The 141284-nt window shown below is 47.0% G+C and overlaps 5 protein-coding genes and 1 non-coding gene across 18 annotated transcripts; 2 read left to right on the top strand and 4 right to left on the bottom strand.

Annotated features, from left to right (window-relative positions):
* Positions 1-676: 676 nt before the first annotated feature.
* LOC117067186 (myc-associated zinc finger protein-like) lies at positions 677-1501 on the bottom strand. The gene is made up of 2 exons (XM_033183390.1): positions 1107-1501; positions 677-968 (listed from the first exon to the last, which is right to left on the bottom strand). The coding sequence occupies exons 1-2, from the start codon at positions 1470-1472 to the stop codon at positions 816-818; spliced, it is 519 nt and encodes a 172-aa protein (XP_033039281.1). The 5' UTR covers positions 1473-1501; the 3' UTR covers positions 677-815.
* Positions 1248-8411, top strand: PHOSPHO1 (phosphoethanolamine/phosphocholine phosphatase 1). Of its 9 annotated transcripts, XM_033183388.1 has the most exons (5): positions 1512-1561; positions 2671-2764; positions 5020-5131; positions 6361-6490; positions 6755-8411. In XM_033183388.1, exon 5 carries the CDS (start codon positions 6764-6766, stop codon positions 7511-7513), a length of 750 nt encoding a protein of 249 aa, XP_033039279.1. In that variant the 5' UTR covers positions 1512-1561; positions 2671-2764; positions 5020-5131; positions 6361-6490; positions 6755-6763; the 3' UTR covers positions 7514-8411. The 9 variants fall into 9 exon arrangements, 8 of the variants coding, with proteins under 8 accessions (XP_033039275.1, XP_033039278.1, XP_033039274.1 ...); XM_033183385.1 differs by lacking the exon at positions 6361-6490; XM_033183381.1 differs by lacking the exon at positions 6361-6490 and having other exon boundaries at positions 6628-8411.
* A 138-nt stretch (positions 8412-8549) lies between these two features.
* Positions 8550-21522, bottom strand: ABI3 (ABI family member 3). 3 transcript variants are annotated; one of them, XM_033183377.1, is made up of 8 exons: positions 20913-21522; positions 14751-14918; positions 13535-13711; positions 11817-11902; positions 11498-11593; positions 11115-11272; positions 9550-9684; positions 8550-9208 (listed from the first exon to the last, which is right to left on the bottom strand). In XM_033183377.1, exons 1-8 carry the CDS (start codon positions 21027-21029, stop codon positions 9045-9047), a joined length of 1101 nt encoding a protein of 366 aa, XP_033039268.1. In that variant the 5' UTR covers positions 21030-21522; the 3' UTR covers positions 8550-9044. The 3 variants fall into 3 exon arrangements, with proteins under 3 accessions (XP_033039268.1, XP_033039271.1, XP_033039269.1); XM_033183380.1 differs by having other exon boundaries at positions 14769-14918; XM_033183378.1 differs by having other exon boundaries at positions 11115-11269; positions 20913-21172.
* Positions 10793-28993, top strand: GNGT2 (G protein subunit gamma transducin 2). 3 transcript variants are annotated; one of them, XM_033183393.1, is made up of 4 exons: positions 10793-10811; positions 22801-22910; positions 24606-24711; positions 25168-28993. In XM_033183393.1, the coding sequence occupies exons 3-4, from the start codon at positions 24628-24630 to the stop codon at positions 25291-25293; spliced, it is 210 nt and encodes a 69-aa protein (XP_033039284.1). In that variant the 5' UTR covers positions 10793-10811; positions 22801-22910; positions 24606-24627; the 3' UTR covers positions 25294-28993. The 3 variants fall into 3 exon arrangements, with proteins under 3 accessions (XP_033039284.1, XP_033039283.1, XP_033039282.1); XM_033183392.1 differs by lacking the exon at positions 10793-10811 and adding an exon at positions 21171-21310 and having other exon boundaries at positions 25168-27602; XM_033183391.1 differs by lacking the exon at positions 10793-10811 and adding an exon at positions 21219-21354 and having other exon boundaries at positions 25168-27602.
* A 10991-nt stretch (positions 28994-39984) lies between these two features.
* TRNAQ-UUG lies at positions 39985-40056 on the bottom strand. Its single transcript has one exon. It is a non-coding gene; the product is annotated as a tRNA-Gln (tRNA).
* A 21888-nt stretch (positions 40057-61944) lies between these two features.
* On the bottom strand, positions 61945-96529 carry B4GALNT2 (beta-1,4-N-acetyl-galactosaminyltransferase 2). The gene is made up of 11 exons (XM_033181907.1): positions 96491-96529; positions 87777-87977; positions 87067-87204; positions 78612-78718; positions 75929-75966; positions 73019-73199; positions 71605-71691; positions 67505-67692; positions 65573-65713; positions 62920-63139; positions 61945-62296 (listed from the first exon to the last, which is right to left on the bottom strand). Exons 1-11 carry the CDS (start codon positions 96502-96504, stop codon positions 62091-62093), a joined length of 1521 nt encoding a protein of 506 aa, XP_033037798.1. The 5' UTR covers positions 96505-96529; the 3' UTR covers positions 61945-62090.
* Positions 96530-141284: the final 44755 nt, after the last annotated feature.

Here is a 141284-nt window from a genome sequence, read left to right as displayed (position 1 = left end):
CATGGTCCTCACGTTGCTTACAGGAGAGGAGGGATGACAGACAATGAGAGGGACAGTGTGGGGTGATGAATAAGGCAACCAGGTTCATACCCCAGCCCTACCACCTGGGTGACCCCAGACAAGCTCACTTTTGTTGTTGTTGTTGTTTTGTTTTGTTTTGAGACAGGGTCTCACTCTTTCACCTAGGCTAGAGTGTGGTGGTGTGATCACAGTTTACTGCAGCCTTGACCTTCCAGGCTCAAGCAATCCTCCCACCTCAGCCTCCCAAGTAGAGCTGAGACTACAGGTGCATGCCACAATGGCCAGCTAATTTCTTAATTTTTTGTAGAGATGGGGTCTCCCTATGTTGTCCAGGCTGGGTCTCGAACTCCGAGGCTCAAGCGACCCTCCCACCTTGGCCTTCCAAAGTGCATTCTCCCCACCTACATACCCCTTTGTGACCCATTGGAGTCAGGTGTGTCCGGGTTTGAACGGCTAGGCAAATAATTTATCGAGTGTTGTGAACATTCAGCCATAAACGCAGCGACCTAACCCGAATGCCCAATTCATCGTATGTTCTCAGTAAATACCAGTTTCACGTCTTTCCTCTCTAAACACAATCTTCTCCTTCTCCTCACTAGCAGGCTGGGAGGGCCAAAAGGAGGAGATTAGGGTTGGGGAGAAACAGACTCTTAGGAAGAAGGGGAGAAAGTGCGTTTTTCATTTATAGTGCCATTTGCAAAAGGGGCAAACTGTCTGTCACCACCCCCTCCACCAACTTTACGGGCGGAGGAGGGGGAGTCACTCCCCCGCTACCCCCCGCAACCCTCAGTAACCTATAACCTGGGGAAAGGGTCCCGAGAGCCGGGCCGGGACGCTGCGCCGCTGGGTTTAGGACCCGAGAGCGGAATGGGCAGGAGGTGGAGGTGCACTTCTGCAAATCTCAGGAACCGGAGCCCTGGAGGCGGCGGATGAGAAAGTCCACAGCCCTGGCAATTTGGAGTGTGTGGGCAGGGATTTAGCGTGTATCCACAGCCGCTCTAGTGAGGGTGCCCCCACCCACGCACCTCGGAAGGGCAGCGCTCCATCGCCACCCTGCTACCCTTTCCCCGAGCGCCCAATCCCACCTTGGCTGGCGCTCCTGGAGTCTCCGGGGGAGGAGGGAGGCGTGGCCTCGGGCGGCCCGCCCCTTTGATGTGCGCCGGCGCCTCTGTGATTGGACAGTCGCTGTGACGTGTGGGGACTGCGGTGGGCTCCGCTGCTGCAGCAGCCGCAGCGCCGGCCGCGGCTCCGGCTCCGGCTCCGGCTCCCGGGCATTTAAAGGGGACGCGGCGGCTGCCCGGGGGGATGGGGGGCAAGTGGAGGGGACGGCTCAGACGCACATCGTCCTCAGTCCCTCGGGACTGGAGGGACTTGTGAGCCGGAGCCCAGAAATCCGGGGGTGGATAAGACACCGCGTCCCCTCCAATTCCCGTAAGCACCCCTTGCTCCATCCGGCGCCCCAATACCTCAGCTAGCCCCCTTCCCCACTTCTTACACACCAAACTCAGCCGGGACAGACCTCTGCCGCCGCCGTCCCCACGTGAGTCCTGGGTTCCGGGAGATAGGGGAGGGCTGGGGTCCCGGCGCGGGGTGGGGGCTGTGGAGTTTGAAGGCGCTCCTTCACGCGCGTGGCAGTGGGGGAGTTCTGGAGCTCAGGAGTGAGTGCCCTTCTCTCTCCTACCCAGGAACATAGTGCTGGGGTATCCCTCCGTCCCTGACTCTGGCAAAGCCAAGGAACTGGTGTCCCCTTGCTCCCTGCCACCCACAATACCCCTCCCCAGCCGCGCACCCCCCGCCCGCATTGGAGCCCAGCGCCCGCCAGCTGGGGGTGCGCCAGAGTGCTGGCTTCCTAGTCACCTCTAAAAATATCTCTCCCCCAACCCTACCGGCAGCTGCCACCTCCCTGCCCCTGCCCCTAAGATCCCCTCCCAGAATGTCCTCCCAGCCAGGCAGTGCCCAGAGGTGACTGCTAGACCCAGACGCCTCACTGGCACCAGGGCGCAGGGCCACCACCGCCAGCTGGTCAGGACCGCAAGCTCTCAGCCCACGGGAGTCTCCAGGGCCAAGGGGGAGCTCCAGCTGCAATTTTCCCAAGAGGCGCCAGAGACTCCTGAGTTCTAATCTCGGTTCCGATGCTGTGTGACTCCCAGGATGTTAGCTTGACCTCTCTGGGCCTCTGTTTTTCCTATCTGCTGTTCAGGCGTGGTGAGCAAGGAAGATGGTCATGTTTGGGAGCACTGTCCGGGAGAGGGAGGGAATTCTAGCTTAGTTTTTGGATCTGATTTCTAGTGACTGATACAAGGAGACTTGTTTTTGGACAGAGAGGGCTTGTTACTGTGGTCTTTCTGGAGTCCTCGCCTCCCCATCCTCATTCTGCACATTTCCTGTGGAAAACTATCCCAAAACTTTTCTAGGAACTCCATCCACCCAGTAAGAAGGGAATTTCAAACTTAGGGCCTGTATCAGAGAGGGGCCTGTTTCCCTCCCACCCCCTTCCCACATATTTAATCTAAGAGCATTTGTGTGAAAGGCAGGAGAAGCAGGCAGGAATCTGACTCGGTGCAGAATTAAGGAGGTAGGCACTACTTTTAGGTGAGACTAGAATATGGACTCCCTGCAACCCCCTAGAAACCCTTCTCTCTTCTCTAGCCTGTTAGAGAAGCTCAGATCCTGCCCCCTACTCTGAGGGACTCTGTTTGGTGACCACAAAAGGATTTGATGACTCAGAACAAAGGTGTCAGAGGTGAGAGACCTTTTGGAACATCACAGGAGCCAAATTCCAACAGGGGAAGGGGTCCCTCTGACTCCTGTGGGGTGGGGACGAGGTGTCACGGCATGGTCTTCTCAGTTTTCAGGGGAAGAAACCCAAGATGCCTGACTTTCTGCCTTGGAGACTAAAAGAAACAAAGGCAACTCACCAAACAATAAGTGTTTAACTGAATCCCCTAGATACTATTATTAGCAGAAAAATGTAACTGTCTTTTATGATGACATATGAGGAATTGTGTGTGTGTGTTTTGGGGATGGGGTTATTCCCTCTGTCACCCAGGCTGGAGTGCAGTGGTACCATCACAGCTCACTACAACCTCTGTCTCCTGGGTTCAAGTGATCCTCGTGCCTCAGCCTCCCAAGTATCTGGGACTATGGGCACAAGCCACCATTCCCAGCTCATTTTTGTTTTTAAAGAGACAGGATTTTGCCATGTCACCCAGTCTGGTCTCAAACTCCTGGACTTAAGTGATCTGCCTGCCTCGGCCTCCCAAAGTGTTGGGATTACAGGCTTAAGCCACCCTGCCTGGCTGAAAAAATGAGAAGTTTTGACCATAATTAATGGTCAATAGAATAGAACAAAGGAAGGAAGGAAGGAAGGAAGGAAGGAGGGAGGGAGGGAGGAGGGAGGGAGGGAAGGAAGGAAGGAAGGAAGGAAGGAAGGAGAGAAGGAAGGAAAAGAAAGAAAAAGAAAAAATGAAAGAAAGAAAGAAAAGAAAGAAACTAAGAAAGAAAGAAAAGAAAGAAAGAAAGAGGGCAAAGTAATGAGACCCTTCTCTATGAGATGAAAGCTGGTCCCTGGGTAGCTGCTGGTGACCATTTGGAATCTTTGTATCTGCCCCTTGCTTCTCCACGTGCTGCATGTGCCTGTCCTGTTTGCTTTTACAAGGGGAGTGGCATCCCTGACCTTTCTCTTATAAATCGCCTGGCTGAGGTTGGACATGTGATATCAGCTGGGAATCTGGAAGGTTAGAAGTCCCTCCAGATAGGACTGGGGACAGCTCCAACCCATGCCATTTCCTTGTCCCTCATGCAACCCTCCCCTTTTCTCCCACCTCTTCCTTAACCTCTCTTCTCTCCCATCCCTCACCCTCTCTTTGCCCACTGCTTCATTCAGCTTTGACCACCTCTCCCAATTCCTAGATTAGAAGTTCTTGGAAAAAACTGAGAGCTGCATTCCATCCCTGCAGAAGGATTTAACACATGTGTGGTCCAGGTGTTGTGAGGGAGGGGGTACTACAAGATGGATAGTGCTAGAGCCTGTGCCCTGCTCCTGGGATGTCCCTGTCTCTGTCCTGGGGCAATTGCTTCTCCCTCCTGGATAGTCAGGGAAGAGTGTCACCTTGACAGAGGGGTTTACAGTCACCATTGTCACCACTAGAGGGCAGCAGCCAGCCAGACCTTTGCTCCTCTCCAGGTCTTGTCTCCTGGCTCTCTGTATCTTTCCAAATCTTGTCCCAGCTGCCTCTGGTCTCACTCAACCCCAGGAGCACAGGTGGGAGAGTAGAGAGGCACTGGAAGTTGTAGGTGGTACCCTTTGCTGCTCTCTTAGTGAAGTCCCCAAGAGGTTAAACCCAGTCCCCAAAGCCACACCAAAGTCTAGCCGAGATTTCAACCTGACTCTCCTGTCTGACCACCTGAGACCCCTGAGAGCACCAGGGAGGCCATTCCCAGATCACCTGTGAGACCTGACTGGGGGTCCCAGACCCCAGCTATGGTATAGTAAGCTTTGGTCATCTTCCTTTTTGAGGGCACGAGGAAGGCAAAGCTGTGGTCAAGCGTTCACGAAGCAGTCTATGCCCCATGTAAACAGCGTGGCTGGTTAGTTAACCTCTCTGAGCCCTTCACATTGGCTGAATTTATGACTGATGAGTAGTGAGAGAATATGAGTAAAGGTGGTTTGTAAACTATGATGTGTCAAACACATTTAAGGGACAATGATGATACCAGAGAAAAAGCACTGGACTCAGGCTCAGATGTGGGTTTGAGATTGGTCTGCCATTTAGAGTGGGTGACTTTTTGGAAAGTCAGTTAACTTCTCTGGGTCTCCGATACCATCTGAAACCTCTCTAGAGTTGTAGGTGCTGGGCCTATTTGAGAGGTTGTTTTTGCTAAGACCCTGGGAGTGCCTCCTGTGGCTCAGCAGAAGGATCGGGGCCAGGTGGGTATTCCTGGTGGAAGCAAAGGCAGCTGACTGGGCACCCTCAAATGAACTTTTGTGGTTGTCAGGAACGTCTGACGACGGCTGGAGGCCAACAGAGTCCCTCCAGGTGGTGCCCACGGTAATGCACCAACAATGAGTGGCTGTTTTCCAGTTTCTGGCCTCCGCTGCCTATCTAGGGTAAGTGGGTCCCTCTGGGGGTCTCCTAGGATGAGGCCTCAGCCCCCAGTTTTCCATCACCCTTCCATAGGGCTATCCAGCCCATTTTAGGTTTACCCTCACCTCTACTGGAGCTTCATGATTTCCTAGAAGCTTCCATCCCAGGTGTGGGGTCCTGATGCTTTATATCTGTAATTTGAAGGATCCTAGGCCACTGAAATGCCCACTGCATGTTGATGAGACCATAGGGTGACTCTAGGGATGAGGTGGAAGGGACAGCTTGGTTAGGACGGCAGATAGCCAATCGAAATCCCAGCTCTGAAATGAGGAGCTTGGGCTTCTGTTTCACAAGCTGTGCCAGGCCATAAGCACCCCAGGAATATGAGAGAGGGGTTTAGGAAGAAACCAGAAAGAGGAACAATCCCATCTCAATTAACTGGGGTGGGAGCTGGGCGGGAGAAAAGCAGTGTGTGGGTATCTGGAAGCTGCACATCACCTGCTCACTGCCCCTCTGCGCCTCTCACACACTGGCAGGCAAAGGTGATGGAGACTTGCTGCTGAGGGCTCTTGCTGCCTCCATTGCTTGCCTTTCCTTGTGCCCTGACATGTCCCCTGTTGTCCTCTGTCCTCTCCCTTGCTGCCTACCACCCTCCCCTCCAACATGACTCTGGCCCAAGGTCTCCACTTCCTGGAACTCCCCTATCCCTACCCCTACTCTGTCTTCCTGTCCAGCAGTCTGTCTCCAAGATCCCCTAGCATGATTTCCTCTCAGCCCTCTCTTCCACACCCCTCAAGTCCCCACTACCTGGGCCTTCCCACTCCTCTGCCTTTTCAGCCACTGCTGCTCTCTCTCTTCTCCCTTACCTGTCTCCCAGGTATGTCGTGGCCTGGTGCGGGAGGCTCTTACCTCCCCAAGCCCCACTGCTTCTCCTGCTGCCCGCTTGCTTCGGACTCTGGCAGAAACCCCACCCGCTGACACGTTCCTCCTGGGGAATTGGCAAGTGATTAGTGATGAGCTGTCAGCACAGGGCCCTCAAACTCCCTGGAGAAGCTGTGCCCCATCCCTAGACCCCTGTCCAGTGCCATTGGGCTGGAAGCAGCTCCCAGAGAGCCATAGATTCCCCACAGCCCAAAAGTTGAATGGGGAAGCTGGTCCAGTTGGGTGGATGGGTGGTTTCCCTTGACTCTGCCTCAGGGAATGAGGAAGGGGAGAGTTCCCACCACCCTCTCTTGATCCACACCAACAACAGGAGCCACTGGAAGTCTCCAAAACAGTCCAGTCCAGAAACTTCCCTAAAGTGGTGATCCTTGGAAGCTGCTCTTCCCTTCTTTTGACGCTTGTTAAGCCCCATTGGCCCCTGATGCGAGTACCGAAAACAGGTGCCAGGAAGCCCTCTGGGCATAAACCCCGGTGCAGTTAACTAAGAGGTGCCACTGGGGTAGTCAGGGAAGGCTGGGGATAGAGGTGGTGGCATTGGGTACTCCTCCCAGCTTAACCAGACTTGGGTCCTCCTCAGGTCTTGGATGTGCCAGCGCCTCTGGCCGTGGCCCGCTAACCAGCCTCTCCCGGGCGGGCTCCTGCCGCGCCCCCTCTCGCTTGCTCCCTCCTCCTCCTCCTCCTGCTGCTCTCCCCCCTGCTCCCAGGACGGCGGGATGGCTGCGCAGGGTGCGCCGCGCTTCCTCCTGACCTTCGACTTCGACGAGACTATCGTGGACGAAAACAGCGATGATTCCATTGTGCGCGCCGCGCCGGGCCAGCGGCTCCCGGAGAGCCTGCGAGCCACCTACCGCGAGGGCTTCTACAACGAGTACATGCAGCGCGTCTTCAAGTACCTGGGCGAGCAGGGTGTGCGACCGCGGGACCTGCGTGCCATCTACGAAGCCATCCCTTTGTCGCCAGGCATGGGCGACCTGCTGCAGTTTGTGGCTAAACAGGGCGCCTGCTTCGAGGTGATTCTCATCTCCGATGCCAACACCTTTGGCGTGGAGAGCGCGCTGCGCGCCACCGGCCACCACAGCCTGTTCCGCCGTATCCTCAGCAACCCATCCGGGCCGGATGCGCGGGGACTGCTGGCTCTGCGGCCGTTCCACACACACAGCTGCACGCGATGCCCCGCCAACATGTGCAAGCACAAGGTGCTCAGCGACTACCTGCGCGAGCGGGCCCACGACGGCGTGCACTTCGAGCGCCTCTTCTACGTGGGCGACGGCGCCAACGACTTCTGCCCCATGGGGCTGCTGGCGGGCGGCGACGTGGCCTTCCCACGCCGCGGCTACCCCATGCACCGCCTCATTCAGGAGGCCCAGAAGGCCGAGCCCAGCTCGTTCCGTGCCAGCGTGGTGCCCTGGGAAACGGCCGCCGACGTGCGCCTCCACCTGCAACAGGTGCTGAAGTCGTGCTGAGTCTGGCCGCCTGCAGGGGGGCACCCCGGCCAACGGCGGAGGGGGCGGGGAAGGGGGATTCGGGAAAGACAAAGTTAGTTTTACTACTCCCTTGTCCCTTTGGCTTTGCTATGTCCCTCTGGGAATTTCTGGAATCTCGTCTTTAGGGGCTTGGGGAAGGGGGTTCAGAGCCGTCCCTATCTATGCAGTTAACCCACCTCGGCTGCCTCCCCCGCTCCACTGCGCACGGTTGAGTTCTGGAGTCTGACCCATCGCGGGGGTGGCGCGCAAACCTTGGAAGGCAGCAGTGTTTCCTGGTCCTACCAACTGGGAGGAAGGGGCTCCCTGGCAGGTGAGAGAAGGAACATCTCCCGCCGCTGTAACTGTTGCCTCGGGCTGCGTGACCCCCCCCCCCCCCACCCCTCCAGTCTGCTGTGGAGGGAACCCAGGATCCTGAAATTCTCCTGGCCACAAGGACTCCCCACGGACAGAAGAGGGTCTCCACCTATGGCCCTAGGCCTTTGCGATCTTGCTTCACCCTACTTGACCCCATACTATTTCTGTGCTGTCTACACCCTCTTGCCTCCCGATCCCCGCACTCCTTTCTAGCACCCCCCAACGGAAAAGCCAGAGGGAACAATCGCCTCCTGGTGGTGGTACGAGGTAGCGCACCGTCCGGGCCAGGTCCTGCCAGCCAATAACCTCGCAGCGTGTGACGGTGTCTCCTTGCACCCCAGCCTCATTATGCAGCAAGAGACCAGGGACTTCACCAAAGTCACCCTTGCAGACTGGGCCCTCCACGCATCCCCCTCCCCACCCCCATGGAACAGAAAGCCATGATGTTTTTAAGCAGAACCAGCGAAACCCAAGCCCCTCCTTCCTCTGGTGTTTTACAACTATAAAGGAGGTAAAGGGGGAAGAAATGACTGAGATCTCTGGCGCGTCAGTCTGAGTTGAGAGTGAGGTGCTCTCGGAGAGCCCCGCTTAAGTCAGGGAGATGGTTCCCACTCTTGGGCAAGTGCCCAGCCACATATGAACACATCACACACACAGCAAGCAATGGGCAAAAGAACAAGTTGCAGTCAATGGCTGCAGAGGGATGTCTGGGGTCCAATGTGGGCTGCACTTTGTGGGTACTGAGGGAATGGGAAGATGCTGCTTCTGGGGCAGCTGGTGGGTTGAAGGGTTGGGGGTTGTAATGAGCAGCAGCCTTAGAACTGGGATGCCTTTCAATCCCTCCTGGTCCCTGATCTCCGTGGGGCAGTCACAGGACGTCATCCATTTTATTCAAAGTTGGGACTTGCAGCAGGAGACTCTGCCCTGCATGGAGTAGGGGTCCTCTGTTGACAAACTTCTTGGTTTCCAGCTCTTCCCCATCTGCAACAGGCCTCTGGGTAAGTTCTCTCTCCCCAGGACCCCTTGCCTCCACGATGGGAGGAGGGAGCCCAAGAGCTGGGCAGACCCAGTCCAGCCGTGACTGGAGCTGGTTTTGGCCTGGGGCTCATGAAACCCACTCAGTGCAGACATCAGCTGCCCAGAGAGCCCTGGGCTGTCAGCAGCTGGGCTCCACATAGTTCCCGGGGAAGAATCCAGTCCCCTCTGAGCTGATGCCCTCGCACCAGCCATCGGAGTAGCGGCGAGTGACACAGATGACAGTGCCCTCAGAGAAGGAGAGCTCATTGTCCTTCTGGCCGGTGTATGGGTACAGTGTCACCACTGCAGGGCAAGAGAAAAGGGTGCTGTGAGATATGCCTCTTGCTCTCTCCCCCCCCACCCCCACCGCCATGGGGATGCAGGGTCTCAAGTACTAGACTCTAGGGACCATCTTGAGGGGCTTCCAAGCCTTCAGGACCCCTCCCCAGCTTAGTTAATATTTAATACCAAGCCAGCTGCCCTCTCCCCAGTTCTGTTCTGAACTCAGTTCGTCAGAAAAATTGTGTGGGGAGCCCGGGAGATAGATTCACACCTTTGCAGAGGGAGGAGAATGGGGGTCAGGGCAACAGAGGCAGAAGCTGGGAAGTGGGATCCGGTGCCCCTCAGTCCCAGAAGTCAGGTACCTTTCTCCAAGTATGAGGCAGGCACCCAGCTGGGCTCATCAGGCCCAAAGCCTGGTGGGGGTGGAGGTAGCCCCAATTCATCTCCATCCAGGGGTGGAGGAGGAGGCAGGTCCAGTGGCAGGGGCAGCTCTTCATCTTGGGGGAAAAGCAGAAAGGCTGTAAGTGTGGCACAGGAAGCTCCTTCAGTGTGTTAGGGATCTGCTCGAGAGCTGGGCCCCAGAGAGAGCTGCTCGAGGCGCGTTGGGAGGCCAAGGTGGGCAGATCACCTGCGGTCAGGAGTTCGAGACAAGCCTGGCCAACATGTGAAACCCCGTCTCTACTAAAAATACAAAAATTAGCTGGACGTAGTGGCACACGCCTGTAATTCCAACTACTCAGGAGACTGAGGCAGGAGGATGGCTTAACCCAGGAGGTGGAGGTTGCAGTGAGCTGAGATCTTGCCAATGCACTCCATCCAACCTGGATGACAGAGTGAGACTCCATCTCAAAAGAAAAGAAAATAAAAAGAATACACCCATCTCATGCAATCTTCCTCCAGCCCTCTGCTGTCCTGGTCCTCCCACAGTGCTGCTAGCACATAGTAAGTGCTCAGTAAACCCTGAAAGATCCAGCAGTAGAGGACAGTCAGACTCTACCTCTTATTAGCTGGGTGGCTCTTGGGCAAGTCACTGAACCTCAGCTTCAGTGGCTTCATCTATTAAGGAAGAGTGCTAAAGACCCTCTCATGATGAAGTTTATTTTGTTTTATTTTATTTTTTTGAGGGAATCTCGCTCTGTCACCCAGATTGGAGTGCAGTGGGGTGATCTCAGCTCACTGCAGCCTCTGCCTCCTGGGTTCAAGTGATCCTCCTGCCTCAGCCTCCTGAGTAGCTGGAATTACAGGCATGCGCCACCAGCCAGCTAATTTTTGTATTTTTAGCCGTGTTGGCCAGGTTGGTCTCAAACTCTTGACCTCAAGTGATCTGCCCTCCACAGCCCCCCAAAGTGCTGGGATTACGGCCGTTAGCCACCCCGCCTGGCCCTTAGGATTAAGTTTATTATTATTATTTTTGAGATGGAGTTTCACTCTTGTTGCCCAGGCTGGAGTGCAATGGCCGGATCTCCACTCACCGCAACCTCTGCCTACTGGGTTCAAGCGATTCTCTTGCCTCTGCCTCCCAAGTAGCTGGAATTACACGCATGTGCCATCACGCCCGGCTAATTTTTAGTAGAGCCCAGGTTTCTCCATTTTGGTCAGGGTGGTCTCGAACTCCCGACCTCAGGTAATCTGCCCGCCTCGGCCTCCCAAAGTGCTGGGTTTACAGGCATGAGCCATCGCGCCCGGCCAGGATTAAGTTTAAATAAGAAAATGGATGAGAAGCTTCGAACACAGGGTCTGGTATACAGCAGGCGCTAAGTTATGTTAGTTAACTTCCTCCGCCTCCTTTCGCTCCCGTGCTGCGCTCCATGGAGGAGGCATTCACTGAGGCTGGCCGGGGCAGATCCAAGAGAGGTGGGCTGGAGAGTGGCAGGAGGCGGAAAAGCGACCCCACCGTTGGGAAGGAGAAGGGGGCGGAGCTCCTTACCCAGTGGGGGTGGGGACAACTCCTCTAGCGGGGGAGGCCGCTGGAACACCTCGACGGTTGCTGGTGGAGGAGGTGGGTCCAAGGAGTTGGGGAGAGGTGGGGCTGGAGGTGCTGCCTGCCCCTTGGGCATGGAGGCCCCACCGACACCTTCGGCGCTGCTGAACACCAGAGAAAGCAGGGCTCGGCCCGGTTGGCGACACGCCTTTCCTAATGCAGCATCCCCAGCTGGCCCCACCCCTCCAATCCTGAACCCAGCTCTGCACGTGTGACCCAGGACTAACTGGGTCCTTTCAACCCAGGAGTCACTATGACCACTGGCAGGAGGCCCCTCTCGAAAGCCACCTCCCACCCCTCACCCTCCCACGCGGGCTTGTAGGTCTCACCCTGCCGAGGCCAGGGAAGAGGCGGAGGAGGCAGCGGAGAGTCTGCCGTCGGGCACAACCGGGAGGTGCACTGGCTCGGGAATCCGGGGTGGTCTCCTGGCGGGGGGCGGGGAGTAGGTATTAGGAGGAAGGCTTCTGGCCAGCAGGGGTCGGGTGTGAGCAGGAAAGGCAGGTGGCCGAGGGGGAGGTTTGGCGCCAGGCATCCACCATGACGGCCTGAGCACCCGGGCGCCAGGGGTGGGTGGCGAGGCTGGGGGAGGAGAGTTTCAGGGTCGCACGGGGTAGGGCTAGGCTAGTTGGCGTCGCGGCGAGGTCTCACCCCAACGTGGCGGAGGCGGGTGTGGCAGGGGCCTTGATGCTCTTTCGAGACAGGGTGCCTGTCCTTGACAGCTGCGTGCTGAGGTCCTGCGAGGGAGCGGGAGGTAGGGCTGACATTTGGGGTGAGAGGCCGCTCCCCACCCTCATCCCCAAGAGGAAATGGAGGAGGGGCGGACGAGAACCGGGAGGGAGAGCCCAGCATAGCCAGTTCCCACTTCCACTTCTCAGGCCCCTCTCCTACACTTCCCCCACCCTACCCCCTTGTCATTGCTTGGGTTCTGGGACTCAATTCTACCAAAGCCGACAGCCACTTCCTCTAAACAGCCACAGCGGGTTGAGTGGGCCCAGCACCCCCGTCCCTCCCCCAGACCATCTCAGAGCCCAGGAAGCTGAGGCCCTGGCTTAGTGGTCCCTAACTTTGATTGGGCTGAGGAGGCGGTGGGGAAAGGAGAGGACACATCACACTTAGAAGTGTCCCACCTGTCATTTTCAAAGATTTGTGGAATTGGCTTTGGGGAGTTAGGGCAGAGAGGAGCAGGACCCAGGCCACTTAGAGGGGATGCGCAAATGACAGGGCGCACACCCACATGAAAGAGGGAACTTCTGTTACCAATGGGACTTCCCCAAGGGGTGGGGACAGTGTTACCTCATAGGCTTCACTAGGGGCAAGACGAAAGGGATTTGAGCTGAAGCACAAAGAATGTAAGTTGGGCTGGGAACGGTGGTTCACACCTGTAATCCCAGCACTTTGGGTGGCTGAGGCAAGCAGATCACCTGAGTTCAGGAGTTCAAAACCAGCCTGGCCAACATGGAGAAACTCCATCTCTACTAAAAATACAAAAAAAAAAAAAAAAATAGCTGGACATGGTGGTGGGCACCTGTAATCCCAGCTACTCGGGAGGCTGAGGCAGGAGAATCACTTGAACCCAGGAGGTGGAGGTTGCATTGAGCCAAGATCACACCATTGCAATCCAACCTGGACAACAGAGTGAAACTCCATCTCAAAAAAAAAAAAAAAAAGAATATAAGTTGGACAACAGAGACCTTACTGGTGGGGAGGAGGCCTGGTGGTTGAAGGGGAGAGTGTGGTTTCCCCTTTAAGGGGGGCTGATAAGTTCAGGATATCAAGGGGTTCATTTCAATACAGAAATGTCAAGGTGTGGAGACAGGAATTGAAGACGGGACGGGTGTGAGTGCATGCCCTCTCCGACCTCGCAGAGGGACATGGGCTGAGAAGACGCCATCGCCATGCTCCCCTCTCTTCACCAAGTCCCCTTTGTGTGGCTGCATCCCCGCTTCTTCTCACCAAAGCAGCTGTGGGGTGACTGCTCAGTGCAGTGACCTCAAACCCCCAGACAGAGGAAGTTGCTGTTCTCATGTGGCTGGGAGCCATTCTCATGCACACCCTGACATCCTCCCTTCCCCCTCTTCCCCTTCCCACATGCCCGGTGCCCACAGGGCGGGGCGGGGGGGGCGAAGGGTGCTCAGGATCTCACACTCAGCAGATCCTCTGAGGACGGTACAGACCAGTTTTGGAGGGAGGGATTACAAAATCTAGGGAGAGGGAGAAGAGCTCAGAGTGGTGGCTTCAGGGAGCGGGGAAAGAAAGGAGTGGCAAGTTGGGACACAATGTGCAGGAGAACTGGGGGTCTGGAGGGAAAGGGGCCACAAGGCACGAGAGGGTGGGTTGGAGGGAAAGAAGAGGGTCCCTCTGTCTACCTTGATCCCATGGCCAATGTCGTCCAGGCAGCCAAAGTTGAGGGGTCTCCTGCAGTAGGGCGTGAGAGGGGGTAGGCTCTCTGGGGCAATGACCTTCTGGCCCGGGGGCAGCCGCTGGACAGTGGCTAAGGTGCCGATCTCCCTTCGGGCCACCTTCTCCATGTGCATGTTCACCATCTGCATGACAGGGTTCAAGGTGACAGAGAGGGGTGGTCCATGTCCACTGCCCTTCCCCTAAGAAGGAAGAAGATAGAGACTCTGGGCTGGGGGTAGGGACCATGGGAGGCAACGAGGTCTAGAAAAAGAGGGCCCTTCCCCTCCCCCCGCTCCCCCACCAGGCTACATAGCAATTGGGAAAAGTGGCAGGAAAGGATGAAGCCACTTTGGAGCAACTTCCTGGTGGAAAGAGAGTAAGGGTTATTATTAGCTGAGCAGGAACAGGAGGAAAAGAGAAAACACAACATCCCTGGGGATGCCGGGAAGAGACAAGCACTGGGCTGGCTTGGGAGCAGAGGGGGAGAATATGGAGGTGGCAGAGAATGGTGGCTTGATCAGCTTTGGGGGACAAATCAGTGAACTGACTTCCTCTCAGAATGTTCCGTGGAGAAAGCCTACAGTTCGAAAGGGTGGGAACTCTGGTCTGTAGGGGGAGAGGAAAAGACACACCCCACCCACTGAACATGTGGGTGATGCACAGGCCAGGCTGAATGTGTGGCTGGGTCTGTGCATGTGCTTTACAGGGCAATTCCTCGGTCAAGGATCCAGGAAGGAAGGAGGGTGTGTGCGCTAGAACGCGGTGGCGGGGTGGAGGGTGTATACTGTATGGTGTTGGCAGTGCTTCCAGGGCTGAAGATGACCTTGTCAAGCTAGCACCCTGGGTCTAGGATATTTATTAAGGCACTGCTTGTATTTGGATGCAAATAGGGTTCATTTGCTTCTTTCCTGTATGTGCTGCTGCTCTGATTGGTAGATACCACTTTCTAATGTCCAGGATAGAATTCCAAGAAAGAAAAAGCTCTGCCTTCGGGGAATTTGTAGCATAGCCACAGAGATAAGGAGGTCCAAAAAGCTTGGAAAGTGCCAACCTTCTGCTGTAGAGTTGGGCATTTGGACATGGGGGAAAGCAGGAAGGAACTTTTGACGTAGAAAATGTCTGAGTCGGGCTGAAGAGTTGAGGCCTGACGCAAGATGCCTTCCCACGCCCCACGCCCCTTACCTGGCCCAGCATGCTTACACGGGCTTCCACCTGCCGCAGGGCGGCCCCCTGCAGGTCCAACATGCGCAGTGTGTGCCCGGCCAGGTTGCCCACCTGGTAGGCCACACTGGCCAGTGCCTGGGTAGTGAAGGCCATGGTCTCCTCCAGCGCCTTCCGCTTGTCTGTGGCCTGAAATACACACAGCCCTGGCCTAAGGGCCAGCATCTTCCACTGGGTCCTTGGCTGGCTGGGGTGGGATGGGAGAGGATTTAGGGAAAATAGGCGCTGGATTGGGACAGAGCCGCAACCCTTAGATGTTTGAGGTGGCTCTCAGCAGAATTATGTTGTAGCAAGAGGGACTAGCTAAAACATCACTTTAAATTCACTTTATTTTTTTTTATTTTTTATTTTTTATTTTTTTTTGAGGCGGAGTCTCGCTCTGTCGCCCGGACTGGAGTGCAGTGCCAGATCTCAGCTCACTGCAAGCTCCGCCTCCCGGGTTTACGCCATTCTCCTGCCTCAGCCTCCCGAGTAGCTGGGACTACAGGCGCCCGCCACCTCGCCCGGCTAGTTTTTGTATTTTTAGTAGAGACGGGGTTTCACCGTGTTAGCCAGGATGGTCTCGATCTCCTGACCTCGTGATCCGCCCGTCTCGGCCTCCCAAAGTGCTGGGATTACAGGCTTGAGCCACCGCGCCCGGCCTAAATTCACTTTAAAAAAGTGAATCTGCAGCCTTGGGTAACAGATGCAAAGGGAGGGAAAGATACCCATTCTCAAATAGTCAAGCTGAGGACTGAGTAGAGATGATGGTACGACCCTCCTGAAGACTTCAGTAACAGGCTGTCCTTTTAGGGGTTGGAGTGGGGGTGAATAGTAGAAAGGAAAGAGGAAGGCAACACTGGCTAGAGCAGACATTCTATTTTTTTTTTTTCTGAGACGGAGTTTCGCTCTTGTTGCCCAGGCTGGAGTGCAGTGGTGCGATCTCGGCTCACTGCAACCTCCGCCTTCCGGGTTCAAATGATTCTCCTGCCTCAGCCACCCAAGTAGTTGGGATTGTAGGCATGCACCACCACGCTCGGCTTATTTTGTATTTTTTTTAAGTAGAGACAGGGTTTCTCCATGTTGATCAGGCTGGTGGTCTCAAATTCTCGACCTCAGGTAATTTGCCCGCCTCGGCCTCCTGAAGTGCTGGGATTACAGTCGTGAGCCACTGCGCCCAGCCGACATTCTTAAACACAACAAACCATGTCAGGCACGGTGGCTCACGCCTATAATCCCACTACTTTGGGAGGCCCAGGCAGGCAAATCACTTGAGGTCGGGAGTTCGAGACCAGCCTGGCTACAATGGCAAAACCTCGTCTCTACTAAAAATACAAAAATTAGCCAGGCATGGTGGTGCGTGCCTGTAATCCCAGCTACTCAGGAGGCTGAGGCATAAGAATCACTTGAACCCAGGAGGCGGAGGTTGCAGTGAGCCAAAATCACATCACTTCTCTCCAGCCTGGGTGACAGAGTGAGACCCTGTCTCAAAAACAAACCAAAAAAAAGCTTTCCATGTGACTCTTTGTTTAGCTCCAGTCTGCAGATTGGTGTTTGGGAACTCAAATAAGGAAACTGAGGCCCAGAACAGAGGGACTTTATTCATTCATTCCCTCTAATAGCTTTCTAATGCCCTGACGATAAAATTCAAGCTTCCAACCGTGGCCTACGTATAGCCCCTCCAGGTCTGGCTCTCGCCTTTCTCTTCATCACTCCCCCTCTCCCACTCTCCCCTCCAGCCACATTGGCCATTGGGTTTCTGTTCCTGAACAAGCTGAACTGTTTCTGCCTCTGGCCCTTGACACATGCTGTACTTATTTTCAGAATCCTTATTAGCAGGCCTCAGTTTCCCAGAGACACCTTCCTTCACCACACTAAGATTTCCCTCAGCCCATGCCTTCACTGCCTCTTTATCATATTTACCTTATTCTCTTTTCTTCATGGCATTTAGCACTATCAAACATTATCTATGTATTTTTTTTTTCATTATCTACCCACCCTCCCTTAAATGGAAGTGTCATGAGAACAGGGAGCTTGTCTGTTTCATCCTATATCCCGTCATGGAATCACACCCAACAGGCAGAAGATTCTTCATAAATACGCACTTGTGAGTTAATTAGCAGATCGAATGGGATCCCAAACATTCTCTGGGCACATTGTCATTGTATTCTAGGCACTGTGCCAGGCACTGGCCAGGGTCACACTGCCAGTCAGTGCAGGAGGGGTAAGCAGGCAGTGGCTGAAGGCAAGAAGTTTTTTTGTTTGTTCGTTTGTTTTTTGAGATGGAGTTTCGCTCTTGTTGCCCAGGCTGGAGTGTAATGACACGATCTCAGCTCACTGCAACCTCCGCCTCCCAGGCTCAAGCGATTCTCCTGCCTCAGCCTCGCGAGTAGCTGGGATTACAGGCATGCACCACCACACCCAGCTAATTTTTTGTATTTTTAGTAGAGATGGGGTTCCTCCATGTTGTTCAGGCTAATCTCAAACTCCCGACCTCAGGTGATCTGCCCACCTTGGCCTCCCAAAGTGCTGGGATTATAGGCGTGAGCCACCGTGCCCGGCCAAGAAATTTTTTTTTTGGTCCCAGATCAGGCAGTGGGGGCTAGGGCAAAACCTCTGGTCTTTTGGTTCCCCAGGCAGCTTCCTCATCTCTTGTTGGGTCATGGAGTTGCCATACTCTAGCCTGTACCTTTCTAACACAGGTAGGGGGCAAGTCCAGGGTGAATCTGGGGTAGAGCCAGTGGGCCAACAGGCAAGGGTACACACTGAGGTCCCCTTGCTTGAGCCCTCAGGTGCCCCTCAGGGCCTGTCAACGGAGAGCAGACCTACAAACTCTCAGAGCAAGGTCTGAGAGACACCTGGGAGCCTCTAATGGAGCCTGAGCCAGAACCTCCCCGGAAGCCCATGCGGTGGCTGTCTCCTCCCTGTCTTTCTTTTCCAACAGCAGGAAAGAGATGCTCATTTGCATGTTTATTTACATCTCATCAGCATATGCAACAAAACTTACATCTTCTCAGCATATGTCACCAAGAATCTTGAAAAGGCAGAGAAATCAACCCAGGATATTAAAACCAGACAGGATAGCAGGTCTTGATTTAGTTCAGGACCTTCCTTTACCAAATGAGGAAACAGGCCCAGAACTGAGCAGTGACTACTCCTCCATCTCCACCCAGATTTCTTAGCTTGCCTGCCTTCTCCTGTACAGTTTCCTCCCCAAACTGACATGTGGAATTGTTGGCCCAAACAGGAAAAGTGTCTGCTTGGGCCCAGCTCTGGGCACCTGGAGCCTGAACACCTACTGGCCCCTGGCTTTGCTCCTGGCCCAAAGTTAGGTCTGCGGGGACAAGCATCTGAGATCCATCTCTGCGGCTGAGTGCTTGTTCGTCATGCAAATTACCCTGTCTGTAAAGTCAGTCAACCCTGGCGGAGAACTCTGCAGGTGACCCTCGTCTGCCTTCCCTAATTCCCCATGGGTTTCCTAGCATCTGGGTGGTGTGGGGAGAGAGGGGCTGCAGATGGAGATGGAGGGTAGGGGAATCAGGCCTTAGGTAACAGCAATTCTGAGATCCAGAACCTTCCTAGGCATTTGCCTAGACAAAGATCCTCAGAAAGGCCAGGAAAGGTAACAGGTTGTGTGTTCTAGTAGTTATTGTTCTGCATGAAAGAAGCAGGAATCCAAGGATTCCAAGTTGGGTCAAGGCTTCTCACACCCCACGTATTTTTGCAAGGACAGCTTCTCCTCCCTAGAACTGATTCTTATTATCCATCCTTCCAATGAATGATGATGATGATGACAGTCATGGTAAGAGCTACCATTTATCCTGCTCTTCTGAAGGAGTTGGCACTAGGCTAAATGCTTTGATACATTTTTATATCGAACCCATGGAGCCACCCCTGAAGGCAGGCACGAGAATCAGAGGAGGAACTTGCCACAGTTCCTGTAGTTGGTAGGTGGCAGAGCTGGAAACTGGACTTAGGTCTTTGTGACCCCAAATTGTGTGTGAACACTGTGTGTGCAAATGAGAGCCCTGCGGAAGCTCTTTGAGGTGTGCAGAAGTTATGGAAGGAATGGAAAGGACTGCTTGGATCCTTGTCCATAGAGGGAACATGCCTTTCTGTGCTAGGAGAATGCACTGGTTTGCAAGCCTCATTCTGTCTCATCTGCAGGTGGTCATTCAACATCTATACAGACCGAAATGATACCCAGAGTAGCATTTTCAGTTAGTGGCATAGGGAGTGGGCTCTGGAATCAGATTTCTGGGTTTGAATTCGGGCTCTGACACTAGCTAGGAGACCTCTGGGAAAGTGACTTAACCTTTCCAAACCTCAGCTTCCTCATTGTGAAGTGAGAATGGGACTCGCCTCACTGGACTTCAGATGAGGATGAAGGGAGGCCATGCTGGTAACATGCCTGGCCCAAAGGAAGGGTCCAGAGAGTTTTAACTGCTGTCATCACTGACTCTCTTTAATCTGCCATTTCCCATGAGCACTTGTTCCTCATTTATTTCTTTTTTCAACATTCTTACTATGCTACGAGGTCTCTATGCCTGTTCTCATAGTTCGGTTAGTACAGGTTAGAAAAATAAAGTTTTGCCCAAGGGGTAACAAGGTTAGCCTGCAGCTCTTCAGGGAGCAGAGGAAACCGGGTACAGAGAGTGCAAATAAACTGTCGTAAAGTCACATAGTGTGTAGGAAGGCAGAAAGATGGAGAGGAAAGGGCTTGGCGTCAGAAGTCAAGTAAGCCCAAATGTGGTGGCTTATGCCTGTAATCCCAGAACTTTGGGAGGCCAAGGTGGGCAGATCACTTGAGGCCAGGAGTTCAAGACCAGCCTGGGCTACATATCGAGACCCTGTCTTTACAAAACAAAATAAAAAAACTTAGCCAGGCATGGTGGCATGCACCTGTAGTCCTAGCTACTCAGAAGGCTGAGGTGGGAGGATTGCTTGAGCCTAGGAGTTCAAGGCTGCAGTGAAGCTATGTGAGCTATGATCATGCCATAGCACTCCAGCCTGAGCGACAGATGAGACCCTGTCTCAAAAAAAAAAAAAAAAAAAAAAAAAGACTAGCCGGGCATGGTAGCTCACTCCTGTAATCCCAGAACTTTGGGAGGCCGAGGCGGGTGGATCACCTGAGGTGTCAGGAGTTCAAGACCAGCCTGACCAACATGGCAAAACCCTGTCTCTACTAAAAATATAAAATTAGTCAGGCATGGTGGTGCATGCCTGTAATTCCAGCTACTCAGGAGGCTGAGGCAGGAGAATCTCTTGAACCCAGCAGGCGGAGGTTGTAGTGAGTTGAGATCGAGCCATTGCACTCCAGCCTGGGCAACAAGAGCAAAAATAAAGGAATGCCTGGCTCTGCTGTTTGGAGCTGTGCGGCCTTGGACAAGTCACCTCACCTCCCTGAGCTATTGTTTCCACATGTATAAAATAGGAATTATAATACGTGTCTCACAAGGTAGTTGTACAGATTAATGAAATAACAGAAGTGATTTCCATCATGGCTAAGTTGCCTTGCCTCTCCTCCCTGAATCCAGGAATCTATGCTCTCAGCCCCAGGACAACCATACAATTTAAAAACTGTTCTACAATGCCACCTCCCTATCTTTTGCTAGTAGCCTGCTCCCAGCAGTCATGTGGGCCATCCCCCTCCCTCTGCATGAGATCCCCTCTCTTTAGCCCAGCCTACTCTGCCTTATCCCCACTCTCCTTTCCCAAACTCAGGATCCATCTCAGGTTCACTGTGCTGTTTGGGAAGTTCTTCTGAAGCCTCACCCAGAGCCGGCCTGGAAATAGAATGATCGCTAGCATCTGTGTGAGGACGGAGGCTTTGGGTCTCTGGATCGACCTGGGGGGACTCAGAAGGATGAACCTGCAGTGATGCCTGAGAATAGGATGGAATCGCACTGTCTGTCCCAGACATCTCTGAGGTGAGACAGAAAGGGCACAGTGGGGGCTTGGGTAGTATGGGGTCAGGGTTAAGTACTGGGGTCTGGGATGAAGCTGAAGTCTGGAGTGAGAGGATTTCTCAGCCAAGGCCCAAGACAAGCACTGTCAGGATGGCTCCCAGGGCCCCACTTGGGGCTGGGCTCAGGGTCCCCCCTCCGGGGGCTGGGGTGTCAGTCCTCCACCCGCTCTACCTACCTGCACATAGTTGTCCTCGCAGTAGTCAGCAACCCGCAGCAGGGCACTGTGGTTGCCCCTCAGAGCCTCCCGGCCCGTGGGGATCTCAAACTCCTGCAGCTGCTGTAGCTCCGCCATCACCCCCAGCCTCTGTCTGGCTCCCCAGGGAGCCCGCTCGTTTTGAGTCTCACCCTGCCCTTGATTGGTTGCTCTGCCTTCCCTCCCTCTTACTGCTTTTGGTTTCCTCTGCGTGAGACCCAAACCTGCTTGCAAAGGGCAGGCATGCTCATTCCGGGACAAGAGGAAGTCAGTCCTGCTCCCCGAGCCTGTGCCTCTCTGTCCCCTGCCCAGAGGAAGGGGGAAGCCAGGGGCCCATTTGGGGGCCCAGCCCCCAATCCCACCCAGCAGAGGAAGCCAAGGTCGGGGCAGCTGTGATTGCTCCCTGGTCCTGGAGAGGAAACTGGTCGGTGGGGGGATGGGGTGGGAGACTGGGGAGGAAGGGGGCTGGCCTGCTATAGGGGGTGGAGGTGGATTTTCCACTCATGGAAGGCGGGAGGAAAGGGCAGAGGGTGGGGGCTTCCTTGGGAAGCTCGGGGATGAGTCACCAAGGGACAGGGGAGTGGAGGGTGGATAGGATATGGAGACTGGTCATACCGGAGAGGACTGTGGGACGGCAGCACAGCAAAAATAGAAAACAGCCGATGTGGCAGCAAGAGGGGTCAGGGTTGGACACCAGGAAGACACGACCAGAGAGGTCCCAAAGGGGTGTTAGCAAGCCTGCGAAGGGTTGCGTGGGATGAAGATCTGCCCTACATGCTCTGTGCTGATGAAGGCAGGACAAGATGAAATTGACCAAGTGTAATGTGAGGAACTCAGATTAGACAACAGGAAGGACTTGGATTTGAGAAGCACCAGGTTCAAATTCCAGATCAACTTATTGATTTTAGGAAGCAGCGGTGGACAGAGCACTGAGCCTGCCTAGGAGGTATGGGCTGTAGTTCATGCATTAACAGGACAGTTGGACCAGACGACCTCCAGGATCCTGTCCTGATTTCAAACTCTTAGAGCTCCCAGCTGAGAGTTGGACTGGGTCCTGGAGCAGGGAAGTTAGGATGGACCGCGGGGCCTCCTCTCTGCCCCTCCTACCACCAAGCCTGTCATCCTAGAGACAGGAGAATAAGAGGACCTCCCACCGACCATATTGGTCCCTTAACTTTTGCTCCTTAGCAGGTCTCTTGTCATTGGATGGGTGTCAGCCAGAGCAGGAGCTCAATGTCTGTTAAATGGCATAGCCCTTGGGTGGTCCTGGAGGGAGAGCAAGGAAAAAAACAGGATGTGGGTCCTGTGCTCAGGAACCCACATTCAGGACTCAGAGGGAGGTGTGGCAGCAAAGAAGCTTGAACAGGGGCATTAGAGGTTGCCATGCCCCAAGTACTAAGTGGCACAGCACGGTGAGCAAGTACATATTTATTGAATGAGTGGATGAAGAGTGAGCTAGCAGAACTTTGTAAGGTGAAACAGTGGGGATCCAATGGGCGCACAAGGTACCTTGCTTAGGGAGGTTAGGGGCTGGTCTAGGACTTGCCGCAGGAGGAAGGACAGCCTCAGAGCATGCTCAGAGGTGGGAAGGGAAGGAGGAGAAAGCAAGCAAAGGGGGGCAGGTGGGGCTGCGATGTGGAGGTGGGGAAATAGAAGCGCTGCAGGCTCTAAGCTAGTGAGGTCACCAAAAGAGTGAGGCTAACACAGGGCAAGGTGGTGAAAAGGTGGCTTCTGTTTTCGAGTTTGTTTTTGTGGGGAGAATGTCTGTCTCTCTGCTCTGCAGCAGTGAGGGCTTGAAGGCTCAGGCGGGTGATGGGCTTAGAACTTTGAGCCTATGATCAGCTTAGGCATCAGAGATTTTGGTTTCCAGGCCATCTGCTTTATCTGAAGATTTTCAGCTGATGAAGAACTAGGAGGCTCAAACACTATCTTACCTGAGTCCAGGACAAGTGACTTGGAAAGCGTGCTCTTCTGTGGCAGGTGAGAGATGCTGAGGTTGCACTGGGCTGGGATCTACTCTTAGTATCACTGGGGCTAGGCACCAGGCAGGCCTTCCTGATAACCCTGCAGTGATAATAACAATAGCATTATTAGTGATAATAAGTGTACTAAGTGTTCATTATGTGCCTGGTAGTATATTATAATATTTTGTAGACATTATTTTCTTAGTACCCACAATAACCGCATGTGGTAGGTTTTTTTTTTTTTTGAGACGGAGTCTCGCTCTGTCGCCCAGGCTGGAGTGCAGTGGCCAGATCTCAGCTCACTGCAAGCTCCGCCTCCCGGGTTTACGCCATTCTCCTGCCTCAGCCTCCCAAGTAGCTGGGACTACAGGCGCCTGCCACCTCGCCCGGCTAGTTTTTTGTATTTTTTAGTAGAGACGGGGTTTCACCATGTTAGCCAGGATGGTCTCGATCTCCTGACCTCGCGATCCGTGCGTCTCAGCCTCCCAAAATGCTGAGATTACAGGCTTCAGCCACCGCGCCCGGCCGCATGTGGTAGGTTTTTTTAATACCCATCTGCAGCTGGGGAAACTAATACTCAAAGAGGTTGAGTGACTTCCCTAAGGCCACACTAAGGAAGCAGTAAGGAAGCAGCAGAGCTGGGATCAGAGTTGGAGTCTGGCAAGCTCCAGACCCCCTTGTCTCTCTCTTTTTTTTTTGAGACAGAGTCTCACTCTTGTTGCCTAAGCTGGAGTGCAGCGGTGTCATCTTGGCTCACTGCAACCTCCGTCTTCTGGGTTCAAGCAATTCTCCTGCCTCAGCCTCCTGAGTAGCTGGGATTGCAGGTGCCTGCCACCACGCCTGCCTATTTGTTGTGTTTTTAGTAGAGATGGGGTTTCACCATGTTGGCGAGGCTGGTCTCAAACCTTCAACCTCAGGTGATCTGCCTGTCTTGGCCTCCCAAAGTGCTGGGATTACAGGCACGAGCCACTGCACCTGGGATCTTTCTTTATTTTTTGAGACAGGTGCACTCTGTCACCCAGGCTGGAGTACAGTGATCTCAGCTCACTGCAATTTTCGCCTCCTGGGTTCAAGAGATTCTCGTACCTCAGCCTTCTGAGTACCTGGGATTACAGGCACTCACCACCAACCCTGGCTAATTTTTCTATCTTTTATAGAGATGAGGTTTCGCCATGTTGGCCAGGCTGATCTTGAACTCCTGGGCTCAAGCGATCCTCCCACCTCGGCCTCTCAAAGTGCTGGGATTATAGGGGTGAGCCACCATGCCTGGCCAAGACCCTCTTCTCTTGAACATTATTGTATACTCTCCCTTGCTGGACTTGGAGAGAAAGAGGAAAACTCTGAGTCACTATATGAAACAATAATATTGCTTCCCAGATCTTCCTCTCTGAAAGAAACTCCTTCTTCTTTCTTCTCTGTTTCCTCTGTAGATAGACAGACAGATGGCTCTGTAGACAGACAATCCAGATTTCCTCCGTAGACAGTCAATCCAAAGGCAAAAATTGTCCCTTTCCCATCAGACTGGGAGCTTCCTCCCCTCCTGAGCCCAGACTCTTGAAGAGGCAGGGCGTGCAAGGATGGAGTGAATATCTGTTGAATGATAAGGGGCCTGAACTGAGGGATGTGGCAGGGGAGATGCTAGAAGTTGAGGTGTGGAGGGAGCTGGAAGAGCTGATGAGATTTATGATCCTGGCTGCTGAATCCTTTCCAGGATTGGGTCTGTCTAGGGCAGGATGGCCCAGGATCTCAGCGAGAAGGATCTGTTGAAGATGGAGGTGGAGCAGCTAAAGAAGGAAGTGAAAAACACAAGAATTCCGGTGAGCCTCCTCGCCCCATCCCTGCTCTTCCCTTCCTGTTCCTGATGAGCCCCCGGAAGGAGGAAGTGACCGGAAAGGGTGGTGGGACTGTTCCAGGGCCGCAGAGGCAGCAGGAGATACCTCTGGGATGGGGTAGGATGCAGAGAAAGGCTGGGGTTGACTCTGTGAAGGTGCCAGCCTCCCTCAGCACAAGAGAGAGCCTCAGGGCCTTGGAGAGCTCAGCGTGTCCAGCCCTGCGTCTGGGCTGGCTCTGGCCAAGCAGCCCATGAAGGTCAAGGTCAGTGTTGTGGGTCAGATCGAGGAACTCACACCCCCGAACACCTGTCTGTCCCCTGTGTCTTTCTCCTCTTTGGCCTCTGTCTCTGCCCTGCCCAGAAGCCTGTTTTTCCAGCACCAACCAAATCATGGATCCAGAGAAAGTAACAAGGACCTAAAACATTTTTTGTGTTCTCACAGATTTCCAAAGCGGGAAAGGAAATCAAGGAGTATGTGGAGGCCCAAGCAGGAAACGACCCTTTTCTCAAAGGGATCCCTGAGGACAAGAACCCCTTCAAAGAGAAAGGCGGCTGTCTGATAAGCTGATGGCACGGAGCCCCGCCCTGAGTGTCTGTCCCTCTTCAGCTGAGCCCAAGTCTCCTAGACCCCCAGTGAGCCAATGAAGTGTCACCTTCTCTTCATCACAGAATGTGTAAAGATCCCTGAACAAATGCATTGTGAACCCATTCCCCACTCCCACTTTCCACTCTTTTCTCCCATTATTTCCTCCATCTGCTGGGTCTCTGCTGACTTTGCTGGGAACACTCTGAGGACAGTGTGGCTGGCCAAGCGGTTGGCCCCAGGGGTGGTGGGGTGTGAGGAGCCTGAGATACCACGAGACCCCAGAGGGCAGTCCTTAGGAAGCATTTACACCACCTTAGAACCCCTCCGTCTTTTCCCTCCACTCTCTTCCTAGGAAAAAAGCATTTCCACGCCAGATTAGTTTAGACTGGGGGCCAGGGTTGGGGCGGTCCTGTCCCCCCATATCATGTCCTACCCTGTGATCCTGTTCCTAGTCATTTAGATCACCCCAGATGGCCTGATGACAACAGGAGTTTGTGAAGTTATGATTTCATGATTTATTTAATATTGTCAAGTAGTCTATTAGTGCTGGGCACTATGGATGAAAGAGTGAGCAAGACGAACATGGCTCCTATTTTCATGGAATTTAGTGGAGAAGACATGAAACAATTTACAATAAGTCCATAAACGCTACAATGGGGAGAGTCAAGGGCCGTGTAGGAACACACAGCAGAAAGACATTCAGGGCAATGTCAATGTAAATGCTGTCGAGGGGTGCAGAATGGGGGCTGGAAAAGCGTGAGGCTAGAGAAGGAGATTGAGGTCAAGTCTTGAAGGACCTTTCGGTGAACTCAGTTAGGAACTTTGTTCTTCATCCTAAGGGCAATAGGAAGCCTAGGAAGGTATTTAGGCAGATTCTAGTTAGCAGAAGGGAGGCTGGATCCTGCTAAGGACTGGGAATGTAGTGATGGATCAGACCAATTCCTGGGCCTTGCCGGCACGGAAAGGACTGAAGGAGCTGCAGACAAACCAGCACTCATGATACAATGAGCTCAGTGCAACATCAGAGAGGTCTGCGAGGGATATGATGGAATCCCATAGGAGGGCTACCTAATCTTGCTGAAGGGGTGCGTTGAGTCCTTGGAAGAAAGACAGGAAAGGTCTTTAGAAGGAGGTGATATCTCGAGCTGAGTTCTAAAGGGTTAAGTTGTCAATGGGTGGATGGATGGCACTTCTGGTGGGCCAGTATAAACAGAGGCATGATATGAGAAAGGACCATGGTTTGAATGGGAGCACCAATCATGTTGGAGTGGGAATGTCAAGAGGTCTAGATCCTTAGGATCTGTGCTAGAGAGGGCTTGGAGGTGACTCGTGGGGTCTGGCTTGCTGAACTAAACAAACTTATTTGCTGGGAGTGACTTGGTAATGTTAGAAGGAAATTTGCTTTTCTGGTAGGGAGGGTGACAAAGTCTCGCTCTGTCACCCAGGTTGGAGTGCAGGGGCACAATCATGGCTCACTGCAGCCTCTGCCTCCTGGGCTCAAGCAATCCTCCCACACCAGCCTCCCAAGTAGCTGGGACTACAGGTGTGTGCCACCACGCTTGGCTAATTTTTAAATTTTTTTGTAGTGACAGGGTCTCACTATATTGCACAGGCTGATCTTGAACTCCTGGCCTCAAGCAATCCTCCTGCCTTGGTCTCCCAAAGTGCTGAGATTATAGGCGTGAGCTACCAAGCCTGGCTGGAAATTTGCTTTTGACAAGATTGAACAGGGAAAGAGTGAAGGCAGAGAGGCAGTTAAGGAGGTGATTGTTCCATCAGGGGTGAGGTGAGGAAGACCTGAATTAGGGCAGTGGCTGTAAGTCTTGGGGGCAGTAGGTAAGTTGATGAGTTCTTTGGGAAATAAAGTTTTCAGATCTTGACATTTATTTGAGTTATGAGTGAAGGAGAATGAGTTGTCAAGGATGGCATCCAAGTTTCTGGCTTGTAGGGTTTACTAGATAGAAATGAAAGCAAGTCTCTGAAAATAAACCTAATCTAATAGTCATCCTACGTACTACAGCTGCAGCCTCCCTTCCCCAGCTGGTCACAGCCCAAATGCCAAGGGTGAGGTCACAGGACCTCTGTGGTCAAAATCCAGCATCTCCAATTCCCAATTCCATCCTGACTCCATCTCACCATTCTGCAAGCTGGTGTCAATTCAACCACTCTCCATATAGTCTGCTCAAGAGAAGGAAAAGATTAGGAATGAGAAAGAGAAAACATTAAAGACAGTAATTCTTCCTTCAAAAAAAACAGGGAAAGGTAAATATTCCATAGGACTCCAACAGTAAGGAAGGGAAAAAAGATAGGAGCGCCAGTCCTGCGGCCATTGGCCATGTGGCTACAGCTTCCTTCTTCCACCTGCCCAGTCCTTATTCTCCTGTCTTCAGGCAGGCTCTCACTGGTTGGGGTTCTGGATCCAGAGCGACAACTCTAATCTCTGTTCCTGAGGCTCTTGAACCCTTGGTGGGACTCTGATTAGAGTAGCAGTTTCTTCAGCCCACCATTCCACAGGGCACAATGTGCCCCAGGTGTTCTCTGGTTCCTCCTGTACCTTTCCTGGCCACCACAGGGTGTGGTAACAATCATAGGACTCCCTGAATCTTAGGGTCAATCATCAGCCTGACACTCTGACCCCCTTTTCTGTCTCTTCCTAATGCCATAGGGAGCCTCAAATGGCAGGGTAGAAATCTCAGCTTATAAAGGGATTATGACATTGTGCCCTGTGGCTTCCTTCCTTCCCTCCCTCCCTCCTTCTCTCTCTCTTTCTGTCTTTCATTCTCTTTCTTTCTCTTTCTCTCTTTCTTTTTCTTTCCTTCCTTCCTTGCTTCCTTCTTTCCTTCTTTCTTTCTTTTTCTTTTTTTCTTCTTTTTTTCTGAGACAGAGTTTTGCTCTTGTTGCCCAGGCTGGTGTACAATGGCCTGATCTTGGCTCACTGCAACCTCCACCTCCTGGGTTCAAGTGATTCTCCTGCCTCAGTTTTCCCAAGTAGTTGGGATAACAGGCATGCACCACCATGCCCGGCTAATTTTGTATTTTTAGTAGAGATGGGGTTTCTCCATGTTGGTCAGGCTGGTCTCAAACTCCCGACTTCAGGTGATCTGACTGCCTTGGCTTCCCAAAGTGCTGGGATTACAGGTGTGTGCCACTGCACCCAGTGCATAGCATTCCTTTCTCGCATGCCCAGACCTTCACACTGTTGATTAGAAGGACAAGAATGATCATTCTGAGAGTGGGTCATTGATGCCATCTGAGCCACCCTTTCCCTCCTCTAGCCTAGAGATCCTTGAGTTTTTTAGCCACGAAGGGAAAACATTGTAAGTTGTTTCTGGTTTCATTCACAGCGCAGCCAGCAACCTTTCTGACATCACTTAGTCTTTGCGAAGTGGTGTCCACCTACCTGACACCACCCTAGGTCTTTACTAGAACAGCCTATCACTCTGTAAAGCCACTTGCTTCTAGATAACAGACACATGGTGAGATCAGCAAATCCTGTTGACATTAGCCCCAACCTTATTTCTTTTTGTTTCTTTGGTAGTTTTATTTTGAAGAATTTTAGATTTACAGAGGAGTTGCCAAGTTAGTACTGAGAGTTCCCTTAACCCAGGTTCCCCTAATGTTAACATCTTCATAACCATGGTACTTTTAAAATTAAAAATTAGCATTTGTGTAACACTGTTAACTGAACTCCAGACTTTATTTGGATTTTCCTAGCTTTTTCATTAATGCCATTTTTCTGTTACAGGACCCACATTGCATTTAATGCCTTACTTCTTTTGCTGGGAAGAGCTTCTTGGTTGGAGCTAGCCTGGTCTAGGACACCATAGCTGCCTAGAAGACATCCCACGAGTCCATAGATGGTGGTGTTGGCAGGGAATGCAAACTCAATTCCTGAATAAGTGCCTATTCCAGTGAGGACAATTCTGTGTCCCTTCCATTGACCTGCCACCAGAGAACTGGATGGTTGCCTTGAGGTCTGGTACTGTATGAGGGGCTCAGGGTTTCACCGTTGCCAGCTCATTGGGCAGTAGTGGAGCTACATTGGCCTTGATGAAGAGAAGTCCATGCTGTTCCACCCAGGCATAGCCTCTATTCCTGCTTCTCTGTCTGCTTTGTTTCATGAGCTCTAGACAGCCCCTTGGTCCCTGTCTATGGCTTGTGAAAAGTCTCTTTTGCAGGGAGCCTTCTGGTAAATCTGTTTGTGACATGGATTTTCAGTTTCCAGGTTCACCCAAAGAGGTCCAGCCACAAAGCTCTCCCCAGATCCCCTTGTCTTCAATTCACTTATACTCCAAGATCTTGATCATCTGAATCAGACCTTAATTGCTTCCCAAGAATCAGAGAGGAAGAAATTCTTTTCTCTGCTGACTTTCAGGGCCACCCTCAGAACGTCAGTTTCCAGAGAAAGGAGAATCACTATGATCCAGCCACCCAAAGTGATTAGGAACTGAATTGGGGAGGAAGGGTAAGAATGGAGAGGAGATGAACTGGAGAGGTAGTGAAGAAGTAGAATTTTCAGGACCTAGAGATTGATTGAATGTTGGAAGGATGGAGAAGAAATTATCAAGGATGACTTCTGGTTTCCTCTGTGGATGACTAGGTGAATGGTGGTGTCACCAGTTGGAAAGCCCTCCCCACCAGGTGATCCCACGTGACTCCATAGGCTTCTCCTCCTCCCTTTGCACACCTGTTGAGGATCACTGAGAGGTAGTAGCTGATACAACAAAAGTGGGCGAGATTGACCAAGAGGACTGTGTGGATTGAGAGAAGGAGGGTCAAGAATAGAGTTTGGAGGAACTCCAGAAACTCAGGCTGGGGTGGGTAAAGAGGAGTGTGAAGAAGACCAAGCACAGAGGGTCAGACATGTGAGGCTGTTGGCAGAAACCACATAATTGAGATTCCAATGGTCCTGAGCAGTAAAAAGATGCCAAGCCAGGAAAAGGGAGTAAGCGAAAGGGAATGCTCTTGAACGCCTGATTTCCTGGTTAAGTAACATGGAACTGAATCATTCTCAAGTTTCCGATTCTATATCACCCTCCTTCCACACTGCACCAGAGACTCCCAGGATGGGATTGGCCTTACAAGGCGGGGAGGGGGAACAGCGGACTGGCTAATGTGGCCTCAGCTCCTGGAGCTGGCAGCAGCTGGAAATCCTTCCTAGTAGGTTACACAGCCCCACCCCACCCACCCTTGGGCCTTCCGGATCTTACCCATGAAGCCAGCAAGGAGTGAGGTGGGGACAGGGATTACCCCACCATGACCTTAGTACCTCTGGAAAAGTAAGTTACAGCCTCTTGCCTCCCAACACCACACCCCCCCACCCCCCCACCCCCGCCCACACACAATTCCCTACTTGACCTTGAGGCCTGGGGACAGAACCAGCTTTATAGGCATTCGACCTCTACTGTCACACAGGGTCTCCTGCTTAGAAGGGCGCACGCTAGATTTAACACTCTGCTGTCCTCATCTTGAAATTCTTAATAATTTTTTAACAAGACCTACACATTTTCATTTTACACTGGGCTCCACACATTCTATGGCTGGTCCTGTGTAGGGAGACAGAGGCCCTGGTCTGTGGAAGAGGTAGGATATTCATGCAGGGGCAGAGTTGCAGGCAGGGTTTGAATTAAGCACCAAAAATATCTTGTTCCCTGCCCTCCTCTCCCTCCTCCCTCATTTCTGACAGAAGCTGGGGTAGGAGAGGGGCAGGGAGGTGACTTTGGAGCAGTTACTCATCGTCCCCTCAGCCCCTCTGATTTTCTTATTCTCTACCAGACCACGGAAATGGGAGAGGTGGGGGACTCATCGCCTGCAGCATCAGAACTGAGGAAACAGGGACCAGGGAAGCCGGGAGAGGAGAGAGAAGGAAGAAGAACCATGTACGAACGGCCTTGCCGCGCCCCTGCTCCCCTGCACCGGCAGCCCATTTAATCACACTAATTCCTAAGCAAGCTAATTCCTGATGGAGCCACCCTCTAAAGCTCTCACATGTTCATCTGTTTATCGCTTTACTGCCTCTGCCTGGTCCTCAGTTAAAGCTTGGTCACCTTTTACCCTGATGATTCCACAGTCTCCTGCGAAACTCCCCACCTTCCTAGCCCGGCTGCAGCCCACTCTGCCCTCGGCTGCTAGTGGGTTCTCTGCAGCTCCCTTGCTTAAGGCCCTTCTTCACTCTCCACCTCCTGTGAGACCAAATCTAGACTCCTGGGCACCAAAGCCACCAAGGCCCTTCCACATGAGGGGCCCTTATACCTCTGGGGCCTCAGCTCTGCCTCCTACTCACCCCCAACCCCTACCCTGGCCCCCTAGGCTCCACACATCAATATGGAGCTTCTTTTATTCCTTGACCAGTTTATGCAGGGCTTGAAACATCCCCCCAGCCTGCTGCCGCTTCTTCATCTAGCTAATCTGGATAGTAAGTCACAACTAGGTTTAAACATCACTTTAAGCTTTCTCTGGCTTCTTGAGTCCCTAGAGACTTTGTGACTGAATGAAGAAGTAATGAAAAATTAGGGAGTTCAAAATTCAAGAGGTGTAAAAGGGTAGTGAACAGTCTCTCCCTCCTTTTCTCTCTCTGGTTTCATTCCTGGAGAAATCAATGTTCCAGTTTCTCATGCAGCCTTGCAGAGATATTTTATGCACACACAAGCCATATAAATGTTCTCCCCTTTTTACACAAATGGTAGCACTCCCATGCTATTCCGAGCTTTCATCTGGATTTCTTTTTATACCTTACCTACACCTGTATTTCACTTACATTTCATCCACATATACTCCTGAGCCTTGCTTTTCATTTTACACTGTACTTTAGTTTTTGATTTGTTGGTCAAGATTTCAAACTCCTTGAGGGCATGGAGCAAGTCTTTTTGTTTGTTTGTTTGTTTGTTTGTTGAGATAGTCTCACTCTGTCGCCCAGGCTGGAGTGCCGTGGCACGACCTCAGCTCACTGCAACGTCCGCCTCCCAGGTTCAAGCAATTCTCCTGCTCAGCCTCCTGAGTAGCTGGGATTATAGGCATGCACCACCACACCCAGCTAATTTTTGTCTTTTTAATAGTGATGGGGTTTCACCATGTTGGCCAGACTGTTCTCAAACTCCTGACCTCAAGTGATCCATCAACCTTGGCCTCCCAAAGAGCTGGGATAACAGGCGTGAGCCACTGCGCCCAGCTAAGCCTTTTTAAAATTTTGTATTTCTAGCACCAAGAGCATGATAGGTTTAAAAGACTATGTGTGGGCCAGGCGCAGTGGCTCACACCTGCAATCCCAGCACTTTCGGAGGCCAGGACTGGCAGATCGCTTAAGCCCAGGAGCTCAAGACCAGCCTGGGCAACATGGCAAAATCCCATCTTTACAAAAAATACAAAAATTAGCTAGATGTGGTGGCACATGCCTGTGGTCCCAGCTACTTGGGAGGCTGAGGTGGGAGGGTCGCTTGAACCCAGGTGGTCAAGGCTGCAGTGAGCTGTGATCACATCACTACACTCCAGCCTGGGCACTGGAGTGAGATCCTGTCTCAAAAAAAAAAAAAAAGACTATGTATTTTATAACTTATAGGCTTACACAGGACACAGTGGTCTGCACCTGTAGTCCTAGCTGCTCAGAAGGCTGAGGCAGGCTACAGTGTGCTATGCCCTGGGCCCCTTCACCAGAATAAAACCATTGGAAGAGGCTTTCAGACTGCTGTGAGGAGAAAGAGAGGTTCTTCCTACGCTACTAGATATAGAAAGAGATGGAAATGTAAAGGAGGTCTCAAGAGAAGCTGGAGCTAGGAGAAGGCCAGCTGGGATAGTAGTGAGTGTCTAAGTGTTTTACCAACTATGGGTTCTAGAATCAAGTCAGTAGATTGTGACCAGTTTAAAAAAATATAAACTACATAGAAAATATCAGAGGCTGGGTGTGGTGGCTCATGCCTGTAATCCCAGCACTTTGGGAGACCGAGACAGACGGATCACCTGAGGTCAGGAGTTCGAGACCAGCCTGGCCAACATGGTGAAACCGTCTCTACTAAAAATACAAAAATTAGCCAGGTGTGGTGACTCACACCTGTAGCCCCAGCTCCTGGAGAGGCTGAGGTAGGAGGATCATTTGATTGCGACACTGAACTCCAGCCTGGGCAACAGAGTGAGACCTTGTCTCAAAAGAAAAAAAAAAAAAAAAGGAAAGAAAAGAAAAAATAGAGGGTACTTTTACGTGTGTAAGGGTAAATATTATTTCTTTTCATTTGTTTGAGACAGGGTCTTGCTGTGTCACCCGGGTTGGAGTGCAGTGGCCTGATGACAGCTAACTGCAGCTTCAACCTATGGGGCTCAAGTGATCCTCTTCCCTCAGCCTCCTCAGTCACCGTGACTAGAGGAGCACATGCCACCAAATTGGCTAATTTTTAAATTTTTTGTAAAGGTGAGGTCTCACTACATTGCCCAGGTGGTCTCAAATTCCTGGGCTCAAGTGATCCTCCCACCTCAGCTCCCACAAAGTGGTGTGAGCCATCACACCAAGTCAAATATTATTTTTGTTTAATTTACTATTTTTTGTTTGTTTGTTTTTACAAGGTTAGTCAAGTGAAGCAGTGGGATGGAGTACATATTATTTCTTAAACCTTTCTTTCAGTTTTGTGCATGTGTGTATGTGTATACTGGTTTCTGATGAAAAACAGATATCTTACTGAGAGTCTTAGTACAAACAAACAAAAAATGGTGAAAGTCATGGAGAAATAATGAAAAAGCTCATGGTGAGTAAAGTCCTAAATTGGGAATGAGGATTCACAGACGAACCAAGCCTCAGAGAGGAAGGCAGGCTACCTTTTGTGGAGCCCAATCTCCATCTGAGTGCAGAAATCTTCCTACACTCACAACTGACAAACAGCTTTGAGCCTCTCCGGAAGACTTCAGGCACCAGCAGCTCAGTATTTCTCAAGCCTGTTGAAACCACCTTTGCAAAGATTCTGACAGTAAAAGAAATCTGACATGGTCAACTCCATCTTGCCTCTAGCCTCACAGACGGCTGTCTTCGGCTCATTCCTGCACAAAGGCCAAACTAAACATGGGAGGAATTTGGTTTATAGTTTAACTTGAAAGCAAGGACGATAATGGTCCCTCCCTAAAACTAACCTCCTCCTTGCTCAGGGACCAAAAATGTAGGCGTAGTTTCTATAATCCTTTACTGCTCAGAGGTCATGTGGCCAGAGGTCACAAGATTTGTGATTTGCCCGCCCTGTAGATAACATCACTACTGTAAAACCTAGGCTTGGTCTTTTGAGATGCATTCTGGCAACTGACAGACCCCACCTAGATCAGTGATTCATGACTCAACTGGGCCTGTGGCCCCACCAAGAGGCAGATGCAGCACAGAAGGACCATTTTCCACACCCCTGTGATTTAATCCCTAACCAGTCAGCAGTGCCCATTCCTAGCCCCCTGCTCATCAAATTGTTCGTAAAAACCCCAATTTATGAGCCTTCAGAGAGACTGATTTGAGTAATAACTCCATCTCCAAGCTGGGCACAGTGGCTCACGCCTGTAATCCCAGCACTTTGGAAGGTCGAGGCGGACGGATTACCTGAGGTCAGGAGTTCAAGACCAGCCTAGCCAACATGGCAAAACTCCATCTCTACTAAAAATACAAAAATTAGCCGGGTGTGGTGATGCATGCCTGTAGTCCCAGCTACTTGGGAGGCTGAGGCAAGAGAATCGCTTGAACCCAGGAGGCAGAGATTGCAGTGAGCCAAGATCACACCACTGCACTCCAGCCTAGATGACAGAATGAGACTCTGTCTAAAAAAATAAAAATAACTCCATCTCCCACGTGGCAGACCTCATGTCAATTGAACTCTTTCTTTAATGCAATGCTGAGGTCTTGGTGAATTGGTTTGGTCTGTGCAGTGGGCAGGAAGAACCCCTGGGTGATTACAGCGTTCTGCCAATAGACAGCTCAAGTCGTTAGAACGTTCATCCTCTTTGCCCCTCTAGCTTCCACCCATGAGTTCTAATTCTCCACCTCTGTTGTGATCCAGACTAGGAACAAACAGGCAAATAAACTAAGAAAGCTATCTTGTGACCTCTAAGTTTCGTTTTCCTCCTGGTATAAGTATTTGTGTTTCTCAAGTATCTGAGCTTCCATAGACTTCACTATTCTAGTTGTTTCTCTAGCAGTTACCATTCTTGACTATATTATGGATCAGATATAGATATAAGGACTTTTCATTTCTATTTTACTAATTCTCACAACACTATGCAAAAGGTACTATTATTATCCTTTTGCATATGAGGCTCAGGACACTTAAATTGCTTACCCAAATTACACAGCCAGTTAGTGGCAGGATGAAATTTACCAATGTCTTTGTGTGATACCTAGAATTTATCTCAATCCTCCAGATGTGGTTTGACTGGCCCAAAGTAGAGAATCTTTATCTTTACTTCCCCTTGGTGGGCAAACTTTTCTTTTATTTAAAACAGAGATGGGGTCTCACTATGTTGCCCAAGCTGGTCTCAAACTCCTGGCCTCAAGTGATCCTCCTGCCTCGGCCTCCCAAAGTGCTAGAATTGCAGGCATGTACCACCTTGCCCAGCCTAACATTCTTATGTATGTCTCTAGGTGCACATATGCACACATTTCTGTGAATATATGGGCAAGAGTGAAATTGCTAAAGCATAGGGTCTAGCATCTCCAAGTTTAGTAATGTCAAACTGTCTTCCACCAATTTACACTCCTACGAAGGTTCATATTATTCCATATTCTTAACATCGGCATTGGCGCCAGGCGCGGTGGCTCAAGCCTGTAATCCCAGCACTTTGGGAGGCCGAGACGGGTGGATCACGAGGTCAGGAGATCGAGACCAGCCTGGCTAACACCGTGAAACCCCGTCTCTACTAAAAAATACAAAAAAAACTAGACGGGCGAGGTGGCGGGCGCCTGTAGTCCCAGCTACTTGGGAGCCTGAGGCAGGAGAATGGCGTAAACCCGGAGGCGGAGCTTGCAGTGAGCTGAGATCTGGCCACTGCACTCCAGCCCGGCGACAGAGCGAGACTCCGTCTCAAAAAAAAAAAAAAAAAAAAAAATCAGCATTGGCATTCTGGTGAGTGTGTAGTGGTATCTGATTGAGTTTTTAATTTGCATTTGCATGATGACTAATGATCTCTTGCATCTTTTCATATGTATATCAGTTATTTTCAGTTTCCTTTCTCAGTGAAGTGCCCGTTCAAGCCTTTTATTTTTCTATTAGATTGTCTTTTCTTATTGATTTTTAGGATTTTTCTTCTTCTTCTTCTTCTTCTTCTTTTTTAAACCCAAACTGTGTATTTCCCCTACTTTATTTTATTTTTGACACAGGATCTTGCTCTGTCACCACAGTTGGAGTGCAGTGGCGCAATCACGGCTCACTGAAGCTTTGACCCCAAGGGCTCAAGCCATCCTCCTGTCTCAGCCTCCTGAGTAGCTGGGACCACAGGTGTGCACCACCACACTCAGCCAATTTGTGTATTTTTAGTAGAGATATGTTTTTGCCATATTGCTCAGTCTGGTCTCCAACTCCTGGGCTCAAGTAATGCCTGCCTCAGCCTCCCAAAGTGTTGGGATTACAGGTGTGAGCCACCACTCCTGGCTGGATTTTTCTATTGTAATCTATATTTAAGTTATTTGTCAATTATGCATTAAAAATGTCTTTTCCTGGCTGGGCAAGGTAGCTCATGCCTGTAATCCCAGCACTTTGGGAGGCCGAGGTGGGCAGATCGCTTGAGCTCAGGAGTTCGAGACCAGTCTGGGCAACATGGTGTAACCCTGTCTCTACTAAAGATACAAAAATTAGGCCGGGCGCAGTGGCTCACAACTGTAATCCCAACACTTTGGGAGGCCGAGGCGGGTGGATCACCTGAGGTCAGGAGTTCGAGACCAGCCTGGCCAACATGCCAAAGCCCCGTCTCTACTAAAAGTACAAAAATTAGCTGGAGGCCTGTAATTCCAGCTACTCGGGAGGCTGAGGCAGGAGAATCGCTTGAACCTGGGAGGTTGAGGCTGCAGTGAGCCGAGATCACACCACTGCACTCAAGCCTGGGGGCAAAGTGAGATTCTATCTCAAAAAACAAAACAAACAAAAAAAAAAAAACCCAAATATCTTTTCCTATTCTGTGGCTGACCTTGTCACTTTATTAGGGTCTTTTGACCAGGAGAACATACAGTATCACATAGATATGGTGAAGTATATCAACATTTTAGAACCTTTTGTGTCTTTTTTGGGAAGACGTTCCTTACCTTGAGGTCAAGAAGATAGTCTCCTATGTTGTCTTCCAGAAGCGTTGTTGTTTTTTCTTCACACTGAAGTCTACAATTCACATGGAATTTATTGCTCTGTTTATTTTTTATTTTATTTTTATTTTTTTTGAGACGGAGTCTCACTCTGTTGCCAGGCTGGAGTGCAGTGGCACAGTCTCGGCTCCCTGCAACCTCCACCTCCTGGGTTCAAGTGATTCTCCTGCCTCAGCCTCCCAAGTAGCTGGGATTACAGGCACACGCCACCATGCCCTGCTAATTTTTGTATTTTTAGTAGAGATGGGGGTTTCACTATGTTGGCCAGGCTGGTCTTGAGCTCCTGACCTCGTGATCCACCCGCCTCGGCCTCCCAAAGTGCTGGGATTACAGGCGTGAGCCACCGCACCTGGCCTTATTGCTCTGTTTAATATAAGTTAGGGAGGAATTCGATTTTATATTTTTCCATATGGACACTCAACTGTCCCAGAACAATTTATCAAAAAGTAGGTCCTAACTGGGCATGGTGGCACGTGCCTGTCGTTCCAGCTACTTAGGAGGCTGAGGGGGGAGGATCACAGGAGTTCGAGGTTGCAGTAAGTTGTGATCGTGCCACTGCACTCCAGCCTGGACGACAGAGCAAGACCCTGTCAAAAAGAAGAAAAAAAGAGAAGGAGGAGGAGGAGAGGGGGAATGGGGAGTAGGAGGAGGGGGGAGGAAGAGGAAGAGAAGAAAGAGAGAAAGAATGAAAGGAAAAGTAAGTTCTTTTCCCCACTCCTCTGTTGTGCCACCTTTGTCATAAATCAATTGTCCAGATACCTATGAGGCTGAACCTGGGTTCCCTATTCTGTTCCGTTGGCATGTTTTCCCATCCTTGCACCAGTACTGAACTACCTCAATTTCTATAGCTTGCAGTTGATTATAAGCTTTACGGTCTGGTGGAGCAAATCCTCCCATCTCTCATGGCTAGGTATTTTTGAGGCTGGGATTGCTCATACACACAGATCCATTCAACAGTTTAGGGAGCGTGTGGGGTGGGGAGGACGGGTGCTCAGGGGAGAAGTGGGAGAGCAGCGCGAGGATCCTCTCTGTTTCTGTGGCATCCTCCCAAGGGGCGGGAAGATATAACCACAGTGCCAATCACCATGTAGGGAGATCATAAATGTGTCAGCGGGCTACCTTGTCACTTAACCTAGAGGGGCAGGCACCTCTCAAAACTCAGATGCTGATCCAAAGAAGCTGCTTCACGCACGTCTCTCTCATACAATCCTAAAGTTATGCCCTTCCTCGCAAAGCACGTGTGCCTGCTCAGCACCCTAAACACGGATCCTGGACAGATTCGCCCAGAGAGACGCGCTCAGTCCGGCTGAGGACTCACTTAAGACGCCCTGGCGGGCTGAAGAACCGGTCCCTTAGTCAAGGGGCTGTTTTTCTTTTCTTTTCTTTCTTTCTTTCTCTCTCTCTCTCTCTCCCCCCGCCCCACCTTCTCTCTCTCTCTCTCTGTCTCTCCCTCCTTTCCTCTTTCACCAGCTGCAGCATCTAAGGGACTTTTCTTTCTTTCGTTTTTGTTTTTTTTTTCTTTTTTTCTGAGATGAAGTCTCGCTCTGTCTCCCAGGCTGGAATTCACTGGCGCGATCTCGGCTCACTGCAACCTCCACTTCCCGGGTTCAAGCCATTCTCCTGCCTCAACCTCCCCAGTAGCTGAGATTACAGGCGCGCGTCACCACGCCCGGCTAATTTTTGTATTTTTAGTTGAGACGAGGGTTCACCATCTTGGCCAGGCTGGTCTCGAACTCCGGCCTCCCAAAGTGCTGGGATTACAGGCGTGAGCCACCGCATACAGCCTAAGGGACTGTTTTATGACGGACAGACACAGACGACGTCACTGAGCACCGGACAACCAACACAAACACACTAGGGTGCGTGCCAGACCCCAAGAAAACCCCAGTCCCCTCTGGGGACCGCAGCCTCGTTATTGTTCGTGACCAATTGGAGTCCCGCAGGCGCCATTTCCCCGCCCCTTGGTTCTGTCGAGCCACTTCGTTGGCGGCTCAGGCAGCAGTAACGTATCGCGCTTGCTCAGTAGCCAATAAGAAACATGCCGGCACCCTCGGCCACCTGGGACCTCCTAGACCGGCGGAAGCAGCATCTATGCCCCGCCTGAAGCAGCATCCTCCAGATCCTTCGGGTTCTTTCGGAAGTTTCCCTCCAGGGTAAAGTCGCGTTTGCTCTCCCATCAACACATTTTTCTGCCCGACTCTCGCGCGTGCGCACTGACACCCTCAGGACGGCCCTGAAATGAAAAAATCTTGAGCGAAGAGGAGGGGCCCTAAGCCGCTGTCTGGCAGGTCACTGGGGCTACCCACACAACCTGAGGTGGCCGCTGCCGGAAGCCGTCCCCAAAACAGGAATTGTAGGATCAAAAAGTTATGATGAGGTCCCACCGAGATTTGAACTCGGATCGCTGGATTCAAAGTCCAGAGTGCTAACCATTACACCATGGGACCTGCTGGCTGCTTTAGGCGGCCGCGAGTCTCCTCAAGCCAGGAGAGCTCCGGGCGGTCTTCCCAGAGAGGCAGCCGTGTCCGCGTTTGCCAGACTGGGCCCTGGGCCGAGGCCCCACGGGCTGCGCGGCGAGGGCTTCGGCGTCCTTCGCGTTCCAGGCGTTTCTGGTCCTGGGGTTATCCTGTCTTCCTGCGCTCCTCCGGGGGCTGGGAGGTCGGAAAGGCAGCAGGCTGGCAGGATTGGCTATGTGGGGCCGGACTGGGTCCAGGGAAAGCCTGCTCCAACCCCAGTTCCAGGGCAGGAGGCACGGCGCACGGAGCCTGGGTTGTTTGTTTATTTACGTTAGGGGTGCCTTAGAAGAGGTGTTTTGGCCAAGCGGGAAGGGAAACGGACTGGCATGTGGGGGATCAACGGTTCAAACCCCATAAACCCCAGGCGCCTCAGGGACGCGCGAACGGAGACTTTGAAATTGCGCCGGCAGTCTGACTGCGTCGGTGCGAGTCCTACTGTTTCACGTGGCTAGAGCTCTCAAGCAAAAGCCTTCCAAAGTTTCGCCTCTGCTTGCTTGTGTGCCTAATTAAAAACCACCAGGTGGGACTGCTGGGATAACACCCAGATACCCTTCCTTGCTGGGCGATTATCCTTAACTTTAGGATTAAATCAGATCGGTGGAAAAGACACTCCCCTCTGGACTCCCATATTTTAGTGAGCGTCTGTGTAAACGGATGTTTCTTCAGGTCGATCTGGCTACATCTAATTTTTACACGCCGTTTGACTCAGCAGTTTCACCTTTGACACTAACCTACTCAAACACCAAGGCAAGTGCCAAGACATATGTTCCAGGATGTTCTCAGCTGTGTTGTTTAATAATAGTAAAAAACAGAAAATAAACGTCCAGTGAAAATTGGTTAATAATATCTACACAATAAATATTGTGCAAGAATTTAGGGAATAACTTATTGTAATGATATAAAAAGATATACAGGCCCAAACAAAACTACTTGCCAATTATTATGTATAATAATGATAAAATCGACTTACCAATTAGTATGTATACATACCAATTTGTATAACAATATAATAATAGTAGGTAAAATCTACTTACCAATTTGTATGTATAATAGTGTTGTACCAATTAGTGTGCATTTTAATATAGTATATATTATTAATTTTATATAACAATTATATAAAAATAAAATACATCATTAATATATACTAATATCTAATTCATATATAATATACACTAACAAAATATAGTAATATGTATAATATCCCATGACTTATAAACAAACAGAAAAGTTATACATGTGTGTAATGAACATTTACCATTTATTTGACTTGTGACATCTGACTTCCTTTCTTGAGGGCGCCAACACTGTGTGGATCTGGGTGACAGCAGCTGTGCCCCGAGGTAGATATACTCACTCTCCAGCAGTCAGAATGAGACGTAGCTTGGCCAATTAGACTTAAAATCCAGAGACTGATGCCCACAAGCAAGGGCATTTTAGAACTCGTTCTGCTGCTAGTGGTGGCTGTGACACCCAGTGTCCCAGGGGCAGTGGGGGCAGCCAGGCCATGCCCATTGGCAGCAGAACTGGCATCCTAACCACACGGCCCAGGATCCTTACCTTGCCTGAGGTCCTGGCTGCCCAGTTCCCCTTGGGCTTTGCCCATCTTCCTGAGTTTGCTTTTCTAGCCTCTCTCTGGTGCTCTGAGCTATCTCACATCCCTCCAATAAATCTCTTTTCTTGCTTAATGTACCCAGTCATTTTCTGTTGCATGCAGTCAAGACCATGGTAGCCTAAATCTGAAATGCCCTGTTGATAATTTATCTCTGGGGAGTAAATTTATAAGGACTTTTCTGTTTTTCCATATTGCTTGAAAAAAAATAACTCTTGTGTATTGTCAGAAGAAACAGTAAAGATTTTCCATTTTGAGAAACAAACCAATCTCCCCTTAAGCTCCTATGGCTTCAGGGTGAGCTATTAAGGCTGAAGTTGAATGACTTCAAGTAGCATCTTTGGACTCAGCTTTCCTGTTTATTTCTTCCTTACGAGGGTTCTGTGAGCACCAGTGAGAGTGCATTGAAATTAAAATCTCAAAAGCTACTGTAGACACCCTAAAGGGTCATGATGATATTCTTTGACAATGCATAGGAGATAGTTCCTTCTGTCCAATGTGAGAGTAAAGGTGACTCCACCTTCCTACTTCCACTTCTCCCTACTTCCATTCCCTAGCTCTCTTTTCTATTTTCTTTTCTTCCCCTTCCCCTTCCCCTTTCCTTTCCCCTTCCCTTCCTTTCTTTCTTTCTTTTTTTTTGAGATGGAGTCTGGCTCTGTTGCCCAGGCTGGAGTGTAGTGGCATGATCTCGGCTCACTACAACCTCTGCCTCCTAGGTTCAAGTGATTCTCCTGCCTCAGCTTCCCGAGTAGCTGGAACTACAGATGTGCATCACCACCTTGATGATGAAATAACTAGTTTCTATTAACATAAAGCCACAGTTCATGACATTGTAAAGATGGCAACCCATGGCATCTTTGATTTTTGTGTTTTTAGTAGAGACGGAGTTTCGCCATTTGGCCAGGTTGGTCTCCTCAAACTCCTGGCCTCAAGTAATCCACCCACCTCTGCCTCCCAAAGTGCTGAGATTATAGGCCTGAGCCGCTGCGCCCGGCCACATTGACTAATTTTTTAATGAAAAGAGAGAAAAGGGAGACAGGATGTAATCTTCCTTCCCCAGAATAACTAGTTTCTATTAACATAAAGCCACAGTTCATGACATTGTAAAGATGGCAATCCATGGCATCTTTGAGAACAGACCCAGCCTCCCCAAGTGGCTCCTGAAGCATGGGAGAGTCCTAGGTTCTGCTAGAGGTGGAGTCAGTGTGGCTTCAGCCCTGGCACTGAGACTGAGGGCTGAATCAGGCAGAGCGGGAGAACAGTGAGGCCACAGGTTAGGAAGGACCTGAAGGAAGGCTGGGCACGGTGGCTCATGCCTGTAATCCCAGCACTTTGGGAGGCCAAGGTGGGTGGATCACCTGAGGTCTGGAGTTCCAGACCAGCCTGACCAACATGGAGAAACCCCGTCCCTAGTAAAAATACAAAATTAACCAGGTGTATTGGTTTGCGTGCCTGTAATACCAGCTACTCGGGAGGCTGAGGCAGGAGAATCGCTTGAACCTGGGAGGCGGAGGTTGCCGTGAGCCAAGATTGCGCCATTGCACTCCAGCCTGGGCAGCAAGGGCAGAACTCTGTCTAAAAAAAAAGAAAAGAAAAGAAAAACCCAACAAATATACATGTATATGAATATGAATATTCCTTTTCTTTTTTCTTGTGTAGAGATAGAGTCTTGCTATGTTGCCCAGGCTAGTCTCCAACTCTTGGGCTCAAGTGATCCTCCTGCCTTGGCCTTCCAAAGTGACAAGATTACAGATGTGAGCAGCTGAGCCCAGCACATATTCTTTTTCTTAAAAAAGAAAAAATCAAGGCCGGGCGCGGTGGCTCAAGCCTGTAATCCCAGCACTTTGGGAGGCCGAGGTGGGCGGATCACAAGGTCAGGAGATCGAGACCATCCTGGCTAACACGGTGAAACCCCGTCTCTACTAAAAAATACAAAAAACTGGCCGGGCGTGGTGGCAGGCGCCTGTAGTCCCAGCTGCTCGGGAGGCTGAGGCAGGAGAATGGCGTAAACCCTGGAGGCGGAGCTTGCAGTGAGCTGAGATCTGGCCACGGCGCTCCAGCCTGGGTGACAGAGCGAGACTCCGTCTCAAAAAAAAAAAAAAGAAAAAATAAAAAATCAAAACACTGTTCTGCACCTTGTTTTATTAGCACCATATGTTGCATATGTTGAAGATTGTTCAATAACAGAATGTATAACATCTATCTCATTTTTTAAAATAGAGACAGGAATCTTGCTATGTTGCCCAAGCTGGTCTTGCACCCCTGGCCTTAAGTGATCCTCCTGTCTTGGCTTCCCAGAGTGCTGGATTACAGGAATGAGCCACTGCCCCCAGCTTTATCCCTTTAAATGATATGTAAATGAATTATTATTTATATAATGGAAAATGCACAAATTTTAACTGGAGGAACCAATACTTTTTTTTTTTTTAACAAATGTATACACCTGTTTGATCATCACCTAGATCAAGATATAAAGCATTTCCATCACCCCAGAAAGTTCTCTGGTACTCTTTTCAAGCCATTACCACCTACCTCCCTGGAATCACTATACTGGTTTCTATCACCATAAATTACTTTTGCCTGCTCTTAAATTTTATATATATGAAATTCACTTATCTGTAGTGTATTTTGTGTCTGGTTTATTTTGCCAGACACAAAATCAATAATCAATCAACAAAATTAAATCAATACTTTTGAAGGCTGGGTGCGGTGGCTCACGCCTGTAATCCCAGCACTTTGGGAGGCTGAGGCAGGCGGATCACAAGGTCAGGAGTTTGAGACCAGCCTGGCCAATATGGTGAAACCCAGTCTCTACTAAAAATACAAAAAAATTAGCCAGGCGTGGTGGGGCATGCCTGTAATCCCAGCTACTTGGGAGGCTGAGAAAGGAGAATTGCTTGAACCCGGGAGGCAGAGGTTGCAGTGAGCCAAGATCACGCCACTGCACTCTAGCCTGGGAGACAGAGTAAGACTCCGTCTCAAATAAATAAATAACAATTTTGAGACTCATCCCTGTCATTTTATGTATCGGTAGTACATTCTTTCATTGCTGAGTAGTATTGCATTGTATGACTATACCACAATTTGTTGGTCCATTCTCCAGTTGATGGACATTTGGGTTGTTTATGGTTTGGGGCTAGTATAAATAAGTCTGCTATGACCACTCTTGTACAACCCTTTTTTCGTCTTGGGTATGAACCTAAGAATAGAATTGCTGGGCTATAGGCTATGTGTGTACTTAAGTTTATTAGGAACTACCAAACAGTTTTCCAAGATGCTTTGTACTATTTTATACTCCCACCAGCAGTGTATGGGAGAGTTCCAGTTCTACATCTTTGTTGGTAGGTGGTATTGTTAGTCTCTTAAATTTCAGCCATTCTGGTGGTTGTATAGTGATCTCTTTTTATGGTTTTAATTTGTAGTTCCCTGATGGTTATGATGTTGAACATCTGTTTTACATGCTTACTAATTGTATAGATATGTTCTTTTCTAAGTGCTGTTTAAAGTATTATTCATTAACAAACTGTTTTTCCCAGTCTGGGCGACTTGGCAAGACCCTGTCTCACAAAAAAAGTTTTTCTTATTAATTTACAGGAATTTCTTATATATCCTAATATGAATCCTTTATCAAAGGATGTTGATATGTATGTTGAATCCTTATCAAAGGATTATATGGATATTATCAAAGGATAATATGAATCCTTTATCAAAGGATGTTGATATGTATGTTGAACATTATCTCCCAGTCTGTGGCTTGCCTTTTCACTTTCTTTTTTTCTTTTTCTTTTTTTTTTTTAAGACAGTGTCACTCTGTCACCCAGGCTGGAGTGCAGTGGCATGATCTCTGCAACCTCTGCCTCCTGGGTTCAAGTGAGTCTCGTGCCTCAGCCTACTGAGTAGGTGGGATTACAGGTGCTTACCAGCATGCCCGGCCAATGTTTGTATTTTTAGTAGAGACGGGGTTTCACCATGTTGGCCAGGCTGGTCTCGAACTCCTAAGCTCAAGTGATCTGCCCACTTCAGCCTCACAAAGTGCTGGGATTACAGGCACGAACCACTGCGACCAGCTGCCTTTTCACTTTCTTAATAGTGTCTGTATTAGTCTGTTTGCACACTGCTGATAAAGACATACCTGAGACTGGGAAGAAAAAGAGGTTTAATGGACTCATAGTTCCATGCCCCTTTCTAAAAACCATCAGATCTCATGAGACTTATTCACTATCATGAGAACAGCACGGGAAAGACCTGCCTCCATGATTCAGTTACCTCCCATTGGGTCTGTCCCACAACACATGGAAATTCAAGATGAGATTTGGGTGGGGACACAGCCAAACCATATCATTCTGCCCCAGTACCTCCCAAATCTCATGTCCTCACATTTCAAAACCATTCATGCCTTCCCAACAGTCCCCTAAAGTCTTAACCCATTTCAGCATTAACTCAAAAGTCGACAGTCCAATGTCTCATCCGAGACAAGGCAAGTCCCTTCTGCCTATGAGCCTGTAAAATCAAAAGCAGATACAATGGGGGTGCAGGCATTGGGTAAATACAGCTGTTTCAAATGGGAAAAAATGGCCAAAACAGAGGGGCTACAGGCCCCATGCAAGTCCGAAGTTCAGTGAGTCAGTCAAATCTTAAAGCTCCAAAATGATCTCCTTTGACTCCGTGTCTCACATCCAGGTCACACTGATGTAAAAGGTGGGTTCCTATCATCTTGGGCAGCACCCCCCCCCCCGTGGCTTTGCAGGGTACAGCCTCCCTCCTGGCTGCTTTCATCACAGGCTGGTGTTGTCTATAGCTTTTCCAGGTGCACAGTGCAAGGTGTTGATGGACCTACCTTTCTGGGCTCTGTAGAATGGTGGCCTTCTTCTCCCAGCTCCACTAGGTGGTGCCCCAGTAGTGACTCTGTGTGGGGGCTCTGACCCCACATTTCCCTTCCTCACTGCCCTAGCAGAGTTTCTCTATGAGGGCCCCACCCCTGGAGCAAACTTCTGCCTGGGCATCCAGACATTTCCATACATTCTCTGAAATCTAGGTGGAGGTTTCCACATCTCAATTCTTGACTTTGGTGCACCCACAGGCTCAACACCATGTGGAAGTTGCCAAGGCTTGGGGCTTGCACCCTCTGAAACTACAGCCCAAGCTCTATGTTGGCTCCTTTCAGCCACAGCTGAAGCAGCTGGGATGCAGGGCACCAAATCCCTAGGGTGCACTCAGCACAAGGACCCTGGGCTAGGCCAACTAAACCATATTTTCTTCCTAGGCCTCCAGGCCTGTGATGGGAGAGGCTGCCGTGAAGACCTCTAACATGCCCTGGAGACATTTTCCCCATTGTCATGGCGATTAACATTCGGCTCCTCATTACTTATGCAAATTTCTGCAGCTGGCTTGAATTTCTCCTCAGAAAATGGGATTTTTTTTTTCTTTTTTTTTTTTTTTTTTTTTTTTTTTTGAGATGGTGTTTTGCTCAGTCACCCAGGCTGGAGTGCAGTGGCGCAATCTTGGCTCACTGCAACCTCTGCCTTCTGGGTTCATGTGATTCTCCTGCCTCAGCCTCCCAAGTAGCTGGGATTACAGGCACGCAACACTATGCCTGGCTAATTTTGTATTTTTAGTAGAGACAGGGTTTCATCATGTTGGCCAGGCTGGTCTCAAACTCCTGACCTCAAGTGATCTGCCTGCCTCAGCCTCCAAAAGTGTTGGGATTACAGGTGTGAGACCAGACAGATTTGAGAAAGTTTGGAAGACTGAAAGCCACCATGCCCAACTGGGATTTTCTTTTCTATTGCATTGTCAGGCTGTGAATTTTCCAAACTTTTGTGCTGTTTCCTTTTTAAAACTGAATGCCTTTAACAGCACCCAAGTCACCTCTTGAATGCTTTTAGGCTTAGAAATTTCTTTCACCAGATACCCTAAATCATCTCTCTCAAGTTCAAAGTTCCAGAAATCTCTAGGGCAGGAGCAAAATGCTGCCAGTCTCTTTACTAAAACATAACAAGAGTCACCCCTGCTCCAGTTCACAACAAGTTCTTCATCTCCATCTGAGACCACCTCAGGCTGGATTTCATTGTCCATATTATTATCAGCATTTTGGTCAAATCCATTCAATAAGTCTCTAGGGAGTTCCAAACTTTACCACATTTTCTTGTCTTCTTCTGAGCCCTCCAAACTGTTCCACCCTCTGCCTGTTACCCAGTTCCAAAGTCACTTCCACATTTTTTAGTATCTTTTCAGCAGCACCTCACTCTCAGTACCAATGGTGGCAGTGGCTGCTGCCATCCTGCCAGCTGCATCAGGGAGGCATGGCTGGGGCTGCACACTCCATGGAGCCAGTGGGAGCCCTGCCCCTTCTGAGTTGGGAGTGGGGTGCCCCATGCCACTGTAGCTGCCCAAACTGTAACTGCAGACCCAGCCCTCCTGCTCTACAGAGCAGGCAGAAGCCTCACCCTCCTGGGGCTATGCAAACTGCAGCTGTGGATCTGAGCCTCCCTGTGCTCTTGGGGGAGCTGGGTGCAGGCAGGATTGCCCTCCTGGGTGCAGTAGCAGCCACCAGACCCGCAACTACAGACCTGGGCCTCCTACTCCATGAAGCAGGCAGGAGCCAGGGACAAGCGGGAGGCCTGCCTCTTCCAAGTTAGCAGGGTAGGAGCTCCCAGGTGCAGCTGCGACTGTCCTCCCAGGCTCAGGACCCAGGCGTCTCTGCACCCTGCACCCTCAGATGCCCTAGAAAGGACAGCCCTCCCAATTCCTGCAGGCTCAGAGGTGTCTGCTCCCACTGCCTGGCCTCTCTCCACTCCTGGCACCCACTCCCATCTCACAGCAAGGTTAAGGCCAAGTCCCAGACTATGAATGGTAGCAGGAGGCAGAAAGTCCTGGGCAGAAGTAGGTGAGGTCCCTAGTAAGGCCCCACCCTCAGGCCAGGGAGGGCCTGAAGGCTGGGGGCTGGGCTGCCAGTCCCACAGACTGGAGTGGGGACTTGTGGTGCCTCTTCCAGCCTGCCCACAGTTGCCCATGGACCAGCTGACATGCACTTCCTCCTCTGTGAGGTCCATAAAATCCCTAGGCTCAGCCAGAGCAGGCAGAAGATGGCCAGAGGACAAAGAGGGCAGAGAGACATGACTGGCCAGGACGAGCAGCTGCAGAGAGGAGGAGTACCATCTATTCCAGCTCCAGAGAGGAGTATCATCTATGAGACAGGACGACCAGCTGCAGAGAGGAATACCCTCTCTGCTGGGAACTGCAGACATGATGGACCAGCAGAGAGGAGGACCCTCTCTGCTGAGAGCTTCAGAGACCTACTGAGACATCTGAATGACTTGGCTGAGGAGAGGAGCCACCCTCTCCAGGGCCTCCTCTCTGCTAAGAGCTCAACACTCAACCGGACAACCTGCCTACAGAGAGGAGGTACCCACTCCTCTGAGCTGCTCTAACACTAAATAAAACTCTTCGTCACCCTTTACTTGTCTGCATACCTCATTCTTCCGGAGGCAGGACAAGAATTCAGGCAAAGGCACTGTGATTACAGAGATTTCCAGCCAGAAAAATGGACCCCCAGTAACACCAACTTTCTGTATTAGTCTGTTTTCATGCTGCTGATAAAGATGTACCTGAGACTGGGAAGAAAAAGATGTTTCATGGACTTACAATTCCATGTGACTGGAGAGGCCTCACAATCGTGGCAGAAGGCAAAAGGCATGTCTCACATGGTGGCAGACAAGAAGAGAGCTTGTGCACGGAAACTCCCCTTTTATTAATTAATTTACTTATTTATTTATTTGAGACAGAGTCTCACTTTGTCACCTAGGCTGGAGTGAAATGGCATGATCTCAGCTCACTGCAGCCTCCACCTCCTGGGTTCAAGTGATTCTCCTGCCTCAGCCTCCCAAGTAGCTGGGATTACAGGCATGCACCACCACACCTGGCTCATTTTTGTATTTTTAGTAGAGACAGGGTTTCACCATGTTGGCCAGGCTGATCTTGAACTCCTGACCTCAGGTTATCAGCCTGCCTCAGCCTCCAAATTGCTGGGATTACAGGCGTGAGCCACCGCACTCGGCCGAAACTCCCCCTTTTAAAACCATCAGATCTTGTTCAGTGTCACAGAACAGCATGGGGAAGACCTGCCTCTATGATTCAATTACCTCCCACCAGGTCCCTCCCACAACATGTAGAAATCAAAATGAGATTTGGGTGGGGACACAGCCAAATCACATCAATGTCTTTTGATAAGCAGAAGGTTTTAATTTTGATAGATAAAGTCAAATGTATTTTTTTTTTCTTTTATGATTAATGCCTTTTGTGTTCTTTGCATGTGGAGAGCTGGGATCTTTACAAGCACAGTGGGACAGGAGAGAGGCATCTGCAGTTATATAGATTACTCAGTTACATGAGGAGCATCTTGATAATCCCTTGGTAAAATTTAAAGATGAGGGAATTAGAATTTATATGGGAGACTTGTTTGAAACTGAAGGGCATAAAGGAAGCAGGAGCATCCAAACAAAGGAATAAGAAAAAGAAGAGCTGTATGTTAACTTGAATCCTGTGTCAAGACAGATGCAGGGTTGAGTGGAAGAGGTAGGGGGGAAAGTAGGCACCTCTTCAAAATTTAATGATCCTGAAATTGATGCTGGTATCTGAAACACAGACTATGTGCCTATCAGGACTATAGACCTATGGGAAATGGTAGGAGGAAATTGGAATGCTGGCAGGAGTTAGTGACTTCATGCAGTCTTCAGGTCCTGTAAGAGACATGTTTTAGACTGAAGGTGCCCTGTTTTAAGTTTTAGTTTTGCTCAGAGTGGCTTGCAATCCAAGTTTACTGGAAATCCTACAACTTGGAGTGTTACAGGGCAGGAAAAGCTGAATTCTGTATCCCAAGTGAAAGTCAGCATCCACAGAGACAGGAGACTTAGCAGGACACTGATTTGGGCAGGAGACCAGCTTGCTGCATCACATGCTTTAAACCTTTTCTGCCCACAAAGAGGAAAAACTGGGACAAAGAGCAGATTATAGATGGTCCCTCTGTACTAGAGACAACTATTGTGAATAGCCTCAAGGCAGAAGCCATTTAACTGAGTGCCAGAGGCCTGGGTGGCGGCCTGTGGTTACAAGAATAGATTCTCCAGTCTCAAAGATATGTCTAGACAAGATGTCTGGAAGTGACTGGAAGTGACAGGAAACCTGTACGTTTTAAGGAACTGCCAATCAGATTTCATTGGCAATTCGGTTTCCTTTAAAACCTGACTGTTAACAGCTAACGAGTTTCTGCTCCTACCGCCATGCCCACGCCTGTGAACACCACTAACAGGAAGTGGGCAGTTAAAGCTGTGTGTAGGTTTCAGAAAGGTCAGCCTGCTCACTGCCCACCAGATGTGGATCTGGAAGGTAAAGGACGGGGGTGCTTCTCCTAGAGCAGGCTGGTCCAATCTGTGGCCCAGGACGGCTTTGAATGCAGGCCAACACAAATTTGTAAACCTTCTTAAAACATTATGAGATGTTTGGCCAGGCGTGGTGGTGCACGCCTGTAATCCCAGCACTTTGGGAGACCAAGGCGGGCAGATCACAAGGTCAAGAGATCAAGACCATCTGGCCAACATGGTGAAACCCCGTCTCTACTAGAAATACAAACAAAAACAAAAACAAAAAAAATTAGCCAGGCGTGGTGGCACGCACCTGTAGTCCCAGCTACTCGGGAGGCTGAGGCAGGAGAATTGCTGGAACCCAGGAGGCAGAGGTTGCAGTGAGCCAAGATCGCACCACTGCACTCCAGCCTGAGCGATAGAGCAAGACTCCATCTCAAAAAAAAAAAAAAAAAAAAAAGTCAAAAACCTTCCTAAGAGTGTAGAAGAAGCCAGCTGACCTCAGACCCAATTTCTACTTCAGTCACAGGAAATGGACACACCTGTGCAGGCAAGAAAACGACCTGTAGCCCGGTAGCCAATAAGATCCGTCCCCTCCAAAAGCACAGCGGCGATTTTCCTTTCCTGGGTTAAGCGGGTGGGGAAGAAGTAAAGGAAACAGAGAGGGTAGGCTTGAGCGCCCCCTGGAGGCCCATGCAATTATTTGACTATTTGTGCCGAGCTTTCCTGAAATGGGGAGTTTAGCAGAAAGTATCAGGGAGATACTCTCTCCTGGAAGGATAGCTTTGTCATTGGTTTGGTCCAGGCTCTTTGGTTGTGTCTGAAACTCAAGGCTGGAGGAAAGCCTATGTGTCTGGTATTGTCTGTGACCTTATTTTTGCTTCCAAACTGCCCAAAGGAGAAAACCTTTTATTTATGTATGCCTTTTTGTTTTGGAAACAGGCAGTTGTACAGCATGGTTGTATTATTTAGGACACTTTGTTTATAAGTAACAGGAACCAACTCAAATTAGGTTAATCAAGCCAGGCATGGTGGCTCAAGCCTGTAATCCCAGGATTTTGGGAGGCTGAGGTGGGAGGGTCGCTTGAGCCCAGGTATTTGAGACCAGCCTGCCAACATGGTGAAACCCCATCTCTACAAAAAAATACAAAAATTAGCTGGGTGTGGTGATGCATGCCTGTAGTCCCAGCTACTCAGGTGGCTGAAGCACAAGAATCGCTTGAATCCAAGATGGCGCCATTGCACTCCAGCCTGGGCAACAGAATGAGACTCTGTCTCTAAAGATTAAAAAAAGAATACACGTGAAAACCAACATCCTTATGTCTAAATATTTAAAGCTGTAAAAAATGAAGCTAGCAAACTGTTTAATGTTCTATCCTCTTACCTTGACAAAGATGTCATTATAGTAGCAAAATTAAAAAGAATTGAAAAGTGGTGCTGGTTTTTTTTGTTTTGTTTTGTTTTGTTGTTGTTGTTGTCGTTTGATGATGTTTTGCTCTGTCGCCCAGGCTGGAGTGCAGTGGCATGATCTCACCTCACTGCAACCTCTGCCTCCCATGTTCAAGCGATTCTTGTGCCTCAGCCTCCTGAGTAGCTGGGATTACAGGCATGCGCCACATGCTCAGCTAATTTTTTATATTTTTAGTAGAGATAGAGTTTCACCATGTTGGCCAGGCTGGTCTCCAACTCCTGACCTCAGGTGATCTGCCCGCCTCAGCCTCCCAAACTGCTGGGAATACAGGCGTGAGCCACCGCACTGGGCCATTTGTTCTTACTTATCCCAACATCAACAATCCATCAAGCCAACACCAAGGTATGTATAATAATAATAATTAAATTGGCTGGGCGCAGTGGCTCATTCCTGTAATCCCAGCACTTTGGGAGGCCGAGGTGGGAGGATCACCTGAGGTCGGGAGTTCAAGACCAGCCTGACCAACATGGAGAAACCCCATCTCCACTAAAAATACAAAATTAGCCAGGTGTGGTGGTGTGTCACTATGTTGCCCATGCTGGTCTTGAACTTCTGGGCTTAAGTGATCCTCCTGCCTCTGCCTCCCAAAGTGCTGGGATTACAGACATGACCCATTGTACCTGACCAACACTTTCTTTTCTTTCTTTTTTTCTGAGACAGGGTCTCACTCTGTTGCCCAGGCTGCTGGAGAGCCATGGCATGATCACAGCTCACTGCAACCTCTGCCTCCTGGGTTCAAGCACTTCTGTCTCAGCCTCCCAAGTAGCTGGGGATTACAAGCGTGTGCTACCACACCTGACTAATTTTTATATTTTTAGTAGAGACAGGGTTTTAACCATGTTGGCCAGGCTGGTCTCGAACTCCTGACTTCAAATGATCCACCTGCCTCGGCCTCCCAAAGTGCTGGGATTACAGGTGTGAGCCACTGAGCCCAAAAGAATCTAGCAAATTTTAAAATTTGTCATTTCCTTTTACCTAAGCACATTGCAGCCAAAATCCTACCAGTACTCCAAAGCACCATCCACAAACTTTCATTGCATTTGGATGCAATTGTCTTTTGAAGACACAAGGCAAGAGATGTGGAGAAGCATTTCCCTGGGGCCTGAATAGCATGAGTCCCAAGAGTGGATGTTTAGGGTTACCAGTCATGCTGTATTGGTGCCAAGCACTGGATCCTAAGTGACAGAGATGCCCTGGGCTTCATCAGTAAATGCACATGTCTGTGACATGCAAGGTACTCTAGAGCACAAGGTCAAGGTAGGGGCTCTTCTTGCTTGGATCTAAGAGGATTCATATGGGACTGTGTTGGGATGGGACAATGCAATGTTGTTTTCCTATGTAGCTATGCTTATGTTTATCTTATTTTTTCCTTCCAATCAAAGGCTGCCTATATTTATCCTTTTTTTTTTTTTACTAGAGATGGGGTCTTGCTATGTTGCCCAGGCTGGCCTCAAACTCCTGAGGCTCAAGCAATTTTCCTGCCATGGCTTCCCAAAGTGCTGGGATTACAGGTGTGAACCACCATGCCCAGCCTATAGCTATGTTAGTATACAAAAAAACTATAGCAATATAATCTTTATGACATACAATGAATGAGGTATGTGCTCAGTTCTGTTTTGGGAGAATAAAAAATGACTGCTAGTCTCTATCCATGCTTCAGAAATGCCAAATTAAACAAAGTTAAAGAGATTTCCTTACCTCAGGTCTTCTCAGAGCCTTTACTACACTAATGTGAACTGCAGCCTGCCAAGAAGGAGACACAGCGGTATTTTTCAAAATTATTTGAGCACCAAAATCAATTTTGCTGTAAGTCCATTTTCAGGAATTCTTTTTTTTTTTTTTTTTTTTTTGAGGCGGAGTCTCGCTCTGTCGCCCAGACTGGAGTGCAGTGGCGCAATCTCGGCTCACTGCAAGCTCCGCCTCCCGGGTTCACGCCATTCTCCTGCCTCAGCCTCCCGAGTAGCTGGGACTACAGGCGCCCGCCACCTCGCCCGGCTAGTTTTTTGTATTTTTAGTAGAGACGGGGTTTCACCATGTTAGCCAGGATGGTCTCGATCTCCTGACCTCGTGATCCGCCCGTCTCGGCCTCCCAAAGTGCTGGGATTACAGGCTTGAGCCACCGCGCCCGGCCAGGAATTCTTAATAATATCTCACAGAACACATTTTTAATGATCCTGAACTACCCTAGGCCACATTCAGGAAGAAAAAGTCTACAGGTAAACAGAAACTGTGAAGGCAGGGCTGGAGGGGTCATAGAATCTGCTGTTGGCAACAGGCCCCCAAAATTGGCCATAAACTGGCCCCCAAACTGGCCATAAACAAAATCTCTGCAGCACTGTGTGACATGTTTGTGATGGTCATGATGCCCACGCTGAAGGTTGTGGGTTTACTGGAATGAGGGCAAGTAACACCTGGCCCACCCAGGGTGGAAAACCTATTAAGGTGTTCCTAAGCCACAAACAATAGCATGAGTGATCTGTGCCTTAAGGACATGTTCCTGCTGCAGATAACTAGCCAGAGACCATCCCTTTGTTTCAGCCCATCCCTTTGTTTCCCATAAGGAATACTTTTAGTTAATCTATAGAAACAATGCTTATCACTGACTTGCTGTCAATAAATATGTAGGTCAAACTCTGTTTGGGGCTGTCAGCTCTGAAGGCTGAGTCCCCTGATTTCCCACTCCACACTCTATATTTCTGTGTGTGTCTTTAATTCCTCTAGCGCCACTGGGTTGGGGTCTCCACGACCGAGCTGGTGTCAGCAAGTGGCGCCCAACGTGGGGCTTGAACCCTGGTTGAAGGGTCTCCGGAGTGACGGTTGGAGAACATGGAACTAAGCTGGAGGACACCCAAGTACTCTTAAGCAATCCCTGTAGTGAGTAAGAAGGGGAACTCAGAAGCATCAGGGTAACAATGGGACAAGTTTGGGCTCTGGTTTGTTCCACCTTGGAACCTTTTCACACTAATGATGAGAAGGAAGGAAAGTATAACAAAGTAACAGAAGAGATGACAGAGCAGGTTTGTTTGCCAGCTAAAGCTAAAGCAGCAAAAGAGGAAGAGGGTTGCCCTACCCTTCTGCACCCCCTCATTATTTTGAAGAACTAGTGACCTGACCCTCCAGATCTTTCTTTTCCAGAGGACACTGTGCAAAAAGTAGTTGCCCCAGTGACTGTTATAGCAGCACCTTGAGCAGCCACTCTCAATTCTATTCAGGCAGGAATTCAGCAAGCTAGACAAGAGGGTGATATAGAAGTGTGGCAGTTCCCTGTTAGGATACACCCTCAAGATCAACAGGGAAATATTATAGCTCACTCCCTCACCCCTGTACAATGTCTGTCCCACAACACAGCCAGTAGTGCTGCAGTAGATTTATGCTGCACAAAAGCTGTGAGCCTTATGCCTGGGGAACCCCCACAAAAAGTTACAACAGAGGTCTGTGGATGCTTGCCAGCGGGGATGATAGGATTACTTCTAGGTAAATCTAGTTTAAATTTAAAAGGAGTGCAAGTACATACAGGAGTTATTGATTCAGATTACAATGTGGAAATTCAAATTGTTATATTTACTTCTCTTCCATGGAAAGCAGAGCCAGGAAAGTGTACAGCACAACTTCTGATTGTGCCGTATGTGGAAATGGGGAAAAGTGAAATTAAACAAACAGGAGGATTTGGAAGCACAAATAAACAAGGCAAAGCAGCTTATTGGGTGAATCAAATTATTGATAAATGTCCTACCTGTGAAATAACTATTCAGGGAAAGAAATTTAAAGGTTTGGTAGATACAGGAGCAAACATTTCAGTCATTTCTCTACAACAGTGGCCATCCATGTGGCCAATTCAACCTGCTCAATTTAACATAGTTAGAGTTGGTAAAGCCCCTGAAGTATATCAAAGTAGTTATATTTTGCATTGTGAAGGCCCGATGGACAACCTGGGACTATTCAACCAATTATAACTTCTGTACCTATACATTTATGGGAAAGAGACTTGTTAAAACAATGGGGAGCACAAGTTCTAATTCCAGAGCAATTGTATAGCCCTCAAAGTCAACATATGATGCATGAAATGGGGTATGTCCCTGGTATGGGACTAGGAAAAATTTGCAAGGTTTGAAAGAACTGCTTCAAGTGGAAAGACAAAGTTCCTGCCAAAGATTAGGATATCATTTTTGATGGCAGCCATTGCTAAGCCTCCAGAACCTATACCTTTAAAATGATTAACAGATAAGCCAATTTGGACAGAACAATGGCTGCTAAGTAAAGAGAAACTGGAGGCTTCAGAGGACTTAGTTACTGAACAATTAGAAAAAGGACACATAGCTCCAACATTTTCCCCTTGGAATTCTCCAGTTTTTATAATTAAGAAAAAATCAGGTAAATGGAGACTGTTAACTAACTTAAGAGCCATTAATTCAGTTATATAATCTATGAGGACATTGCAGCCAGGACTGCCTTCTCCTGCTATGATTCCAAAAAATTGGCCTTTAAGTCATAGATTTAAAATACTGCTTCTTTACAATCCCCTTAGCTGAACAGGACTGTGAACAGTTTGCATTTATAATTCCTGCAGTAAACAACCTGCAGCCTGCTAAGCATTTTCATTGGAAAGTGTTGCCACAAGGCATGTTAAACAGTCCAACAATTTGCCAGACTTACGTAGGGCAAGCAATTGAACCTACTCATAAAAAAAATGTTCACAGTGTTACATTATTCATTATATGGGTGATATACTTTGTGCTGCCCCCACTCGAGAAATATTACTCCAATGTTATGCTCACTTGAAAAATTTGATTTCTCATGCTGGTTTAATTATAGCTCCTGACAAAATTCAGACTGCTATTCCTTACTCCTACTTGGGGACCTCAGTAAATGACACTACCATTGTGCCACAGAAAGTAACCATACATAGGGATCAACTGAAAACATTAAATGACTTTTGAAAATTACTAGGGGACATTAATTGGATACGACGCTCTAGGCATTCCTACCTGTGCCATGAGTAATCTATTTTCTAATCTTAGAGGAGATGCTAGTCTCACTAGCCCTTGGCTATTAACAAAAGAAGCTGAAGCAGAGCTGCAGCTAATAAAAAAGCAAGTCCGTAAAGCTTAAATAAATAGAATAGATCCAGAAAAGACTCTAGATTTGCTCATTTTTTCAAGTCAGCATTCACCTACTGGTGTTATTGTTCAAGAGCAAGATCTTGTAGAGTGGCCTTTTCTTCCACATACTAATTCATGGACTCTAACTCCTTATTTGGATCAAATCGCTACTATGATGTGAAATGGGAGAACTTGGATTGTTAAATCACATGGATATGATCCTGGAAAAATTATTGTTCCTCTCATGAAGGCACAAATACAGCAAGCTTTTATAAATAGTCTCACTTGGCAAACCCATTTAGCTGACTTTGTATTCTTGATAATCATTTTCCCAAAACAAAATTGTTTCAATTTTTGAAATTAACTAATTGGATTCTCCCTAAAATAACTAAATTCAAACCACTTGAAGGTGCTGAAAATGTCTTCACAGATGGGTCTAGTAATAGTAAAGCTTCTTATTCTGGCTTGAAAAGTAAGGGCTTCAGACTCCCTATACTTCAGCTCAAAAAGTGGAGCTTGTAGCTGTAATTGAGGTGTTGACTGCTTTTAATATGCCTATTAATGTGATTTCTGATTCCTCATACATGGTTCATTCCACACAATTGAAAATGCTCAACTATGATTCCACACAGATGAGCAACTGATGACTTTATTTACCCAATTGCAAACAGCAGTCAGGAGTAGAATGTATCCTTTTTACATCACTCACATAAGGGCTCATGCATCTCTTCCAGGATCTTTAACTGAAGGGAATCAAATGGCTGATAGCCTAGTTGCTAATGCAATATCTAATGCTAAACAATTTCACAATTTAACCCATGTTAATGCCTCTAGTCTCAAATGCAGATACAGCACTACCTGGAAAGAAGCTAAAGCTATTATCCAGTGATGCCCAACTTGCCAAATGGTGGATTCCTCATCTTTTACAGGAGGAGTTAATCCTTGAGGATTGGAACCTAATTCTCTTTGGCAAATGGATGTCACACATGTTCCCTCGTTTGGGAGACTAGCTTATGTACATGTATGTGTTGACACCTTTTCTCACATTGTGTGGGCTACATGCCAATCAGGAGAGTCTTCTGCCTGTGTTAAACGTCACCTTTTGCAGTGTTTTGTGGTGATGGACATTCCAGCTTCTATTAAAACAGATAATGTCCCAGGCTATACTAGCCAAGCTCTAACTACATTTTTCTCTATATGGAATATTAAACACATTACTGGTGTCCCATATAATTCTCAAGGACAAGCCATAGTAGAAAGAATGAATCTCTCCCTGAAACAGCAGTTGCAAAAGCAAAAGGGGAGAAACAGGGACTATGGGACACCCCATATGCAATTCATTCTAGCATTATTGACTTTAAATTTTTTGAGCCTGCCTAAAGGCTAGCAGCTGAACAGCATATACAGAAACCAGCTGCAAAGACAGAAGCAGAACAACTGGGCCAGGTGCGGTGGCTCAAGCCTGTAATCCCAGCACTTTGGGAGGCCGAGACGGGCGGATCACGAGGTCAGGAGATCGAGACCATCCTGGCTAACATGGTGAAACCCCGTCTCTACTAAAAATACAAAAACTAGCCGGGCGAGGTGGCGGGCGCCTGTAGTCCCAGCTACTCAGGAGGCTGAGGCAGAATGGCGTAAACCCAGGAGGCGGAGCTTGCAGTGAGCTGAGATCTGGCCACTGCACTCCAGTCCAGGTGACAGAGCGAGACTCCGCCTCAAAAAAAAAAAAAAAAAAGCAGAACAACTGGTTTGGTGGAGAGATCCAATAACAAAAATTTGCAAAATACGTAAAATAATAACTTGAGGTAGAGGTTGTGCTTGTGTTTCTTCAGGACTGAATCAACAGCCAATTTGGGTGCCATCAAGACACCTGAAACCTTATCATCAGCCAGATGCTGAGGAAGAGATTCTAGGAGGATCCCAAGGATCCCCTGGTTGCAGCCATGTCAAGACTGACGCTGAGGAGGACCCCAACTATCACAAGCAACAGCTGTCGAACACAGCCACCTACCTGGGGACACATCAAGAAGCTGTCACAGATGGCAGAAGAAAACCTGAGGAAAGTGGGACAACCAGTCACAATGAGTAATTTAATGATAGCTATGATAGCGGTGATCACCATTGCTATGAGTATTCCTGCAACAAGGAACAACACAGAGAACAATTATACTTATTGGGCATATTTATCAATCTTGGCTGACAATAATGCCTGGATGTAATCACTGTATGACACAGTTACACATGTTTTCTGATCTCAGTATTTACCAATAATAAATCTGCTCCTACAATTGAAGCATACCACCCTCAAAAATCTATTTGTAAATAGAATTGGACCTGGTCAGAAATAATGAACTTACTTGTTTGGGAAGATTGCATAGCAGAACAGGCAGAGGTGTTGCGCAACAATTCCTATGGAGTCATTATTGATTAGTCCCCTAAGGGGATGTTTAGCTGAATTGCACCTCTCAGTCTGCGTGCCAAGGCCACACTATATTCAGCTGGTCTAAACAAAACATCAGATGCTAGAAATGGTAAGAAATACGTCAAGAGTTCCTATTACCTGAAACATGGCCGTATAGTGGCACCTCAATCTCAAATGATAAGGTCCACTGTAGGAGCTAAACATAGGATTTGTGGAAACTATTAATGACTCTTAATAAGATCAAAATTTAGGAAAGAATAAAAAAGCATCTAGAAAGACACTCTACAAACTTGTCTTTGGATATTGCAAAATTAAAAGAACAAATATTTAAAGCATCCTGGGCACACCTCACCTTAATGCCAGGAACTGGAGTGCATGAAGGAGCTGCAGACAGATCAGCAGCTATTAACCCATTAAAATAGATAAAGACACTTGGTAGCTCTGTGATTTCAGTGATGACTGTGCTTTTAATCTGTGTTGTTTGTCTTTGCATAGTCTGCAGATACGGATCCCAACTCCTGAGAGAAGTAGCTCACCGTGACAAAGCTGCCTTTGCTTTTATTGCTTTGAAAAACAAAAAAGTGGGACATGTTGGGAACAGGCCCCCAAACCGGGCCATAAACTGGCCCCAAAACTGGCCATAAACAAAATCTCTGCAGAACTGTGACATGTTCGCGATGGCCATGATGCCCACGCTGAAGGTTGTGGGTTTACCGGAATAAGGGCAAGGAACACCTGGCTCACCCAGGGCAGAAAACGACTTAAATCATTCCTAAGCCACAAACAATAGCATGAGCTATCTGTGCCTTAAGGACATGTTCCTGCTGCAGATAACTAGCCAGAGCCCATCCCTTTGTTTCAACCCATCCCTTTGTTTCCCATAAGGAATAGTTTTAGTTAATCTATAGAAACAATGTTTATCACTGGCTTGCTGTCAATAAATATGTGGGTCAAACTCTGTTTGGGGCTCTCAACTCTGAAGGCTGTGAGTCCCCTGATTTCCCACTCCACACTCTATATTTCTGTATGTGTGTCTTTAATTCCTCCAGCACCGCTGGGTTAGGGTCTCCACGATTGAGCTGGTCTCAGCAATCTGCCAACCCCCAGGCAACAGAAAGAGGCTTATCCAACAACAGAGTGATGGAACCACTCTGTAAATGTCATGAGTTTTGAGTGATCAGCAACTGGCCTCAGGTCCCTGAAGCTTGGTGGCCTGTCACCACACTCACACTGTCTGTTTGCTGTCACACCGTGGCATGGACTCTGAGTTCAATCCCTGGCATTCTGGAACAGGTCTAGAGCAAGTCTGATGCCAGGGCAGCCTTTGTTCTGGTAGACAGTGGGATGGCCCCAGGACCCTCCTGCCCTCTCTGATGCCTGAATGTCTGCTTTCAGGCTCCTAACAAGTTCACTCCATGGAGACTTCCTCTGCTGCCTGGGACCTGGTGATGCCTTCCCTTCTCTGATCCTCTGACCCTGGCTGCCTGATTCTGTGATTAGACTGAACTGAACCAAGCTGCAAACCTCCTCAAGGCAAGGACCCTAGATTGTTCACATTTTTTGAGTCTACAAGATAGAACCCAATACAAATGTAGGGATGACAGTGATGCTGGAGCCAATGCTTCTGACTGTGACAGAATCTCCACCAAACAACTATCAAGGACCAGGCAGCTGTTCTTTTGACTGAGGACACCAACAAATGTAGTCTTCTGTGTGAGATCAGATGAGATGATGTGAGATACTATCCATGTAAATGATTCATAAAAGGCAGAGCATTGTACAAATCATTGCTATTAATACAGTCTCCACTGCCCTGGTCAGTGACTGGTTCATTTCTAATGACCGTTCACCTTTGATTGGTACTTCCAGTAACTGAGCCATTTCCCTTTGCCCTACCCACCAGCTAGTTTGCTACAATGTTCACCTTTCAGGAGTCCAGTTTTTGGTGGCCTGCTATAGATACCATAACCAGCCAGTCTAGTGTTTCTCCTATGCCCTCACACCTTTATGTGGCACATTGGAGATGGTTCTTGAAGTAGTGGAGAGCCAGCTTGAACTGGACCTGGGCGAGGGTGTTGGACCGGTATGTATCATAGGTCTTCTTTAGGGCAGCCAGCTCTGAGTCCACCACTGGAGACCGAGACTGGTGACCTATAATCACTTCTGGGCATGACCCCACGAGTAGGGTCCCTAGCCCATCAATGAAGAATTCTGCAAAGAGAGGGAGAGCAGAAGGAAGTGGGAGCTGTGGTCAGAAAAATGGGTACTATTCCAGGTCTGAGGGGGGAGAATCCCAGGGAGAGGACACAGTTCATACACTGGAGAGTGTGAACTGTGAAGCCCCACGTGAAGCCACACCCTTAACTCTAGGAGCCTGTCCCTGCTGATGAGCTGGAAGGAAATAAATAAGCTCATTTCTCAGGCAGAGATATGGGCACAGAGGCAGAGAGGCACAGATTGGCTTTCAAACTGGACAGAACTGTGGACTCCAGGGCTGATGGAGTAAGAGGGAAAGAGAGAGCAGTTAACAGGACAGGATTTCTGGAAAAATAGAATATGAAGCAGCATGGGAAAGGAGGAAGAAGACAGAGCTGTAGGGAAAGGAAGGGAAAGGAAAAGAAGGGCAGCCTACAGGATACACAGAAGTCAAAGAGACGTGGGGAGGGAGGTCAGAGAGATCAAGAGCTTCCTAGTCTGGGGAGGAAGGGGAAAAGGACGTACTGCTGCTGGGCAGGCGACCACTATCAGCAAGCTGGGTACAGCCCTTGGAAAGAACAAACTTTTGTAGCTAATTCCCAGCCCAGCTCCCTTCCTCACTCTTTCAGCCTTCCTACCTGAGTGAGCCACTCGTTGCAGGCGGGGATCAAAGCCAACTCTTTGGAGTCGCTCCGTGTGGGCCAGGAAGAAGTTGACCACGCCACTGGTCACCACACAGTTGGGGAAGCCATCCAGGGGTTGGAAAAATCCCGTCCTCTTGTGAAGGCAGGCCCCGTTCTCACTCTGTTCCAGCAACAACTTAAACTGGAACACATTTCCCAGCACACTGCCGCCTACCTAACCAGCAGGCAGAGAAACCCATGTTAGAGAGTGCAGATCAATATTCATCCTACGTCTTCCTGGAAGCCTTGCTGGACTGCACCTCGGTTATAACAAGAATTGTTATTTCTCTCTCTGTCCTTCAAATTATCCCTCAGGGACTGCCTTTTTGCTGTTGTGGCCACGGCTTTCACTATACTACTGTTGGGTCCCTGGGCTCTTTTATTTCCTGCGTACCCCAGAAAATCTCCTTGGCATGAGTAGCCCTGACCCAAGACCAGAGAAAGTTATCTTTCCAGAAGAAGGTAACTCACTCCCTTCCACTGGGAGAGGAGTACTGCAGTACGGGTAAGAGGCAGCCTGTGTGCACTGGTCCATTTGCAGAATTTCCTTCCACTTGTTAGATTTCTTGCAGGGAGCTGTTTGTCTCGAGCTGTCTTCCTACTATTTTCTGCTCCTGGCTTACCTCTCTGAACTGCCTATCCACGCACTCATGGAAGAGACACGCATTTTCATGTTTGAGCCTGAGCACAACAGATGAGCAAGTACATCTATCTCTGAAAGAATCAGAATCCTCTAAGGGGGATGTGGTAAAGTCTGCTCATTGTCCCGCATCACCTGTTCTTTCCTTCTTCCTTTTAGTAAATGACCCTTCTGAGTTTTACGACATAGTCAACTAGTCAGCTAAAGACTGCACTTCCGGGAGCTAAACAATGGGTACACATGGGCATAGAGAGTGGAATAATAGACACCGGGGAATACAAAAGGTAGGAGGTTAAGAGTGGTCGAGGGTTAGGCCGGGCATCGTGGTTCATGCCAGTAATCCCAGCACTTTGGGAGGCTGAGGTGGGTGGATCTCCTGAGGTCAGCAGTTCGAGAGCAGCCTGGCCAATATGGTGAGACCCTGTCTCTACTAAAAATACAAAAATCAGCCGGGCATGGTGGCATGTGCCTATGGTCCCAGCTACTCGGGAGGCTGAGGTGGGAGAATCACTTGAACCCAGGAGATAGAGGCTGCAGTGAGCCAAGATCGTGCCACTGCACTCCAGCCTGGGTGACAGAGCAAGACTCTGTCTCAAAAAAAAAAAAGAAGAAGAAGAAAAAAAGAAGACTGGGTGAGGGTTGAAAAATTACCTGTTGGGTACAGTGTTCGCTATGCAGGTAATGGGTACACTAAAAGCCCAGACTTCAGCACTATGAAAGACATGTGTATAAGCTATCTGCACCTGGGCCCCCCAATCTATAAAAATAAAAAACAAAAGCCCATTTATTATTGAAGGAAAAAAAGACTGCATTTCCCGACCTCCCTTGCAGCAAGGTTTCACTGTGTGACCAAGTTCTGGCTGAAGGGATATGATTTAGAACCGATGCGAGAAACGTTTACATCACATCCTTAAAAGAAACCTGGTCTCCCTTCTCTTCCTCTTCCCGTCTTCCTCCTGGCCATGCAGCCGGGGACCAAAGGATCGAGGAGCAACAAGAAAAGGAAGCTGATCCAGGATGATCCGGGAGCCAGCTCAGCTGCCAGTGTGGTTGTTACATGAGCTGGAACATCTTCTCTCTTAAGTTATTGTGATCTGGTCTCTAAGAGTTGCCAAGAGATGTCTTTGCTGATCTAGGTGTTTTGCGGATTGTCCACTTGCAGTAGAGTTAACTGCGGTCACGACACCACCTACCTTCTCATCCATGCCCCTTTTTCTTTTCTATGGTGAATTTGCTTTTGATGTTTTTATTCTTTTCTTTTCTTTTTTTGAAACAAGTATCACTCTGTCGTCCAGGCTGGAGCGCAGTGACACAATCTCAGCTCACTGCATCCTCGACCTCCTGGGCTCAGGTGATCCTCCCACCTCAGCTCCTGAGTAGCTTGGACTACAGATGCACACCACCACCCCTGGCTAATTTTTTTTATTTCTTTGTACAGATGAGGTTTTGCCATGTTGCCCAAGCTGGTCTTGAACTCCTGGGCTCAAGTGATCACCCTGCTTCAGCCTCCCAAAGGGCTGGGGCTACAGGTGTGAGACATCATGCCTAGGCTGTTTTTATTATTTTCTTCTTATTCTTTATAAAAATGCCATTAGCGCCATGTGTGCTTTTAAAGCTTTGTACCATTTATACGGTTTTTAATGTTGTGTGACAGAACCAGAGGGCTGCTGTCTTTAATCTCATACTAGTCAATGGAGGAAGTTAGAAATTCTGCATAAACACACCAATAAAGGAAAACAATTGCAAATTAGGGAGGGGGTGTAATTTACTCAAAGAAAAGTCAGTGTGGAGGCCTGAGCTGGTGCAGCACTCTCCACCTGGGTTGCACTGGCCTATTCACCTCCTGTGCCAGCCCCTCTCCCTCCCCTCCCTCCCCTTCCTCTTCTCATATATTTCTTCCCACTCTCGTCTCCCTCCTTCTCCATCTCTACAGATTGTGGCTGGGTGAAACTGGCAACTGTCCCTTACCACATCCAGTTCCGTTTTCTCCAGGACATCCACCAGCACCTCAATCTTGGTCTCCTTGTTGAAGAGAAAATCATCGTCCACCCAGAGAACGTATTTGGTGGTGACCTGAGATATGGCCAGGTTCCTACCAGCAAACCAACCCTATAGATGAAATGAGGTTAAAGGAGTGGTTGCCCATATTACATATTAGAATCACCTGGGGGCGCTTTCTAACTTCTCAACGGCCAGGCTGCATGCACTGCAGACAAATTCCGTTAGAATTGGTGCGAGCGAATCCAATGTAAAGCCAAGGCTGAGAACCACAGGGTTGAAGGAAGTCCATGTCTCAGAGAAAGTCTGGAAGGGACAGTGACTATGTGGATCAAAGACTGAGACAAAGAAAGGCTAGAACGTCTCTCTTTGGCTCTATGGCCTATATGTATTGGCTGAAGTCCCTTTTCGCATGACAGTTTCTATGGCTCTCCTTTTGTCTCCTGTAAGATGTCAAGTTTGAGGGACGTCTGGTATGTATAATATTCATTTCCTCCTTTGTCCTTGGAGGAAGGAAGGGGGAGAGAGAGGGAGGAAGAAAATGAGAGAGGGAGAGAGTAGCAAGGACAGAGAGAGGTGGGGATAGAGAGAGGCAGGGTGTGAAGAAGAGAGGGAGAGAGAAAGAGAGAGTGGGGAGGAAGAGAGAGAGGTGGGGGGAGAGAGGGAGGGCGGGAAGAAGAAAGGGAAAGAGAAAGAGAGAGCAGGGAGGCAGAGAGAGAGGCAGGGGAAGAGAGGGAGGGTGGGAATAAGAGAGGGAGAGAGAAAGAGCGGGGAGGCAGAGAGAGAGGCGGATGGAGAGAGGGAGGGTGGGAAGAAGAGAGGGAGAAGGAGAGAGAAAGAGAGAGTGGGGAGGAAGAGTCAAGGAGAAAGAGGGAGAGAGAGAAAGAGGAGAGAGAGGCCAAGACCCTAGCTTTGGTAGAATCATGGAGATGAGAGATTTCTCTACATGTCAGGAATCTTTGGGATGTCAGAGACCTCAAGTCACTTATAAAGACCCCAATCAATTTCCACATCAGAAATGAGGAAAGATGGGAGCAGAGTACAATGGCTCATGCCTGTAATCCCAGCACTTTGGGAAGCCTAGGTGGAAGGATCACTTGAGCCCAGGAGTTTGAGACCAACCTGGCCAATACAGTGAGATCCCATCTCTACAAAAAAATTTAAAAATTAGCCTGGCATCATGGTGCATGCCTGTAGTCCCAGCTACTAGGGAGGCAGAGGTGAGAAAATCACTTGAAACTTTAAGGTTGAGGCTGCCATGATCACCATGATTGCACCACTGCACTCCAGCCTAGGTGGCAGAGCAAGACTCCATCTCAAAAAAATGAAAAATAAAAAAATAGAAATGAGAGACTGGGTGCGGTGGCTCACATCTGTAATCCCAGCACTTTGGGAAACCAAGACAGGCGGATCACCTAAGGTCAGGAGTTTGAGACCAGCCTGCCCAACATGGTGAAACCCCGTCTCTACTAAAAATACAAAAAAAAAAAAAAGCCGAGTGTGGTGGTGCACGCTCGTAGTCCCACCTACTAGGGAGGCTGAGGCAGGAGAATCACTTGAATTCAGGAGGTGGAGGTTGCAGTGAGCTGAAATCATGCTATTGCACTCCAGCCTGAGCAACAGAGCAAGACTCCATCTCAAAAAAAAATAAAAAAATAAAAAAGGAAAGAAAAAAAAATGAGGAAAAGTGGAATAACTACCTCATGAATGCGGAAAAGTGAAGTTGACCAATTTCTCTTTGAATCAGCAAGGGGACTCAGAGGACAGCCCTCACCCACTCCTACTCCTGGACCCTCCTTTCTTGGGAAGACCCTTGAGGAAGCGGCCCCATCCAGGGTAGAAACTGACCCTGGGGCCCTCTTGTCCTGGAATGCAGGTGCCCCCAATCTGAGAGGGACATACCTTCCCAAAGGGCATAGTGTAATACTCCACATGGTTGTCTTTAATTTCCAGGGGCTTCTTGCTGTCATCAGCCACTATCACGGTCAAGTCTGGGTAATACTCTCGAATACTCCGGAGCATGATCATGAGCTTGTGGGGGCGGAGGAAAGTCTTGGTGGCAATGGTAACCAGGTTTCTGAGCTTCCTCTCTGGGCAGAAAACAGTGGGTGTCAGAGCTCTGTCCTGTAGGAAGCTTCACTGTCTTTTCCTGCTTTGATCCGATGGCTTATTTCTGCCATAACCTGTCAGTGTCTGTGGGTCTCATGCCTCTGGTACCCAGGAGGTGCTTAATAAGAGTTTGTTAGTTGCATTAGAAAATAAAGACATTTACGGCCGGGCGCGGTGGCTCAAGCCTGTAATCCCAGCACTTTGGGAGGCTGAGACGGGCGGATCACGAGGTCAGGAGATCGAGACCATCCTGGCTAACACTGTGAAGCCCCGTCTCTACTAAAAAATACAAAAAACTAGCCGGGCGAGGTGGCGGGCGCCTGTAGTCCCAGCTACTCGGGAGGCTGAGGCAGGAGAATGGCGTGAACCCGGGAGGCGGAGCTTGCAGTGAGCTGAGATCCGGCCACTGCACTCCAGCCCCGGTGACAGAGTGAGACTCCGTCTCAAAAAAAAAAAAAAAAAAAGAAAAGAAAAGAAAGACATTTACAATATACCCAATTTGTTGCACTTCCTGGTTCTGTTGGCTCCACTATGTCATTTACCAACTGTCTGTCTGAATGCTTCATTTTACACCTCCTGCCTGTTAGCACTTCGCTTGTGTTCTGCTATTTATTTATTTATTTTATTTATTTTTTTTTGAGATGGAGTTTTGCTTCTGTTGCCCAGGCTGGAATGCAATGGTGCAATCTCGGCTCACTGCAACCCCCGCCTCCCAGGTTCAAGTGATTCTTCTGCCTCAGCCTCCCAAGTAGCCAGGATTATAGGCATGTGCCAGCACACCTGGCTAATTTTGTATTTTTAGTAGAGATGGGGTTTCACTATGTTGGCCAGGATGGTCTCAACTCCTGGTCTCCTGGTCTCAAACTCCTGACCTCAGGTGATCTGCCTGCCTCGGCCTCCTAAAGTGCTGGGATTACAGGCATGAACCACTGCTCCTGGTCTTTGTCTTAATATTAGGAGTTGAAATGCACAGAGCTTTGCCCATCTAAGGGTTCAATATGGAGGGTCATGGAGCCCAGGAAGAGGAGAAAACATCTACAAATAAGGAGACTTGCTTCTACCATCATCTGCAACTCCTAGAGAAAAGCTTACCTGATCTCTAGCCTCAGGAAGACATGGTTAGAAATAGGTTTACTTGGAGACTGCAAGGTCTGGACCGAATTGTCTATCTTAGGGCATGTGACGTATAACAGACAGGAGAGCGGACAGCTTTCCTACGGAAAAGACCCCATGATGTCACAACTGGAGCTGCAGGTGTGTTTGGGATTCAGCCACTAAACGGAGAACTGGCATCTGACCGTGCAGTTCCCATGTCTGCAAGGCATGGGGCCAGCTGGAGTTAACGCATGCTGGAAGCCACAACCCTACCTGTTTGTGGGTGAGTACACAGAGCCACTTTCCCAGAATGACAAAAATCAGAAGTCGTTTGGACAGCAGTTGTTCCAGAACCCTCCCCCTGTGCCACCCTCTTGCCGCTTTTTTAAAGACAGGTTCTGGCTCTGTCACCCAGACTGGAGTGCAGTGGCGTGATCTCAGCTCACTGCAAACTCCGCCTCCCAGGTTCAAGCGATTCTCCTGCTTCAGCCTCCCAAGTAGCAGGGAATACAGACATGTACCACCATGCCCGATTTTTGGATTTTTTGGATTTTTAGTAGAGACGGCTTTTCACCATGTTGGCCAGGCTCATCCTGAACTCCTGACCTTAAGTGATCTGCTCACCTTGGCCTCCCAAAATGCTGGGATTACTGGTGTGAACCACCGCGCCCCGCCCATTCTGGTTTTTGTCATTGCAAACAGTGCTGCAATAAATAACCTCAAACAAATGTCGTTTCACACAGATATTAATATCTGTAGGATAATGTATAGAAATGGAATTGCCGGCCTAAAGGATATTTAAACATTTAAACACATTTAAAATGTTGATAGGTATTGCCAAATTGCCTCCAGAGAGCTGCCAATTTGCATTCCTAACAGCAACCGATATGCTGTTTTTCCAGCCCTGTCCAAAACCTTTTTGATGTGAAAGTAGTTTTCATATGCACTTTTCTCAGTGTGAGAGTGGGCATATATTTTAATGGCTAAAAGTGTTGCTGAATTTAATTTTTTCTGAACTGCGCATTTTCCCATTATTGGGTGTTCTTTTCTTATTGATTCATAGATACTTTTTTTTTTTTTTGAGACAGGGTCTCACTCTGTCCCCCAGGCTGGGGTGCAGTGGCGCGATCTCAGCTCACTACAAGCTCCGCCTCCCGGGTTCACGCTATTCTCCTGCTTCGGTCTCCCGAGTAGCTGGGACTACAGGCACCTGCCAACACGCCTGGCTAATTTTTTGTGTTTTTAGTAGACACGGGGTTTCACCGTGTTAGCCAGGTGGTCTCAATCTCCTGACCTCGTGATCTGCCAGTCTCGGCCTCCAAAAGTGTTGGGATTACAGGCGTGAGCCACCGCGCCCGGCCCATAGATGCCCTTAAGTAAAATTAGACCTTTGTCTTTAGCGTGAATTAAAGATTTTTTCCCAATTTATCCTTCGTTATTTGACTTTACTTATTAAAATTTGCTAATTTTAATATATAAAATTTTATATATTTTATATTTTTAATTTTTTCTTTATGGTCTCTGAATTTTGTGTCATGCCTTAAACCCTAAGATTGCTTTTTAAACTACATTTTTTTTTTTTTTTTTTTTGAGATGGAGTCTTGCCCTGTCGCCCAGGCTAGAATGCAATGGCAGGATCTCGGCTCCCTACAACCTCTGCCTCCAGGGTTCAAATGATTCTCCTGCCTTAGCGCCCCCAATAGCTGGGATTACAGGCACACGCCACCACACCTGGCTAACTTTTAAACTACAAGTTTTTTTTCTAGTACTTTAAAATGTATTTAGATATCTGATCAATTGGAATTTATCTTGGTATGAACTGTGGCATAGATTCAAGTTTTGCTTCTAATTTAAAAGTTATGTTTCAATTGTTAATTTTTTTGAGACAGGGTCTTGTGCTGTTGCACAGGCTGGAGTATAGTGGTGATCGTGGCTCACTGCAGCTTCGACTTCCCAGGCTCAAGCCACCCTCCCATCTCTGCCTCCTGAGTAGCTGAGATTAGAGGTGTGAGCTGGATTACAGGTGCCATAACATTTGGATTCAACTTTTTATATTTCATATAGCTACACCATTATCTCACATAATTTTTTGAAAAGCCCATTTTTAATTTGTTCATTTGCCCTCCTTTAATTTGACAAGCTGTCTCTCTCTCTTTTTTTCGAGACAGAGTCTTTGCCTAGGTCTATTGCCTAGGCTGGAGTGAAGTGGCGTAATCTCAGCTCACTGAAACCTCCACCTCCTGGGTTCAAGAGATTCTCCTGCCTCAGCCTCCTGAGTAGCTGGGATTACAGGCGCCCGCTGCCACGCGCGGCTAATTTGTGTATTTTTAGTAGAGGTGGGGCTTCACCATATGCTAGGCTGGTCTTGAACTCCTGACCTCAGGTGATCCGCCCACCTAGGCCTTCCAAAGTGTTGAGATTACAAACGTGAGCCACCGCGCCCGGCCAGACAAGTTGTCTTTATCACACAGTGAAATTCCAACATGTACTGAGTTTATATCTGGATTTCCAATTTGATTCAGTACCACTCCTTTTATTATTATTACTTACTAAAATGTTATAATTCATTGGCTTTTCTTTCCCAAAACTAGCACACAACCACAAAATAAGTTAAATATCATTGAGCAATTTTAGGGGATTGTGTCCTAGAAGTTTTTTCCTCCAAACGAAGCTTGTCAGGGAGCATATCAGAGCTGTCATTTTGATCAATTATCCTCCGTCTCAGAGGTGATCCCCTCTGAATTTCACCAATAGCTTCACAGGGTGCCACCATGGAGCCCCACGGACAAGGGCCTTACCTGGTCCAGGGTCGTATAGCTTGGGTATGACAGGATGGCGGATGGTCACTGGAAACTTGGCCACTGAGGACCGGGACTCCAGACTCACTGGAGGGAGAAATAAGGTCATGGCACAGGCAGTATCATGTCTGGATCAAACTCCATGCCACCCTGGGAAGCCACCATGACAGGCAAGTGCAGGTTTGGTGGGGAGAGTCCTGGCTGGGATGAGATTAAGGACCCCATAGAGTATCTGGCATTCAGGCTTCCGCCTTGCTGTGTCCCTGGGGCAACGTGCTCAATGACTCCTAAGTTCACATTTCTCCCCCTGTGAGGATGTGGTAGGGTGGAGTGGGCTTGAAACCAGAGGGTCTGGGCTAAGTTTGACTTTACCATTTCCTATCTGACTTTTTTCTCTGTCTGCAAAACCAAGATAACAATACCCACCCTATTTTGCCTCACAGGGTAATCTTGTGAAGAGGAATGTTTGAAAATCTGAAGGTGGGGAGAATTAACTCTTTAGCTAGTGGCCATGAATATCATCTGTAACCGTGTTACATTTTTTTCTGTTGGTGTCCTGGGAATGCATCCTGTGTATCTGGTCAAAAGAGAAAAGGGTGCTTTTAACTCATACAGAAGGAAACTCAGGCTGCCCTGAGAGTGGCAGGGATTGTTCTCCCTAGAACTTCTTGGTGGGAGGGAAGGAGGGGAGAGACAAAGCCACTGCCCTTGGAATGGGAAGTTCTCCCAGTTCTTTCCTATTAGTGCCCAAGACAAGATGCTGAGGCACAGGCTGGCTCCCTCTTCTACTGCAGTGGAAATCTTCAGCTCTGAGAGCAGCAGAGGACCGGGAGCAGAACTGGATGGTTCTCACCATGTGCAACGCGCACAGCATGATTTGTTCTCTCCTCGAGTGGCTCTATGGAGTCAATGGCAATGTGAGAATAGTACTGGGTACTGTAATTATGAAGTTATGTGTCTGGAGTTAGAAAGAGGAAAGAAGGCAGGAATCTTAAAAGCAGGCAGGCAGGCAGGCTGGGTGCAGTAGTTCACGCCTGTAATGCCAGCACGTTGGGAGGCCGAGGCAGGTAGATCATGAGGTCAGGAATTCAAGACCAGCCTGGCCAAGATGGTGAAACCCTGTCTCTATTCAAAATACAAAAAATTAGCCAGGTGTGGTGGCAGGCGCCTGTAATCCCAGCTACTTGGGAGGTTGAGGCAGGAGAATCGCTTGAACCTGGGAGGTGGAGGTTGCAGTGAGCAGAGATCACAACACTGTACTCCAGCCTGGGTGGCAGAGTGAGACTCTGTCTCAAACAAACAAACAAAAAACACACAAAAACAGGCAGGCTTCCTGAAGGAAGACAACTTTGAGAGGGCCCAGAGGGATCTTCTGGATCCCTAAGCATTTTGCACCCCAAGGACAGGCTCTCACCTATGTCCACCCTCTGGTGCTGGTACCCCGTGCTGCTGTATGTCACGTGCTGAAGGATGAACTTCAACAGCTTCCGGTCACTGGTAGAAATGGTAAGCTGCTTCTGGCCTCTGCCCTGTACCACACTGTCTGGGACGTCAGCAAGGGTGTTCAGTGTCCCCAGAGAAGCTGTCAGGGTGACCTAGGGTGGGTGAGGTAGAATGATGCTCAATGCAGAGATTGGAAAATATCTCTCTGGAAAGGTACACACATACCCAGGCCGGGAGCCAGGGCAGAGCACATAAGGGTGAGGGGAGAAGCACCAGGGTGCCCTTGACAGTGTAGGGCTGGCTCTGCAGGGAGTCACTATGCTAGCGCCCCCGCCCCCAAACCTCCAAGTCCTAGGGCCCCAGGGATGAAAGGACCCATTTCTGGAAACATTCCCATCTCTCAGCTTGCAGGGTTCCATTCTTCGTGACAAAAAAGACCCACGGCCTTTTTTGACCTCTCTTTGACAAATCCTCCTCCTCTCTCTCTCTCCAAATGGAGTTTTTCAGAACATGATCTGGATTCTTTTTTTTTTTTTTTGAGATGGAGTCTTTCTCTGTCACCCAGGCTGGAGTGCAGTGGCACAATCTCAGCTCACTGCAACCTCCGCCTCCCAGGTTCAAGCAATTCTTCTGCCCCAGCCTCCTGAGTAGCTGGTGTTACAGGCATGAGCCACCACACCTGGCTAATTTGTTTTTGTATTTTTAGTAGAGACGGGCTTTGGCCATGTTTGCCAGGCTGGTCTCAAACTCCAATCCCAGACTTTTTTCCCTTCTCACTCCACACCTTCCTGCTAGATTACATCTGTTCCCATGGCTTTAAAACCCATTCTTTTGTAGATGGGGTCACATTGTAGTAGGTCTCAGCTCACCTTTCTGAGATCGAACTGCTGGAACATTTCACAAGCAACTCAAACCTTCAAAATGGAACTACTGATTTTCCTCTGTAAACCCATTTCCTCCCACCCTCACCTCCGTTCCCTCTGCCTTGCGGATGGCACCTCCATCCACTCAGCTATTCCAGGCCCCAAGGGAAGTCCTCCTTGCTTTGCCCTTTTCTCCACACAGACAGCCCGTCCGGCGGCAAGTCTTCTCAGCTCTGCCTCCAAAATGCAACTAGAACTGGCTTACTCCTCTCCACCTCATTGCTACCCCCATAGCCACTCTCTTCTCTTGTCTTCTGTGAGTCATCACAGTTATCTATTAAAAGAAATTGGACAGTGTCACTCCCAACACTGTTGACACTAGTCAGTCGACAGACACTTTCTAAAAACCGAGTTACAGGCCGGGTGCGGGGGCTCACACCTGTAATCCCAGCACTTCGGGAGGCTGAGGCGGATGGATCACCTGAGATCAGGAGTTCAAGACCTGCCTGGCCAACATGGTGAAACCCCGTCTCTACTAAAAATACAAAAATAAGCCAGGCATGCTGGCAGGCGCCTCTAATCCCAGCTACTTGGGAGGCTGAGGCAGGAGAATCGCTTAAACCTGTGAGGCAGAGGTTGCAGTGAGCCGAGATTGTGCCGTTGCCTCCAACCTGGGAGACAAGAGTGAGACTTCGTCTCAAAAACAAACAAACAAACAAATAAATAAATAAATACCAAGTTATAGGCACTGGGAAAACAGCAGTAAATGCCTTCATGAAGCTTATATTCCAGTGTGGAAGAGAGATAGTAAGCATGGAACTACGCGCAGCAGGGAATTCAGGTCCAGAGCAGGACTACGAAGAAGACAATATAGCCAGGCATGATGGCTCACGCCTGTAATCCCAGTGCTTTGGGAGACGGAGGTGGGAGGATCATTTGAGCGTAGGAGTTCAAAACCAGCCTGGGCAACATGGCGAGACCACATCTCTACTAAAAATAAAAAATAAGTAACCAGGGGCCAGGCACGGTGGCTCATGCCTGTAATCCCAGCACTTTGGGAGGTCAAGATGGATCACTTGAGGTCAGGAGTTCGAGACCAGCCTGGCCAACATGGTGAAACCCTGTCTCTACTAAAAATACAAAAAATTAGCTGGGTGTGGTGGTGCACACCTGTAGTCCCAGCTACTTGGGAGGCTGAGGCAGGAGAATCAATTGAACTCAGGAGGTGGAGGTTGCAGTGAGCAGAGATCACACCACTGTACTCTAGGCTGGGTGACAGAGGGAGACTCTGTCTTATTAACCAGCTTTGTTGGTGCATGCCTGTAGTCCCAGCTACTCACAGGCTGATGTGGGAGGATTGCCTGAGCCCAGGAGGTCAAGTCTGCAGTGAGTCATGATTGTGCCACTGCACTCCAGCCTGGGTGACAGAGTGCGACCCTGTCTCAAAAAAAGAAGACAACATAGAGAAACAAGAACCCAACGGTGACGGGTGGCAGAGGCCTTGCCTATCTGCTCCCTCATCACCCACTCCAACCTCTGACTAACATGTAAAGGTGGGAAAACCAAAACCACACTTCCCAGACTCCTCTTGGTTAGGGTTCTGGACGCGATTTGCATCCACTGACCAGATATAGCACCATAAGACCTTAATGTGGAGCTGCGTAAAGTGGGGAAAGGAAGGCAGGGCACAACCACCGTCTGTCCTGCCAGCCTTAACCCTGACAGAGGCCACGCAGTGCCGGAGCCCATGGCTGTCGTGGCCACTTCCTCTCACACCAGAAGCAGGAGCAGCCAATGGATCCCATTCTTCAGTGTGGTCTGAGAAATCCTCCCTGGAACTCCAGCCACTCCCAAGGCTAGAAGTCACGTTTTCTACACACCCTTCCTTCCCCTCCCTCCTTGGGCTCATGTCTGACCTTAAATCTGGACAGGGGCTCCATCAAAGGCTGAGAGCAGCCACAGTTGAGGGAATGAGGACAGGACACCAAGTGCAAAGAGGGGCTGGGAGGAGGACTCACCTCATAGATGGGAGCGTCGGGTCCTTCAAACTGGAGACCTGGAGGACACAGGGAAAAGGAAAGAAAACGGCTCGTGAGAGACACCGCAGCTCCCCGCTGCTCTTGCCAACCTCGTGGACTCCTGCACATCCTTGAGGGCTCCTTCAAGTGTCACTTCCCACCCAGAGTGTTTGCTGACATGTGCTCCTCTCCCAGGCCTCTGTTAGGTGTTGTTTCATGGTCTTTCTCAAACCCCAACAGTTCTAAAACCTCTGGTGCCCATCCTCAGCTTTGGAGGCTGTGAATTAATTCCATTCCTTCTGGGAATCCGTGTTACTGAAAGGGAGGAACTGGTGGATGAATAATGAATCATCTTGTATAAGGCACCTGGAGGAGCCAAACCCATAGAGACAGAAAGCAGAATGGCGGTTGCCAGGGGTGGGGGACAGGGACAGTGGGGAATTCAGTTAGAGAAGAGAGTTTCAGTTGGGGATGATGGAAAAGTTCTGGTGGTGACTGATGGTTGCACAACAACATGAATATACTTCGTGTCACTGAAGTATACACTTTAAAATGGTTAAAATTGCTAATTTTATGTTTATATATTATGTATTGTAAATAATGTTAATATATTATATGTGTTTATATATAGTACTAATGTAATATATGTTTCTATATAAAATATATATACTTCTATATAACATATACATTTTTATATATGCTATATATGTTTCTATATAAAATAGATATACTTCTATATAACATATATACATATATATATATATTTTTTAAGACAGAGTCTCACTCTGTCACCCAGGCTGAAGTGCAGTGGTGTGATCTTAACTCACTGTAATCTCTGCCTCCCGAGTTCAAGTGATTCTCCTGCCTCAGCCTCCCAAGTAGCTGGGACTACAGGTGTGAGCCACCACACTCGACTAATTTTTGTATTTTTAGTAGAGATGGGGTTTCACCGTGTTGGCCAGGCTGGTCTCAAACTCCTGACCTCAAGTGATCCACCAGCCTCAGCCTCCCAAAGTGCTGGGATTACAGGCATGAGCCACTGTGCCCAGCTCGTTATATATATTTTACCACAGTAAGAAATGAATCATCCAAAATGAAAAACAATTTTTAAGATGGCTATTCAAGAACACTAGTGCTTGACTCCAAATGCATTTACTTTAGAATCTATCTCTGTTCTCACAGTAGGACTAATTCAAATTTGAATTCAAATACATCCTCTCTATGTGGCCTTGATAACTTACTAAACTCTCACCTCTGCTTCCCTGTCCCCTTTGTCCCCTGTCTGGGACCCTGCCCTTCCTTCTGTGTGGGGCGTGCCATCTGTTGATGTCCCGCATCGGCCTCTGTCTCGGGCACTCATTCTCATCTCACCTGTTTGAGGTGTGGTTTGTGAATTTCAGATATCTGTCATGCTCCTCAGTGCTGGACCTGGAGAGAGCTAGGCTGGGTCCATGAAGTATGTCAGATCCCCAGGTGTCACCACACCCAGACCTTACTTGGAGGTCTTTTCTGGAGCTTGCGGGTTTCGGGGAGCTATTTGCCTCAAGATGCCAAGAGCCCACAAGCAGAAGAAGACTTCACTGGACAGACCCACAGAATCCAACATCTCTGCACTGGGAGGGGACATCTGTGCCTGCAGGCTCATTCTTCTGGTCCCTCTGATAATATTCCACTTTACTCTGATGAGGGATGTGATGCTGAACTAGAGGGGTGTGTAAAAATCCATCATGGAGGGCAGTTTTAACCAACAGACATATTCTTTTCACAATGCACTCCTGGCCAGGCTCGGTGGCTCATGCCTGTAATCCCAGCACTTTGGGAGGCCGAGGTGAGCAGATCACCTGAGGTCAGGAATTCGAGACCAGCCTGGTCAACATGGTGAAAACCCATCTCTACTAAAAATACAAAAAATTAGCCAGGCATGGTGGCGGACGCCTGTGATCTCAGCTACTTGGGAGGCTGAGGCAGGAGGATCATTTGAACCCGGGTGGTGGAGGTTGCAGTGACCCGAGATCATGCTACTGCACTGTAGCCTGAGAGATGGAGCAAGACTCCATCAAAAAAAAAAAAAAAAAAAAAAATCACATCAAGCTTCTTGCCTTGTGCTGAGTACACAGCAGGTACCAATGAATGCCTGCTCCATACTTTTGTTTTTATTTATTTATTTATTTATTTTTGAGACAGTGTCTCACTTTGTCACCCAGGCTGAAGTGCAGCAGCACAATCTCTGCTCACTGCAGCCTCAACCTCCCAAGTTCAAGCAAGCCTTCTGCTTCAACCCCACAAGTAGCTGGGACTACAGGTACCCACCGCCACACCCAGCTAATTTTTCTATTTTTTATAGTGATGGGGTTTTGCCATATTGCCCAGGCTGGTCTCGAACTCCTGAGCTCAAGCAGCCCACCCACCTCAGCCTCCCAAAATGCTAGGATTATAGGCAGGCACGAGCCACAGCACCTGGCCCCTTTTTTGTTGTTGTTTTAAGAGACAGCGGGATCTTGCTCTGTCACCCAGGCTGGAGTGTACTGGCAAGATGATAGCTCACTGCAGCCTTGAACTCCTGCCTTGGCCTCCCAAAGTGCTGGGATTACAGGCATGAGCCACTGCACCCCACCTCTCCCTCCTTTTGCCTAAGAAGAGTGAGAATGTTGTCTAGGGCCTCTCGGGATGTGGATGTACTTACCCGGGATGGGAACTGTGTGCAGGGGCATCACCTCCACTCCGTGGACCGGGTACCCGAAGGGGAGGTTGGGCTGGGCCAGCAGGGGCAGTGGGCGGGGCAGCCCTTCTCTGCAGGAAGGAGAACAGAAACGTCAGCAACTGCCCTGATGCTGGTCCCTGGTTTGTTCTCAAAGTGGTGCCTGTGCACAGAGCCTTGCCCTGACAATGTGGAGAAATCAAAATTGGGTTATCCCTGTCTCCCTCCATTCTCACCCCACCGTCCTTATTTCCTCCCCTCTTCTGGCCTCCACAAAGGTACTGAGGTAGTTTGTAACAAAGCATTTTTTTTTTTTTTTTTTTTGAGATGGAGTCTCACTCTGTCACCGAGGCTGAAGTGCAATGGCACTATCTCGGCTCATGCAACCTCCGCCTCCCATGTTCAAGCGGTTCTCCTGCCTCAGCCTCCTGAGTAGCTGGGATTATAGGAACGCACCACCACACCTGGCTAATTTTTTTTGTATTTTTAGTAGAGACAGGGTTTCACCATGTTGGCCAGGCTGGTCTTGAACTCCTGACCTCAAGTGATCCACCTGCCTTGGCCTCCCAAAGTGCTGGGATTATAGGCGTGAGCCACTGCGCCCGGCCTCATTTTTGTTTTTGAGACAGGGTTTCACTCTGTTGCCTGGGCTGGAGTACAGTGGCACAATCACGGCTTGCAGCAGTCGACCTCCCTGGCTCAGACAGTCCTCCCATCTCAGCCTTTTCATAGCCAGGACTACAGGTACATGCCACCAAGCCCGGCTAATTTTTAAAAATTTTTTGTAGAGATAGGGTCTCACTATGTTGCCCAGGCTGGTCTCCAACCCCTGGGCTCAAGCGATCCTCCTGCCTCAGCCTTCAGGGAAGCCAGGACTACAGGAAAAAGCCACCATGCCTGGCTAACAAAGCACATTTTTTTAAAAAAAAAACCATGACCAGCATAAAAGAAGAAATAAAATTATCAGATGATAGAGACCCACCCAGCTGCAGCAGCTAAACACCAAAATCACCTCTGAACTTTGTGGGAACCAGGATAAAAAGCGATTGACAACGATTACATGGTCCTTACTGTCCAAAGGAAGAAGTAGACCAATTCCTGAAGGGAAGTGGAACTTCTCCCACCACTGAAATAAAAAATAAACTAAATCACAAGAAAGTGTATATGGGAGTAATTGTTGTCACAATATTTTTAGAGCAAACAGAGTAATTATTTTTAAGGATTACAAATGTGAGCCACCACGCCTGGTGGATAACGATCTTTAATCAAAAGCAAGCACATAGCACAATCCAGCAAGATTAGTTTTTTGAGGGACTAAGGTATAATGGTGGAAATGTTAGCCTTTGGGACCCAGTTTAACCAGGAGATCATTTAATTACCTTGAAAAAAAAGATTAGACCATCATAGTGAATACTTACAGGAATATGAAAAAGACAAAATTTTTAAACGGTAAAGAACATAAACAGGCAATTAACAGAAGAGGAAATACAAATGGCAATGAACATATGAAACATGCTCAGCTTCAATCAGGGAAATGTGAATTTAAAAAAAGAATATGGAATACCTTTTTCATTAAAGTTTGAAAATTTGATGATAGCAAGTGTTAGGTGTACGTAAGGTGTGACACCCACTCTTCATGAAAGTATGAGTTCACACAAGCCCTCTTGAGGGAAATTTGGCAATATCTGTCAAAAATAAAAAAGGCATAACCTGGGATCTAGCAAGTAAGATGCTAGGTGAAAGGAGAAATGCTTGCATGTGTGAACAATAGGACAAGCATAAAAATGTTCATTTCAGCATTGTTTGAAACGAACATCCTTATACATGTATTTTTCTTTTCTCTGAGACAAAGTCTCACTCTGTCACCCAGGCTGGAGTGCAGTGGCGCGATCTCGGCACACTGCAAACTCCACCTCCCGGGTTCAAGCAACTTTCCTGCCTCATTCTCCTGAGTAGCTCAGATTACAGGCACATGCCACCATGCCTGGCTAATTTTTGTATTTATTGTAGAGATGGGGTTTCACCATGTTGGCCAGGCTGGTCTCGAACTCCTGGCCTCAAGTGATCCGCCCACCTTGGCCTCCCAAAGTATTGGGATTACAGGCGTGAGCCACAGCGCCTGGCCCTTATACATGTCTTAATGAAAAATGAAATAATGTAAATATAATATAATTTTATTGTAAATAATGTAAATGTAAAAAAGAAGGTTTTTCAACAATCTACCTTTCAATAGGGAAATGGCTTAGTAAAATGCAGCATATTCATATTCATAGCTATACTGCAATTAAGAGGGATGAACTAGATATATACATAGCTCTTAAAAACATTTCTTTTCTTTTTTTTTTTTTTTGAGACGGAGTCTCGCTCTGTCGCCCAGGCTGGAGTGCAGTGGTCGGATCTCGGCTCACTGCAAGCTCTGCCTCTCGGGTTCTCGCCATTCTCCTGCCTCAGCCTCCTGAGTAGCTGGGACTACAGGTGCCCGCCACCTCGCCCAGCTAGTTTTTTGTATTTTTTAGTAGAGACGGGGTTTCACCGTGTTAGCCAGGATGGTCTCGATCTCCTGACCTCGTGATCCACCCGTCTCGGCCTCCCAGAGTGCTGGGATTACAGGCTTGAGACACCGCACCCGGCCAAAAACATTTCATACTCCTTTACAGTTCTGGCCCCGGACCCTGCAGCCGCCGAGATGTTGATGCCTAAGAAGAACAGGAATGCCATTTATGAACTCCTTTTTGGTTTTTTGGGTTTTTTTTTTTTGAGACAGGGTCTCGCTTTGTCGCCAGGCTGGAATGCAGTGGCGCCATTTCAGCTCATTGCAACCTCCACCGCCTGGGTTCAAGCAATTCTCCTGCCTCAGCCTCCTGAGTAGCTGGGACTATAGGTAAGTGCCACCACGCCCAGCTAATTTTTGTATTTTTAGTAGACTCCGGGTTTCACCATGTTGGCCAGGATGGTCTTGATCTCTTGACCTCGTGATCTGCCGGCCTCGGCCTCCCAAAGTGCTGGGATTACAGGCATGAGACACCATGCCCGGCTCTATGAACTCCTTTTTTTTTTTTTTTTTTTTTTTGAGGCGGAGTCTCGCTCTGTCGCCCGGACTGGAGTGCAGTGGCCGGATCTCAGCTCACTGCAAGCTCCGCCTCCGGGTTTACGCCATTCTCCTGCCTCAGCCTCCCGAGTAGCTGGGACTACAGGCGCCCGCCGCCTCGCCCGGCTAGTTTTTGTATTTTCAGTAGAGACGGGGTTTCACCGTGTTCGCCAGGATGGTCTCGATCTCCTGACCTCGTGATCCGCCCGTCTCGGCCTCCCAAAGTGCTGGGATTACAGGCTTGAGCCACCGCGCCCGGCCCTTTTTTTTATTTTTTATTTTTATTTTTATTTTTTTTTATGAACTCCTTTTAAAGGAGGGAGTCACAGTGGCCAAGCTTCATGTCATGAAGGTCATGCAGTCTCTCAAGTCCTGAGGCTTTGTGCAGGAACAATTTTCCTGGAGACATTTCTACAGGTACCTTACCAACGAGGGTATCCAGTATCTCCACGATGACCTCCATCTGCCCCCCAAGATTGTGCCTGCCACCCTACACCACAGCTGGCCAAAGACTGGCAGGTCTCTGCCTAAAGGTCTGGAGGGTGAGCCACCTGCGAGACCCACAAGTGGGGAAGCCAACAGCCTGCTGCCAACAAGAGAGCTGAGGTTGAGGCTGCGTCAACAACCAAATTCCAGTAAGAGGCAGATTTGGTCTTGGATGTGGTCAGCCACCTCAGTAAAATTGGAGAGGATTTTTGTTTTGTTTTTAGCTTTTTTTGAAACAGGGTCTCACTCTGTCACCCAGGCTGGAGTGCAGTGGCACGATCTTGGCTCACTGCCACCTCCACCTCCCAGGTTCAAGCGATTCTCCTGCCTCAACCTCCTGAGTAGCTGGGATTATAGGCGCCCACCATCACGCTCGGCTAATTTTTGTATTTTTAGTAGAGACAGGGTTTCACCATGTTGGCCAGGCTGGGTTTCTGACCTCCAGTGATCCGCCTGCCTCAGCCTCCCAAAGTGCTAGAATCACAGGCATGAGCCACCGCACCCAGCCAGAGGATTATTTTGCATTAAATAAACTTATAATCTGAAATATATAATATATGTATATAACTGAGTGAAAAAAACAAATTTCAGAGTGATTTGTTTTTATGGTACCAAGTACACTAAAACACACAAAAAACCAACAGTATATGTTTATATGGATATATACACACACACACACACACACACATATATATACACACACCAAATTCATAATGGCAGACTCCTTAGCTGGGTTTACAAGGGAACCTATCATTTAAGAGAGGGATGAGAATGGCAGTGGTAGTGGTCAGGGGAGTGGGTTAAAATGGACTTTTTCTGGCCAGACACTGTGGCTCAGGCCTGTATTCCCAGCACTTTGGGAGGCTGAGGTGGGTGGATTGCTTGAGCTCAGGAGTTTAAGACAAGCCTGGGCAACATGGCAAAACCCCATATCTACAAAAAATACAAAAATTAGTCAGGCATGGTAGCATGCACCTGTAGTCCCAGCTATTTGGGAGGCTGAGGTGGGAGGATTGCTTGAACCCAGAAGGTGGAGGTTGCAGTGAGCCGAGATTGCACTGCTGCACTCCAGCCTGGGCAGCAGAGCCAGACCTTGTGAAGGAAGGAAGGAAGGAAGGAAGGAAGGAAGGAAGGAAGGAAGGAAGGAGAGAGAGAGAGAAAAAAAGAAGGAAGGAAGGAAGGAAGGAGAGAGAAAGAAAGAAAGAAAGAGAAAGAAAGAGAGAGAGAGAGAGAGAAAGAGAGAAAGAAAGAAAGAGAGAGAGAAAGAAAGAAAGAAAGAAAAAAGGAAAGAAAGAAAAGAAAAGAAGGAAGGAAGGAGAAAGAAAGAGAGAGAGAGAGAGAGAAAGAGGGAGGGAGGGAGGAAGGGAAAGAGAACAAGAAAAGAAGAAAAAAATGAAGTTCTTAGAGAAGCATTACACATGCTGCTTTTTATTGGAAGTATAATATAGCACTAACACACAGGATCAGATTGACCAATCAGCCTCAACTGAGTCAGAGATCTCATCCAGTATCAAGCACTACTCATAATTTCAAGGATACAGACAAGAGGCACAGACATCCTCTTAATTAGTCATCCTATATGGACCCCTGCATCATTCCTTCCACATCAGTCATGCATTCTCTGGAGGATAAGATGTGGTCTCCAAATGCAATTTTGCCAGATTACCTCACCCAACATGTAAAGAAGCATGTAAATTGTGAAACATCTCCTGTATATACTCCAGAGATTTATATCGCTTATGTGACATTGACCAGGGAGCAAATGATTTTGGGTTATTTATCATATGTAATTTCATTAGCTGAAGACATCCTGCAAGAGCAGTGCCAACCTTCAGAGAATCCCTAATCTAAAGAAAGAGAGAGAGTCCAGGCTTGGAAGTACTAGTCTAAGCGAGGAGACATAGCCCTTGTAAGCATGAACCTTCCAGTCTGATGGAGGACTGTTTAGCTCTCATAGAGCCCTTGGACTGATTGGAAAACTACAGTCTTACCTTAAGGAGCCCTCAATCAGATAGGAATGTTTAGACACATGGCTTAGCTAGAATTTGGGAATCCCTACAGAGCAGTCAGCAGTGGAAATTAAGAAAAGACAGTGTTGGGCCAGGCATGGTGGCTCACACCTGTAATCCCAGCACTTTGGGAGGCCAAGATAGGGGGATCACTTGAGGCTAGGAGTTCAAAACCAGCCTGGGCAACATGGGGAAACTCCATATCTATAAAAAATACAAAAATTAGCTGGGCGTGGTGGTGTGCACCTGTAATCCCAACTACTCGGGTAGCTGAGGTAGGAGAATTGCTTGAGTCTGGGAGGTGGAGGTTGCAGTGAGCTGAGATCATGCCATTGCACTCCAGCCTGAGCAACAAGAACAAAGCTCCATCTTAAAAAAAGAAAAAAAGGAAAGAAGAAGTGAGGCAACGGGTTGATGCTCATGGAATTCACTTGTCTTACCATGTTCCCCATCATCCTGAAGCAGCTGGATTGACAGAACGGTGGAATGGCCTTTTGAAGTCACAATTATAGTGCCAATTAAGTGACAATACTTTGCAGGGCTGAGGCAAAGTTCTCCAGAAGGCCATGTATGCTCTGAATCAGCGTCCAATATATGGTACTGCTTCTCCCATGGCCAGGATTCACGGGTCCAGGAAGTGGCACTACTCACTATCACCCCTAGTGATCCACTAGCAAAATTTTTGCTTCCAGTTCCTGCGACATTATGTTCTGCTGGCTTAGAGGTCTTAGTTCCAGAAGGAGGACTGCTGCCACCAGGATACACAGTGATTCCATTAAAGTGGAAGTTAAGATTGCCACCTGGACACTTTGGGCTCCTCCTACCTTTAAGTCAACAGGCTAAGAAGGAAGTTACTGTGTTAGCTGGGGTGACTGACCCAGGCTATCAAGATGAAATCAGCCTACTGCTCCACAGTGGATGTAAGGAAGAGTGCACAGGGAATACAGGAGATCCATTAGGGTGTCTCTTAGTATTACCATGCCCTGTGATTAAGGTCAATGGGAAACTACAATAGCCCAATCCAGGCAGGACTACAAATGACCCAGACCCTTCAGGAATGAAGGTTTGGGTCACTCCACCAGGAAAAAAAAAAAAAAACCATTACCTGCTGAGGTGCTTGCTGAAGGCAAAGGGAATACAGAATGGATAGTAAAAGAAGATAATCATCAATACCAGCTATGACCATGTGACCAGCTGCAGAAATGAGGACTGTAATTGTCATGAGTATTTCCTCCTTCTTTTGTTAAAAACATGTTTATGCATATACACACTTGTACTAAGAAAATATCTTCATTTTATTTCCTTTTCCTTTGTCATGTGACATAAGATTTATTGACTTCATATCAGCATCTAAGTATTGTTAACTTTATGTAATAGTATTTGGGTTGGGAATTGGTGCATTTCTGGTTGTATGAAAGATAGTTGTATTACATTAGGCATAATTATGACCTTATGATTGTCTTTATTTGAAAATTATGTATGATCTCAGGAGATATGTATGGGTTCAGGTTGACAAGGGGTGGACTTGCGATGGTTAACACTAAATGTCAACTCGATTGGATTGAAGGATGCAATATTGATTCAGGGTGTGTCTGTGAGGGTGTTGCCAAAGGAGACTGATATTTGAGTCAGTGGGCTGGGGAAGGCACACCCACCCTTAATTGGGTGGGCATCATCTAATCAGCTTCCATCAAATATAAAGCAGACAGAAAAACGTGAAGTGACGAGACAAGCCTAGCCTCCCAGCCTGTATCTTTCTCCTGTGCTGGATGCTTCCTGCCCTTGAACATTGGACTCCAAGTTCTTTAGTTTTGGAACTTGGACTGGCTCTCTTGGCTCCTCAGCTTGCAGACAGCCTGTTGTGGGACCTTGTGATCATGTAAGTTAACATTTAATAATCTCTCTCTCTCTCTCTCTCTCTCTCTCTCTCTCTCTCTCTCTCTCCCCTATTGATTCTGGCCCTCTAAGAGAACCCTAATACATGGGGTTTCACCATGTTGGCCAGGCTGGTCTCGAACTCCTGACCTCAGTTGATCTGCCTGGCTCGGCCTCCCAAAGTGCTGGAATTACAGGCATGAGCCACCGCACCCAGCCAAGTTCTGCCCTTTTCAACCAACAATCCTGGTTGATACACCTGAGTGTTGACACTCCTTGTAATCTAAAACAAAATTATACACTCCTTGCATATAGCACAGGGATAGTATGCTCTCAACATATAAGTGAATAAAATAGGACAACTTGGTGATGACTACAAAATCACCTGCTATGATGGCCTGGGTCCATGGAGGCTGTACCACCAGATACTTCAAACTATCTCCATTCCTTTTGTTTTTTGTTTTTGTTTTTGCTTTTGTTGGAGACAGAGTTTCAATATGTTGCCCAAGCTGGAGTGCAGTGGTGTGATCAAGGCTCATTGCAGCTTCCTGGGCTCAAGTGATCCTCTCACTTCAGCCTCCTGAGTAGCTGGGACTACAGGCATGTACCATCATGCCTGGCTAATTTTACATTTTTTTTTGTAGAGGTGGGGTCTCACTATATTGCCCAAACTCCTGGGCTCAAGCTATCCTCCCATCTTGGCCTCCCAAAGTGCTAGAATTACAGACATGTGTCACCAACCCCAGCTTTTTGTTGTTGTTGTTGTTATGAAATGTTTTATACATACAAAGTTTTGTAAATCTTCATTTAAGGATGATTTCCTCAATTCCTTCTTTTTGTTTCATTCCTAATAGTTCCTCCCAGGGACCCTTGCAAGAGAGAGAATTCCTTCCTGCTTTTTCTCTTAAGACTCACACCCTCAGGACATAGGGAGAGCTTTTGTTCCATCTCAGAACCCAAGAGCCTTCACGGCCTGCATTACCTCCTCTGAAAGTGTTCAAATTCAGCCTGTCTCCTCACTTTCACTGCTGGGAGGTCGCTCTGGCCATAGGCATCCTGAAAGTTGTAACTTCCCTGCTCTTTGTTGGCTTCACATTTGCACTGATTTTTCGGGAACAGCCTGAAACAAGCAAGAGGATTGTAAATACGGATTGGGTGGGGAGGCTGGTGGGTGAGAGGAAACCGGAGTCCTAATCCAATGTGTAGTTTACTCTGAAAATCTTCTTTCCTACACCCAACTGTTCTGAGATGATGAGACCCTGGAATCCCCTGCACTGGTCCCTCACAGAGACAAAGGGACAAAGGGAGGGAAGTAGGGACAGAGAAAGGCTGAAGACTTTTCCTCTTGAATTATCCCCTGCACCTAACTTCTTTAAATCTGAGAGCCACATGACTGTCCGTTGTATCTCACCCCACCATGAAAGGAGGGCAGAGGGACAGAGAAGCAGCATCTTTTCTGCGGTTTTGATCAAAAACTACATGCTCTCCAAAGTTTTCAGGGATTTTACTGGGTGCTCTAGAGGACATAGACTGGATCCTACAGACCAAGCCCTATCCTGGCTTGCAGTAACTTGTGCATTCAGCACAGGTTTAGAAAAGCAAGAGAACCATCTGTACAATGGGGCCAGTACTCCAGAGGAGGAGCAAGGAAGATGTGTGCACTAAGGTGAAAGAAAGAACACTCAGTCTCACCAGATTCCATCGTAGGAAAAGAGGTTCCTGAGATGTTCCTCAGGCAGAAGCTTTGGCTTCTGGCCATCCAGGGCAGGACTTGGGAGCTCCGGCTTGAGGCTGCTGAACGCTGCTGGAAGGAACATGCTTCCGAACGTAAAACCAGCAACGCCAAGTCCCAAGATGATGACTAATATCTTGAGGAGCCACAGAAATCTCGAGCTGTTGGACACAAAAGAACAGATTAGGTTAAAATGTTTTTTATTAATTATGTAATGTATATGAGACTGATAACTTCAGGAAAAATGTAAGCTAAGTATATAGCTTATATTGATCACTAAAATCGATTTCTGATAAACAGAGGAGGAAAGAATCAAGTTGCAACAAAGGGACTTAGAAATTAATTACAAATAAAAGGATGGCAAAAAAAAAAATCCAGGAAAAAAATAAAAAAGGTTAGAGGCTGAGCGCGGTGCTCACACCTGTAATCCCAGCACTTTGGGAGGCCAAGGCAGGAAGATCATGAGGTCAAGAAATCGAGACCATCCTGGCCAACATGGTGAAACCTGGTCTCTACTAAAAGCACAAAAATTAGCTGGGCATGGTGGCGCATGCCTGTAGTGCCAGTTACTTGGGAGGCTGAGACAGGAGAATGGCTTGAACCCAAGAGGCAGAGGTTGCAGTGAGCCAAGATCGCGCCACTGCACTCCAGCCTGGCGACAGAGCGAGACTCCTTCTTAAAAAAAAAAAAAAAAAAAGGTCAATAATGTTAATGTCAGCATAGCTAAATTCAAGGCAATAAAAAAGAGTATTAAATAGGACAAAAAGACCACTTATAGTGATCAAATGCATGATACCAAAACAGATAGCCATGAACTTTATCCACTAATAATAGCATTAAAGTATACAAAGAAAAAACGGTAGGGTAGGAAAGACGGATTAGAAATACAAAGATAGTTAGAGATGCTGACATGTCTAACTTGATCAAGTCTCAAAAATATTTTAAAGCAGCAGAACAACAAAATGATATAATTTGTATTCTCTTAAAGAGCTCTTGAACATTTATAAAAATTGGCCACATATTAGGACACAAAGAAAACTGTAATAAAGTAGAAATAGTTCAGATCATACATTCTGACAGTGCAATTCAAATGTAACCTGGCCAGGCTTAGTGGCTCATGCCTGTAATCTGAGCACTTTGGGAGACCAAGGCAGGAGGATCACTTGAAACCAGGAGTTCAGGACTGGCCTGGGCAACAAAGCGAGACCCTGTCTGTACAAAAAATTGAAAAATAGCCAAGCACAGTGGCATGTGCCTATAGTTCTAGCTACTCAGGAGACTAAGGCAGGAGAATCCCTTGAGCCCACGAGTTCAAGGCTGTAGTGAGCTATGATCGCACTACTGCATTACTGCCTGGGCAACTGAGACCCCATCTCTAAAAAAATAATAGGCTGGGCATGGTGGCTCATGCTTGTAATCCCAGCACTTTGGGAGGCCAAGGCAGGCAGATCACTTGAGCTCAGGAGTTTGAGACCAGAAACATGGTGAATGTCTCTACTGAAAAAAAAAAAAAAATAGCCGGGCATGGTGGCCCAGGCCTGTGGTCCCAGCTACTTGGGAGGCTGAGGTGGGAAGATCACTTGAGCCCAGAGGGCGGAGGTTATAGTGAGTCAAAATTGCACCACTGCACTCCAGCCTGGGTGTCAGAGGGAGATTCTGTCTCAAAAAAAAAAAAAGCCCACTGCTATTATCTAACATCGTCATGGAAGTGCTAATCAATGCAGTAAGATTAGCTTATGGAATAAAAAGATAAATAATGAAAAGGGAAATAGAAAGTATTATTTACAGATGAAATAACTACATATTCAGAAAACTAAAATGTATTAGATGAGAAACTATTAGTAAGATTTTAGTAGGGTATCTGGTGACAAAATATAGTAAAAAATTAATAATAATAATTATCTAATGACCACTTAGTATGTTCTAGACCACCTGCCAAGAGCTTTGTGTGCATTATCTCATTTAACCCTCACAAGAGCATAACAAGAGAAGTTTTATTTTTTGTTTTTGTTTTGTTGTTGTTATTCGTTTTGTTTTGTTTGAGACAGAGTCCCGCTTTGTCACCCAGGCTGGAGTGCAGTGGCACAATCTCAGCTCACTGCAACCTCCACCTCCTGGGTTCAAGTGATTCTCCTGCCTCAGCCTCCTGAATAGCTGGGATTACAGGTGCCCACCACTACGCCCAGATATTTTTTGTATTTTTAGTGGAGACGGGGTTTCACCATGTTGGCCAGGCTGGTCTCAAACTCCTGACCTGAGGTGATCTGCCTGCCTCAGCCTCCCAAACTGATGGGATTACAGGCATGAGCCACCACGCCTGGCCAAGAGAAGTTTGATTACTCCACCCAATTAACAGATGAGATAGCGGAAGCTAAATGGGAAAAGTAACCTGCTCTCTTGGTTATGACGGATGAAGAATTCAAAATCAGACCACACTTTTAACCACTACCCTATACAGGTTTCTATAAGCCAACAACTCAGAAAACATAATGAAAGCAGAAATCTGCTTCAAATTAACAACACAACACAAAATGACCCAGGCAGGCAGATACTTAAGAAGAAACATGTGGGACTTATGTGGCAGACTCTTAGGTGGCCCATGCGATCTTGATCTCTTGGGCACTTAGCAAAAGATTCTTGGTTTTCAGCATTCAAGATGTGCCTATGGGTGGTACCAACCGACACTTCCTGAAATCATGCAGTCTTGAGTTATAAATCTTCTTTAAATCTATTGCCATGCTAGAATCTTGTTAATAGATAGGAAATTTAGAGAGATTAAGTGCCAAAATGGCCTGCCCAATACTTGTATATTTTTAGTGTTATACAGAACTAAAATCCCTGAAACTAGGAGCACTCTAGACCTTACATGGTTTATTCCTCCCATCATTTCAAACATTGAAAGTGGGGCCTATCCGATTATTTGCCTGCTCACTGTATGTTTATGTCTACTGCATTTGTACCAATATACATCAGATTTGTGCAACCGCTGATTTTTGTTGGATTGTAATCAGGTCTCACAGTGATCATTTAACGTCTTCCTATAAGTCTCATCTTGTGCTGTTATGGATTTTCATTTTGAAAATCTACACTGTATGGAAGCAAATGTCTTTAATGTCTCCAGACATTATATTTCATCAAATGCTTAAATTTTAGTGGGCCCTCCCTGTTAAGTTCTGAAAAAGAATGGGAGGGAACAATTAAATATTTTTGGTAAAATGTGGTTTTTGTCTTGTGCAGAATATGTAGAATATACCTTTTAATTTAGTAAATACGTTTGAAAAGGAAACAATGCTCTGTTACCACACTGCCTTGGTCTGTTTTGTGCTGCTATAACAGAATACCTGAGACTGGGTAATTTACAGGGAACAGAAGTTTATGTTCTGGAGGTTGGGAAGTCTAAGATCCAGGGAACACATCTGGGGACCTTCTTGCTGCATCATCCCATGGTGGAAGGTGGAAAAATGAGTGCATGTGAGAGACAGAGCAAGAGGGGGCTGAATTTGTCCTTTTATAAGGAATCCACTCCTACTATAACGAACCCACTCCCATGATAATGGCATTAATCCATTCATGAGCGCAGAGCCCTTCTGGCCTAATCACCTCTTATAAGGCTCCATTTCTTAACATTGTGTAATTGGGGATCAAGTTTCCAGCACATAAACTTTGAGGGACACATGCAAACCATATTATATAGCTAAAGCAATTTTTATTCATAAGATTTCTGAACAACTTGTAATTTTTGAAATACCTATTGGAAGTCATTTACAGCTATTTTGCTTAAGTGTGATTTTTCCTTTTCTTGTCAATCTCTCTTTGGCAAAAAAAAGAAAAAAGAAAAAAGTGGGTTTCTGGTAATGAATTGAGCAGACATCTGATATATTGCATGCCTTTTAAGCTGTGTAACTTAATATTTGTATACTTAGGCCGGGCGCGGTGGCTCACGCCTGTAATCCCAGCTCTCAGGGAGGCAGAGGCAGGAGGATAGCTTGAGCCCAGGAGTTCGAGATCTGCCTGGGTAATACAGCGAGACCCCGTTCTCCACAAAAAGGAGAAAAAAAAAAAAAAAAAGACAATATTTGTATACTTGATAATTTGTTTTACTATGTAATTGATAAAATTGTGATGTGTATTGATAATAGTTTAATGTGTAAGAATGTATGCTTGTAGTTCTCTGGGAGAAACAATTTGCCAAGTGTTCACCAGCTTATGAAACTCTAATGTGAGGCTGGGCACGGTGGCTCACGCCTGTAATCTCAGCACTTTGGGAGGCCAAAGTGGGCAGAGCACTTGAGGTCAGGAGTTCGAGACCAACCTGGCCAACGTGGTGAAACCCTGTCTCTACTACAAATACAAAAATTAGGTGTGGTGGCAGGCACCTGTAATCCCAGCTACTTGGGAGGCTGAGGCATAAGAATCGCTTGAACCCAGGAGGTGGAGGTTGCAGTGGACTGAGATCACGCCACTGCACTCCAGCCTGGGCAACAAGAGCGAAACCCTAGCTCAAAAATAAATAAATAAATAAATAAACAAACAAACCAATAAATAAATAAACTCTAATGTGAGAGCTTAAACATCTAAGTAAATAAAGACACCTTTTAAAAAATCAAATTACTGAATATACATAAAATATAAAATATGAGCCCTTAAAAACTTAAAACTTTATTGGATTGTATGCCTGAAATGACACACATCAAGCTCTTAATTGTGGTCTGCACTATTCAATGAACACGTTTCTATAGTCTCTCTTTTTTCTTTCTTTTTTTGTAACGATCAAGAATTAATTCTGTCACTGAACAAATAAAGAATTAAGCAAATTACCACTGTATTAGGGAAATACATATATGAATAGATTGAGATGCCTTCTTTTTATTCTTGACTAGAATAGCTCAATTTTGTAGAGATGTAACTTTGCCCTATATTAATTTATAAATTCAATATAATAACCACATGAATAAAAGCAAAACAAGATTATCTTTCTTTTTTTTTTTTTTTTTTTTCTTGAGATGGAGTCTCACTCTGTCGCCTAGGCTGGAGTGCAGTGGCGCAATCTCAGCTCACTGCAAGCTCCACCTCCCAGGTTCATGCCATTCTTCTGCCTCAGCCTCCCGAGTAGCTGGGACTACAGGCGCACACTGCCATCCCCGACTAATTTTTTTTTTTTTTTAAATAGAGACGGAGTTTCACCATGTTAGCCAGGATGGTCTCGATTTCCTGACCTCGTGATCCACCCACCTCGGCCTCCCAGAGTGCTGGGATTACAGGCGTGAGCCACCGCACCTGGCCAGGATTTTCTTTTTTTAGAGCCAGGATCTCACTGTGTTGCCCTGGCTGGTCCCAAACTCCTGGGCTCAAGTACTCCTCCTGCCTCAGCTTTCTGAGTAGCTGGGACTATAGGCACACACCACAGAAGCCAGCAGAACAGATTTTTTACTGGTCAAAATGACTCTAAAATTTATTAGAAGTAACATATGAGAATAGCAAGGAAGATATTAAAAATAAGAAGGATGGGCCAGGTGCGGCGGCTCACGCCTGTAATCCCAGCACTTTGGGAGGCCAAGGTAGGCAGATCACAAGATCAGGAGATCAAGACCGTCCTAGCTAACATGGTGAAACCCCATCTCTGCTAAAAATACAAAAAATCAGGAGGGCGTGGTGGCACGTGCCTGTAGTCCCAGCTACTCGGGAGGCTGAGGCAGGAGAATCACTTGAACCTGGGAGGCGGAGGTTGCAGTGAGCAGAAATCACTCCACTGCACTCCAGCCTGGGTGACAGAGTGAAATTCCATCTCAAAAAAAAAAAAAAAAAAAAAAAACAAGGATAGCTATATTACTACTAAAGAGTAAAGTTATTGTAAGGCCACAGTTATTAAAAGCATGGTATCAATTCAGGAATAAGCAAATAAGTGAATGGAACAAATCGAAGTCCAGAAATACTCTGTGTGTGTGTGTGAGCGCGCGTGTGTATGTGTGTAATTTGAGTTTGCACTATCTTTGTCACATATTTCTGTAACATCTTAACTTTCAAATTTTCTAAAATGGTACCCAGAAAAATAAATACATTTAAACTAATCAAGTTATAGAAACTGTCTTAACCCATTTTGTGCTGCCATGACAAAATATCACAGGTATACCACAGGGTAATTTATACAGAAACATTGATTTGGCTCATGGTCCTGAACACTAGGAAGTCCAAGGGCATGGTTACACAGTTATTCGTGGTTATTCATGGTTATTCAGCTAGATAGCAGAAATGCCTTTCAGTATTTTGTAACATTGTAGGATGAATATAGTTACAATAATATATAGTTTCAGGCTGGGCACTGTGGCTCATCTCTGTAATCCCAGCACTTTGGGAGGCCGAGGCAGGTGGATCATTTGAAGTCAGGAGTTCAGGACTAGCTTGGCCAACATGATGAGACGCTGTCTCTACTAAAAATACAAAAAAATTAGCTGGGTGTGGTGGCGTGCGCCTGTAATTTCGGCTACTCTGGAGGCTGAGGCAGGGGAATTGCTTGAACCAGGGAGGTGGAGGTTGCAGTGAGCTGAGATTGCACCACTGCACTCCAGCCTGGGCGACAGAGCTAGACTCTGTCTCAAAAAATTAAAATAAAATAAAATTAACTTACAAAAATTAGTTGGGCATGGTGGTGCGCATGTGCATGCCTGTAATCCCAGCTACTTGGGAGGCTGAGGTGGCAGAATCGCTTGAGCTGGGGAGGCAAAGGTTGCAGTGAGCCAAGATCGCATCACTGCACTCCAGCCTGGGCGATGGAGCGAGACTCCATCTCAAAATAATAATAATAATATAGTTTCAAATAGCTAAGAGGAAGATATTGAATGTTCCCAACACAAAGAAATGATAAACGTTTAGGAAGATGTATATGCTAATTATCCTGATCTGATCACTATGCTATGTGTTTATCACTATATGTATCAAAATATCACTATGTACCTCGTGAATATGTACGATTATTATTTGTCAGTTAAAAAGAAACTGCAGGCCGGGCATGGTGGCTCATGCCTGTAATCCCAGCACTTTGGGAGGCCGAGGCAGGTGCATCACGAGGTCAGGAGATCGACATCATACTGGCTAACACGGTGAAACCCCGTCTCTACTAAAAATACAAAAAATTAGCCGGGCATGGTGGCGGGCGCCTGTAGTCCCAGCTACTCAGGAGGCTGAGGCAGGAGAATGGTGTGAACCCGGGAGGTGGAGCTTGCAGTGAGCCGAGATGGCGTGACTGCACTCCAGTCTGGGAGACATAGGGAGACTCCCTCTCAAAAAAAAAAAGAAAAGAAAAGAAACTGCAGACCTTTTGTGCATGTTTCCACAAGTGGAGGAAAAGTCATATTTGCCAAGGGTTTGCCAGCTTTAAATGTATTGGCATCATTATCAGGTCTTACAGCTTCCTCCTTCTCAGTCACCCATTAAGGAATGTGGAGTGGGGGAAGTTGGGGAAGGGGAACGCAGGAATGAAAGCCTTAGCCAGGGACATGAATGGATGCAATCTGCCTTCCTTTCCCCCATTCCACCAATCCTCTGTTCAATCTATGCTGCTACTTTTTTTTTTTTTTTTTTTTTTTTTTTTGAGACAGAGTCTCGCTCTGTCGCCCAGGCTGGAGTGCAATGGAGCAATCTGGGCTCACTGCAACCTCTGCCTCCAGGGTTCAAGCCATTCTACTGCTTCCGCCTCCCAAGTAGCTGGAATTACAGCCACTTGCCACCACACCCGGCTAATTTTTATGTTTTTAGTAGAGACGGGTTTCACCATGTTGGCCAGGTTGGTCTTGAACTACTGACCCCAAGTGATCCGCCCACCTCGGCCTCCCAAGTGCTGGGATTACAGGTGTGAGCCACTGCACCCGGCCAAACGTGTTCTTTTTCATGCTTACAAGATGTCATGTCACAAACATGTTTTTGTATTTTTGTAAGATGACTTCTTTGTCAATGTTTAACAATTGTTTTAGAGTTTTGGAAAATACAAACAAAATAAACTTCGGGAATAAAAGAACACAAAATGTGTGCCTGATCCTTCTTCGTAGCTTATAAAAATTAATTTAGACTTTACCCCGTTAATTATTACATCACTCCGTAGAGGCTCTTTAGCACCTGGGGCCACACAACCGCTGCTCACTCTGCCCTGCGGTGGGCGCCTGGATCTGAAAACCGACTTTTCCCTGACTCAGCGCAGAGTGTGAAGGAGACCAAGTCGCCGGGCTCCCCGACTGTCCAGAGCCCCACGCAATCCCCGCGCCCCACGCAATCCCCGGCGGTTCCTCTCGTGGGCAGCAAAGGGGCCCCAGGCCGGGTCAGCGCCTCTGAGTTCCAAGCAAACAGCCCCGAACCCCGCAGTTCCGAGCCCATTCTCACACTCGGGCGTCCCCGAGACACATTCCCGACAGCAAGAGGCCACCTCCACGTGGAATTTTCCCACGGAAAACCAGCGTTCCCCGTTCCTGGGGGTGCAGAGTTCGTTTCGCAGGCGCCCTCACCTTGCGTCTGCAGCCACCTATGCGGGGAACCCGTTGGACTTAAGACTCCAACCGCCAGCTCCCTGGGCTCCGGCGTCTGTGGCCCCCGCATCTGCCGGCTCTGCAGACGCCAGAAAGGACCCGCAGCGATCCAGGCTCCCGAAGTTTCACCTCTTGCCCCGCTCTGCCCCGGGGACACTCACCTGCCCGAAGTCATCCCGAATCCCGCCGCCCTCGGACGGCCGGATGTCGCGGAGCCTAGCAGCCAGGCCTCCGACTGCCCTGCCCTGGCACCGACCCGGGCAAATTCTCGGCGAGCAGGGCAGGTGCAGGACGCTTGGGGCGGTCCCCGCCCTCGTCACCCACTCCCCGCCCACGCCCTAGGTCTTTCTGTGCGCCCAGCATGGCGCCGACACGTCCAGACGTCGTTGTCGTGGTTTGGGGACCACCAGACCCCGCGGCGCACAGACCCGCCAGTGGCCCGCGCCCAGGAGAACTCCAGAAGGCGACAAGGATGACCACCGCCCCTGCGTGGGACACTCGCTAGGTAAACAGTGTGCTCCGCGCTAAGCGCTTTTCATCTACGCGGGGTCATTTATTCATCACAACGGCCCTACGAGATAAGGACAGTTATCAGCTCACCTTTCAGAAGAGCAAGCCGAGGAAAAGTGGGGTAATCCGCTGGAAAGTGCAGACGCTAGGATTCGAACCGAGTCTGGGTGACCTGAAGCTTCCAGTCGTGCATTTTCTGTCCCTCGAACTCGGAGCTAAGTTATAAGACGCCACCGCTCGCCTTCAGACCCTCTGGACTCTACCGGTGGGTGGTCCGAGCTGAGAGTCCCTGAACTTCTGTGTGGAAAGGGGTGGGCGAGACGGGGCAGGGAGGCTCACGTGACCCGGGGTTGGTCGCGTCTCCACTCGCCCACCAGGAGCAGCGAGCTGCGTCCCCTGCGCTTCCCGCCCCGCGCCTGCGTCCTCTCCCGGCGCTACCGGAGCCGGTCCTCTCACTGCACGGTTAACCCCGAGCTCGCCCAGCGCCAGCGCGGCGATCCGGCTCCCCCCTTCTCTCCTAACCGCCCCCATCCCAGCGCCCCCATCTCTACCCTGGACGTTTCTCCTCCGCCACTGGTGATCGCGCTTCTCTCTCCCGCTTACAGAAAAACACAATCCCCGTGTCCACCCCTAGTCTATCACCGCGGTCCCTACCTTTCCTTCCTCGCTATGCTGTGTTCCCGTGCACTCCAACCTCGTGGCCTTGACCCGTCCGCAGCTCATGCTGGGGGTCGCTAAATTCGGCCTTGGTCCCACCTCCATCCTCCACGTCACCCCACACTCCACAAGTACTGTCCTGGCAAAAGACCCCAGGGACTGGAAAGCTGGGGTGTGGGTGAATCCCTCTAACGAGCAAGGACCCGTGGGGCCACATAACGCCTGTGTGCATGGAAGAGTCTGTTGAACTTCAGATGAAATTAGATTTGCAGGACCTTTTTCTTTTTTTTTTTTGAGACAGAGTCTCGCTCTGTCCACCAGGCTGGAGTGCAGTGGTGCAAGCTCCGCCTCCTGGGTTCACGCCATTCTCCTGTCTCAGCCTCCCCAGTAGCTGGGACTACAGGTGCCCACCACCGCACCCGGCTAATTTTTTTTTTTGTATTTTTATTAGAGACGGGGTTTCACCGTGGTCTCGATCTCCTGACCTTGTGATCCGCCCGCCTCGGCCTCCCAAAGTGCTGGGATTACAGGCGTGAGCCACCGTGCCCGGCTGCAGGACCTTTTTCATAAGCCAGGCTCAGGGTTTCCCATGGCTCCTCTCACGCATGATTATATTGTATTCTAATGGCCCAGCTGTCACAAATACAAGAATTTATTTTTTAAACTGTCACCTAGGCTGGAGTGCAATGGTGTAATCGTAGCTCATAGCCTTGACCTCCAGCGCTCAAGTGATTCTCCCACCTCAGTCACCCAAGTAGCTAGGACTACAGGCACCCACTACCACACCTGGCTAATTAAAAAATAATAATAATTTGTAGACAGGAAGTCTTACTCTGTTGCCCAGGCTGGCCTTGAACTCCTGAGCTCAAGCAATCATCCTGCCTCGGCCTCCCAAAGTGCTAGGATTACAGGTGTGAGCCACCACGACCGGCAAGAATCTTTAAATATGGCATGAAAGTGCATGCAAAATAGGGCTGGGTGCGGTGTCTCATATGTGTAATCCCAGCACTTTGGGAAACTGAGGCAAGTGACTCACTTAAGGCCAGGAGTTTGAGACTAGCCTGGTCAACAGAGTGAAACCCCATCTCTACTAAAAATACAAAAATTAGCCTGGGGTGATGGCACACACCTGTAATCTCAGCTACTTGGGAGGCTGAGGCACAAGAATCACTTGAACCCAGGTGGCAGAGGTTGCAGTGAGCTGGGGTCGCGGCACTGCACTCCAGTCTGGGTAACAGAAAGTGACTCCATCTGGAAAAAAAAAAAAAAAAAATGACCAGTGCTTTTCTTTTTGACAGAGTCTGGGAAAGTGAGTCTTGGAAAAGAGTAGAAGGAAATGCCAATGTGATCTACAACTTTGATGCAGGTGAGTTCCAAGTTCAGGTCTGAGCTCCTTGGCAGCCAGCAGAGAAAGGGAGGCTCTCAGAAAGGAGTTTTAATGTAGCAAATGCAGGTAACTATTTTCTAGCTCCAGGCTGGAAAAGAGATCCTCTTTGACAAGACCAATCAGAAAAGTGTTGTACTGACCACGTGCATTTGGGGGAGGGGGCGGGGGAAGACATTTGTATAACACCTCCTTGCTTACGAAAAGCTTCCACATGCATTCCCCTCCTTCATTCAGGTCTTGTAATAACACTGTCAGGCACTTCTCAGATGTGAAGACTGAGCCTATGAGATCTTTCATGACTCATTCAAGCTTATGTGGCCAGCAATGGGGCTAGGATTTTCACCCAGGAGTTCTGTCTCTAAAGCCAGTGCTGGCTCCCTTGAACCCTCTGTATCACCAACTGTTCTGTGAAAGGGTTGTATACGCAAAGAGACCCCCAAATGCTGAAGGAGCTGAGAAACCAAAGGAGGAGGCACACAAATCCAGTTTGTTGGTATTGGGTGATTTATTAAGGGAACTTGGAAGTGTGGTCCTGGGCACCACAAGGCAGATAGATCTCTACACTACAACCCCTCAAACCACAGCTTATATCTTGGGCAAAAAGCATATGTACCCTAGAAGGAATATATAGGTGACTACAGGCATCACAGCCTATGGTTTCTGCAACAATAAGAAGGAAACTTACAATGAATAAGTGTTTATACATAAAGAGTAATACATCAACTAGACTTTTTTTTTTTTTTGAAGATGGAGTCTCACTCTGTTGCCCAAGCTGGAGTGCAGTGGCATGATCTTGGCTCACTGGTGCCGGGCGCGGTGGCTCAAGCCTGTAATCCCAGCACTTTGGGAGGCCGAGACGGGCGGATCATGAGGTCAGGAGATCGAGACTATCCTGGCTAATACGGTGAAACCCCGTCTCTACTAAAAAATACAAAAAACTAGCCGGGCGACAGGGCGGGCACCTGTAGTCCCAGCTACTTGGGAGGCTGAGACAGGAGAATGGCATGAACCCGGGAGGCGGAGCTTGCAGTGAGCTGAGATCCGGCCACTGCACTCCAGCCTGGGCGGCAGAGCAAGACTCCGTCTGAAAAAAAAAGAAAAAAAGAAAAAAAAAAAAAAAAGATCTTGGCTCACTGCAACCTCTGCCTCCCAGGTTCAAGCAATTCTCCTGCCGCTGCCTCCCAAGTGGCTGGGACTACAGGCACGCACCATCAAAACTGGCTAATTTTGTATTTTTAGTAGAGACAAGGGTTTCACCATGTTGGTCAGGCTGGTCTTGAACTCCTGACCTCAGGTGATCCACCCACCTCAGCCTCCCAAAGTGCTGGGATTACAGGCATGAGCCACTGTGCCTGGCCCAACTAGACATTTTAGAGGCACTCCTGGGACTGGGGGTTAACCAGGCAGATTTGCATTTAAAATAAAGTGGCTCTTGTTCCCACACCAGCTCTATTTAAGTAGGAAAACTCTTTTCCATCAGTTCTGTAGTTTGGAAGCAGGGAAGAGGATAGTTCAGGCATAACTCTTCCTTCACAATCGTGTTGTGATTGGTGACTGTGGTTCCAAGGTGAACCCTCTATGGTTGCTGATCCTCTCTCCCTGCTCTAGGGATGACTGCAGGGAGGGAGAGTGGATTAAAGAAGAATGTATTTACTCTTTTCAGCTTGATCAGGGTTTCTCCATAGCAGAGCTAGCTGTGGTCCCTGACTACCTAGACCACAGCCAAGCAGCTGCCCTGCTGCTTCCCTGAGTGACAGAGCAGGAGCATCACCATCTTGGACAAGCACTGCCAATTTAAAGTTCACCTTGACCAAAAAAAAACGCCTGAATCCAAAGGACATCAGCCTAATGGCTAAAGTTAGCATGACCATAAACCACAAATGACATCTCCAACCAGAAACATTCCAACCATAAGATAAATCCCTCCCCAACCAGAGACATGCCAGCCCTGAGACAACCTCTCCTCCGACCAGAGACATTCCAACCCCACAGTAAACTTCCCACACACACAGAAACATTCCAAGCTTGTGATAAGCTCTCTCATCCTAAAACCAATAAATACTCCTACTTGGTAAGACAGGATGCTCCTGACCAAAATCTGCCAGAAGCCCCTCTCAGGTTTATTATCCAAAAGAAACCTGACTTTGACTGTTGAACCACTTTTTGTGTTTCTTCCCTCTTTAACTCTTACATTTGGTGCTGAAAGCCAGGACAGGTGTTGGGGATAGAAGCTCTCTTGCAACCTAGAAGGCAGTGGACAGCAGCTGCTCATCCCTCTGGATCCTGAGAGTCTCTGTCCACCCACCCCATCTTGTCTCTCACTTTATTTTTTGAGCAATTTGCGTGATGAGGACAACTAACCTGAAGGAGACTGTGCAGCTAGGGCTGGGGCTACTTTCCAGTGAGCCCTGAAAACCCTCAGGTCTCAGGAATCCACCTCTGACTGCCCACAATGGGTATCAGGTATTTCGCTTTCTCCCCTTTCTCCCCTCTTCCTCCCTCCTCCTCCTCCTCTTTCTCTTTCTCTCTCTCTCTCTCTCTCTCTCTCTCTCTCTCTCTCTCTCTCTCTCTCTCTCTGTCTTTCTCTCCTCCCCACCCCACCTCTTGTGGCTCCAGTCCAAGAGGCCCTTTGCCAGTTCCACCTGGAACATCCAACATCAGACACTAATCCAGCTAACTGGTAAGATCTGCCTTCCCCTTTCTTTCTCGTGGTACTCGGGAAAGTCAGGTCTGCCATCCTGGTCCTCAGAGGACCAGTGGGACTAAGCTAGAAGAAATCTTGGGGATGCCCAGTTTCTTCTCATTTTGACCATCCTCTTTATAAAGAGGATTCCAGGTCTCTGTCTTTTGACTGGGAATGCCTAGAACTAAACCAGACACCCTCGGCTTCCTCTTACCAGTCCACATGGGTGCCAAACATTCCCACATTCCCACATCCTCTCCACTGGGCTGTCTCCTTCACAAACTCACCAAACTTGGCTAACAGGAAATATAAAGCCAAAGTGTTTGGATTTTTACTGTAACACAGCCTGGCCCCAGTAAAAATCAAATAATGGCAAATTAAATTTTCAAGCCGAAGGCCCAAAAATGGCACCTTTGACTTTCAAATTCTCAGGGACCTTGACAACTTTATAACCAGGAATGGCAAATGCCAAGAGGTTCTCTATATTCAGGCTTTCTTCTACCTTAGATCCCGACCCTCCCTGTGTCAAGCTTACACCCTTCATGAAATCCTTCTTCTTAATGAAAACCTTCCCCAGGTCTCTCCTTCCTCTGAAACTCCTTCCTTCAAAACCCCTTCCTCTGAAACCCCTTTTGACCCTGCAGATGAACCCCCTCTGCCTTCTCATCCCCCTGCATCTGCTCGTCACCCGTCTGAACCCTCTGACCCGGCAGCCCCTCTGCCCCCAAGCCTTCAGCCCCAAACCCCACTTCCCCTCCTTCTCCACCTGTTACCCGTTCAAAAACTGCTCCATCCAATCAAACCATCTCTGCCATTCTCCCTCTCTGGCCAGTGGCTGGGGTTGAAGGCATTGCTTGCATTCATGCCCTTTCTCCATGTCTGATTTGTTGCAAATCAAAGAGTACCTAGGATCTTTCTATGAAAAATCTCTCTCATTACCACAGGGAATTCCTGCACATAACCCAATCCTTTAACTTGGCCTAATATTTACATAATTCTAACCTTCACCCTCACCCCTGATTTAAAAAAAAGAGTGCTCAGCTTAATTAAAATGGATATCCAAGCTATGAGTATATTCAAAAGGCCTTTATGTTTTGTCTCTTCATAAATCTTATTTTCCTAGGAAAGGTTTTCTCCCAGTCAACTGAATTACTTTTCTCCACTCTGTCTTGCCATTCTTGGTGCATGTATGAAAGACCCTAAAATGACTTCTGGTGGCCTGGGACTCCTTGGCAAAACAAAAAGGCGCCACAAATCCCGTTTTGGGAAAAATCTCTGTTTTCCTTATGCAACCCCTAGAATTAGAGGTGATTAAGTACTTCCCAAAATCTGTCTTTGTCTTCCAGCTATGCTTGTTTATTAGGTCCTGGAAATTGTTTTCCTAGCCCTATTTTTAAAGGGCCTCACCCGAAGGCCATTAATCCAACAGGGAAATTTTTCTTTAAATCTTATAATTACTGGATCTTTTTCTGGTTGTCTGTGTGGCTATATATGTGTTATGTGTGCAGTGTCTATTTTAAAAGTTCTACTTAATTGGCCTAAGAAAGATAAGCACTTAAATCAAACATTTTTAAGGACAAAGTAAAAGTTGTAGGACCGGCCGGGCGCGGTGGCTCAAGCCTGTAATCCCAGCACTTTGGGAGGCCGAGACGGGTGGATCACGAGGTCCAGAGATCGAGACCATCCTGGCTAACACGGTGAAACCCCGTCTCTACTAAAAAAAAATACAAAAAACTAGCCGGGCGACGTGGCGGGCGCCTGTAGTCCCAGCTACTCGGGAGGCTGAGGCAGGAGAACGGCGTAAACCCGGGAGTCGGGGCTTATAGTGAGCTGAGATCCGGCCACTGCACTCCAGCCTGGGCAACAGAGCAAGACTCCATCTCAAAAAAAAAAAAAAAAAGTCGTAGGACCTTCAGTTTGCATGACTTTAATCTTTAAAACCTACTGGTACAGTAAGATTAGAAATGTCTTGGCTGGGCGCGGTGGCTCACGCCTGTAATTCTAGTACTTTGGGAGGCCGAGGCGGGTGGATCAAGAGGTCAGGAGATGGAGACCATCCTGGCTAACATGATGAAACCCCATCTCCACCAAACATATATAAAAAAAAAATTAGCCAGGCGTGGTGGCGGGCACCTGTAGTTCCAGCTACTCGGGAGGCTGAGGCAGGAGAATGGCGTGAACCCGGGAGGCGGAGGTTACAGTGAGCCGAGATTGCGCCACTGCACTCCAGCCTGGGCGACAGAGTGAGACTCCGCCTCAAAATAAATAAATAAATAAATAAATAGAAATGTCTTAAGAGTTGCCAGCATACATTTTTGTTTGCATTTATTTATCAAGCAATTTCATACCTATCTCTGCCAAATACTATAAGGTGTTAAATTTTGGCATAGAGGCTATAAAACTGTAACTCAGCCCAAACAGAATAATCTTTGCTTGTGTAATTTTTTAATAAAGGAAACATTAATATTGGTTTAATAAAGATAGCTCCATCTTCAACTGTTTAGTGAAATACCCTAACTTCTAATCTTGAAATTAAAGAAAAGATAATTTACATAAAAAAGAATCTTATATGGTAAATTCTTGTCCTAAAGTAAATTAACTGATTGTTTAAAGAAAGGAATGTTTACAAGTCAGAAAGTTGAGGCAAGTCAGAAATTGTCTGTGTATGTCGTAAAAAGTTTTATAAAAGGAAATTTATGTAAGAAAGGTACAATTTAGGGTGGGCGCAGTGGTTCATGCCTGTAATCCCAGCACTTTGGGAGGCCGAGGCATTTCAGGAGTTCAAGACCCACCTTACCAATATGGTGAAACCCTGCCTGTACTAAAAATACAAAAATTAATTTAGCTGGGCGTAGTGGCATGTGCCTGTAGTCCCAGCTACTCAGGAGGTTGAGACAGGAGAATTGCTTGAACCCAGGAGGTGGAGACTGCAGTGAGCCAAGATTGTGCCAATGTACTCCAGCCTGGGGAGACAGAGCAAGACTGCGTCTCAAAAAAAAAAAAAAAAAAGGAAAAGGAAAAGAAATGTACAATTTAAAAGTGATTAGGCCTCCTGAATGCTTTATAAAATGCCACTATAACTCTTAGCTGTACAACTGGCCTTCATTGATTCACTGAAGCTAGGTAAGACCTAGGACACATGGAGTTAAATGCTTAGTTAAGTCAGACTTTATCTGCACTTCTGTCTAGTCCTAGGCTCTACACCTAGTACATAATTAAAATCCCAAGCTTGGCCGGGAACACTGGCTCATGCCTGTAATCCCAGCACTTTGGGAGGCCAAGTCGGGAGGATCACCTGAGGTCAGGAGCTCGAGATCAGCCTGGCCAAGATGGTGAAACCCTGTCTCTACTAAAAATACAAAAATTAGCCGGGTATGGTGGCACTCGCCTGTAATCCCAGCTACTCGGGAGGCTGAGGCAGGAGAATCGCTTGAATCCAGGAGGTGGAGGTTGCAGTGAGTCGAGATTGCATCATTGCACTCCAGCCTGGGTGACAAGAGTGAAACTCCATCTCAAAAATAAATAAATAAAAATAAAATGAAATCCCAAACTCACCAACAAAAGTAAAGGTTGCTAAAAGTTAACAGTGTGACACGTATTTAAGACTACTGAAAAAAGTTTACATATACTTTTGGTAACCAGATTATAAGGAGGCATGAAAATGTAATGCGGATTTTTACCTAGATTTAAAGGTTAAAGAACTGTTTTAAGTTGAATAAAATAAAAAAGAAGGTTTAAGCAATTTTTGAAAGGTAATTGTAAAGGAAATTCTGTGTAAACATATTAGCTAAAGTTGAAGGGGTATGATCCAGTTTTTCTGTAAATTGAGCGTTAAAATAAAAGCACAACAGGTTTCTCTTAAAGCACTAACTTGATTTTTAGCAAAAATTATAAAGGGTTAAAAAGGGTCTATAAAAATCTTTACCTTATGGTCAAACATTAAAATTGAGTAAATTTGTCTACAAGGTTTTGTTAAAAATTGAGCTTAACATTAATAGCACACTAATATAATGGTAAAATTTGGTATAAAATCATACAGAAAGCATTGTCAAATATAAAATGGTGTTTGGCTTTCTTTGGGCTATATTTGTGTAAATATGTTATTGGTATGTGTTCCAAAGTTATGGGAGACTCCTCTAATTCTGATATATCTTAGTGTATGTTATCAGTAATAATTATAATTGTTATGTTAAAATTATTGTGTGCCACAAAGGTAACAGATATCCTTGTCAATTGTGACTTTATCTATAGCTACTCTAAAACTTTTTGTCATCCATAAGCAATTGTTGCATTGTTTTGGTCCTCTTTAGAAGATAGTCTTATAATCAGCTATAAAGCTCTAACAGGTGCTCTTGAATGGAGGTTTTGGATAACTTTGGAGACTATGACATCAGAATAGAAGAAAAACATTCAGGACTCTTGAAGAGCTAATATGTCCATTAATATCAAGCAGGACAGAAATTAACTGCATTAACTGAACTAATAGGAGACTGAAGTGATCTCTTTGACGTTTTGCTTAAAATAGTGATAATCCTTTGTTTTGCTTTTCAAAGTCAAAGAAACTCTTCTTTTGAGCTATTGACAGCTTTTAACAATTTAGTATACTCCCATGAACAAAATTTGGAGCATACTTGTTTCTCTCTACCTGACTTTCTCCAGAATTTGGAAACCAAGTATTCTTAAGTTGTGCCAATATAGTTATTTGCATAAGTGCAACAAGAATCTGTTTTCTGGCCGGGCGCGGTGGCTCAAGCCTGTAATCCCAGCACTTTGGGAGGCCGAGACGGGCGGATCACGAGGTCAGGAGATCGAGACCATCCTGGCTAACACGGTGAAACCCCGTCTCTACTAAAAATACAAAAACTAGCCGGGCGACGTGGAGGGCGCCTGTAGTCCCAGCTACTGGGGAGGCTGAGGCAGGAGAATGGCGTAAACCCGGGAGGCGGAGCTTGCAGTGAGCTGAGATCCGGCCACTGCACTCCAGCCTGGGCAACAGAGCGAGACTCCGCATCAAAAAAAAAAAAAAAAAAAAAAGAATCTGTTTTCTTTTGTAACAGGACACAATTGGAAAAACTGGTTATTTTACCAAGGCTTTGACTGGAATGGTGTGCTTTACTTTAAGGAATCAAACCTGACTTATGAAGCCAAGGAAGCCATTGGGAAACTGGCCTCATGTTTTGTGTACACAGTCCCTGTACAGGGTTTCTGATCTGCGGTAAGTAAAGAATGTCACTTTCTGATAGGCCAGGAACCCCAAGTTATTTTGGAATCTCAAGGGGAAACTCATAGGTATTTAATAGTACAATTCCATGGCTGGGCTCAGCTTTAAAAAGTCTTATCTGAGATTCCTTCTGTGGAAAAAAGTTCCATCAATGCCAATTTAAAAGGCCTATGTAACAAATAATTATTCTTGCTGCACTGTATGTAAATAATTAAGCCAATATAATAAAACAAGCCATGCCTACCATGATTTGTCTTTTAATAAAAACGGGAAATTGAAGAAAGGAAATTATGTTTCAAAAACTATAGCACATCTATTATTAAATTCTAGTGTTGCAAAATGTTTTTCAATTTTTATTATTTTCTACAGTTTAAATTAAATTTGAACTTTCCTGGCTACAAGTTTCCAAAATAAGCTGTGCTTTCTTAACGTCCTATGAACTGAAAACTAGCTGTTTCAGCAGGCGCTGCCTCTAAGCCTCTGATCATCACACGAGGAAATCTCTTCACTGCTGGCGCTGACAACTGATAACTGAGGGTGCCCAGAATCTTCGTCCTCACGTCTAGTAAGTACGTCTAGTAAGACAGTATCTGTTACAGGAATCAACTCCTGGGTACATCACACTCAAGTCAAAGCCTGGAAAGCTGAGGAAGCAACCCCTGACAGCCCAAAGGAACATCCTACATATCAATGTAAAGAAATAGGAAATCTTAAGCTGAAAATCATAAAAAATAAGTAACTAAGTGAGAACTACTCATCTTACTCAGTCTCACTCCTACTTCACCAAATACTTTTTGTCGTTCCTACCTCTCCTTCTCAGCCAAATATTAAAACCTTTTAATGGAAATTATTGACTATGCCACCCTGTGGGAACTGCTTTACTCACTCTACTATTTGCAGTAGGGTTATATACTGTAGCAGCCTCAGGGTGGAATATCAGACAGAGAATTTCAGTTACTGTAGCATTTTGCTTAATTATTATCCTCATAGCAGGAAAAATGTTTACTAACAGAAAATAACACACAGGCCTTTCCAAACATGTGCCTCTGCCTCTCATTAGGTAAGGAATGTTGTTTCTATCTCAGCCAATTGGGCCTAGTAAGAGACGCTGCTGAAAAATTTAAAGAAAGGGCTGAAAAGGTAAGAGAATACCAAAACACCCAAACAGATTATTGGTTTGGAAACAAAATCATAGCATGAGTCATCCCATTTCTGGGCCTTCTCTTCTAATAACATGCCTAGGACTAATGTTCTTACCCTGCCTAATTAACATTTTTTCAAATATTTTTAAATGAAAGGATCATTGCCATTTCACAGACAACTACCCAGAAACAAATACAGAGTGTTACTCCTACAGTCAATCTGAGACCAGAAAACTCTCTGCCCCCAATCAGAAGGAAGTAGCCAGAAAGAACATGCCACCCCTCGTCCTTTTTATAACTATAGGGTCAGGATTGACAGAGCAGGAGTATCACCATCTTGGACAAGCACTGCCATTTTAAAGTTCACCTTGATCAAAAACCACCTAAATCCAAAGGGCATCAGCCTAATGTCTAAGGTCAGCACGACCATAAACCACAAATGACATCTCTGACCAGAAACACTCCAACCATAAGATAAATCCCTCCCCAACCAGAGACATGCCAGCCCAAGACTGCCTCCTCTCCGACCAGAGACATTCCAACCTGCAATGAATTTCTTCCACACATAGAAACATTCCAAGCCTGTGATAAGCTCTCTCACCCTAAAGTCAATACTCTTAGTCTGTAAGAGAGAGCACTCATGACCGAAATTGGCCAGAAGCCCCTCTCAGGTTTATTCTCCAAAATAAACCTGTCTTTGACTGTTGAGCTGATTTTCATGTTTCTTTCCTCTTTCTTTAACTCTTACACTGAGGACTAAAGAAGAGATGGCTGTCCAAGTTCACCTGGAGCCCTGATGGCTGTCCAGCCTGTGCACATCACACTACAGGCCCTGTCTGGGATCAGTCTGAGGGTAGCTTCCCCCAGTGGTGACCCCAGGCTTTTTCACTGTGGTGGATCCATTTTACTACCATTACAGGACTTCCACTTCTCCCTGGCTGTGGACCCATTTCCAGCGATCAGCTTTGACAAATTGGCAAATTCTTAAGTCACCTGAATCTCCCTTATATTTGGTCTTTCCAGCTACTCACAGTGCCCAGTATACCCACCTCTGGCACTGGTCTTGCTGGGCCAAAGGACAAACTCTTTTTACCTTTCACCATCAAGCCCCTGTCTACTCATCCGTTATGGGAGAAGCTTCAAGTGGTCCACATGGGACCAGATTGAGCCAACAGATTCTAGTGCCATAACTGAGTTTTCTGAAAGTTGTTCCTGGAAGGCTGATTAAGCTAGCTTTGCATCTTGGCCCAGTTAAAACAGCAATTCCTACCAAGAGAAGTGCTCAGGGAAGAAGAAAGTAGAACAATTTGGGCCACCCCAACAAGGTGGTGATTGCCAGTTAGCAATTGCTTGACTCCAGAGGAATGGGACCATGTCTTATTCCTTGTTCTGCTCCCAGAGCCTTGCATAGGCCTGGCTCAGAGTAGGCACCATTCACTGACTGAATGAACTATTCCCATGAGTGCTGGGAGTGTTTTCCCACCCAAATCATCAGTAACCCTTCCTCTTCTTCAAATTCAGCCTTTGCTGATGCTCAATAAATGTATGTTGAAAGGAAAAAGATGAGGGGTCAGCTCTTCAGAGGACTGAAGAAGTGGGAACAAAACATCCAGGCTTGTCATAATCTCAAGGAAAAAGCAAGTGGTGTCACTTGCTCAAGGATGAGGATTAAGCAATAGGTGTGTGGGGTTGGGTCCTCAATTGTGGGGAAGGTTCTAAACAGATTGCGCTAGGGTATCAGTGAGGCGTGAAGCTTATTCAAGTTCTCACCTGCTATTCCCTCTCTTCAAAACACTCCTCCAGGCTGGGCACAGTGGCTCACACCTGTAATCCCAGCACTTTGGGAGGCTGAGGCAGATGAATCACTTGAGGCCAGGAGTTTGAGACCAGCTTGGCCGACATGGAGAAACCCTGTCTCTACTAAAAATACAAAAAAATTAGCCAAGCATGGTGGTGCATGCCTATAGTCCCAGCTACTCGGGAGACTGAGGCAGGAGAGTCTCTTGAACTCAGGAGGCAGAGATTGCAGTGAGCTGAGATCACACCTCTGCACTCCAGCCTGGGCAATAGGGCAAGACTCTGTTTCACACACACAAGAAAGAAAAAGACTCCTGCACTCACCTGTGCTTCTTTTCTCTGACTTTTACCCTTCTGTCTCTGGTTCAATGTTAGTTCCTCAAGGAGACCTTTCCTAGCCACAGACTAGGTCCAAGTCCTCTTTCGTGCCCTGACAGCCAGCATCCAGTACCTTCCAGTCACAACACTGATCAGAGTTTGTAATTGCATATTACTCTGTGTGTGTTTGTTTGCTGTCTATTTCCCCTGTTCCCTGAAAGGCAATGCCATTCCTGTTTTGCTCTCCATTGTATCCCCAGCATAGGGGCTGGCTCAGAGTTGATATTCAAAAACCATCTGATGGAGAAAGGAATGAATGAATTTTATTCTATCATTTGATGCTCAGAACAACTTCGGGTCTTCAGTGTTGTATTTGTTTCCCTTTCACATGAGGAAAGTGAAAATCAGAACTGTAGAGGGACACAGAGGGGACTGGAATCAGTTCTACTGGATATAGAGCCCACATCTGTCCTGCTGCCTGGTTGAAGCGGAGGGTCCAGGTTAGTGAGAATGGGAGAGATGCAGGGGAGATAGGAAGACAGTCAGGAAGGGCCAGGGCCAAGTCCGGCACAGTGAGGAAGGTACAGAAGTCCAGGATGCTGCCCAGCTGACTTCAGCCTGACCCTGGGAGTCAAGAAGGATGGATGAATGGTTGTATATCATTGACATGGAGCAGGGCAAAGGGGGTGCAGACTCGAGGGGCTGTGGATTTCTTCTCAATTATCTTCTGAATTATCTTGATGTCTTCAAGAGGCCGTGCAATCCTAGTTAAAAGATGAATTCCAGAGGCTGGCTTTGCTCCTGCTCCCAACCCACTGTGTGACCTTAAACAAGTGATTAAACATCTCTGTGCCTCAGCATCTTCAGTTGCAAAATATGGATGATAACAGCACCTACCTCATGAGGTTGTTTTAAGAATTAAATGAGTTAATAAATGTAAAGTCCTTAAAACAGTGCTTGGGAAGTAACATTTGCCATAGTGTTAGCAATTATTATTTAAAGGGCATCTTTTGTGAATTGAACAGTCTCCTATGGTTACTATGGTTTAAATTAATATTAAGTGTAGGCAGGCCATGGTGGCTCATGCCTGTAATCTCAGCACTTTTGGAGGCCAAGGTAGGTGGATCATTTGAGGTCAGGAGGTTGAGATCAGCTTGGCCAACATTATGAGACCCTGTCTCTACTAAAAATACAAAAATTAGCCAGGCATAGTGGCACATACCTGTAATCGCAGCTACTCGGGAGGCTGAGGTAGTAGAATCACTTGAACCCAGGAGGCGGAGGTTGCAGTGAGCTGAGATCACACCACTACACTCCAGCCCGGGTGACAGAGCAAGACTCCATTTCAAATAAATAAATAAATAAATAAATGTAGTGAAGTCACAAGTACAAGCTCCATATTCAACAAGCAGACCTTTTAATTTGTGATGGGATGAATTATTAGTTTGAATTCCTCGCTTCCTTATAAAAGAGTTGAACATCACACCTTGCCATAGCCAATAGACAATGCCCCTCAACCTTGGGTTTGACCAAAATATTTCCTGTAGCCAAAGGGATGTTAGCAGATGAGGACTCAAGCAGAGGCTGAAATATGTTTGTATGGATCAGCTTTCTCTCCTGAGTTCCAGTGATCCACCGTTAGAAGAACATGCCCCAGGGACCTATTACCTGTTCAGCCCTTGGCCCCAGGAGAAAACCCAGTTATCGGATCCAAACTGAACCCAGGGCCAGGCGGAGCCAAGCCCAGCTGGCCAGCAGCTGGCCAGCAGAGTAACCCAGCTGAGCCAGCCTAGATCAACTGAACTATAGTTGATATTCATACCCACAAGCATGAGAATAAAACTTATTGTAAGCATGGTTGGGGTGGTTTGTTACACAGCATTATTATTGCAAAAGTCAACTAAGACATATTTCTATCAATAAGTCTAATAAATTTTAAAAATAAATCAGCCTTGGCAACATGGTAAATCCTATCTCTACAAAAAATACAAAAATTAGCTGGGCATGGTGGCACACATCTCTGGTCCCAGCTACTTGAGAGGCTGAAGTGGGAGGATCAGTTGAGCCCAGGAGGTCAAGACTGCAGTGAGCCATGATCATACCACTGCACTTCATTCTGGGCAACAGTGCAAAACCCTGTTTCAAAATAATAATAAGAATAAGAAGTTTCAAGGGACCTTTGATGAATATTTAAACTTCCTTAAACAATCATATGCATCAGTCAATGCCAGTTTCATGAGAGAAAACATGGCGCACTCAAAAGGGGGTAACTGCGGAGTTTTAACAAGGGCCTATTTACAGAGATGTGCGTAGGGTTAAGGAAACCAACAAGGGATGGGGAAGCACTCAGGGACTAGCAAGAGCAGGAAGCTGTTACTGCCTTAGGCTTGAGGGAACAAGGGATGGCAACAGTGATAGCTGAACCCAGAAATAGCTGCAGCCTTAGGTGAAGGAACCAGAGCTATTGTTCAACCTCAGCCTGGCCAGGTGGGAGCTGAAGGAGAATAAATACTCTGCTCTCTTTCTTCTCCTACTTTCTCATCTCTTGCTGGTTCCTGCCATTGACTGAACCCAGCTGGAAACAAGAGGAGAAGGGCGCATGAGTCACACAGACAATGGAAGTCCTCCTGGATCACAGAGCAGGGTGGAGTAAGGAGGAGGACAGAGCTGGGGGAACAGAGACTAAATAGCACACAGTCACCTCTCACAGCTGAAACAGTCAGCACAGGATAATAGCTACTAAGAAATCTTAGTGGCCTAACATACAATAAAAGTTTATTTCTTGCTTATGTAAAGACCATTGTTCGTGGTTCCTGAATGCTCCTGGTTGGGTCGCTCTGTTGGGTGGCTTTCCATCAAAGAGTGATTCAGGGGCCGGGCGTGGTGGCTCATGCCTGTAATCCAGCACTTTGGGAGGCCAAGGCAGGCAGATCACTTGGGGTCAGGAGTTCAAAACCAGCCTGGCCAACATGGTGAAACCCTGTCTCTACTAAAAATACAAAAGTTAGCCAGGAGTGGTGGCAGGCACCTGTAACCCCAGCTACTCTGGAGGCTGAGGCAAGAGAATGGCTTGAACCCAGGAGGTGGAGGTTGCAGTGAGCCGAGATTATGCTATTGCACTGCAGCCTGGGAAACAGAGAGAGACTGTCTCAGGAAAAAAAAAAAAAAAAAAAAAGATTCAGGCTCTTTCCATCTGGTAAAGTCTTCATCCTTGATGTGTGGCCTCTAAAGTCAACACATAATGGAAAGAAGCTCATGGGAAAAGCAAGCCAGATACCAAACCTGATGGCCCAGAGGGGACACACTTAACTTCTACTCTCTCCCACTGACTATACCTGGTCACTTGGTCCACTTAACCACAAGAGGTTGAGAATGGAGTTCCATGTCAAGCAGCCAGTTCCTATCAACAACAAGCTACAGTGGACTTCCTCTGTGGAAAGGGAGCCCAGTTTATCTGGTGGTCAGATAGCCTTCTTTTCCATGACAATCTTAGTTAGCTAAATTCCCTAAACATTTTAACTTGCATTGTTAAAGATAACATAGCTATTTTCTTTTTTAAGCATTTCACTTGTTTAATCAGATAAGCAAAACTTCTCTAAGCATCTAATCAGAAAAACCTAATAAACTGATAACATGTAGTAAATCTCAATTATCTTAAAACAGTCCATCACTGTTTATAAACTTCATATATTCTCATACATTTCTCTTAAAAATCATGTGTTTAGAAACAATCACTTAACTGCTTATTAATACATGTCATTCCTGTAGATAACAGGAAAGTACTAATACAATGGATTTATTTTGTCATCTCTATTTTTAAACTCTGAACTGTCCATAAACTTATTTACTAAGAGGACAATTTCACTCTACCCAGCAATAACTAAGATTACCATCTCAGTAGGCTGAGTTGTTGTTTATTACATGGACAGTTTTGACTGGGATGCAAAACTTGATTCTCCCTGACAGATGTGCTGAGCGTTTTTTACACAAACGCTCAGACAGCTGGAATTGCAAATCTATATCCAGTAATAGGGGAGTTTTCATGGGACCTATCCATTTGAATCCATGCTACACCATCATCTAACTCTTTCATTAAATTTGAGTATACTGAAGCTGATAACTTCACATCATGTTAAGCAGGCTTCCAAACTAATTAATGACTAACTAATCTGCATGATGTAATCTGTAGCAAATGATTGTAACTTCTGTATTGTACCCTCCAATGAAAAGAGGACAACTCAGGTATAAGGAGGAGTTACCCCCTCCCTTCTTTTAAACTTTTCTTTAAAAATCTACCTTGTGACAAATTCCAGAGCACCTCCAACTTTGTTGATATGTTTTCCACGCCACTAGACTCTACCCTTTCTGAACTTCCTTGCTCTGAACTCTCAATTCTCTTTCTCCTCTCTTGCTTTTGGATCCTCCTGAGAAGCCCCCTGTCCATTCCAGACAAAACCTACTAACTGAGGCACACCTGCTCTTGTTTATACTCCCTGAGATAAAACAGAACATAAAAATTGGATCATAGCCAGGCACAGTGGTTCATGCCTGTAATTCCAATATTTTGGGAGGCCAAGGCAGGTGGATTGCTTGAGCCCAGGAGTTCAAGACCAGCCTGGACAACATGGCAAAACCCCATCTCTTCAAAAAATACAAAAATTAGACAGGCATATTGGCACGTGCCTGTGGTCCCAGCTACTAGGGGGACTTCTGATTTCAGAAGAGAGGGATACCGAATGGATTAAAAAGGCTAATTGGCAAAATCCTCTGGAAAACTTTAATAGAGCAAATGAGGGTACACAATAGAATAGAAGCTTGCACTTTAGCCAGAGAACTTTTAGATGCCATCCCAAAAGTCTTTCCAAAACACATAGATTGGGTAAAATTTGGCAATGCTGTCAAAGTCCTAACATAACTGATTTAGATCATTTTTAAGGATTCAAAAAGACATTTAGGCCAGGCACGGTGGCTCAAGCCTGTAATCCCAGCACTTTGGGAGGCCGAGACGGGCGGATCACGAGGTCAGGAGATCGAGACCATCCTGGAGAACACGGTGAAACCCTGTCTCTACTAAAAAAATACAAAAAACTAGCCAGGCAAGGTGGCGGGCGCCTGTAGTCCCAGCTACTTGGGAGGCTGAGGCAGGAGAATGGCATAAACCCGGGAGGCGGAGCTTGCAGTGAGCCGAGATCACACCACTGCACTCCAGCCTGAGCAACAGAGCGAGACTCTGTCTCAAAAAAAAAAAAAAAAAAAAAGACATTTAAACAATACTCTGGTGTGTCTGATAACAGTGTTAATAATAGAAAAAAATGAATCTATGTTAAGCTCAGCTTTTTTTTACTGGCCTTGACTAAGAGTTTGTTACCCTCGTTTAGTGACATCAGATAAATTGGATAACCACTCAGACATGTGATCTAGTTAATATTGTGGGCTTCTCCACAAAAAAGAAAAGTCTACATCTGCTAGGATTACAAGCTTTCAAGTAGCAACAGTTGGCCAATCCACAACAGGGATTTCAAAAACAGCAATTTCAGCTCTCACCAGATCAGAGAAACATACGTTTTTATTGTAAGAATCCTGATCACAGGCCGGGCGCGGTGGCTCAAGCCTGTAATCTCAGCACTTTGGGAGGCCGAGATGGGTGGATCAGGAGGTCAGGAGATTGAGACCATCCTGGCTAACATGATGAAACCCCGTCTCTACTAAAAAATACAAAAAAAAAAAAAAAAACTAGCTGGAAAAAAAAAGAAAAAAAAGAAAAAAAAAAAAAAAACTAGCCGGGCGAGGTGGCGGGTGCCTGTAGTCCCAGCTACTCGGGAGGCTGAGGCAAGAGAATGGCATAAACCCGGGAGGCAGAGCTTGCAGTGAGCTGAGATCCGGCCACTGTACTCCAGCCTGGGCGACAGACCGAGACTCCGTCATGACAGAACCATCAGAGTAGGACTGCTCCGAGGAAATTCCAGGGTCCTTTCCTTTCCTTCTAATGCCCCTGGTGAAATGAATTTAACTATTAATGGTGAAAAGACCAAGGTTTTAACTGATACTGGAGCAACTTTATCTGTTTTAAATTCCACCTCCATAAAGGGCCTCTTCCTTGGAGTGCAGAAACCTTAAACATGGTGGAAATTTCTAATTGACCCATGACTGGGCACAAAACCTTACTGTTGCCTTTCCAATTAGATACCTTAGTCCATTATCATGAATTTTTTTTTTTTTTTTTTTTTTGAGACGGAGTCTCGCTCTGTCGCCCAGTCTGGAGTGCAGTGGCGCAATCTCGGCTCACTGCAAGCTCCGCCTCCCGGGTTTACGCCATTCTCCTGCCTCAGCCTCCCGAGTAGCTGGGACTACAGGCGCCCGCCATCTCGCCCGGCTAGTTTTTTGTATTTTTTAGTAGAGACTGGGTTTCACCGTGTTAGCCAGGATGGTCTCGATCTCCTGACCTCGTGATCCACCCGTCTCGGCCTCCCAAAGTGCTGGGATTACAGGCTTGAGCCACCACGCCCGGCCTCATTATCATGAATTTTTGCTTGTATCTTCAGCCCCAACTCACCTTCTTGGGAGAGATTTCCTAGAATTACACAATGCACATATTTCTTTTTTTCCAAAGGCGATAATGTATTTGAACCTGTCAGTAGAACCAACTGAAGCAGAACCAACTAACGTGTCACTTAAATTTTTCTTCCCCTGCTTGTTCTATTTAAATTTCTTCAGCAACCTCTGGCGCCTCAGAAAAGTCTTCTGAGTCCATGAAACAATTGCTTGATAACTTGCTAGCCCATTGTGGTCTCAGTCTTTCACTGATATTGGGGAAATTCTTTCAGCTACTACCATTAAAATGGAAGTAAACCCTTAAAAATCAAATATCAAGTAGTATCCTTTGTGACCAGAGGCATTCTAAATAATTAAAGCCATAATTGAAGAGTATATCAAGAAGGGATTTATCCTTCTGTGTACCAGTCTGTGCAGCACCCTTATTCTACCTGTTCAAAAGCCTAATGGTGAAGGATGAGGATTTGTACAGGACTTAATGGCTATCAGTAACACTGTAGTGCCACAGCACCCTGTGGCTCCCAATCCGCACACTTTGTTAGCTAACATTCCCGAGAATAGCACTATTTTTATAGTGGTACACTTACGTAGTGTTGTTATTAGAATTATTGTGGATCCTAATAGCCAGTATCTGTTTGCCTTACTCAGAATAATTGACAGCATACTTGGACTGTTATACATCAAGGGTATACTGAAAGCCCTATTTATTTTTCACTGATCCTGAAAGTTTATCTAAATGATGTCTCACTTGAAATGTTTCTACTTTACTTTAGTACATAGATGATTTACTTCTTTGTTCACCTAACTTGTTTGCCTTTCAGCAGGATAGCCTGCATCTTTCTAAAGATGTTTTATTTTTAATTATTATGGATACATAATAGTTGTACATATTTATGGGGTACATGTGAGGTTTTGATATAAGCATACAATGTGCAATGATCAAATCAGGGTAATTAGAGTTATCCACTACCTCAAACATTTAAAATATACAATAAATTATTGTTAACAATAGTCTCCCAACTGGGCACGGTGGCTCACGCCTGTAATCCCAGCACTTTGAGAGGCCAAGGCGGGTGGATCACAAGGTCAGGAGTTCAAGACCAGCTGGGCCAACATAGTGAAACCCCGTATTTACTAAAAAATACAAAAATTAGCCAGGCATGGTGGCACATGCTCGTAGTCCCAGCTACTCAGGAGGCTGAGGCAGAAGAATCGCTTGAACCCAGGAGGTGGAGGTTGCTGTGAGCCAAGATCATGCCAGTGTACTCCAGCTTGGGCAACAGAGTGAGACTCTGTCTCAAAAAAAAAAAAAAAAAAATAGTATCCCTAATGTGCTACCAAATACTAGATCTTATTTCTTCTATCTAACTGTATTTTTTTTTTACTCATTAACCATCCCCTTTTAATCCCCCTCCCCACTACCCTCCCCAGCTTCTGGTAACCAGTTTATCAAAAGAACATCCACACTCCCATGTTTACTGCAGCACCATTTACAATAGCCAAGATATGGAATCAACCTAGGTGTCCATCAGTAGATGAATGGATAAAGAAAATGTGGCACATACATGCAATGGAATATTATTCAGCCATAAAATAGATTGAAATCCTATCATTTGCAACAATGCAGATGGAATTGGAGGACATTACATTAAGTAGCTTATTTAAGCCAGGCACAGAAAGACAAATGCCACATATGCTCACTCATATGGGGGTGCCTGCATCTTCTAAGGCAACTCACAGGCAAATGTCACAAATTCTCTAAAGAAAAATTCCAGTTGGCCGGGCACGGTGGCTCAAGCCTGTAATCCCAGCACTTTGGGAGGCCGAGGCGGGCAGATCACGAGGTCAGGAGATCGAGACCATCCTGGCTAATATGGTGAAACCCCGTCTCTACTAAAAAATACAAAAAAAAAAAAAACTAGCCGGGCGAGGTGGCGGGCACCTGTAGTCCCAGCTACTCGGAGGCTGAGGCAGGAGAATGGCGTGAACCCGGGAGGCGGAGCTTGCAGTGAGCTGAGATCCGGCCACTGCACTCCAGCCTGGGCGACAGAGCGAGACTCCGTCTCAAAAAAAAAAAAAAAAAAAAAGAAAAATTCCAGTTATGCCAAGAACAAGTTAAATGTTTTGGTCATTTAATATCTAAGGAGGGGTTTTCCATCAACTCTGATAGAGTTAAAGGCATAATTGTCTTTCTAAAACCAAACACCAAGAAATAGTTATGAAGCTTCCTCTGATTGGCAGGATATTGTCAAAACTGTAATCCTAATTTTTCTCTAATGACCCGACCTCTTTGTGAATTACTAACAATTGACCAGCCAGAGCTATTAATATTTGTGCACTAGACACATAGGAGTGCCTTGAGAGTTCTTTTTTTTTTTTTTTTTTTGAGACGGGGTCTTGCTCTGTTGCCCAGGCTGGAGTGCAGTGGCACGATATTGTGCACTAGACACATAGGAGTGCCTTGAGAGTTCTTTTTTTTTTTTTTTTTTTGAGACGGGGTCTTGCTCTGTTGCCCAGGCTGGAGTGCAGTGGCACGATATTGGCTCACTGCAACCTCTTCCTCCCAGGTTCACGCCATTCTCCTGCCTCAGCCTCCAGAGTAGCTGGGACTACAGGCACCCGCCACCATGCCCGGCTAATTTTTTTTTGTAGTTTTAGTAGAGACGGGGTCTCACCATGTTAGCCAGGATGGTCTCAATCTCCTGACCTTGTGATCCGCCCGCCTCGGCCTCCCAAAGTGCTGGGATTACAGGCATGAGCCACTGCGCCCAGCGAGAGTTCTTATACAAAAACATGGGAATCATAACAGACTCACAGGGTATTACAGCCAGAGGTTGGACTCAGTGGCTCAAGGCCTGCCCTCATGTCTGAGTGCTATTTCAGCTACTGCCCTGCTATTTAGGTCTATAGAAGAAACAATAATGGGTCCCCCATAACTATACACACTCCATTTACTCCACTGAAGCACTCTTAAATGCATATCATATCCAATGTTAATCAATGAGTCCATTGACTTCTTATGAGATCCTTTTACTTTCATCTCCTAATGTAACTATTACCCAATGCAATAGTTGAACTCTGCTACTCTTTTGCCCTTTCCATTCAACGTATCTCACCATAACTGTCTGACACTTAACTGCTCAACTCCCTCTCCCCAGAGCTGATTTACAGGAAAGACCCTTGGACAATCCAGATTTTATTTGGTTCACAGATGGATCCTACTTGAGAAATAAAGATAGAAAATTTTCTGCAGGTTATGCAGTAGTTTCAAGTATATGATCGAGGACTTTTATCGAGGATGGATGGTTCCCTAATGTTTCATCAGCCCAGCAGGCAGAATTAGCTGCTTCAACTCATGTTTGTTTCTTAGTTGAAGGAAAAACCACAAGTGTTTATACTGACAGCAGGTATGCCATTGGTGTGGCTCAGGATTTTGGTACGCTATGAAAACAAAGAGTATTCCTCACCTCTGCTGGGCAGAGCATTAAAAATGAAAAACAAGTTTCAGAGCTCTTAGGTGCTGTTCAAAAAACCTAAAGCTTTGGCCATTATCAAAGCCCTGGAGCCAAGTGCAGTGGCTCACACCTCTAATACCAACACTTTAGGAGATTGAGGCAGGCAGATTGCTTGAGCCCAGGAGTTTGAGACCAGCTTGGGCAACATGGTGAAACCCCATCTCTACAAAAAATACAAAAATTAACCAGGTGTGGTGGCACACCCTTGTAGTCCCAGCTATTCAGGAGGCTGGGGTAGAAGGATTGCTTGGGCCTGGAAGGTCGAGGCTGCAGTGAGCCATGATTGCACCACTGTACTTGCTCTACTCTGGGCAACAGAGTGAGACCCTGTCTCAAAAAAAAAAAAAAAAAATCATCCTGAGACACTCTAAAGCAAGCTTGTCCAACCCGCAACCCACAGGCCACATGAGGCCCCAGATGGCTTTGAACGCAGCCCAACACAAATTCATAAACTTTCTTAAAACATTATGAGTTTTTTTGTGATTTCTTTTTTTAGCTCATCAGCTATTGTTAGTGTTAGCATATTTTATGTGTGGCCCAAGACAACTCTTCTCCTTCCAATGTGGGCCAGGGAAGTCAAAAGACTGGATACCCCGCTCTAAAAGAAATGAGCCTGAAGCTAGAGGCAACTATTTTGCAAATCAGGTAGCTAAAGAAACTGCCTTAACTAAGAAATTTCGTTCCCCTAACTCTTATTTCATACAAATATTCAAATTAACCCCCTCAATATTGAGGGAGGCTCAACAGGCTGCCCCAGATACAGAAAATAAGGTTTGGGAAGGAAAATGGAGACAATATGCTTCCCAGACTCGTATATGGTACGGCCCAGATCCAGGTAACAAACCCATAATGCCCACTGGATTGCAGTTTCCATGGTTGGAGTGTGTATACAAGTTGGGGACCCATTGGGGTTCCAAAAAGATGAGTGAACGGGGATTGAAAACCATCATTTACTGTAGCAGAGAAGGTGGCATCTAGATGTATCAACCAGTGCCCCTGGTTGCAAAGGATTATCACATGGGCAAGTCTTTCCATGGCACTCCCGGGCACTTTCCCTTATCCTTTGGACCTTCTGAGGGGTGGCAACTGGATTTTATCCAGATGCTGCCCTCCCATGGCTAAAAATATGTCCTGGTTATGATTTGAATGTTTTCTTACTGAGTGGAAGCCTTTCTATGCAGAAGGGCCACCACCTTAACAGTAGGAGGAATGCTATGAGAATGCATTAGCCCATGTTGGGGAATCCCCTTGGGACTCCACAGTGATGAGGAATCCATTTTATAGGACGGTCATGAAATCAATTTGTAAAATCTTGCCTCTTATACAACACTTCCATTGTGCCTCTCACACCCAGTCTCCTGGGTTGGTCAAGCACATTAATGGGACTATAAAAACCCAACTGGCTAAGTTAACAGAAGCTTTTAACCTTATATGGCCTAAGACTCTTCCACTGGTCTTGCTTAACATGAGATCCACTCCTTTTGGAAAACACAAATTGTCTCCTTATGCAATCATTACTGATTAGCCTTCATCATCACAGGACCCTAGTTTTAATTCAACAGGACTAAAAGGTGAAATTCTACACTATTGTAAAAACTTTGTTAAGTTTCTTAATAACAGCTGGCTGGTAATGGACTTTCCATAGAGCACTTCCAAGAGGTGAAGATAAAAAATTTCATAACTTACAACCAGGTGATTTTGTATCCTGGAAAAGATTAAGGATTCTCTCCAGCCTCGTTGGAGAGGTCCTTATCAGGTACTCCTCACACTCCTGCACTGCAAAATTAAAAGAAGTCCATTTTTCTCATTTTAAAAAATACTAAATATCCTGAGTGGGTTGTTTCATCAAAGAGTGACCTCCGGGTCAGGAACAGGGACTCATGTCTGCAATCCCAGCACTCTGGAAGACCCAGGCAGGAGGATCACTTGAGCGCAGGAGTTCAAGACCAGCCTGGGCAACACAGCGAGACTCTGTTTCAATTTTTTAAAAAAATTTAATTAGCCAGGCAATCTTCCTGCCTTAGCCTGGGCACCACAGGTGTGTGCCACCATGCCTGGATAATTTTTTATTTCTATTATTTTTTAGTAGAGATGAAATATTGCTATGTTGCCCAGGCTGGTCCCAAACTCCTGAGCTCAAGTGATCCACCCGCCTAGGCCTCCCAAAGTCCTGGGATTACAGGCGTGAGCCACCATGCCCGGCCAGCACTTCGATTAAACTATCCCAAAGTATTGCCACTGGAGGAAACATAGCCGATGGCTGGATCTGCCATATGATTCCTAGATCTATTCATTACCAATATATGCAATTAGTGACACCTGTCGCTGATTTTTCAGATGTCCCTGGTGTCACCACTTATTTAGAACAACCCTTTGGGGATTAACTTTCCAGGTCTAACTTCATAACCCCAATACTATCACCCCCTGTTTTAATTTGTCTCTGGTTGTTAATGTTGGCCTGAGTTTTAACCCAGGCTATACCTTGATCCACATGTTATTGGATAAACAAACGTGCTAAAGAAGATAAAAATGAGCCTCTACTATGCCAACAATATAAATCAATAGGCTACCACATACATGGATTCCAGAAGGCTTGCAAAGGAGGAAATTCCTGATTTAATTTGTTATTGTTACTCCCCATGAATTAGAATTAGTCTATTAACAAAAATACCTTGAGGGGAATCACCTGCCTCCCACGGGTTCTGTGTTTGTATGTGGCATTGGGACTGATTTGCCTACATAAGGATGGGCACGTTGCTTTAATAGCTGGCAGATAGAAGGCGTATGCTTGTTAGGACATTTTCTAAATCCCTTGTCACTGCATAAAAATAAATGAAAAGATCCCCTTTTTCCCTCTCTTACAGAGCTAAGAGGACTACATCAAGCTAAGAGGATCTACATATGATTAGAAACCTGTCAGCTACCATTGATCAGATAGCTGGAAACGCTGGAAAAAGCATTGTAGCTCAACAAAAGTCTTTAAATTCTTTAGTCCAGGTAGTACTAAATAACAGAATTGCCTTGGACTATTTATTGGCTAAATAAGGAGGTGGCTGCACAGTAGCTCATACTACCTGTTGTACCTATATTAACACCTCTACAGAAGTGGAAACTTGAGAAATAGTAACTTAAAAGGCTAACTGGTTACAGGCATAATTACAAACTGATCCTCTAAATAACTTTTTTCGTTGGTTACCCTCGGACTAAGTTTTTATTCCATTCTGGTCTTCAAGTTGTTATTACTAAAATCATAAGCATAATTGTTATTTTCCTGAATATTAAGTTACTTATGAATTACATTTTCGTTTGCTTTAGGTCAAAGACTAAGGCCAGAATAATGCTCTCCTAGTGCTGGGGATGATTCATTATTCAAGAGAATAACATGAGAATAGCCTCAAATCACGACCTACCCCACTTTGCTAGCAACCTGGCCCACCTGCAATAACAAGGCTCTTTCTCCCCTGCTGAGAAACATGACTTCCTGCCAATGAGACTTCCCAGGGCCAAGGAATGAAGAACTTTCACCCCAACCTAGCTGGTACCACAGGTATGTGCCACTCCAACCTAAGCAGAGATTGATCACCAATGTTTCCATGGGAAGAGTTTTGGTGCTTTTTTTTTGGTTTTTGTTTTTTGTTTTTTTCGAGACAGAATCTCACTCTGTGGTCCAGGCTGGAGTGCAGTGGCGCAATCTCGGCTCACTGCAACTTCCACTTTTCATGGGAAAAGTCTGAACAAAAGGCGGGAATTGATAACCTACAAGTCACATTTATTAAGCAGGCTTCCAAATCAATCCACCTTGGAGAGGTCTTGTGACTTGGAGATATTCTGCCACTGAGTAAGGAATCTTATTGTAAGTTCCTCAGATTGTTGATGTACTAATCATTGCATGGCCTGTTGACATTGACCAGGACGCTAATTTAGGGTTAGCTGAAGTATGAAGTTCTACTGAGTGTCTTTCATGTAGACCTTTTTTTTAGCCTGTATGATGGAATTTGTATCTAATGATCATAACTTCTATATTGTACCCTCCAATGAAGAGGGGACAACTCTGGTGTGAGGAGTCTCCCTCCCTTCTTTTAAACTTTTCTATAAAAATCTTTCACTATGTGACAGACTCCAGAATACCTCTGACTTTGTTGGTGTGTCTTCTAGGTCAATTCTCACATTTTGCTTTCAATAAACATTTATAAAATTATTTATTGGCACAGAGGCACATACCCATAGTCCCAGCTACTCAGGAGACTGAAGGGAGAGAGTCGCTTGAGCCTAGGAGTTAAGTCCAGGCTGGGCAACGTAGCGAGACCTTGTCTCTGAAAAAAAATGTGTGTGTGTGTGTGTGCGTGTGTGTGTATATATATATATGTATTTCTGCCTCAACATCCTCAATTCAGTTGACAAGGTCAACCCTCACAAAGATTGCATCAATTTCCTCATTGCTTGGATGAATTCTGCATTTCTTTCATTTTCTTAAGGAGCAATAAGTTAGGGTAATAAGGTGGGTAAGAGTATAGACTCTGGAGGCAGACTGTCTGGGTAAATTTCTGTTCTACTTTGTAGCTGTGTGACAATGGGCAAGTCCTTACCCTATCTGTGCTTTAGTTGCTTTATCTGTAAATTGATGATGATAATAGTACTTAACTTAAAGGGCTATCAGTATATTGGGAGTTAATACAAGTAAAGCATTTAGAACAGTGTTTGGCAAAGGAGTGAACTAAATAGTATATACTTATTTGCTAACATTTTTAAGACTCTAAAGGTTTCTTATGGCTCAAGCCTGTATCCTAGCTTTAGGCCGAGATGGCGGATCAAAGTCGGAGATCACATCCTGACTAGTAATCGTCTCTACTAAAACTACAAACTAGCCGTCGATGGCTGTATCCTACTCGGAGGCTGAAGGAGATTGAACCCGGTTAGCTTGCAGTGACCTGAGATCCACAGCATCCAGCCTGGTACAGCGCGAGACTCCGTCTCAAAGACTCTAAAGGTTTCTTTAATGTTATTTCAATCACTCCTTCACATCCTTATGTAATTCCACCATAATGTCTTCAAATTCTGTATCCTGAGCACATTATCCCTTTCTCTGTAGGCCTGAATGAACCTGCCCCCCTCCAAGGCTTTGCTTGGCATTACACAGCACATGGAAAGAGCAAGATGAGACAAGTGGCTTGAGTCACAGAGTACAAGAGCTGAGTGGCCTTGATCTCCCTAACATTGTTCCAGACTTTCCCACTAACGTTCATTTCTAGAGTAAACAAGGAATGAGATCTTCCTCAGAGACAAGGAATGACCCAGGGATAGGAAGGTGGCTTCTGGGATTCCAGCAACATTTTCTCCTTCTGAAGCAAACACCACCAGTTCTGAAATTATTGGAATTCCTAGCCTGGAACTTCCACGCATAGGAAAGGAGTTTGAAACATCAGGATTCCAGCAGTGCTCCTCTTGTGCCAGACTTTTCTACGTGGCTCAGCCAGGGGCTAGGGCTGGGGCTGGGAAGAAGCGTCAGGGAAGTGTACCAGGAACCTCAGGGAAGGATTCCCCCAAGAAAAAGAGTTCCTGACCCACTCACTCCATCTGGGGAGATGCCGTCTTAGTCTCCACCATGAAGAGAAACACTGGCTAGAACAGCAGAGCAGGAAAAGAGGATGAGCTCAGGTCCTCAGTGAGTCACTGAAACCTCCCTGGAGCAGGCTCTCCTGGCTCCAGGCAAAGTGGTGATCAATGGCCTGGCTGCTGTAGCTGTTTTAGCCAGGTGTTAATTATAGCTGAAAAAAAATTCATTAATATGACATTGGAGTTTGCCCAGCTCTTAAATTCATATCTACAGATAACAAACTAAACGTGGAATAAAGGACAAAGTGGGATTTATGAGGATCCACAGATCTCATTGGGCTATCTAATTGTGGCAGAGCCCTTAAGTCAAGATGCAAGAGACCCAACCCTGATCCCAGCTCCAACCGTGCCCAGCTCTGTGTGCCCTTGAGCAGGCCACTTCACCTTCCTGGGCCTCAACTTCTACTCTCTCCTCTTGGCCCATCCTTTCCCTATAATATGTATAGATTATTTAAATCTCCACCTTCTCACACCAACACTCTTAGAATAAAGATAAGAAGAATAAATATTAATTTGCATATTGATGGCACTTGGTACGTGATTCAAAGACGAGAGGTGTAACTAATATACTAGATGACAGAAACAAAACCAATGTTGGCTCTATCTAGTAATGAAACGTTCAGGGGAACATTCAGATTTGTGCTGATGGTCTGTTACTGGAAAATGGACTCAGGGAATAACCACACCACTTGTGAAAAGGATGAGGGAATTGATGTCACCTCTAAGTTCATTATGAATGAAGTAAGACTTGGTGAGGTTTCTCTCCTAGTCACAGTGGAAGTCCTACTTGTTCCCTTCATCCCCCCCTCCCCCCTCTCAGAGCTTCACTCTTTCAATAGTCTCTCAATCTCCTGTATTTCAGCTTTCCCTCTCTACTGGACCTCTCTGGGTAATATTTAAACATGTTTATATCTCTCTTATTAAAAACAAGAAAGTCTGCTCTGTTTTTCTCTTCAGCTGTTGTTCTCCTTCCTTTATTCCTCCCTTCCTCCAGATTTTCTTAAAGAGTTGTGTATCTTTGATGCTACCCTTCCCCCACCTGCCATGGTTCTTAATCCAGGACTCCACGCTGCTGTGTCACCAGCATTGCTTTTGCTAAGGTCACCAATGATCATCATGTTGCTAAGTCTAATGTATGCTTTTACACATCAGACATGTTTTCATCTTTCTCAACCTCTCGGCTAAACTGCTGATGAACATTCCACCTAGAGTAGATGGTGATTTTTTTGTTTTTGTTTTTTGTTTTTGTCAGAGTCTCATTCTGTCACCCAAGCTGGAGTGCAGTGGCGCCATCTCAGCTCACAGCAACCTCCACCTCCCGGGTTCTAGTGATTCTCCTGCCTCAGCCTCCTGAGTACCTGGGATTACAGGCACAAGCCACCATGCCAGGCTAATTCTTGGATTTTTAGTAGAGATGGGGTTTAATACAGATGGGGTTGGCCAGGCTGGTCTCAAACTCCTGATCTCAGGTGATCCACCTGCCTCGGCCTCCCAAAGTTCTGGAATTACAGGTGTGAGCCACAGCACCCAGCCGAGGTAGATGATAGTATAGTTCCTAGTTGTATCTGTGCTCTCTGTGATGTGACTTTGTATTAGTAGTTCTCTTGTCAGAGGTTAAGTATACTTTCCCAGTCCACTAGTGTTGGGATTGGCTGTGTGACTTGCTTTAGCCAATGGGGTATGGGAGGAAGTGACAGTGTGCCAGAATGAGCCCAGAACTTCAGGGGTATTGCATGTTTCTATTAACTTTGCTTATGCCACTGCAATGTCATGGGAAGAAAATGTTGCGGCTCCTGAAGAATGAGAGACGCGTGAAGCAGAGCTGCTCTGGCTGACCCACTGACTGCCTGTAAGCATGAGTGTGATAGTTACTGCTTACTGTTGATCCCACTAACTTTGGAGTGGTTTGTTACACAACACTGTTATGGTAAACAGTAGCCTTATAATAGCCTCCTTAAAATAGCCATCGGCTTCAAAAACTTCTAGAAATCAAAGTTGTTCACCAATGGCTTGCTTTTTTCATTTTATTTACTTATTTTGAGACAGGGTCTTGCTCTGTCACCCAGGCTGAAGTGCAGTGGCACCATCACAGCTCACTGCAAACTCCACCTCCCAGGCTTAGGCAATCCTCCCACCTCCACCTCCCGAGAAGCTGGGACTATAGGCACATGCTACCACGCTCAGCTAAGTTTTGTATTTTTTGTAGAGACAGGGTTTCATCAGGTTGGCCAGGCTGGTCTCTGAACTCCTGGGATCAAGTGATCCTCCCACCTTGGCCTCCCACAGTGCTGGGATTACAGTGTAAGCCATTGCACCCAGCCAATAGCTTTCTTAAGACTCCATTTTTTCTCTTTCTATATCTGAGTACTGGAAGAAAATGGAAGGTTCCAAGGAGAAGACATGTTGGTTTTTGAAATGTTATGAGAATCCCAAATTTCAATATAAGAATTTGAGATCTAGGATCTGTGGGTTTAGACCACATGGGAGGTGATTTTAAGCATTAACATCACAGCTTTCTTACCTGGAAAGCACCAACCAGGACATAAGGTAGCTGAACTTTCACTTTTCTACAAACAGGTATTCTTTTTTTTCTTGGTTGGCATTTATGACCATAAATTCCCAGTGTCTGATATTTATAAACATTAACACTGTTTCCTATACTTCTGAAAATAGTAAAATGTTCATTATTAAATTCTGAAACCATGTCCCACAATTTCTGTTTCTAAGTTATGTACCTTTCTGGCACCAGTCACAGAGTTTCATCAGCCGCAGTGATTTCAGCTATATTTTGTAGCTAAGGCATAAAGCTTTTATTTTAAAATTATTCCATCCTTGCACTACCAAGCTACTACATTTCTTAGTGATCTTTTTCTAATATTTGTGGCCTGTCCATGAAAATGATGAGGGAGAATTGAGCTGGCTTTGTGGGGCCGGGCACGGCAGCTCATACCTGCAATCCCAGCACTTTGGGGGGCCAAGGCGGGCGGATCACGAGGTCAGTAGACCAACATGGTGAAACCCCATCTCTACTTAAAAATACAAAAATTAGCCAGGTGTGGTGGCACGTGCCTGTAGTCCCAGATACTTGGGAGGCTGAGGCAGAAGAATTGCTTGAACCCGGGAGGCAGAGGTTGCAGTGAGCTGAGATGGTGCCACTGCACTCCAGCCTGGCAGAGCAAGACTAAGCCTCAAAAAAGAAAAAAAAAGTACCCTTTGTATATATGTGTATATATTATATATATATTTATACACACATGAGTATATTATATATATTATCTATAATATATAAGTATGTATCTTATATATGATATATACTATATATCTTATCTATAATATGCAAGTGTATATCTTATATATAATAAATATGTATATATCTCATATATAAGATGAGATATATATCATATATCATATATAATTATATATAATGTACAAGTATATACATCCTATATATAATATATAAGTATATACATCTTATATATAATATATAAGTATATATCTTATATAATATATAAATATATATCCTTATATACACATATATGTGTATATACACTCATATACACATATGTATATATTATATGTGTGTGTGTATATACACATTTTTTTTTCCATATATTCAGTACCTGGCTCTAAAGGGGATTTCCATGGCTGGATGAGGATGTTAAATACCACATCAGGTTATAAGCTAGAATCCTCGTGTCAAAGACCGAGTGTTAACTGATATCAGTGTTTTCCTCTTCAACACACAGCTCAATATCCTCCAGCCTATGCTGCAGGAAGCCATGCGATTTTTTTTTCAGATGAGGTCTCACTCCGTCACCCAGGCTGGAATGCAGTGGCATGATCATGGCTCATTGCAGGCTTCACTTGCTTCTTGGACTCAAGTAATCCTCCTACCTCAGCCTCCCAAGTAGCTGGGACTACAGGCATGTACCATCACACTCAGCTAGTTGTTTTTTTGGTTTTGTGTGTGTGTGTGTGTGTGTGTGTGTGTGTGTATGGAGATGAGGTTTCACCATGTTACCCAGGCTGGTTTTGAACTCCTGGGCTCAAGCAATTCTCCCGCCTCGGCCTCCCAAAGTGCTGGGATTATAGGCATGAGCCACCATGCCCAGCCCACACAAATTTTAAGAGAGAATTATCCTTGTGCCCTCTTCTGTTTAGCTCCAGTTGTTACTCATTCTGGCTAATTTATAATGTCCCAAGCAGTGGCCGCAGCTCTCTTACGTCTCTTGTCCTGTGTTATGGAGCCACACAGTCTTTATGCTATCATGTCCATGAATTTCAGGCCCCGGCTAGATTTGGAATATTTAATAAATATCCATTCCTTCCATAAATCCTCAGCTGTCCAGGTACCACTGACTCCCTGTTCTACTCAAGCATGTTAAGAAAGTCTCTTGGTTTGTCAGAGCTGTGACTCTCTTAAGGGGATCTCTTCTGCCCATGCACAGGCCCAGACAGGAAAGCAGGGACAGAGATGATCTAGGGGCACTGCTTTTCATCACCTGGACCTGGCAAACTTCTTCTAAAGTAAATAAAGAGCACATAGTACTAGTAGGAGAGCCAGTCACAATTACCACCAAAGCTACACAGGCGGCTTTTGTCCATGCTTGGAGTCATTCATCCATTACTCAGTGACACCCTCATCAGCTCCCAACTTCTCTAGGGCCATTTTGCTGAGGAACAAAATGACCTTCCACTCTAAAGCATTGTCTCCCTGTAATCTGACTTCCCTGGGAATACCACACAGTTGCATTTATTCCATGGTTAGTTCAGAGGCTCCACTGAGAAGCCAGGTAGTCAAGTGACGAGTGTGTAGATTTTGTTTGTGGTTATTTGTAAACATATTTTCTACCTGCATAGTTTACAAAGGTGACTCTTCCAACCAGGTGGCACTGCGTAAGCCTCAGGGTACCTGACATCACAAGGTTTGGTGGGTGCCTGATGGCCGTGCTGTAAGGTCCCAGACCTAGGAACTGCAGGAGGACTACAGAGAGGTGGTGAGCTGGAGTGGAATTCTGCGTTGCTTTGGATTTAACCATAGGAAAAGTTCCAGGAGCTCCTAACCACATCGCTTTATCTGTGATAGATTAGCAAGCCAGGGCTTATCTGTCCCATTATTCAGTCTTGTTTATACCCTGTCTCTGTTTATGCACATACCCTCAGGATTCTAAGCTCCTTTTATCTTTGAGTGCTTAAAGACTGCTGGGGGGCAGGCATGGTGGCTCATACCTGTAATCCCCCACTCCTTTAGGAAACCAAGGTAGGAGGATTACTTGAGCCCAGGAGTTTGAAACCAGCCTGGGCAATCGAGTGAGACCCTGCCTCTTTAAAAAAAAAAAAAAAAAAGGCCTGACGCAGTGGCTCATGCCTGTAATCCCAGCACTTTGGGAGGCCAAGGCAGGCGGATCACAAGGTCAGGAGATCGAGAGCATCCTGGCTAACACAGTGAAACCCCATCTCTACTAAAAATACAAAAAATCAGCTGGGGTTGTGGCCGGTGCCTGTAGTCCCAGCTACTGGGGAGGCTGAGGCAGGAGAATGGCGTGAACCCGGGAGGCAGAGTTTGCAGTGAGCCGAGATCACACCACTGCACTCCAGCCTGGGCAACAGAGCGAGACTCTGTCTCAAAAAAAAAAATTCACACACAAAAAAGAGACTCTCAAAAATGTGACTTGAATGTGGCTGTTTTATTTATCTCATATAACTCTGAAAAATGTGGCAGCTTTATCTCATATAACAAGTCATTCAGAGGAAGGTAATTCAGAGCTGATAAGGCAGTTTTACATCACCAGGGACCTAGGGTCCTCAAGCTCCCCACTCTTTTTATTTTTTTGAGACAGTGTCTCACTCTGTCGCCTAGGCTGGAGTGCAGTGGTGCGATCATGGCTCACTGCAACTTCTACCTCCCCAGGCGCAGGTGATCCTCCCACCCCAGCTTCCCAACTATCTGGGAATACAGGCTCAAGCCATCACACCTGGCTAATTTTTGTATTTTTTAGTAGAGACAAGGTTTCGCCATGGTACCCAAGCTGGTCTCAAACTCCTGGGCTCAAATGATCCACCCTCCTTGGCCTCCCAAAGTACTGGGGTTACAGGCGTGAGCCACTGCGCCTGGCCTGAGCTCCCCACTCTTATTCCTAGGGTGAGCTTTCAACCTCATGTCTACATAATGGCTGCTAAGATGGAAGCAATTCCAGCAGGGGCGAGGGAAGAAACAGCTAAGTACAAAAGGCTGGGATTGCCTGTTGAGTCGACCTCTTTTTAGCAAGCTAGTGATTTCCTCTGCCATCTTATTGGCCAGAATTGTATCATGACCACCTCCAGCTTCAAGATAAGCTGGGAAATGTATTTTTTTTTAGTTGGACTTTTTGACACCCTGAATAAAATTGAGATTCTGTTACTAAGAAAGAAGGGGAAAATGGATATTGGCAGGTACAGCAGTCCCTGCCACACTAGGCAAAGGCTTTGCCACTGGACTTGGGGACACATACAATACCTATGGGGAAGAAGCTACTCTAATACCCCTAATGGGAGGTGTCTACTTTTGCCCAAGGCAGGAATTAATTTGAGCCCTTTATTGATCTTTACCCTTTTAAAACTAAAGCAACTATGTAAACATCTTTGATAAAACTGAGTTTGCACTGCTTACCTGTGGAAACTCTCAGCTGTCAAACTAAATCAAAAAACTGAATCAGGCACAGGCACAGTGGCTTACACCGATAATCCTAGCACTTTGGGAAGCTGAGGCAGATGGCTCATTTGAGGTCAGGAGTTTGAAACCAGCCTGGCCAAGATGGTGAAACCCATCTTTACTAAAAATACAAAAATTAGCCAGGCGTAGTGGTGCATGCCTCTAATCCCAGCTACTCGGGAGGCGGAGGCAGGAGAATCACTTGAACCTGGGAGGCGGAGGTTGCAGTGAGCCCAGATGGCTCCACTGCACTCCAGCCTGGGCAACACAGCAAGACTTCGTCTCAAAAAAAAAAACTGACTCCAAACAGAATCCTGTATGACCCCAAAAGAGGAGACCACAGAAAGATACCGCAAGAACATATTTATAACCAGGGATATTAATGAGACTCCTACAAGAGAGAATACTCTGAGAGACACCCCCCAAAGAAAAACTCAGGAATAAAAATTACAAAATATAGAGGAAGTCCAATACCATGAGAAACAGTTAGCAAATGCAACAAATTGTGAACTAGAAATAATAAGACAATTTGGAATCCACTTTAAAATAATTGTGTTTGCATTTTTCAAAGAGAATAAAGAAGAAATTAAATCCATAAAACAAGGCCAGGGCATTATGCAAAAACCAGCAGGCAGATATGAGAAAGATTCAAATAGAAAATCTATAAAGTTTTTTTAAATAATTAAAATTGTCTGGGCGCAGTGACTCATGCCTGTAATCCCAGCACTATGGGAGGCCAAGGCAGACAGATCACATGAGGTCAGGCATTCGAGACCAGCCTGGCCAACATGGCGAAACCCTGATTCTACTAAAAATACAAAAATTAGCAAGGCATGGTGGCGCATGCCTGTAATCTCAGCTACTCAGGAGGCTGAGGCAGGAGAATGGCTTGAACTCAGGAGGCACAGTTTGCAGTAAACTGAGATCACGCCACTGCACTCCAGCCTGGGCAACAGAGCGAGACTCCGTCTCAAAAAAATTAATTAATTACATAAAATAACTAAAATGAAAACTAGTGAATGGATAAAAGCAATTTGAACTTAGCTGAAAAGATATTACATAAACCAGAAGACAGATCTGAAGAAATTCCCCAGAATAATACATAGAGAGTTAAACAACAGGGCTAGGCCCGTTGGCTCACACATCTAATGCCAGCACTTTCAGAGGCTGGGGCGGGAGAATTGCCTGGGCCCAGGAGTTCCAGACCAAACTAGGCAACATGGTGAAACCCTGTCTCTACCAAAAAAACAAAAATTAGCTGGGCGTGGTGGCATGTACCCGTGATCCCAGTTACTCTGGAGGCTGAGGCAGGAGGATTGCTGGAGCCCGGGAAGTCAAGGCGGCAGTGAGCTGAGACTGTGCCACTGCATGCCAGCCTGGGTGACAGAGTGAGACCCAGTCTCAAGTAAATAAATAATTTTAAAATTAAAAATTAAAAAGAGAATTAAACATCTGGAAAAAATGGAAAATAGGGTAAGAGGCATGAAAGTTAAATGAAGAGATCCAGAAAACATCTGACAGAAGTTCCAGTAGAAAAAAATAGCAATAATTGGCCAGGCATGGTGGCTCATACCTGTAATTCCAACACTTTGGGAGGCCAAGGCAGGAGGATCACTTGAGGCCAGGAGTTCAAGACCAACCTGGCCAACATGGCAAAACCCTGTCTTTACTAAAAATACAAAAATTAGCCAGGTGTGGTGGTGCACACCTGTAATCCCAGCTACTCAGGAAGCTGAGGCACAATAATTGCTTGAACCCAGGAGGTGGAGGTTGCAGTGAGCCAAGATTGTACCATTGCACTCCAACCTGGGCAATAGAGCAAGACTCTGTCTCAAAAAAAAAAAATTAAAAATAAGAAAAGAATAGGCCAGGTGCGGTGGCTCACGCCTGTAATCCCAGCACTTTGGGAAGCTGAGATTGGTGGATCAGGAGGTCAGGAGTTCAAGACCAGCCTGCCCAATTTGGTGAAACTCCATCTCTACTACAAATACAAAAATTAGGCATGGTGGCGCATGCCTGTAATCCCAGCTACTCGGGAGACTGAGGCAGGAGAATCTTGAACCCGGAAGGCGGAGGTTGTAGTGAGCTGAGATCACGCCATTGTACTCCAGCCTGGGTGACAGAGCAAGACTCCATCTCAAAAAAAAAAAAAAAAAAGAAGAAAGAAAAGAATAGGAATAATGGAAAGGCACAACATTAAAAAAAGTGAATAGCTAGGAATTGTCCAGAACTGAAGAAAGGAGTATGCATCCTGTTTGAAAAATACATGCCAAGTTCTGAGCAGGATAAATAAAAATAAATCCATAGATTGTGGTAAACTGCAGAAGACCAATGATTAAAAGGAAAAACTTAAAACTGCCAGAAAAAGAGGCAATTGCTAATAGGTTTCCTTTTTATTATTTTTATTTTTTATTTTTAAATTTTTTTTGGAGACAGAGTCTTGCTCTGTTACCCGGGCTGGAGTGCAGTGGCGCAGGCTCACGTGATTCTGCCACCTCAGCCTCTACAAGTGTGCACCACTACACCCAGCTAATTTTGGGTTTTTTTTTTTTTTTTTTTTTTTTTTTTTGTACACTCAGGGCTTTGCCATGTTGCCCAGGCTGGGCTCAAGTGATCCTCCCGCCCCAGCCTCCCAAAGTGCTGGGACTACAGGTGTGAGCCATCACAGCCGCCCCAAATAGGTTTCTAACAAGAAAATGATACCCAGAGTGGCAGCAGCCTTTTCATTAGTAACAACAGATGTCAGAAGACAATTGAATTACACCCTCAAAGTGCTGGGGAGAAATAACTGTCAGTTTAGAATCTTATACTCAACTTCAAGGGTGAGGTGAATTAGACATATTCAGACTTAACAAAGACTAAGAGTGTTTTTTTGACGCCAATATTCCTTCTGAAATATCTACTAAAGGAAGTACATGAGTGAAAGAAAATAAACCCAGAAAGACGTTAGTGGGATGCAACAAGAAATATAAGCGTAGAAGCTAATAAAACAAATTGGCTTGTCTAAATATTAATAATTACATGATTAAGGCCAGGCGTGTAGGCCGGGCGCGGTGGCTCAAGCCTGTAATCCCAGCACTTTGGGAGGCCGAGACGGGCGGATCACGAGGTCAGGAGATCGAGACCATCCTGGCTAACATGGTGAAACCCCGTCTCTACTAAAAAATACAAAAAAACTAGCCGGGCGAGGTGGCGGGCGCCTGTAGTCCCAGCTACTCAGGAGGCTGAGGCAGGAGAATGGCGTAAACCCAGGAGGCGGAGCTTGCAGTGAGCTGAGATCCGGCCACTGCACTCCAGCCTGGGCGACATAGCGAGACTCCGTCTCAAAAAAAAAAAAAAAAAAAAAAAAAGGCCAGGCGTGGTGGCACACACCTATAATCCCAGAACTCCGGGAGGCTAAAGTGGGAGGATTGCTTGAGTCCAGGAGTTTGAGACCAGCATACACAACATAGTGAGACCCTGTCTCTACAAAAAAAATTTTTTTTAAATAGCTGGGCATGGTGGTGCACGCCTGTAGTCTCAGTTATTTGGGAGGCTGAGGTGGGAGAATTGCTTGAGTCCAGGAGGCTGAGGCTGCAGTAAGCCATGACTACACCACTGCACTCCAGCCTGGGCCACACAGCAAGACCCTGTGTCAATAAATAATAATAATAACAATAATAACATGATTATAAATGATGACTATTTTGTGTATGCCTGTATCCATCAAAGTTCTCCAGAGAGACAAATAGGAGATATATATATATATATATATATGGAGAGAGAGAGACAGAGAGAGAGAGAGAGAGAAGAGAAGGGATTCATTAGGAGAATTGACTTACATGAATTTAGAGGCTGAGAAGTCACACAACAGGCCATCTGCAAGTTGGAGGGCCTGGGATACTGGCGGCATGGCTCAGTTCAAGTCTGAAGGACTGAGAACCTGGGGTGTCACTGGTCTATGTCCTAGAGTCCATAGGCCAGGGAAGCTAGAGTTCTGATTTCCAAGGGCAGGAGAAGGGTATACCCCAGCTCCAGGAGAGAGAGAGAGACCCATTCACCTATCCTCTGTTTTTGTTCTCTCAGGGCCCCCAACCAATTGGATGGTGCCTGCCCACATCAAGGGTGGGTCTTCTCCACTTAGTCCACTTAGACTCACACACCAGTCTCCTCCGGAAACACTTCCCAGATACACCCAAAAATAATGCTTTACCAGTTTTCCAAGTATTCATTAATCCAGTCAAGCTGACACCTAAAATTAAACAGCACAGTGCCTAAAACTCTAAACCTAAAATATTAAATATTTGTAAATGTAAGTATTAGAAAACAAGAGCATAAAATATGGAAAAGGAACGTTTGGAGTGAAGCAACAAAGGGAGTAAAATTCTTGTTTAGAAAGACAAAAGGTGTTTTAATCAGCATGAGATTTTGATGGAAGACTATAAGGACGAGCACATTATGTTAAAATGTAAGAGTAATAGTTAAAAGTGTAGAAATAAATGCATACCTTCCAAACTAATAGAGAAGGGGAAAAATGAAAAAGAAAAAAATCTTAATCCAACAGAAAGCGGAATAATAATAGGGAGTAGGAAAGTAAAAAAGCATGGATATCCAAAAACTCCAAATAAGATGTTAGAAATATGTCCAACTGTATGAGAAATTATGATCAATATGAATGGACTTAACTCATGTAAAAGACAGTCTTGTAATAGGCTATAGAATCTTCGTAAGGGACACCTAAACACAAAAGAAAAACCATGCAGCAAGATTAAACAGGAAAGAATGGGAAGATATTTACTAGGCAAGTAACTAAAAGGAAGCTGGTAAAACAATACTAAAATCAGAAAAATAAAATTTTAGACAGTGTCTATTGACAGAAATAAAGAATAGCATTTTGTAAAGATAAAAGGAACAGTCTTACAAGAATATATAGCAATCAGGCTGGGCGTGGTGGCTCATGCCTGTAATCCCAGCACTTTGGGAGGCCAATGCAGGCAGATGACAAGGTCAGGAGTTCAAGACCCACCTGGCCAATATGGTGAAACCTCATCTCTACTAAAAATACAATAAAATTAGCCAGGAGTGGTGGCAGGCGCCTGTAGTCCCAGCTACTTGGGAGGCTGAGGCAGGAGAATGGCACGAACCTGGGAGGCGGAAGTTGCCGTGAGCCAAAATCATACCACTGCACCCCAGCCTGGGTGACAGAGCGAGACTCCATCTCAAAAAAAAAAAAAAAAAAAAAAAAGGGCTGGCTCACCCTGTAATCCCAGCACTTTGGGAGGCCAAGGTGAGCAGATCACGAGGTCAGGAGATCAAGACCATCCTGGCTAATATGGTGAAACCCCGTCTCTACTAAAAATACAAATATTAGCCAGGCATGGTGGTGCACAACTATAGTCCCCTACTCAGGAGGCTGAGGAAGGAGAACCACTTGAACCCGGGAGGCAGAGGTTGCAGTGAGCCGAGATCGTGTCACTGCACTCTAGCCTGGGTGACAGAGTGAGACTCTATCTTAAAATATATATATATATATATATAGTGAAAATGTAGTAGATTTCAACAACACAGTTAAGTTTGGTCAAAATTTGTATATGTAGCCAGGCATAGTAGCTCACACCTGTAATCCCAGCACTTTGGGAGGCCGAGGCAGGCAGATCACCTGCGGTCAGGAGTTTGAGACCAGCCTGGCCAACATAGTGAAACCCCATCTCTACTAAAAACAAAAAATTAGCCAAGTGTGGTGGCATACACCTGTAGTCCCAGCTACTCTGGAGGCTGAGGCAAGAGAATCGCTTGAACTCAGGAGTCAGAGGTTGCAGTGAGCCGAGATTGCGTCACTGCACTCTAGACTGGGCGACAGAGTGAGACTCGGTCTCAAAAAAACAAAACAAAACAAAAATATATATATACATACACACACACACAAAAACATACATGCACATACACACACATCAATGCACTCCCAAAATAGGGAATACACTTTTTTTTTTTTTTTGAGACAGTGTTGCTCTGTTGTCCAGGCTGGGGTGCAGTGGTGAGATCTCAGCTCACTGAAAACTCCGCCTCCCAGATTCAAGCGATTCTCCCACCTCAGCCTCCCAAGTAGCTGGGATTACAAGTGCACACCACCATGCAAGGCTAATGTTGTAATTATTTTTAGTAGAGATGGGGGTTTCACCATGTTAGTCAAACTGGTCTTGAACTCCTGACCTCAGGTGATCTGCCAGCCTCGGCCTCCCAAAGTGCTGGGATTACAGGCGAGAGCCACCGTGCCCAGCCGGGAATATACATTCTTTTTAAGTGCACACATGAATATTTACAAAATGGACCATAGTAAATGGACCATTTACTATGAGCAAAAGTTTCCCCAAAAATGGATAAATTACAGATCATATTTATAACCACAATGCAGTGCAGTTAGAATCCGCACGCACACAGGCCAGGAAATTAAGACGCACAATCCTAAAAAATGAACAAATTAAAGAGAAAAATCTCAACTGAGGTTGCTATTTAGAAATGGACTATGATGTGCTTCTGGTTTTTACCAATATGCTGAACTAACCATACAGGAAAGGCACCATGCAATGGGAAGTTTGTGAAAAGCCCGAGAGACGGAGGGGTCTGTGCCAAGCGTGGGGCAGGAGCTTTGGCGGGCGGCCAGACGCCTGTGGGTGTTTAAAGTAGGAGAGTAGCCGTCGGAGTTGTGCTTTTGCTTCTCCCCCACCATTACCTTGGGGAAAATATTGTCTGCCTCACATCTGTGGCCACTCCGGAGAACCTGGAGTTCCGATTTCCAAGGGCAGGAGAAGCAGCGTATATCCCGGCTCCAAGAGAGAGAGACCAATTCACCTTTCCTCTGTTTGGTCCGGGTGTCCTCAGCAGTAAAATCAGGGCAGTGCAGGTGCAAGGGGGAGACAAAGAAAAACAATGAGGCCAACTAACCTGGATATTACCTTTCTACCACCCTCCGCATCTCTCTTTCCAAACTTCCAGAAGGCAGTTTCAGCTCCTAATTCAGTGAAACCATGACCGTGCGTTCCAGCAAGAACACTTCTGTGTGCACTAGAACCTTCATATCCCCCAAACTCAAGGTCATGGGGATGGGAAGCAGAAATTATTCAAGCAGGCTATGAGGTATAACAGTGAGGGAGATACTTCAGCCTTCGCTCTTTGTTCCCCAATCCACGCACCCGGGCTAAGGCAAAGAAGACAACATGTTCCAGCCACTGGTTTACGGTGTATGCCTGTTAGACCCTGGAAAAAGGGCCCTCACTTAGGCCCGTGTTTCAGAGGACCTGCTGTTTCTCCTGTGACACTGACCTCACAGGATGAGGAGTCTATGTCAAGGGGTTGTACTTGCTTAGAGCCCACGTGCCCCCCACCCCCGCCCCAGCCCAGGCACCTCCAGTGCCCAGGACCCTACAACTCCCTGCCCACTTCCAGAGTCTGTGCCATGCTCTTCCTGAGATGTGTGCCACTGCCAGCAGTGTGCACACCCCTGGGCCCAAGGGGTGGCCCCGAGTCAGCTGTTTGCAGGACATGTGGACAGAGCTGGGGATGTTCACATGCAGGACATGTGGACAGAGGCTTGGGGGTTCATACCATATTATGGAAGGACAAAGCCAATGATTGGAGAGGGAAGGGAGTGGCCCACAGGCTGCTGTAGGGAACTGACTTGCCTTGCACTGCAAAGACAAAAACTCTCAGTTCAAATCTGGGTTTCCAGTTCCTTATGAAGATGTGATTGTTAAGACAGGAAGGCAGAAGGTGAGCCTCATTTATAACTTTAAAATATTTAGACATACGGTGTGTCTGCCTCTACTCCTATTCTTGCCTTAGCCCTGCAATGTTAGGGGAGGGTCCGTGTGCTGCAGGGCAACCCCAAAGGCACAGGGTGTGGGCTCCCTGCTTGCAGGCCACTGAGCCTTCAGCAGACCCTTCCTCTGTTCTGTCACGCTGCTGCTTCCTGCAGAGGGGCCACTTGCCAAGACAGGGAATTCTGTGGGCATTGGCCCATTATCACACTTCCTTTGCCATAAAATGTGTCCCTTGGTTGGCATTTTACATGCTGTGAGGGACACCAGGGTAATAGATGAAGCGTTCTATAAGACCATGAAAGAGGATGCTGGTGAAGTGCTGAAGATAGGGCATGCAAATCCGTAGCCGGAATACGTGTCTATCCCCAAGTGGACAAAGTGCTTCTCCCCACCCCCATGATGAGAAAGGGCCCAGTGAAATCCACTTGTCCCTGGTTAGCCAGCTGGTCCCCCAAGGAATTTCAGGAGCTTAGTGTTGATCTCTGCTGTTGGCGGGTTGGGCACTCAGAGGTAGCCAAATCCACCTTGGGAAGAAAATAATGTGTCTCCGCTATGACCACTTTGTACCTGGACCCATTGAGCAAACACTGGTATGGCTGAGCAGGAAAATAAAAGCCATGCCTGGAATACATGCCGATATGGTTTGGCTTTGTGTCCCCACCCAAATCTCATCTTGGATTGTAATCCCCATGTGTCAAGGGAAGGACCTAGTGGGAGGTGATTGGATCATGGGAGTGGTTTTCCCGATGCTGTTCTCATTATAGAGAGTGAGTTGTCATGAGATCTGATGGTTTTATAAGGGACTCTTCCTCTTTTGCACACTCTCTCTCACCTGCCGCCATGGAAGACATGCCTGTTTCACCTTCCGACATGATTGTAAGTTTCCTGAAGCCTCCCCAGCCATGCGTAACTGTGAGTCAATTAAACCTCTTTTCCTTATAAATTACCTAGTCTCAGGTAGTATCTTTAAAGCACTGTAAGAATGGACTAATGTGCATGGCAGTTCCGGTTAGGGCAGATCACTACCCACTCCAGAGCAGAAAGGCTCTGATGTAATCAACCTGCCTCTGAGT

The sequence above is a fragment of the Trachypithecus francoisi genome, unplaced genomic scaffold (assembly GCF_009764315.1).
Source record: "Trachypithecus francoisi isolate TF-2019V2 unplaced genomic scaffold, Tfra_2.0 Lachesis_group20, whole genome shotgun sequence".
Classification (NCBI taxonomy): domain Eukaryota; kingdom Metazoa; phylum Chordata; class Mammalia; order Primates; family Cercopithecidae; genus Trachypithecus; species Trachypithecus francoisi.
Note: the sequence above shows the minus strand (reverse complement) of the source record. Positions and strands in the feature narration are given on the sequence as shown.

What these genes read in the sequence shown, in the direction of transcription:
- B4GALNT2 (XM_033181907.1), bottom strand. An exon ending in GCACACAGTTCCCATCCCGG is followed by an intron (nt 75,967 to 78,611) that starts GTAAGTACATCC and finishes TGTGTCCTCCAG; the next exon opens with GTCTCCAGTTTGAAGGACCC. An exon ending in AGAAAACGGAACTGGATGTG is followed by an intron (nt 63,140 to 65,572) that starts GTAAGGGACAGT and finishes CCTGCTGGTTAG; the next exon opens with GTAGGCGGCAGTGTGCTGGG.
- LOC117067186 (XM_033183390.1), bottom strand. Translation starts at nt 1,472, where the DNA reads ATGGAGCAAGGGGTGCTTACGGGAATTGGAGGGGACGCGGTGTCTTAT. An exon ending in CTCCAGGAGCGCCAGCCAAG is followed by an intron (nt 969 to 1,106) that starts GTGGGATTGGGC and finishes CCAAATTGCCAG; the next exon opens with GGCTGTGGACTTTCTCATCC.
- PHOSPHO1 (XM_033183387.1), top strand. Translation starts at nt 6,635, where the DNA reads ATGTGCCAGCGCCTCTGGCCGTGGCCCGCTAACCAGCCTCTCCCGGGC.
- GNGT2 (XM_033183393.1), top strand. Translation starts at nt 24,628, where the DNA reads ATGGCCCAGGATCTCAGCGAGAAGGATCTGTTGAAGATGGAGGTGGAG. An exon ending in TGAAAAACACAAGAATTCCG is followed by an intron (nt 24,712 to 25,167) that starts GTGAGCCTCCTC and finishes GTGTTCTCACAG; the next exon opens with ATTTCCAAAGCGGGAAAGGA.
- ABI3 (XM_033183377.1), bottom strand. Translation starts at nt 21,029, where the DNA reads ATGGCGGAGCTACAGCAGCTGCAGGAGTTTGAGATCCCCACGGGCCGG. An exon ending in ACATTGGCCATGGGATCAAG is followed by an intron (nt 11,903 to 13,534) that starts GTAGACAGAGGG and finishes GCTCCCTCGCAG; the next exon opens with GACCTCAGCACGCAGCTGTC. An exon ending in TCTTCCCTGGCCTCGGCAGG is followed by an intron (nt 11,273 to 11,497) that starts GTGAGACCTACA and finishes TCTGGTGTTCAG; the next exon opens with CAGCGCCGAAGGTGTCGGTG.